The sequence below is a fragment of the Rhinopithecus roxellana genome, chromosome 4 (assembly GCF_007565055.1).
Source record: "Rhinopithecus roxellana isolate Shanxi Qingling chromosome 4, ASM756505v1, whole genome shotgun sequence".
Taxonomy (NCBI): domain Eukaryota; kingdom Metazoa; phylum Chordata; class Mammalia; order Primates; family Cercopithecidae; genus Rhinopithecus; species Rhinopithecus roxellana.
This window is the reverse complement of record NC_044552.1, coordinates 122290941-122435119: the sequence shown is the minus strand read 5'-3', so window position 1 is coordinate 122435119 and position 144179 is coordinate 122290941. Positions and strand designations below refer to the sequence as shown.

Sequence of the window (144179 nt, the reverse complement as noted above, 5' to 3'; positions counted from 1 at the left end):
TCTGCTGACTGTTCCTTTTGCTGTGGAAAGCTCTTTAATAAGGTCCCAGGTATTTATCTTTGTTTATATTGCATTTGCTTTTGTGTTCTTGGTCATGAAATCCTTGCCTAAGCCAATGTCTAGAAGGGTTTTTCCAATGTTATCTTCTAGAATTTTTATAGTTTCAGGTCTTAGGTTTAAATCCTTAATTCATCTTGAGTTGATTTTTGTATAAGGTGAGTGATGAGGATAGTTTCATTCTCCTACATGTGGCCAGCCAATTATCCCAGCACCACTTGTTGAAAAGGGTGTCCTTTCCCCACTTCATGTTTTTGTTTGCTTTGTGAAGATCATTGGCTGTAAGTACTGGGGTTTATTTCTGGGTTCTCTATTCTGTTCCACTGGCCTATGTGCCTATTTTTATACCAGTACTACACTGTTTTGGTGACTATGGCCTTATAGTATAGTTTGAAATCAGGTAGTGTGATGTCTCCAGATTTGTTCTTTTTGCTTAGTCTTGCTTTGGCTATGAGGGCTCTTTGAGTCCACATGAATTTTAGAATTGTTTTTTCTAACTCTGTGAAGAATGATGGCGGTATTTTGATGGGGATTGCGTTGAATCTGTAGATTGCTTTTGGCAGTATAGTCATGTTCACACTATTGATTCTACCCATGGGATGTGTTTCCATTTGTTTGTGTCATCTATGATTTCTTTCAGCAGTGTTTTGTAGTTTTCCTTGTAGAGATCTTTTGACTCCTTTGTTTGGTATATTCCTAAGTGTTTTATTTATTTATTTATTTTTTGCAGCTATTGTAAAAGGGGTTGAGTTCTTTATTTGATTCTCTGCTTGGTCGCTATTGGTGTACAGAAGAGCAACTGATTTGGGTACATTATTCTTGTATCTGGAAACTTTGTTGAATTCTTTTATCAGTTCTAGGAGCTTTCTGGAGGAGTCTTTAGGGTTTTCAATGTACATGATCATATCATCAGCAAACAGGGACAGTTTGACTTCCTCTTTACCAATTTGGATGCCCTTTATTTCTTTCTCTTGCCTGATTGCTCTGGCTAGGACTTCCAGTACTATGTTGAAGAGGAGTGGTGAGAGTGGGCATCCTCCTCTTGTTCCTGTTCTCAGAGGGGATGCTTTCAACTTTTGCCCATTCAGTATTATGTTGGCTGTGGGTTTGTCATAGATGGCTTTTATTACATTAAGGTATGTCTCTTGTATGCCGATTTTGCTGAGGTTTTAATGGTAAAGTGATACTGGATTTTGTCAAATGCTTTTTCTGCATCTATTGAGATGATGATGTGATTTTTGTTTTTAATTCTGTTTATGTGGTGTATCTCATTTATTGACTTGCATATGTTAAACCATCCCTGCATCCTTGGTATGAAACCCACTTGATCATAGTGGATTATCATTTTGATATATTGTTGGATTCTGTTAGCTAGTATTTTGTTAAGGATTTTAGCATCTATGTTCATCAAGGATATTGGTCTGTAATTTTCTTTCATGGTTGTGTCCTTTCCTGGTTTTGGTATTAGGGTGATGCTGGCTTCATAGAATGAATTAGGGAGTGTTCTTTCTTTCTCTATCTTGTGGAATAGCGTCAAAAAGATTGATACTAATCCTTCTTTGAAGGTCTGGTAGAATTCTGCTGTAAGTCCATCTGGTCCTGGACTTTTTTTTTTTGTTGGTAATTTTTAAATTACCATTTCAATCTTGCTGCTTGTTATTGGACTGTTCAAGGCATCTAATTCTTCCTGAGTTATGGTAGGAGGGTTGTATTTTTCCAGGAATTTATCCATCTCTTCTAGGTTTTCTAGTTTGTGTGTGTAAAGGTAGTTGTAGTAGCCTTGGATGATCTTGTGTATTTCAGTGGTGTCAGTTGTAATATCTCCTGTTTCATTTCTTAGTGAGGTTATTTGGATTTTCTCTCTTCTTTTCTTTGTTAATCTTGTTAATGATCTATCAATTTTATTTATCTTTTCAAAGAACCAGCTTTTTGTTTCATTTATCGTTTGTATTTTTTTTGTTTCAATTTCATTTAGTTCTGCTCTGATCTTGGTTATTTCTTTTCTTCTGCTGGGTTAGGGTTTGGTTTGTTCTTGTTTCTCTAGCTCCTTGATGTGTGACCTGAGATTGTCTGTTTGTGCTCTTTCAGACTTTTTGATATAGGCACGTAGGGCTTTGAACTTTCCGCTTAGCACTGCCTTAACTGTATCCCAGAGGTTTTCATAGGTTGTGTCATTATTGTCATTCAGTTAGAATAATTTTTTAATTTCCATCTTGATTTTGTCTTTGACCCAATGTTCATTCAGGAGCACGTTATTTAATTTCCATGTATTTGCGTGGTTTTGAAGGTTCCTTTTGGAGTTGATTTCCAGTTTTATTCCACTGTGGTCTGAGAGAGTGCTTGATATAATTTCAGTTTTCTTAAATTTATTGAGGCTCATTTTATGGCCTATCATTTGGTCTATCTTGGAGAAAGTTCCATGTGCTGTTGAATAGAACGTATATTCTGCGGTTGTTGGATGAAATGTTTTGTATATATCTGTTAAGTCCCTTTGTTCCAAGGTATAGTTTAAATCCATTGTTCATTTGTTGACTTTCTGTCTTGATGACCTGTCTAGTGCTGTCAGTGGAGTAGTGAATTCCCGGAATATTACTGTGTTGCTATCTCATTTCTGAGGTCTATTAGTAATTGTTTTATAAATTTGGGAGCTCCAGTGTTAGGTGCATATATGTTTAGGATTGTGATATTTTCCTGTTGGCCAAGGTTTTTTTTTTTTTTTACCATATATAATGTTCCTCTTTGTCTCTTTTAACTGCTGTTGCTTTAAAGTTTGTTTTGTCTGATATAAGAATAGCTACCCCTGCTCACTTTTGGTGTCCATTTGCATGAAATGCCTTTTTCCACTCCTTTACTTTAAGTTTATGTGAGTCCTTATCTGTTAGGTGAGTCTCCTGAAGGCAACAGAGAGTTGGTTGGTGAGTTCTTATCCATTCTGCAGTTCTATATCTTTTAAGTGGAGCATTTAGGCCATTTACATTCATTGTTAGTATTGAGATGTGAGGTACCATTGCACTCATCATACTCTTTGTCGTCTGTGTACTTTGGGGGTTTTTTTTTTGGTTGTTGTTTTTTGTTTTAGCTTTTTAAATTGTATTTTTGTTTTATAGGTTTGGTGTAATCTATGCTTTAAAGAGGTTCTGTTTTGATGTGTTTGCAGGATTTGTTTCAAGATTTAGAGCTCCATTTAGCAGTTCTTGTAGTGGTGGCTTGGTAATGGTGAATTCTCTCAGCATTTGTTTATCTGAAAACAACTATCTTTCCTTCATATATGATGCATAGTTTTGCTGGATACAAAATTCTTGGCTGATAATAGTTTTGTTTGAGAAGGCTGAAGAGAGGGCCCCAATCCCTTCCAGCTTATAGGGTTTCTGCTGAGAAATCTGCTGTTAATCTGATAGGTTTCCTTCATACGTTACCAGATGCTTCTGTCTCACAACTCCTAAGATTCTTTCCTTCATCTTTGGATAGCCTGATGACAATGTGCCTAGGCAAAGATCTTTTTGGTGATGAATTTCCCAGGTCTTCTTTGTGTTTCTTGTATTTGCATGTCTAGGTCTCTAGCAAGGCTGGGGAAGTTTTCCCCAATTATGCCCCCAAATATGTTTTCCAAGCTTTCAGAATTGTCTTCTTCCTCAGGAACACTGATTATTCTTAGATTTAGTCGTTTAATATAATCCCAGACTTCTTGGAGGTTTGGTTCATATTTTCTTGTTTTTTTAATTTGTCTTTGTTCAATTGGGTTAATTCAAAGACTTATCTTCAAGCTCTGAATTTCTTTCTTCTACTTGTTCAATTCTACTGCTGAGAGCTTCTAGAGCATTTCACATTTCTAAAAGTGTGTCCAAAGTTTGTGGAATTTTAGATATTTTTTTCTTTAAGCTATCTATTTCCTTGAATCTTTCTCCCCTCACATCTTGTATCATATTTTTATTTCCTTGCATTGGGCTTCGCCTTTCTCTGGTCCCTCCCTGATTAGCTTAATAACTAACCTCCTGAATTCTTTTTCAGGTAAATCAGGGATTTCTTCTTGGTTTGGATCCATTGCTGGTAAACTAGTGTGATTTATGGGGGGTGTTGACAAGCCTTGTTTTGTCATATTACCAGGGTTGGTTTTCTGGATCCTTCTCATCTGGCAGATTCTGTCAGAGGGAAGGTCTAGAGCTGAAGGCTGTTGTTCAGATTTTTTTGTCCCACTGGGTGTTCCCTTGGGTGTTCCCCCACTCCTGTGCATGTGGCTTCTTGTGAGCTGAACTGCAGTGATTGTTGTCTCTCTTCTGGGTCTAACCACCCAGTGAGTCTACTTAGTTCTGGGAGGGTACTGGGACTTGTCTGCACAGGGTCCTTTGATGTGAGCCATCTATGGGTCTCTCAGTCATAGATACCAGCGCCTATTCCAGTGGAGGTAGTGGAGGGTGCAATGAACTCTGTGAGGGTCCTTAGCTTTGGTGGTTTCATGCTCTAGTTTTGTCCTGGTTGGCCTCTTGCTAGGAGGTGGTGCTTTCCAGAGAGAATCAGCTGTAGAATTGTGTGGAGGGACCAGTGGTGGGGTGGGGTCCTAGAACTCCCAAGATTATATGACCTTTGCCTCCCACTACTAGGGTGGGTAGGGAAGGATCATCATGGAGGGTGGAACTAGGCGTAGCTAAGCTCAGACTCTCCTTGGGTGCATCTTGCTGCAGCTACTGTGGGAACAGGGGTGAGATTCTCAGGTCACTGGAGTTGTGTACCTAGGAGGATTATGGCTGCCTCTGCTGAGTCATGCAGGATGTTAGGGAAGTGCGGGACAGCTGGCAGTCACAGGACTCACCCAGCTCTCAAGCAAACCAAAGGGCCTGTCTCACTCCCACTGTGCCCCCTGCAACAGCCCCAAGTCTGTTTTCTGATGGAAGGCAAAATGGGCTTCAAAAAGTGCCCGAGGCTTTTTACCTCCCAGCTGTGAAAGAAACGGGCTTGGAGTGGCTGGCAAGATGGCAAAATAGGAACAGCTCTGATCTGCAGCTCCCAGCGACATCAACGCAGAAGGTGGGTGATTTCTGCATTTCCAACTGAGGTACCCAGCTCATCCCATTGAGACTGGTTAGATAGTGGGTGCAGGTCATGGAGGGCAATTTGAAGCAGGATGGGCCATTACCTCACCTGGGAAGTGCAAGGAGTTGGGGAACTCCCTCCCCTAGCCAAGGGAAGGCATGAGGGACTGTGCAATGAGGAATGATGCACTCCAGCCCAGATACTATGCTTTTCTCATGGTCTTCACAACCTGCAGACCAGGAGATTCCCTCCAGGCCTACACCACCGGGGCCCTGGGTTTCAAGCACAAAACTGGGCAGCCATTTGGGCAGGCACCAAGCTAGCTGCAGGAGTTTTTTTTCATACCCCAGTGGCTCCTGGGATGCCAGTGGGACAGAACAGTTCACGCCCCTGGAATGGGGGCTGAAGCCAGGGAGCCAAGTGGTCTAGTTCAGCAGAAGCAACCTCCACGGAGCCCAGCAAGCTAAGATCCACTGGCTTGAAATTCTTGCTGCCAGCACAGCAGTCGGAATTCGACCTGGGATGCTAGGGCTTGATGCAGAGGGGGGCATCTGCCGTTACTGAGACTGGAATAGGCGGTTTTCCCCTCACAGTGTAAACAAAGCTGCTGGGAAGTTCAAACTGGGCAGAACCCATCATAGCTCAACAAAGCCGCTGTAACTGGACTGCCTCTCTAGATTCCTCCTTTCTGGGCAGGGCATCCTTGAAAGAAAGGCAGCAGCCCAGGACTCACAGATCAACCTCCCATCTCCCTGGGACAGAGCACCTGGGGGAAAGGGTGGCTGTGGGCAGAGCTTCAGCAGACTTAAACATTCCTGCCTGCCAGCTCTGAGGAGAGCAGCAGGTCTCCCAGCACAGCACTCAAGCTCTGCTAAGGGACAGACTGCCTCAAGTGGGTCCCTGACCCCCATGCCTCCTGACTGGAAGACACTTCCCAGCAGGGGTCGACAGATAGGAGAGCTCCAGCTAGCATCTGGCCGGTGCCCCTCTGGGACGAAGCTTCCAGAGGAAAGAACAGGCAGCAATCTTTGCTATTCTGCAGCCTCAGCTGGTGAAATAGGCAGAGTCTGGAGTGGACCTCCAGCAAACTCCAGCAGACCTTCTGCAGAGGGGCCTGACTGTTAGAAGGAAAACTAACAAACAGAAAGGAATAGCATCAACATCAGCCAAAAGGATGTCCACACAGAAACTCCATCTGAAACTCACCAACATCAAAGACCAAAGGTAGATAAATCCACGAAGATGAGGAGAAACCAGTGCAAAAAGGCTGAAAATTCCAAAATCCAGAGTGTCTCTTCTCTTTCAAAGGAACCCAGGTCCTCAAGAGCAAGGGAACAAAACTGGACAGAGAATGAGTTTGATGAATTGACAGAAGTAGGCTTCAGAAGGTGGGTAATAACAAATTCCTATGAGCTAAAGAAGCACATTCTAACCCAATGCAAGGAAGCTAAGAACCTTGAAAAAAAGTTATAGGAATTGCTAACTAGAACAACCAGTTCAGAGAAGAACATAAATGACCTGATGAAGCTGAAAAACACAGCATGAGAACTTCATGAAGCATACACAAGCATCAATAGCCGAATCAATCAAGTGGAAGAAAGGATATCAGAGATTGAAGATCAACTTAATGAAATAAAGCGAGAAGAAAAGACTAGAGAAAAAAGATGAAAAGGAACAAACAAAGCCTCCAAGAAATATGGGATTATGTAGAAAGACCAAACCTGTGGTTGATTGGTGTACCTGAAAGTGACGGGGAGAATGGAAACAAGTTGGAAAACACACTTCAGGCTATTATCCAAGAGAACTTCCCCAACCTAGCAAGACAGGCCAACAATCAAATTCAGGAAATACAGAGAACACCACAAAGATACTCCTTGAGAAGAGCAACCCCAAGACACATAATCATCAGATTCACCAAGGTTGAAATGAAGGAAAAAATGTTAAGGGCAGCCAGAAAGAAAGGTAGGGTTACCCACAAAGGGAAGCCCATCAGACTAACAGTGGATCTCTCTGGAGAAACCCCACAAGCCAGAAAAGAGTGGGAGTCAAAATTCAACATTCTTAAAGAAAATAATTTTCAACCCAGAATTTAATATCCAGCCAAACTAAGCTTCATAAGCAAAGGAGAAATAAAATCCTTTACAGACAAGCAAATGCTGACATATTTTGTCACCACCAGGCCTGCCTTAGAAGAGCTCCTGAAGGAAGCACTAAACATGGAAAGGAACAACCGGTACCAGCTACTGCAAAAACTTACCAAATTGTAAAGACCATCAACACTATGAACAAACTGCATCAACTAACAGGCAAAATAACCAGCTAGCATCATAATGACAGGATCAAATTCACATATAACAATATTAACATGAAATGTAAACAGGCTAAAGTCCCCCAGTTAAAACACACAGACTGGCAAATTGGATAAGATTCAAGAACCATCGCTGTGCCGTATTCAGAAGACCCATCTCATGTGCAAAGACACACGAGGGCTCAAAATAAGCAGATGGAGGAATATTTACCAAGCAAATGGAAAGCAAGAAAAAGCAGGGTTTGCAATCCTAGTCTCTGATAAAACAGACTTTAAACCAACAAAGATCAAAAAAGACAAAGAAGGGCATTGCATAATGGTAAAAGGATCAATGCAACAAGAAGCGTTAACTATCCTAAATATATATGCACCCAATACAGGAGCACCCAGATTCATAAAGGAAGTTCTTAGAGACCTACAAAGAGACTTAGACCCCCACACAATAATAGTGGGAGACTTTAACACCCCACTGTCAATATTAAACAGATGAATGAGAAAAAAATTAACAAGGATATTCAGGACTTGATCTCAGCTCTGAACCAAGCAAAACTAATAGACATCTACAGAACTCTCCACCCCAAATAAAGAGAACATACATTCTTCTCAGCACCACGTGACGTTTATTCTAAAATTGACCACATAATTAGAAGTAAAACACTCCTCAGTAAATGCAAAACAACAGAAATCATCGCAGTCTCTCAGTCCACAGTGCAATCAAATTAGAACTCAGGATTAAGAAACTCACTCAAAACCACACAACTACATGGAAACTGAACAACCTGTTCCTGAATGACTACTGGGTAAATAATGAAATTAAGGCAGAAACAGATAAGTTCTTTGAAACGAATAAGGACAAAGACACAACATACCAGAATCTCCGGGACACAACCAAAGCAGTGTTTAGAGGGAAATTTATAGCACTAAATGCCCACAGGAGAAAGCAGTAAAGATCTAAAATCAACACCCTAACATCACAATTAAAAGAATTAGAGAAGCAAGAGTAAACAAATTCAAAAGCTAGCAGAAGACAAGAAATAACTAAGATAAGAGCAGAACTGAAGGAGATAGAGACACAAAAGACCCTTTAAAAAATCAATGAGTCCAGGAGCTGGTTTTTTGAAAAGATCAACAAAATAGATAGACCGCTAGCCATACTACTAAAGAAGAAAAGAGAGAAGAATCAAATAGACACAGTAAAAAATAGTAAAGGGGATATCACCACTGATCCCACAGCAATACACACTAGTATCTGAGAATACTATAAACACCTCTATGCAAATAAACTTGAAAATCTAGAAGAAATGAGTAAATCCCTGGACACATACATCCTCCCAAGACTAAATCGGGAAGAAGTCGAATCCCTGAATAGACCAATAACAAGTTCTGAAATTGAGGCAGTAATTAATAGCCTACCAACCAAAAAAAGCCCAAGTCCAGACAGAGTCACAGCTGAATTCTACCAGAGGTACCAAGAGATGCTGGTACCATTCCTTCTGAAACTATACCAAACAATAGAAAAAGAGGAACTCCTCCCTAACTCATTTTATGAGGCCAGCATCATCCTGATACCAAAACCTGGCAGAGACACAACAAAAAAAGAAAATTGCAGGCCAATATCCCTGATGAACATCGATGCGAAAATCTTCAATAAAATACTGGAAAACCAAATCCAGTAGCACATCAAAAAGCTTATTAAGCACGATCAAGTCGGCTTCATCTCTTGGATGCAAGGCTGGTTCAACATATGCAAATCAATAAGTGTAATTCATCACATAAACAGATCCAGTGACAAAAGCCACATGATTATCTCAATAGATGCAGAAAAGGCCTTTGATAAAATTCAACACCCCTTCATGCTAAAAACTCTCAATAAACTAGGTATTGATGGAATGTGTCTCAAAATAATAACAGCTATTCATGACAAACCCACAGACAATATCATACTAAATGGGCAAAACCTGGAAGCATTCCCTTTGAAAACCAGCACGAGGATGCCCTCTCTCACCACTCCTATTCAGCATAATATTGGAAGTTCTGGCCAGGGCAATCAGGCAAGAAAAATAAACAAAGGATATTCAGATAGGAGAGGAAGCCACATTGTCTCTGTTTCCAGATGACATAATTGTCTATTAGAAATCCCCATCATCTCAGCCCCAAATCTCCTTAACCTGATAAGCAACTTCAGCAAAGTCTCAGGATACAAAAATCAATGTGCACAAATCACAGGCATTACTATATACCAATAATAGACAAACAGAAAGCCAAATCATGAGTGAACTCCCATTCACAATTGCTACAAAGAGAATAAAATGCCTAGGAATCCAACTTACAAAGGATGTGAAGGACTTCTTCAAGGAGAACTACAAACCACTGCTCAAGGAAATAACAGAGGACACAAACAAATGGATAAACATGCCATCCTCATGGATAGGAAGAATCAATATCATGACAATGGCCATTCTGCCCAAAGTAACTTATAGATTCAATGCTATCCCCACCAAGCTACCATTGACTTTCTTCACAGAATTAGAAAAAAACTACTTTAAATTCCATATGGAACCAAGAAAGAGCCCATATAGCCAAGGCAATCCTAAGCAAAAAGAACAAAGCTGGAGGCATCACACTACCTGAGTTCAAACTATACTACAAAGCTACAGTAACCAAAACAGCATGGTACTGGTACCAAAACAGATATATAGACCAATGAGACAGAACAGAGACCTCAGAAATAACAGTACACATCTACAACCATCTGATCTTTGACAAACCTGACAAAAACAAGCAGTGGGAAAAGGATTCCCTATTTAATAAATGGTGTTGGGAAAACTGGATAGCTATATGCAGAAAACTGAAACTGAACCCCTTCCTTACACCTTATACAAAAATTAACTCAAGATGGATTAAAGACTTAAATGGAAAATCTAAAACCATAAAAACTCTAGAAGAAAACCTAAACAATACCATTCAGGACATAGGCATGAGCAAAGACTTCATGACTAAAATACCAAAAGCAATGGCAACAAAAGCCAAAATTGACAAATGGACCTAATTGAACTAAATAGCTTCTGCACAGCAAAAGAAAATGTCATCTGCATGAACAGGCAACATACAGAATGGGAGAAAAATTTTGCAATCTATCCATCCGACAAAGGGCTAATATCTAGAATCTACAAAGAACTTAAATCTACAAAGAAAAAACAACCCCATAAAAAAGTGGGCAAAGGATATGAACAGACACTTCTTAAAAGAAGACATTTATGTGGCTAACACACACAGGAAAAAAAACTCATCATTACTGGTTGTTAGAGAAATGCAAATCAAAACCACAATGAGATGCCATCTCATGCCAGTTAAAATCGCCATCATTAAAAAGTCAGGAAACAACAGATACTAGAGATGATGTGGAGAAATAGGAACACTTTTACACTGTTGGTGGGAGTGTAAATTAGTTCAACCATTGTGGAAGACAGTGTGGCAACTCCTCAAGGATCTAGAACCAGAAATACCATTTGACCCAGCAATCCCATTACTGGGTATATACCCAAAGGATTATAAATCATTCTACACATAAATCATTGCACATTATATGTCATTATAAATCATCATAAATCATTGCACACATATGTTTATTGCAGCACTGTTCACAATAGCAAAGACTTGGAAACTAGCCAAATGCCCATCAATGTTAGACTGGATAAAGAAAATGTGGCACATATACACCATGGAATACTATGTAGCCACAAAAAAAGGAAGAGTTCTTGTCCTTTGCAGGGACATGGATGAAGCTGGAAACCATCATTCTCAGCAAACTAGCACAGGAACAGAAAACCAAGCACTGCATGTTCTCACTCATAAGTGGGAGTTGAACAAGGAGAACACATGGACGCAGGGAGGGGATCATCACACACCTCGGCCTGTCAGGGAGTGTGGGGTTAGGGGAAGGATAGCATTAGGAGAAATACCTAATGTAGATGATGGGTTGATAGGTGCAGCAAACCACCATGGCACATGTATACCTATGTAACAAACCTGCACGTTCTGCACATGTGTCTCAGAACTAAAAGTATAATAATTTTTAAAAAAAGAAAAAAAGGGAAACAAAGGGCTTTAGTTCTTTCCCCATCTGTGAAGTCTGCAAGCCAGATTCTTGCTCTCTCTGAGCTCTGGCCAGGAGGCGTCTCACCTCATTCAAATTGTTACAAAGTTCAGCTAGAGAATTCCTTTTCCCTCTGGAGTTTTACCCCCTGTTCTTCTGGCCACCCTCCTGATGGATCCCTGTGGTGCCAGGCAGGAATGGGCTGCTTAGGGACCCAGCGAGCTCCCAGGGCCTTTCTGCTGCTACCTCTACCCCTGTATTTCACTCTGCTCGGCTCTATAACTTGCATCAGCTCAGGTAAAGCTGGAAAATTCTCCCGCAAACAGACCGTCAGCTTCTCCAGTAGGGGTGTGTGTTTAGGAGAGGAGGGTCTCCCTTTCCCATTTCTGCAGTTGAGGCACTCACAGTATTTGGGGTATCTCCTGGGTCCTGCAGGAGCAGTCTACTTCCTTCAGACAGTCTGTGGGTCCTCTCAGGATTGCTGGTTTGTTCTTGCAGTCAGTCTGGAGCTAAAATCCATAATGCAAGCCTCTGCATGCTGTTCTGACCAGAGCTGCAATCTAGTCCTGCCTTGTGTCCACCATGATCCCAAAATGCCCTAGATGTGTCTCTCTTGTAAGCTGCCTATAGTTAGATTTTTGGTTTTTGTTTGTTTGTTTTTCTTTTTCTTTTTTTGAAATGGAATCTCACTCTGTCACCCAAGCTGGAGTGCTCTGGCATGATCTGGGCTCACTGCAACCTCCACCTCCCAGGGTCAAGTGATTCTTCTGCCTCAGCCTCCCAAGTAGCTGGGATTACAGATATGTGCCATCACACCTGGCTAATTTTTGTATTTCTAGTAGAGATGGGGTTTCACCATGTTGGCCAAGCTGGTCTTGACCTCCTGACCTCAAGTGATCCACCCACCTCGGCCTCCCAAAGTGCTGGGGTTACAGGCCTGAGCCACTGTGCCTGGCCTGTTTTGTTTTTCTTAATCAGTTTTGATAAGCTTGACTTTTAACAAAGTATTTAGTTCATATACATTTAATGTAATTGTCTACATATTTGGGTTTTAATTTACCATCTTATGGTGTGCTATTTGTCTTACCTATTCAGTATATACTTTTCTCTCTTTTCTTGCTTCTTTCAACAAATTGTTTCTTATCATCACATTTTTTCCCTTTACTGCTGGGAGATTGTGTAATTTTTTCTATTCTTTTAGTAATCATCCTAGAATTACAACATGCATACTTAACCTTTACCCTTCATACAAGCTGCTCGATTCCATTTGACCCTCTTCAACACATGATACTTTTAATTGCATTTTTTCTATTTTTTTAGTGCTATATTGTTATTCTTTTTACTCTTTCAGTGTATATTAACTTATTTATTCACCACTTTCTTTGCTCTTTATTCCTTTTTATAGCGTACTTTTTTTTTATCTGTCTAAAGCACTTTTTAAATAAATTTCTTTAGTATGATTCTGCTTAGGAAAAACGCCTCAGTCTTCATTAACCTGAAACTCTGTATTTCAGCCTCACTATTAAAATATTTTTCACTAGACATTAAGACCAGATAATAATTTTCTCTCAGTAAGTGGAAGATCCCCTTCCATTGTCTTCTGATGTCTCTTGCTGCTGCTGAGCAGTCATGTCAGTTTAATATTCACTCCTTTGAAAGCAATTCATCACTTTTCACTGAATGTTTTCACTATTTTCTTTTCTTTTTCTATTTTTTTTTTTTAGCTTTACTCCTCTGCTATTTCATTATGACAATTTTAGATAAGTTTCTTCTTATTTATTTTCCTTGAGACTCACTGGGTTGTCTTAATCTGTACATTAGTGTCTTTCATCACTTCCGTAAAATTCTCAGCCATTATCTCTTCAGATATTACCTTTGCCCCATTTCTCTCTCCTCTCCTTCCTAGATTCTGATGAGATGTATATTAATCCATTCTCATCTGTTGTTTATTTCTCTTAATTCTTATTCTGTATTTTCTTTTTGTCTCTGTTTCACTTTTAAATTATTGTTTTTCTGACCTAGCTCCTAGTTCATCAATTCTCTTTTCAACTGTATTTAGTCTGCTGTTAAAGTCATCAACTGGCTTTCAAGGTAACGTAAAAATGCATATTTACCTCCTTACCCTTTCAAAATGCAATTAAATTGAAGAAATGTAAAAATAAAAATTATGTAAAAACATAAAAATTAATTCAGGCCAGGCATGGTGGCTTACACCTAGAATCCCAGCACTTTGGGAGGCCAAGGTGGATGGATCACCTGAGGTCAGGAGTTCGAGACCAGCCTAGCCAACATGGTGAAACTCCATCTCTACTAAAAATACAAAAAAAAAAAAACGAAAAGAAAAATTAGCCAGATGTGGTGGCCCGTGCCTGTAATCCCAGCTACTTGGGAGGCTGAGGCAGGAGAATTGCTTGAACCCGGGAGGTGGAGGTTGCAGTGAGCCAAAATTGTGCCATTTCACTCCAGCCTGGTGACAGAGTGAGACTCCTTTTCAAAAAAAAAAAAAAAATTAATTCTTAGCAGCACTAAAAACCAGTATGGAGTGCCACCAGAAGACTAAAACAGTGGAGAATTTCTGAACCATATAAATTCAGTTTATTCTTTGGTCCTTTTTACAATATTTACAATGTAATTTTTCCCAAAGATATTTCAAATTTATCTTTTATTTCATTAAATAATAACTATAGTTGTTTTATTACCTGTTTTATAACCTGCTAAATCCAAATATTAAGTATTCTTGGTTCCATGCCCTTTGTTATTTCTGTTTGTTCTTGCTTAAGTTGTCTTCTTTCCTCATGTGCCTGTTTAAACTTGACTACACATGTTCTGGTAATAGAGCTTTAAAATGTATTTGTGGGAACTATCCTAGCCTAACAGGAATCTACCTTCCTATAGAGAGATCTCTTTGTTTCTGCTAGGTACCTAAGGACGCCATCAGTCTGAGACTACCTTAATCTAAGTTCAAAGTTTGAAATTCCCCGGACCATCACCATGACGGAAATAACCACAAAAGGATTTGTTTATTTCAAGTATATTCTTGCCCTCAGGACACAGCCCTTTCATTCCCTACCTCACTGTCAGGAGGACTTCCTTCCTGTTCAGCTTCCTGCTTTGTGAAATCCCAGGGCAATTGCCCTACCTTTCACTCAGTGGGGACATCAAAAGGAAAGTTCAAGTTGTCATTACCCCCACAAAGCATAAACACCTTCTACTGCTTATTTATCTCTCTTGGTTCTTTATTGTTCCTAATTTTGGTCTTATAGTTTCTTATTCTCTGTTCAGTATTTGCTTTTAAAAAAGGTTTTTAGATTTTTCCCCCCAGCATTTTTAATAGTTTTCTTCAGGATGGTTGGTCAATTACCAAAATCCAGAGGTTCATTTAGTTCTTCCTGAGTTATATTTGCTAAGCTTTTTTTTTTTTTTAAAGAAGTTATCCATTTCTTCAAAATGTTCAAATGTATTGGTACAAAGTTGTTCATAGAGTTCTCCCATTTATTGTTTTAGGCTTCACTCTATCTGAAGTTAGGAATCCCTTTTTCATTCTTAATTGTTTTTATTTGGGCTTTATCTCATTTTTCTTGGCCAGACTCACCCAATGGTTATTTTATGTGTGTGTTTTTTTTTAATCAATAGAATCATCTCTGTTTTCTGTTTTTCTATTTCATGAGTTTCTGTCTTTATCTTCATCATTAATTTTTTCTTTCTTGCATATTCTTCTGCCTTTCTTTCTAGACTCTTAGGTTGATAGCTTTCAGGCTTTCTTCCTTAAAGCAAATAACAAGCTTATTCATTGTATTAGTTAAATCTTCTATATCTCTACTTTCATCTGCCTTATTCAGAAAGGTTTATTATTGGCATATTCATTGTAATATGAATTTGTCAATTTCTCATTGTGAAATCAACCCAATAGTTACATAGATAGATTTTTTGTTTTTGTGTTTATATAAACATAGAAATTGATCCTCCTGATCTTCTTAAAGCTTGAAACTTAAATTTGTATTATCTGAGTTCCTTCCTCTAGAAAGGACCCTCAGGCCTCTCAAAGAGTTATCAAAGAACTGAAACTTAGCAATTGTTTGCTTCCAGACAATGACACAGGAGGCCCCTCAATCATCATGTTTGATTTCTTAGGCTTCCTGAGTTCCTGTTTTTCTACACATTGTTACATTTCTTCCCTGCTATATTAACCCCTAATTTTAGTCTGTCAGGGAGATGAATTTGAGATGGAGCTCCCATCTTCTAGACTGCACCACCCAATTAAAGCCTTCTTCATTGGGAACACCTGTCCTCTCAGTGATTGACTTTCTGTGCAGTAAGCAGCAGGACCTAGATGAACCCCTTGGCGCTTTGGTAACAATTGTGTATTATTAATTTTTGCTTATCTCCTGGGCAGATGTGATTTTTGTATAAGCAAAATATCAGCAAAACATTTGTCTGATGTTAATATGGCTACTAGATTTTCTGGTTAGTATTTTTCTGGAATCCTTTTTAGTTTTTAGCTTTCCATTCTTTAAACATAAAGAATCTTGTGGAGACAATAGAGGGGTTTTTTTGTTTACTTTTTTTAGCCCACCAGAACAATCTCTGTCTTTATTTTAGCTCAATGTATTTGTGCAAAAAGTATACTTGAATTATTTTAATCCATTATTATATTGTTCCATTGTTATTATATTTCTGTCTTTTTGAGGGCAAATTTAATTCATTTACACATATTGTGGTTCCTACATTTAGAACTTGCTTCTACTCTCTTACTTGGTGCTTTCTATTTGTTCTACTTTTTCTGTTTCTTTTTTCTCCTCTCTTGAGTTTCTTTACACCGTATTTGTTTACTCACTTGTTTTCTTATTTCATTTTTGCCTTTTACTAGATGAAAATGTATATGCTCTTTTTTATGCTCTATTTTGATTCTCTTGTGATAGCAATAGTCTTAGTACTCTTACTTAACACCAAGATCTGAAATTTAATCATATATTAACTCCTCTTTCAAACAATACAAGTTTTAAGGACATTCCTCTTGCATTGACCTCCACTTTCTTCCACCAACTTAATAGAGTTAAGTATGCATGATAAAGTTTCTAGAGTAGAAATAAAGTGGGTAACTTTCTCACCACTACATAGTGGAATGCATTTTATTTTGTTTTATTTTTTGAGACATGTATTGTTTAAAATGTATTTGTGGGAACTATCCTTGCCTAACAGGAATCTACCTTCCTATAGAGAGATCTCTTTGTTTCTGCTAGGCACCTAAGGACACTATCAGTCTGAGACTACCTTAATCTAAGCTCAAAGCTTGAAATTCCCCGGACCATCACCATGATGGAAACAATAACAAGAGGATTTGTTTATTTCAGGTATATTCTTGTCCTCAGGACACAGTTACTCTGTCACCCAGGCTGCAGTGCACTGGCATGAACAGAGTTCACTGCAGCCTTGAATTCCTGGGCTCAAGGAATCTTCCTGCCTCAGTCTCCAAGTAGCTAGGACTACTCATATTTTATAGAGATGAAGTCTTGCTATGTTGCCCAGGCTGTTCTCAAACTTCTGGCCTCAAGTGATTCTACCATCTTGACCTCCCAAGTGCTGGGATTACAGGCATAAGCCACTGTGCCTGGTCCCTGGCAGTCTTAATGTATTTTTTTTCCAAAATTTTCTGTTCTGTTCTTGCACTTTCTTTTCCAGATAAAATTTAGAATCTGATTAATTTTATAAAAATTATCATTGGCTGTGGATTGGGATAACATTAAATTTGTAGCACTAAAAACATTAAATTTGAGGAGAATTGATATCTTCATACTACTGAGATTTTTCATTAAGTCAGGAGGTATCCAATCTTTTGGCTTCCCTGGGCCACACTGGAAGAATTGTTTTGAGCCTCATGTAAAATACACTACCACTAATGATAGCTGATGAGCAAACAAACACAAAAAATCACAAAAAAAGTCTCATAGTGTTTTAAGAAAGTTTACAAATTATTGTTGGGCCACATTCAAAGCTGTCCTGGGCCACATGTGAACTGCAGGCCTCAAGTTGGACAAGCTTGGTGCAAGTAGTATTACACTTGCTTTTCTTTTCTCTCCACCTTTTGTCTCTGCTTCTCTCTGCATGTCAGCTTTGTTATCTGCTAGTGCGTATCATCCTCATATTCACAAAAGATATGCCAGCCCATTGCTTTCAGTTCACATCCTCCCAGTTTTACTACCAGAAAATGAAATTGCTCTTCTTCCTAGCTGCACTTCAATAAATCCTGGGTAGGACACTCTTTGGTCTGGATTGGTCATATACCTTCTTCCCACCAATCACAGTGGCCAGGAATGTGGGGTAATGAGTCCAGTCAGGGGAGATAAACCATACCGTAATTTGAATAGAGACAATAATATAAAGAATTTTAAACTATAGCGGGGGATTGGAGTATTGAGCAAATATCTAGGAAGAAGGCAAGAAAACTCTAAATATATAAATAGTATGTATAAGGTGCAGGTACTACTCCTAGGGCTGAGATGGGGCACCCAAAGAGCTTCCTGTCATGTCCTCCCACCCCCTCAACTTCCCCCCACTCCCCTTCCCCCTCGTCATGGCTGAGCTCCAGCCCTTATTGGAGAGGGCATGCCCAGGGCTCACTGAATGCCTTGGAATCTATGATGCTACACAGACCGGAAATCCACCCTCTGAGTGCTGGAAAGAAAGCAGTTCACTGGAGGCACCTGACAGGGCAGAGGTAGGGGTGTTGTTGCAGGAATTAGGCACTGGAGGAGCTGCATGTGTTGCAAGAATCAGATGCCAGAGAAGCTGCTCACTTTGCAGCAGCCACATGCACTTCAGAAACCCGCCTGACTACTCAGCTTCCTTATGCACCTTTCCCCAACAAACAATACTATCTTCTTACAAGTGAAGTGTATGCTTTCCCCAAAATGAGGAAAGATAGTCCTGGGAGTAATTGTATCTATCACTGGCTATATTAATTAATCCTTGTAATCAATTCCACCAAATATTGTTGCCTAAAGACAAATAGTGAAGTTAACTTCCATGGAAAGTTGCATTGTGGCCTCAAAAAGATCTGAGACTACCTTAATCTAAGCTCAAAGCTTGAAATTCCCCGGACCATCACCATGATTGGTGATGGTACCTGGGACTGGAACTTTATTTGGAAACAGTCTTGGAAGATGCTATTAAATCTTGAGATCAGCCAGGCACAGTGGCTCATGTCTGTAATCCCAGAACTTTGGAAGGCTAAGGCAATGGGTGGATCACTTGAGCTCACTAGTTCGAGACCAGCCTGGGCAATATAGTGAGACTCCCATCTTTACAAAAAATACAAAAGTTAGCCAGGTATGATGGTGTGCACTTGTGGTCCCAGCTACTGTGGAGGCTGACGTGAGAAGATAGCTTGAGCACTGGAGGCAGAGGTTGCAGTGAGCCAAGATCGTGCCATTGCACTCTAGCCCGGGCGATAGACCAGACATTGTCTTAAAAAAAAAAAAAAAAAAAAAAAAAAAAAACTTGAGATCATCCTGGATTTGGAGTGGGTTCTGAATTAAAATATTGGTGTCCTTATTAAAGAAAGAAGAGAGGAATATGAGACACAGAGACACTCAGAGGAGAAAATGACATGAAAATAAGGCAGAGATCAGAGTGATGCATGAAAATCCCAAGAAGGATGCCAAAGATTGCCAGGCAGCCACCAGGAACTAGGAAAAAGGCCTGGAACGCATTCTCCCTTGGAGCTCCCGAAAGAAACCAACCCTGCTAACGCCTTGATTTCAGATGTCTAGCCTCTAGAACTGTAAGAAAATAGATTTCTGTTTTAAGTTACAAGTTTTTGGTAACTACTGTAGCAGCCCTAGGAAAATAACACAAGTGCCAACAGTTTGTATAAAAAATTAAAACAGGGAAGCAGTGAAAAGAAAATGGTTAGAAAATACAAATCAACACATGCATATAATAAGCCAATAGAAAATATGTAAAGTTACTGTAGTCCTCATTTCTATAATTGTTCACAAGGCTATAATTGATATCTATAACTTTCCCCCCACCTCTATTCATTCTGTATTTCCTCTGCCCTCAGCCAGAAACTCAGCTGGTCAGAATTCTTGATGGAGTGATCCAAACCTTCATTTCCAAAAGGTCTAAGTCCTCAAACACCCTACCTTTTATTTTCAGTTGCCGTGTTTTTCATTTATCTTAATATTGGACTGAGAGGATCCCTAGAGGATCCCCTGGGTTCTAGACCATACTCCTTGCTCCCATTGTCTAGAAGCTAGCCAATTTCCACTTAGTTATCAGGATCCATCACTCCAGCCAGTGGATTACCTCCTGTTTTTGCCTTTTGCTTCAGTGGTATAAGGAAATGGTCAAGTGGTAGTCTCATAGTCTATCATGGCAAAACCATTGTTGCATCTCCTGATGGAAGCACTCTCCTCTTGGAGGCTGAGGTCTCTAAACCAGCAGAAGACAAGAGTTTCCAGGTAAGGAAGGAAAAATTCTGAGAGTAGGTGGTAATATAAAAAGACCTACTCTTACTGCCATAACTAGATTCAAATTATCTCGGCTATGAGAAAGACAGCAACATATAATGGTCTCTGACCCAAAACATGTCATTTAAGACAGAATCTCATTTCCCAGGGTATTGTCTTCCAGCTAAGATCATAATTGAGTCTTCAGTAAGCCATTTGAACCATTCAGTTATGCCAGCTGCTTCCAGGTGATTGTATATGTGGTAAGCCTCGTTAATTCTATTGGCATGGTCCATTGCTGCACTTCCTTTGCTGTGAAATGAGTTCCCTAATCAAACGCAATGCTGAGTAGAATGCACTGATGGGAGATAGGGCATTTTGTGAGTTCACAGATAGTAGTTTTGGCAGAAGCATTATAAGCAGTAAAGGCAAATTCATTTCCAAAATATGTGATTATTCCAATTAAGATGAATCTTTGCTCCCTCTACGATGGAAGAAGTCCAATGTAATCAACCTGCCACCAGATGGCTGGTTCATTACCCCTGGGAATGGTGCCATATCAGGTACTCAGTGTTGTTCTCTGCTCTTGAAAGATTAACCAGTTGGCAGTAGTGCTAGCAAGGTAAACTTTGGATAGGGGAATTCCAAGTTGTTGAGCACATGCATAGTCTCCATCCCTACCACTATGGCTACTTTGTGCATAAGCCCACTGAGCAAGCACCTGCTGGCTGGGCAAATAGATGCTGACTGACATCCACAGAGTGTGCCATTTTGTCCACCTGATTATTAGGAGTCTCCTCAGCAACGGATACATTTAATGTAGCAGATACACTTCATAGTTTGTATACATTCAGTTAAGTCCTTGCAGATATCTGTTTCCCACACTTCCTTGTTGCCTATTTTTCAATGTCATTCTTTCCAAGTCACAGACTATCTATACAAATCATGAGCCAGTCCCATTCTGGTCATCTCTTGCTCCAGACATGCTGGGTAACAAATGTATTGTTTGAATTATGCCCACCTGGAGGAGTTTCCTTCGCCACTGCCCTTCCGGGCGCCTAAGGGCTGGGATAGCAACCTGTGCTGCAGAAGATGGATTCTAGAGAGGCCTTCCACGCTGCAGGAGCCTGTCAGGGAAGCACGCTGGAACCAGAAAGTAAACCCTTTCCTATTTCAATGCCTCTCTAGCATTCTCTATGGACAGAACTTACCATTGTGGTAGGTAGACCTACCTACCACATAGAGAATGCTGAGAGAAGTAGTAGAAGACTATTTTAAGGGGTCAGATCCATCTATACAGAGCAAGAATGAAAAATGAATTTGGAACTGAGAGGCAATTAATAAATTACAGCACAGGTACTATAGAGCTGGTAGCTTAGGTCAAAAAACTACCTCTCTGTCAATCGCCGTGGCTGTTGCAGCTCCTATTTGGTCTCTCATTAGACTGGGGATAGGCAGAGAAGAAAAGTAGTTCTCCCAAATTAAGAGGGAGAAGCACTTTCCCCAAAAGAAGAGAGGAGTTCTGGGCTAACAAAAATGTTCCCTACACTTCACCCTTTGACTGCTCAGTGCATGCATGAACACACACACACACACACACACACACACACACACACACACACCCTGGTTTTTCCATATCCAGTCCCTCCCTAGTGAGAGGAGAAAACTCAGTCACATCCCGATATTGAATCCAGCCTCAAATTCAGGATCTTTGAGTACTGTCAATCTTGATGAGGTCCAGATGTGGCTAAATAATGAATAATTAATTTTTCCCCAGAGCACAAATGTATGTTAAAGATGTGGGGGTTGGGGGGCACTAGATAACAAAAACTGATGAGAAAACAGAAATAGGAAAAGCAACATACAATGGTTGTGAGCATATACCATATCCTGCTGGACAAAAGTAAGAAGAGTAAGAAGGACTTCACTTCTACAGCAAAGAATCAAGATCTCTGTCGGCCAAGCAAAGTGTCAAGATTTTCCTTGTCTCAAGGATCCTGCCTTAGAGGTGTAGTGAAAGGAATCCTGGCAGCTATTAGGTAGCCATCTTTCTACCAGGAATGGAGACTGGGACGTTGCCCTTAAGATAGCACAACAGTAGGTACCTTTTGCCAAGCTGAGGAGGAATTTCTGGCAATACCTTAGAACTTCACTTGGCTGCCAGTCAGTACCATTTGGGGAAATCCATTAGCTTGTTATCAGAAATTTCATTAAGACTTGAAGTTCAAATACGGACCCTGCCCTTCCTGTTTTAATCTCTTGAAAACTAGCCTGGCAGATCCATGAAGTCTCCCTGGATAATGGCTTTTGTCATAGGCTCTCCAAGGGTGAGAAAGAGAACAGGCTGGGATTATGAAGCTAGGTTATTGTATTGGATGCCAGCCCTTAAGTTGTATACCACTCAACTGGTATAATGGGAGGAATTACCTTTTTCTATTGATAAGGAAGCATAGCAGAAGATATTTGGGGAGAATTCTGAGGAATGAGGCATCCATGACTCCATTGCTAATTCCTACTTAGTGTATTGACTTATGGATGGCAGAAAATTTCGTTATTTCACTTGGCAGAGTAGATATTATCTGATCCTTAGGAATATATTCCTAAGGATAACTAAACCTCTAGTGAAAGAGCTCCTCAACAATGCTTTGTAATTTACATCTCACTATTGATGGTTTCTTTCAGAAAGGCCATGCTGAGCTAGTTTATCTAACGGCACTGAAGCAAAATGTAGCCAACATATTTCAATAGCCTGTTTGTTTTGTTTTGTTTTTGCCAATTTCCCTAAAGTTAGAGCCTTACTGGGCATAACAAATAATCTACCAGTGTCTTTCAAAGTGTCTAGGGTGAAGAATCAATTTTTGGATGATTTTTGATTATCAACCCATTGCAGACAAATATTTTCATAAATACAAAACTGCATGCTTAGATAGCCCTCTGATGTCAAATTATTAAGTTTCCAAATCCTCCTCTTAATTTCTATATCTATTTCATTGTTGACTAGTAGAGCTTGCAGATTGGCTTTGGTCTGTACATCACATTTTTAGTAGCACCGATAAAACCAATAAAACTTGCTACTTTCCAAGCGTGGGATGGATGACTCCTCACTGTCCCCACCTCCTTTACTAAGCCAATTCTACATTTTAGGGTTGTGATGGATAATACTGAGTGTCAACTCGATTGGATTGTGATACAAAGTATTCATCCTGGGTGTGTCTGTGAGGGTGTTGCCAAAGGAGATTAACATTTGAGTCAGTGGGATGGGAAAGGTAGACTCACCTTTAATTTGAGTGGGCACCATCTAATCAGCTGCCAGTATGGCCAGGATATAAAAAGCAGGCAGAAAAACCTGAAAAGGCTAGACTGTCTTATAGTCTGCATCTCCCAGCCTACATCTTTCTCCCATGCTGGATGCTTCGTGAATATCGAACTACAGGTTCTTTATAAAGCTTTGGGACTCAGACTGGCTTCCTTGCTCCTCAGCTTGCAGACAGCCTATTGTAGGACCTTGTGATTATGTGAGTTAACTACTACTTAATAAACTCCCATATATATTTTATTAAGTAGTATATACATATATAACAGGATATATCTATCTATCCTAATAGATATATCCTATTACTTCTGTCCCTCTAGAAAACCTTAATACAAGGGTCAGCAATCACAATTCCCTATTTCTAGGTTATCAATTTCTGTACTGATCAATAGTTTTGGATAAGAACATACACTGCATATTCTAACTTTACAATGCATTGTCTCCTAGATGGCACCGGAATAATGGGTCACATTGTAAGAGTGGTGAAGCCCGTGGCCTTTGGTTAGAAGAATGGTGTACGGGATAATGTGATAGGTCTATTATTTTGTATAAATTTAGAAGTACAAGTGCAGTTTTGATGCATGGATATATTGCGTAGTGGTTGAAATCTGGGCTTTTAGTGTTAACCATCACCCGAATAGTTAATAGGTCTATAATTAATAGAGAATAGTGCTTGCAGCAAAACCAAATCCAATTCCAGAATGAGGAACTAGTGTAGGGAAACAAACTATTGGCTGATCCATGACAAAAGGGAGTCTAAAGTAATTGGCATTCCTGCTTCTAGGTATTTGGCTGGTCCCCTTGAAGGAGAATGCCTCGTAACGACCTTAGAACTGGTCGCCATTGCTGTAACGTTGACTTTTCAGCAGTGGCAGTAGCCGCTGGAATACACAGTTTCCCCTGCCGTTTCCTTGGTAAATCATGTTACTGTCCAGCCTAAAACCCCACTTTCCCTAGCACTTGGAAGAAAGTCCAAACTCCTTCCACGGTCTACAAGGCACTGAAAGTTCAAGACCTTGATTTCCCTCCAATTTAAATGGATATCATTCTTCCGTTGCTCTGTTTCCTGATGCCCTAGCCACACTAATACCCCAGCACAGCAAGTACTCAGCATATCTTGTTCCCTCTGCCTGGAACACTTTATATACATCCTTCTCACTCCCATCCCTTTTAGAAATTGGCTGAGACGTTACCTCCTAAAAGTCCTCTCCCCACCACCACACAGCCATTACTTTCTAACCCAGCCTCTTGTTCACTTTCTTCATTAAACCTGACCCAACTATAATTACTATCCCTTGAAAAATAAAGTAGTACAGAAATGAAAACAAACTCCATCATTCTACAGAGCTTTCAAATGCTCAGATGTTTCTGAACACTCAGAGGGGAAAGCAAAAAATCAAGAGGCACCCTTGGAGATCTTGTAAATAATAAAATACCCAAATGGTTGCCTACTGCCAAAACCCCAAGAATTCAGCCCACGTCTTCTCTTTTAAAAAGGCAGTGGCATTTTCATTTTTTCATCTGATTCCCACCAATCAGAGGCCAGGTACCCATGAACCCGGCTCGGCGTGGTCTTTTAATAATTAAATCAGGGCTGCCATTGACCTCAACTAACGCCAGAGGCTTCTGACTGCAGCCGAGCTCTGGTGGAGAGGCCGATGCCGGCCTGAGAGTGGGAAGCGTGGGGCTGGGAGCCAGGGGCTTCCGCGCGGCGTGGCGTGGACCTCTCAGGGCCGTTACGCGATTTTCGCTCCCGCGGACAGCGCCTCTCAGGCCAACCCCGAGGGACCCCGTGGATGCACTCGGGCCCCAGCGCGACGGTTCAAACGGGCCAGTGTGCGCCCCCGGGGTCCCCCGGCCCCTGCAGCGCTACCTGGGCGCAGAGCCGCGGAGGGTCTCCGTTCCTAGACGTCCTCCTACCCCGGGCGGCCTGAGTCCTCGCCAGCATCCGCCCTCTCCCACCTCCCATCCTTCCTGGATCCGCCTCTCGGTTCCCGAGGGACAGTCCCGACCGCAAACCCACGTAGAGTAAGGAATGTGGAAGGAACAGGCGACAGAAGTGGCATACGCTCCTGCGTTATCCCTCCGTCTCGCCACACATTGTGCCTCCATCTCTCCCCGTTTCCTTCCCTCTGTCTGTCATCTGTCATCCCCTGTCGCTCTAAGACCAGGATTCCAGTTCGCCTAGTGAGGAATCTCACTAGGGGAATTTATCGCGGCATCATAAATTAACGGGTTCATTTTGACTGAAAAAGCGAAGGACTTTTTTCAGGCAGAAGACAAGTCTCGTCGGTAAGGACTAGCTTTACCAATTATATAACGGGGGGGTGGGGAGAACCTTTTGTATAAATTTAATGCGCTAATGATAAAGTTCTACGTTTTTGACAAAAAAAAGTCCACCTAAATACTCGGTTGTATGCCAGAAATTACTACACATGTTTAGATATCAACTAAAGATATACAAGGGATTCATGGTGTTTTCAGAACCCTTTCAAGCGGTTCTTAAACAAAAAAGTCTAGTCCGATGCCCATTAGCACCGCCCCCATCCCACCTCTCACCCCACGCCGCGCCCAGCGCGGTGGGCAGGAGGGGCCTGATTTGGGGACCAGGAAGGAGGAAAGAAGGGTGGGGGCGGGGGACGGGGAAAGTGACGGGACCAATGAGAGCCGGAAATGAGTGGCTAGCGAGGCACCCAGGAGCGCCCTGTCCGGCGGCGCTCTAGCCCACGCGCGCTGTCTCTATGCTACCTAGCGTCTAGTCTATTTATTGTCGCGGGGAAGCAGCGGCCGCCTCGCACCCGGAACAACAAAGCAAGGAAGACGGAGTCCGAGCCTCGGGGGCTCCTAGCAACGGGCCGGGGCGGGAGTTCCATGGAGACTGGGGAGCGCGCCCGTCTCATCCTCATCCTTGTCCTCCAGCTTCTCCTTCGCCTCCGACGCAACCGGCAGCAGCGCTGCCGCCGCGTCCTCAGCCACCGCTCCCTCTTCCCACGGTAACCCCCTAGACGACCCTGGACGCGGGGAGCGCGGGCGGCTGAGCGGCCTGAGCACCGGGTGCGGGGCGTCTTGGGCGCGGGGTGGGCATGTGCGGAGCCCGGGCCAGACTTGGGGTGGGATGTGTTGGGGGCGGGCGACTGGAGGGCAGCCGCTGAGGTGGGGGAAACCGGGTGGCCGAGGGAGGGCTCAGTTCTGAAAAGGACCGGGCGATATTTCACGATCTTGTTAGGGATAACGGGTTGGGGGTGGGGCGTCCGTACCTGGGAGCGTTATCGAACCTAGTGTAGGATAAAAAAAAGAGGGTTTATGTTTCGTTTAAGCCACCACTGGGAAAGACAGGGAGGGGAGATTTCTCATAAGTCTCTGGAGTCATCACCCAGGGGAAGAGGGACCGTGCAAAGATGCTAGGGGTCCGTTGCTTCTCAGAAAACTTCCAGCGGCCTCTCTAGTAGCTCTCCAAAAGCGGCTTCGTGGGTTTCTGGTTCTGGCAATGCCGGCAGCCCCGCTTTATTTTATTATTATTTTTGACCAAAATTAGGATTGATGGAGAAGGATCTAGAACTGAAGAACAGAAAATGAATTGTGGGTAGGGCTAAGCAGGGATGAGAGTCGGGATAAGTGATAAAAATAGCCAATAAAAGCCCTAAAAGTAAATCTAATAGGGCATGAGGGCTTAAAAAGAAAATCTCTCCTGCCGAGATGTGCATCTGCAGGCTCTGTCAATGTGCTCACTGCAATAAGACTCAAACTGCAGTCAGTCCACATCTGTGAGCTCTCTGACTGCATCTGTCACCTGCAGTTCCAAAGCGACACTGGCAGTAAGTGCATGAGCTTCCGTATGTAGGGTTTAGAACAGTGCCTTAAAACTGTGACTCAAGAAAAGGGAGTAAGCTTGGTGGTGTGTGTGTGTGTGTGTGTGTGTGTGTGTGTGTGTGTGTGTAAGCAATGTGGATTCTCTGGGAAAATTTAAAAGGAGACATATAAGAAGATTCAGCCATCCTGACATAATTTCGCAGTCTCTTTGAGAAAATGGCAGTTCATTCCAATTGAGAAGTGACTGTTAACACTATCTGGCTGAAAGGCTTATTCACAGTTTGGTATGCCCAGTAAAATACCAGTTTATGTTATCTCTTTAGTCTTACATCACAAGCTGCTTAATGGTTTTATACTTTTCAAAATCATTTTAGGTGAGTAAATGAGGTTTTCCTGTAGCACAATGAAAAGGCCACATATACATATAGAGTTCTTTATGTAAAGTTGAAGATTAAAGATGAAAGTAAAATTGATAAATCATAGGAGCAATTAGGTCAACCACAGCTTCTGTTTGTCCCCCACCCCTTTTGTTAAACCTGACTTCTCTTAAGCAAAAAGGTGTCATCCTTTCCCCAGCCTCCTCTTTACGTACCCTCTGCCCTCAAAATCAGTATCAGAAACTAGTGACCTCAAGTATACATATGTAACAAACCTGCACGTTATGCACATGTACCCTAGAACTTAAAGTATAATAATAAAAAATAAAAAAAAAGAAACTAGTGACCTACTGCTGTGTGCCCTTGATTGGGTTGGCTTATTCCTGAATGAGGGCTAGCCAGAATATAGTTTTAACTCAGGCGTTTTCATCTTAAGCTTTTAATATGGAATTGAGGTCCAGTGTCTGTTAAAGGAATTTCATTCATGTGTAAAGAATTGGACAGGATGGAAAGTGTGAACACTGGGAAACTTAAGTTGCATTTTAAGACTCTAAGAAGAAAAAGATAGATTAATGAATCAAAGACTGTTGCTTAATCTTTGTAGCAGTTCTATGAAAGATATGCTGGGATAACCATACTTGAGGCTGTGGATGTTGAGTCCTGGGATTATCTTTGTGCATATGAGACTTGACAAAGTGTCCCTCAACCTTAGGGCTGCCATCAGACTCACTTGACCTAGACCTTGTTTGCCGTTGTCTGTCTCTTCATTGTTTGAGTGAGGGTCAAGCCCTAGCTTCCACCTTTATGAGCAATCCAGTGTCTGCTTTCCCTGCCCTCCTATGCCCCAATAGTCCCAACTTTGGTGGTGGTTTAGTTACTCTCTCTTCTTAATCATGTCCCAATCAAAAATGATTTTTTATGCTGTATCATTTCTGTTTCTTATGGCATTTTCAACGTGTCTTTCGCCTGCATATGCGTTTCATTAATGGGATTTTATCTGTTGCATTTTCCTTCTGTACCCCTCCTCTTTATTTGGAAAATTGGAGTTGTCTTGTTGGATGTTCTGTATTCATTCTGAATAACTGTTGGTTGTGAATACAACAGGTTAAGAGCCTGTGCTGAAACTCAAGAGCTTATACTAAAATAAGGTATATTAAAATTTTTGAACTTAACAGAATGAAAGACATTAGAAGTCCAAATGGTAATACAGTAATTGTAGACAGTCACTTTTAAAAAAAGTATTGCAGAGCCTGTTGTGTGTTTTAAATTGAACCTTAGATTTTCATGATTCTTATTCTAAAAAAATTATTCTTAAAATCAATCTTGACTGAAATTATATTCTGCCAAATTTGAGGGAACTACTTATACTGATTTCCCCAAGTTATTCTTAACATAGAAAATTGTCACATCAACATTTTTGTGGATGAACATATATAGAATGCAGAATTTGCTATGAAGTAGAACAAATACTTATGAAACGTATAGCTGAATGTTTTTGGAGAGAGTTAGTTCTTCTCATGGACGTGGCACATTATTTAAAAATCAGAAAATATTGTATAATCTAGTTGAGTGAACATGAGGACTGGTTTCAGATGAAGGGGACCAGTAATAACCTAAGTGATTGATTTCCTTCTGTTTCATCATAGACCATGTGATGAAATTATTGCTATAAAATACAGACGTTGCAGCTGATTTTTTGAGGAATTTATAGTAGAATGTTTCCACATTGTCTCTGAGTTAAAATCTCTGGTGTTTTCAGATTTTAGCCGTATTGTGACATTCGAACTAATAACGATTCCCTGAAACTTACATCCATTTTGTTGCACCTTCTGTATGCCTGGTGTCGTGTCAGGTGTGCAAAGCTGGATGAAAGAGATATTTCCCTTCAGGTGCTTTTTGTGCACTTGTAGATAGCACAGAAATGTCCTATGTGTGTAACAAAACGTGACACACACAGATATGAATTTTAAATTCTTTATTACATACTGCCTGGTACTGTCGTTATTGGTGAATGGACTTCATCATACCTGCTAAATTAGAAGTTTCTTGAGGATCAGGAGTATGAGTTGCCATCATATTGTATGTTCCTGCCCTGTGTGTGTATTTTGAAGATTACCTTGTTAATAGAAGGAGATACATGTTTGTTTATTTCACTTCAAGAGCTTAGCTAGTGGATGAAGGGAACCTTTTTGAAACCTAATTCTTGATGCCTAAAATTTCAACTTTGTATTCTGGCTGTGGGCATGCAAATTATAAGCAATGACACTTTCTCAAGTATGATTAGAGCCTTCTTCTAACCAATTCAAACAATAAAGATAATGATGGACTACCTTCACTTGAGTAGACACGATGTTTGCTCTTGTCACGTGGCTACCACTTTGGGAAATTTCAAAAGGATGAGAGACAGTATACATATCTAAGGTTTTTCCCGGCTACGTAGACAGATTTGATTTTTGTATTATTAACCAGTCAGTCTTTTTCTTTAGAAGACAGATGGAGTTTGTGTGTTTGTATAGTTGCGAAAAAGCAAGATTCCGGAAGTGTGTCTTTAGTGGAAAGGAATCAGGTCACGTCAGAAATTCTACTCATCTGTGACTAAAGGGGGATAAAGTTGAGAATTTGGTTTAAATGGCTGGTTTTGTGGGTTGAAGCATGCTGCTATGGATCCCATTAAATGTTAAAAAAAAAAAAAAAAAAAAAAAAAACCTCAATAGGGTGATTTCTGGGGCAGTTCAGATGTGCCTTTATGTGGGAGTCAATAATGAAACTGTTTAACATTTCACCAAAAAGTACAGCACAGAAGATTGGCTGTTGGTTACTTTTACCATCCATTAATAAAAAAATACTGAAAACCAGATTTTTGAACTGGTTTTAAGGACAGAGTTTTCTTAGGACATACGTGGATGACTTCAGCATTGAATTGCACTTAGCACAAGATAGACATCTGTATGTAGACATTGGCCCACGGTATGTTTTTGTTTTTTAACTTACTAGATAGGACTTAAGTCTTAAAAGCAGTAAAAAAGTTTGTTACTATTAATAAAATGGTTCCAAATAATCAGGTGTTCCTGATAAATTGCAAGTATTTTCATTGTGAGACGAGTTTTGATTAGAATCACTTACTTTTCCTTGAGATTGGGGTTGGTACAACACTTAAAGAGTACGGACTCTGGGTGCAGGCTGCCTGTGTTCAGCATCATGGCTGAGCTTTTAATTAATGGCATGGCCTTAAATATTAAATAGCTTTCTCACTGCCCTGAGGCCCAGTTTCCTCTTCTGTACTAGGGGGTTAGTACTACTACTACCGTACAGGGTTGCTGTGAGAATTAAGCGTAAAGCACTTAGAACTTTAGTTAAAAGCTTAAAAAAGTGTTAGCAGGTGCTAGTAGCAGTGGCACTGGATAGTATATTAAAGGTGAACTGTTGGACCACTTGGATGCTTTGTTTCTTTGGTTGAGAGGCTTTCTACTAGAGCATTGAAATTCTTTTTATTTCTGATCACTGACTATTGGACTCATCTTTGCTATTAGGCTTTAGGAGGGGGAAGTACTTTTTTTAAGTTTTGAATTGTCACACAGGCATCTGGTTATCACCGATGGCAGATGGACTAAGTAAAGAGAGGCATCTCTGTTTCTTGGAAAAGGAAGGCCAACAAAGCCTGGGCTGGCACCGTGTTGCAGCTATTGAAATACTGTTTCCCTGTGGACTTGACTTGTTTAGCTGTATGATACTTCTGAATAAAAGGAATAGACCCCAATGGTTTCATTTAACAGAATTAGGCTTTCTTTAGAAGGCACCATTTTTTACTTGTATAATCTTAGTTGATGGTAAATTTGAAACTTGTTAGTATCAGTGTAAAGCCATGTATTGTGAGCTTTCTGTGCCACTATAAATGTTCTAATAGTAGCTTTTTTTGTAATTTTAGTGGTAGCTAAAATTGCTGCTCTGCTGCAGTAATTCAAGTGGCTCAAGAATGACTTTGTAGGATTGCAAAATTGTTTGTTTATGGTAAGGCTAAAAACAAATACTGAAGCTACCTAATCAGGAAAATAATTTGATAATTATAGTTTTGTTTAGGCTGCTGCTGAAATAACTAACTTTAAAAAGTGAAGACCAAATGTTTTAGTTCAGTTGTGTGGACATTGGAAACTGCTGACTAAAAATAAATGTGTCTGCCTAAACAAAGTGAATTGCAGACTGTTCTTTCCTATTCTGGCTAATATCCAGGTCTTGATTTTTTAGTTGAAATCTATTTTTATAAAATATATACTATAGAGGTTTATATAAAATATATTATTAAAAGCATATTTTGCTTTAAATGTACAGGGTAAAGTGTTATAATTCCTTCTTCCATGTTGTGCTGGTTTTATTTGTTTCAGCTGGTTTTTATAAGCTTCCACACACTAAGGAGGTTGGCAAATATGCTTGTATTTAGAGGTGTGACTTTTGTTTTCCTGTTTAAGAGAGGAAATGATCATGACTGTTGCACCAAATAGATAGAAATATATATTTCCTTTAGTTTTAGATACCCTGAGGACTGTGCTGGGAAATTTTTTTTCATTTGAGACAGACTCTCACTCTGTCACCCAGACTGGAGTGCAGTGGTGGCGTCTCACCTCATTGCAACTTCCACTTCCCAGATCCAAGTGATTCTTGTGCCTCAGCCACCCAAGTAGCTGGGATTACAGGCATGCGCCACCACGCCTCGCTAATTTTTATATTTTTAGTAGAGGTGGTGTTTCCCCACATTGACCAGGCTGGCCTCGAACTTCTGGCCTCAGTGATCTGCCTGTCTTGGCCTCCCAGAGTACTGGGATTATGGCCAATGGGCACAAGCCACCATGTCTGGCCTGTGTTAGGACATTTTTAGGAAAACAAGTTGCCAAGGTTATCAGTACTGTAGTCCACAATAAAACTTGCCTGTTTTGAGACAAAATTCTGTCTAACACATTGTTAATATTTCTCTAATGTTCTTTCTTTCTTTTGTTTTTGTTTTTGTTGTTTTGTCTGTTTTGGAGATGGAGTCTTGCTCTGTTGCCCAGGCTGGAGTGCAGTAATGCAACCTCCATCTTCTGGGTTCAAGCGATTCTCCTGCCTCAGCCTCCTGAGTAGTTGGGATTACAGGCACACACCACCACACCTGGCCATTTTTTTTTTTTTTTTTTTTTTTTTTTGTATTTTTTGTAGAGATGGGGTTTTAGCACATTGACCAGGCTGGTCTTGAACTTCTGACCTCAGGTGGTCCCTCCGCCTCAGCCTCGCAATGTTGGAATTACAGGCGTGAGCCTCTGCACCCGACCACCTAGTGTTCTTTCTGTCACACTCTTTTTCAGGGACAGATGTTGCTGTCTTTTAGATATGAACATAATAAAGTCAATGGGACAGATGTTGCTGTCTTTCAGATATGAACATAATAAAGTCAATGTGTAACCCAAAAGTGCAAATATGAAGATGGAGATTTGATTTATGACTGTGAACAGCATTTATAGAGCCTGTTACTGTTTGAAACTCAGTTAACAAACTTGAAGCTTTTGTGGAACAAGAACCACCCCATCCTTTTTAATTTGTCAGATACTTCTGGTGAGCCGCAAGTGTTTTTCCTCTCACCTACTTATGGCTGCAGTGTGTTCCTTGGGCATTTCCAGTGACTTGTGTGCATGTACAACCTAGGAAAGTTGTAATGAGCATACTTGAATTGCTTGTGGGTTGACCACATTCCAGGATCTTTGCTAGTTACAGATTAGGGTGGTTGCAGGGATCACAAACAACCATATTGAAGGCACAATGACTAATTCATTAGACCTTCCTCAACAGAAATTAGCGTGCTAATCTTAAAGGTACTCTATTCTTTACTCTTCTTTTGTAGGGAGGTGGTGGGGGGAGGCCTTCAGTAAGGGATGCTGAGTGGCTCAACAGATTAAAAGCTATGTTGCTAATGGAATCTGTAGGTCCCAGGATAGCAGAGAAAGCCTTTGGCTGACAGCTTTTTTTTTTTTTAATTTTAAGAAATTCAACACTACTCCTTGGCTGTGACCAGTAATCTTGAAACTTCCACTTCAGTGCGCAGTACAAAACAACTTGGATAATTATTTAATTTGTCTGTACATTTAGAATATGTGCCTCTCGATTTATTCTTTCTAGGCCTTTGGTTTTGGCCTCTTAAAATTAGAACTGAGTTTCAAATGCCTGAAACCATATTCCGAATTTGTTTGTCTTGGTTATATACTTTTGCTCTCTCTTTGGAATAGAGGAAAAATGGCTTTATCATCACACCTTGTTTAACTGAATGGTTGATATCCTGGAAGTGACATTCTCTGATGAGCAGCTGTAGTGGAATTTCCTATAGGCTCTAGAACATGGGTGAGTTAGAATCCTTGGGGATGAAGTAAAGGAGATAGTAACTTTCAGAGGATGAGAAAAGGGAATATAAAAAATGCTGAAGGTCAGTAGGTATGTTTCAATTAAAGTAATTCTTTTCTTACATCTGAAATTTATTTTGTATTTGTAAAAGCTCCTGGAACACAGTTGCTCTTCAGGATTTGGGGGTCTGGCCTAAAATGATTAGTAACTTGTTAAGTGTAGAAGCACTAAGTATAACATACCAGAAAGTGAAATAAGGTAAGAATAGGATACTGTTGGAGAACTTGAGTTGGTTGAGGCTACTCAGATTCTTACTGCTGTAGTGAAAGATACCTACTCTTTACACTTACCTGCCCCCAACCCCACAAACCATTTTCTCAGTTGTTCTTAAGGTATTCATTTAATTCATCAAGTTTTTATTGAGTTTAGGACCAAATGCCAGCAATTGAGCCAAGTTCTAAAGACACATATTTAAATTAAACGGTTATCTTCAAGGAACTTGGTGTCTGCAAGTTCAGTAAGCACTTATAACACCAACAGTACCATTCATTTACTGTGCCCTCTGCAGGGTTGCTCTTCTCCCGGTGTTTCATATGACTGGCTACTTCTTATCCTTCTTATCCTTTAAGATCTCTTTTTAAGATTCTTTATTTTATTTATTTATTTATTTTTGAGACGGAGTCACACTGTGTCACCCATGCTAGAATGCTGTGGTGCGATCTCAGCTCACTGCAACCTCCGCCTGCCGAGTTCAAGCCCCAGGAGGGTAGCTGGGATTACAGGCGCACACCACCATGCCCGGCTAATTTTTGTGTTCAGTAGAGATGGGTTTCACCATGTTGGTCGGGCTGGTCTTGAATTCCTGACCTCGTGATGCGTGCGCCTTGGCCTCCCAAAGTGCTGGGGTTACAGGTGTGAGCCACCGCACTCAGCCAAGAATTATTTCTTATCTCTTAAGAAAGTTGAAAGACCTTCCCTGGATCATTCCTCCTGAAGTTTCTCTTTCGTTATCTCGTTTCCTTTATAACACAGATCACATTCTCTTGATTATTTTGTCAACCTATTGTTGTCTTTTTCTTCCACTGAAATACAACTGCCATGAGGGTTCCTTGCCTCACCATTTTGTTCTGAGCTATATTCCCATTGTCTACCCGCAGAGCTTGGTTCACGTGAGTTGCATACGAAATATGCAATTATGTGTAAAAGTTTCCTAGTTGAAGGAGTGCCTAAAGGACAATTTAGGCAGCTATAAAACCGGGAAACGGTGTGTTACTGGAAGAGGAATGGTGTAAAGCTGAGAATGTCAAGGTGTGTTGGAAGTGGAAGATTAGGTTATATAAGGAAGATTGGGGGTGGAAAGTCCACTGCATTCCAAGGCAAGCAGATGAGATTCTGTTTTTCATTCTAAGAGAGCCAAGAGATGCTTCTTCAGATAGGGAGACAATTAGGAAGATAATCCTGGTAGCTATTTGGTAGATGGATTAGAGCATGGAGAATGCAAGCAGAGAGTTCCATTAAAAGCCTGTAGCCATAATGACATGTGAGCTGGCCTAAAGTAAAACATTGTTGCTTTGGATGCAGAAAAGAAGCTAGATTAAAAGTTAACTGAGCAGAGGAGAAGAATGAGAGATGAAGGATGATTCTGAAATTTCTGGTTCAGGTGAGCGAGTGTTAATTGTGACTCACTCCATTCACAAAATTACAAGGAGATAGAGCAAGATTTTTTGAGGTGCTTAATGAGTTTTGTTTGGATGTGTTGATTTTAATAGATATGCCTAATAGATGATTGGGAATATGGATTCAGATATCTGATAGGTCAGGATTGATGTAGGAGCCAGCCATAAGCTCATAGATAGCAACTGAGGCCTGGAAAGTTTAAAGAGGAAAAGGATTTCAGGCAGTGGTTTATAACCTTTAGCAATCTTAAACCCATTGGTAATATGAAAAAAACAATTGGCCTGCTCAGGTACACATACAGATTAGTGTGTATGCAATTTCAGGGGGTTCCTAACCTCTGGAACCTATTGTTGAGCTTTTCAGGGTCTGGCATGGGTTTCAGTTAAGAACTTCTGATTTGAGGAACAGACAGAGAAGTATTTGAGATGGGGAGAGAATTCAATAAAGCTTCCTCAGAAGCCAGGGATAGGACATGGCAAGGGAGCAGTTGAAGAATCAGAGGTTCCCAGTGCTTTATGCTCTAGAGTAGGAGGGAGTTTCAAGTGTGCCATTGAATTCAGCAATGAACCATTCATTTGTAACATTTTGTACTGTGTAGAGGCAGAAGACAGATTATGCTGGTGGTTTAGAGCATGAAATGGAGTTTGGGAAACAAGGGATGGTAAACAGAGTGTAGAAGTCTTAATGTTCTCTGATAAACAGTACTGATAGAAGAATAGAGCCCTTTTTAAGGACTTACAGAAAAGGAAATTCTTTTATTTTATTTGCCTATGATGGTGTTTCAACCCAGTGGTTCTCAACCAACTACCCATTAGAAACATCTTGGAAATGTTTTCAAAATTAGGGCCCTGTCAAGGTCAGTTAAATCTGTATCTGTGAAGTTTGAGCATCTTCATGGTTATTATCTTGTTTCTGTTGTTTTGTCTTTTTGTCTTTTTATTTATTTGTTTAAGGCATAGTCTCACTCTGTAGCCCAGACTGGAGTGCAGTGGTGTGATCATAACTCACTGCAGCACCTCCCAGGCTCAATCCTCTTGCCTCAGCCTCCTGAGTAGCTGGGCCTATAGGCACACACCACCACATCTGGCTAATTTTTGTGGTTTTTTTTTTGCCGAGACAGAGTATAGCCATGTTGCTCAGTCTGGTCTCTAACTCCTGGGCTCAAGCAACCTGCCCACCTTGGCTTCCCAAAGTGCTGGGATTACAGGCATGAGTCCACCAGGCCTGGCCTTATCTTTTTCTTCATAGTTAAGAACTGGCTGGGTGTGGTGGCTCACGCCTGTAATCCCAGCGTTTCGGGAGGCTAAGGCGGGTGGATCACAAGGTCAGGAGATCGAGACCATCCTGGCTAACATGGTGAAACCTCGTCTCTACTAAAAATACAAAAAAAAAAAAAAAAAAAAAAAGCCGGACATGGTGGCGGGCGCCTGTAGTCCCAGCTACTCGGGAGGCTGAGGCAGGAGAATGGCGTGAACCCGGGAGGTGGAGGTTGCACTGAGCCGAGATAGCGCCACTATACTCCAGCCTGGGCGACAGAGCGAGACTCCGTCTCAAGAAAAAAAAAAAAAAGAACCAATGTTCCAATCAGAAAACTTCCTTATCACTCTTGTGTTCTGTGTAAGAACCCATTCTTTTACTTGTATATTATCATTAAATTACTCACCCTCCTGTTGTGCTAGTGTTCTTGACTTCCTCACAGACCGTAATTTCAGGTTTTAAAAATATATAGCTTTCTTCTGATCTCTAGCCAAGTTCTCTGTGTTTATCTTTTTTGAGTGACGTACCCTTCAAGCAATTACTCAGATCTGACAAGTTCTGAGTAAAATAAGAAATTCCTAATGGTTCTTACATGTGGAAAGAGTGTTCATTATGTAATCATGTTTGTTTTGTTTAAGTATATTTTTTACTGTTTTTTAAACCAGAAATGTTTGAACTCTGTTTTTTTTTTTTTTTTTTTTTTTTTTTTGAGACAGAGTCTCACTCTGTCGCCCAGGCTGGAGGGCAGTACCACCATCTCGGCTCACTGCAAGCTCCGTCTCCTGGGTTCATGCCATTCTCCCGCCTCAGCCTCCCAAGTAGCTGGGACTGCAGGCGCCTGCCACCACTCCTGGCTAATTTTTTGTATTTTTAGTAGAGACGGGGTTTCACCGTGTTAGCCAGGATGGTCTCAATCTCCTGACCTCGTGATCCGCCCGCCTTGGCCTCCCAAAGTGCTGGGATTATAGACGTGAGCCACTGCGCCAGGCTGAACTCTGTTTTGTTTTCCCAAGTAGCTAATTTCATAATCTGACCTTCCTTTTCTTAAAATGGCATTTGTGTATGACATAGACCTTAAACAGGTAGTCTATGCTAGAGCATTTTATATAAGGGGTAACCCTGTAAAAACAGTTTAAACTATCAAAAGAGGAAGTTTCACCTGTGTATTTTCCCCATGCAGTGCTTTCTCTTAATTAAATTCTTGATGAGTTATCAGTGCTTCAAGTTTGAGCCCTGCATTCACACCCTTGAAAAAAATCAGAATATAGAGAAGCTTGATCTTGATGCCTGCCAATTCTGACGCCAACTTATGAGAAGATTTATTCAGTCGTTTAGCTACCGCAGTGAATTAACATTTACACTTGCAAATTAAAATAATCTTAAAAATTAGGCTGTTTTGTTAGCATTAATTTAATGGCTACATTAGTCTTACAGATTTATAGTCACTTATAGGTAGCTTAGGACAAATATCAAACTTCTCTGTAAAGAAATGAAACTTTTTAGCTTTTGAAATTATAGTCCGTAATATGGGAAGTAGGGACACGTAAGACCTGCTCAAGAAAGCAAATACCTTACGATTTAAATGAAATGAACAGCATAAACTTGTATCACAGTTTAATATCCAAACCCATTATGCTTCTCATTTTCCTGCTTTTTTGCAGGTACCTAATGAAGTAAAATTTAGCGTAATATCTATTTCATAACATGTAGCAGATTTGGTCAATCTTTTCCTGTTTCCTTCACCACCTTCCCTGTCCCCACTCCCCTCAGCACCACCAAAAAAGAACCCCATGATCAACAGCTATTTGCTTTGATTTGATGGTTTTGTTATTGTTGGAGTTTTGTGTATGTGTTTTTTTTTTATTCACTGTTAAATTTAGTGCTTTTTTTAGTACTCATTTCACTTAACAGATACATCAAAGTTGTATTCTTTATTTTTACCACTTGCTTTTAAACTTGAAGGAATACGATTTGTTTTTCTGTTCCAAAGCTTGAGGACTGCAGTGAGTAGCTAGAAATCCTTTCCATTTGTGAATATTTCTCCGTCCATAGAAGATGAAGAAAGGAGATATAATAATAGTAACAATGAAACAGCTACATTTGAATGCTTATCATGTGCAAGTACTGTGCCCAGCACTTTATATGAAATTTAATTTTCACAACACTGTGATGGGTTCTGTTTATCTGCCTTATTTTACAGAGGAGGATATTGAGGCACAAAGGTGTTAACTTATCCACAGTCATATGACTAGTAAGTGGTAGAGTCTAGATTTAACCCAGACATTCTGCTGAGCTCTTCAACTTGAGAGGGAGACAGAAAGAGAATACAGAGAGTGTGTGTGTGCCTGTGTGTGTGTGTGTGTGTGTCATGTGGGTGTGTGAGTAAACATTGCTTTTTAATAACCTCAGGCTTACAGTTAAACTCCGCAGACATTTTACTGAATGTGTATGGTGCATTGGGAACTGTGCCTAGGCTGGGGTACAGAAATAAGATTTGATCATGCATCCGAGGAGCTTATTGTCTACCAAGGAGACTACAAATAGGAAAGATTTCACTGTAGTTTGTAGTGTGGAAAATTGCTGTGATAGAAGTATGTATAGTAACATTACCATTGACCAAATGGGACTCAGAATAGGGACACTCTAGGTTAGTATTGAGGATGAGGTTTCTGAGTTCCTTTGCTTTTTAAATTTCACCCATGATGGTTTTAATTACCTTTTGTACTAGGATTTCCAAATTTTCATTTCCAGTCTTAACCTAGACATGTCCTGAGCAATGGACTTTTAGCTGATTAACTGCTCCGTATCTCCTTTTGGATGTCTCACAAGTTCCTTCAGTTCAAAATGTCCAAAACAGAATTGTTAACCCCTCCTACTTTTCTCATCTGCCCTGCAAGCCTGCCCTTTCTCCAGTGTTTACTATCTTAGTAAATAGGCCACAAACCTGCATTCATTCTCCATCTCCCTATCAATCACAAAATTCTGTTCACTCTATCTCCAAAAACTCTCTCTTCTGTCTACTACTTTGCATTTTTAAACAGTACTACCACTGTGTTCCTGCTGTCATCTTGCCTGGACTGCTGTGCTAGACCCCCTTACCCATTCTTCTCTTTCAGTCCATCCTCCCATTGCAGAGTGGTGGTGATGATAGATTTTTATAATGCAAATATGTGATGTCAGTCTTGCTTCTCTTTTGGCTAACCATTACTTTTGAGATAAACATGAAAATTCTGAACATGGCATAGAAGGCATGATTTGACCCCTCGCTGCATCTCTACCTAGTCTTATGCCACTTTCCTTTTCGCTTTTCCCACCGTAGCCATGCTGATTCTTTCTTCAGGCCTGAGCAGTTCATACTCTTAACTCAGCTGAGAACATCTGCTGTTTCCTGAACCAAGTCTGTTCACTACCAGGTCCCTATCCCCTAGTATGGGTCTTAATGCTTAGATTTCCAGTTCATTGTTATAGAATTGATTGAATGAAGGTGATGCTGAGCTATAGAACAAGTGGGAGTGTGTCACATGTAGAAGTGGGCATAAATTGTTTTCAGCAGAATGAATTAGATTAAGCAGGCAAAAGGTGAATATTCTTTACATATTAGAGCTTCCATAAATCAACAAGAAATCTTAGAAGGAAAATGAACAGAAGATAGGAGGCAGCTAACAAAGAAATACAAATGGTTAGTAATATAGTCATGCATCACTTAATGACAAGGATGTGTTCTGAGAAGTGAGTTTTTTGTCGTCACATGAACATCATAGAGTATGCTTATATAAACCCAGATGGTAGAATCTACACACCTAGGCAATATGGTATAGCCTATTGCTTATAGGCAGTGAACCTATATAGCATGTTTCTTTACTGAGTACTGTAGGCAGTTGTAACATAATGGTAAGTATTGGGGTATCTAAACGTAGAAAAGGTGTAGTAGAATACAATATTATAATATTATGGACCACGGTTGTATATGGGTCTGTTATTGACCAAAACATTGTTAGGCAGCACATGACTGACTGTATTTGAAAAGTTCACCCTCATTAGTATTCAGGGAAAATCAATTAATTCAGTATTGCCGCTTTTCATATCTCAAGTTGTCCAAGATTTTTATAAAATCCTTTGGTGACTAGGTAAGACAGCGTGTGCATATGATCCCGATCATGTTGCATATGCACAGATAAATATATGGATTTAGAGCTTAGAACCATGTGCTTATATGAGCATAGGAAAAATCAGTTATCACTGTTAGGATTATGGGTGACTATTTTCTTTTTCTTTTTCTTTTCTTTTTTTTTTTTTTTTTGAGACAGAGTCTAGCTTTGTCACCAGGCTGGAGTGTAGTGATTCAATCTCAGCTCACTGCAGCCTCCATCTCCTGGGTTCAAGTGATTCTCCTGCCTCAGCCTCCCAAGTAGCTGGGACTACAGGTGCTTGCCACCACGCCCAGCTAATTTTTGTATTTTTAGTAGAGACGGGATTTCACTGTGTTAACTAGGATGGTCTCGATCTCTTGACCTCATGATCCACCTGGCCAGGTGACTATTTGAGTATTTCTTATGTAATCAGAAAATGACATGCTGTCTTCCCTAAATCTTGTATATTTAGACAATTTATCTGAAATATTAAGAAGTCTACCCAAAATAAAACTTGCTTTTGTATAATAAGGAATCAAATGCCAAATTTCTTATCTTTGAGTTTAAATTTCCAAATGTAAGGTCGTAGTCAGTAAAATACACTTTTTTCCTTTATCCACAATAGTATATTAGTTAATATTATTGTTAGCATTGACTAATACATTACTTTAATAGAGCATATCAAAATTTGTGAGTTTTTTTCTTCAAAACAATCATGAGAGGTAAATGGCATTGTGTTTTACAAAGGAGAACAGGAGCAGTTCAGAACTAGTCCACTGTCGTGTAGCTTCCATTATAATTCATGTCTACTGTCTTAGCATCCAAGTGTTTTTTTTGTTTTGTTTTGTTACTGTTGAGGCGGAATCTCACTCTGTCGCCCAGGCTGGAGTGCGGTGGCACAATCTCTGCTCACTGCAACCTCCACCTCTTGGGTTCAATCAATTCTCTTCCCTCAGCCTTCCCAGTAGCTGGGAGTACAGGCGCCCACCACCACGCCTGGCTAATTTTTGTATTTTTAGTAAGGTTTCACCAGGTTGGTCTCAAACTCCTGACCTCAAATGATCCACCCACTTTGACCTCCCAGAATGCTGAGATTACAGGCGTGAGCCACCGTGCCCAGCCAGCATCCAAGTTTTCTTACTTCATAGATATATTTTGGTATTCGTCGAAACAGTGAAAATATTAAGTAGGCTACTATTTAAACATTATTAAGATGAGCTAGGTTTTCAATTATATCTTCTTATATTGCAAAATATTTCATTTTTTCGGCCAGAACTTTTGCATGAGAGTGTAAACCATTGAACTTATCTTTTCTTAAGCAGTCATTCAGAAAATCAGTATCATTTAAATCTTTCCCCATCATCTTTTAAACACCATTACAAATAATTTCATGGACTGAAGCAAAAAATACCCTTTTTTTTTTTAGTAAGTAGATGCTGGCAACCTCAGAGTTGTTGACTAATTTCCATTAAAAAAACAGTACCTTGTAGCTTTCTTAATGTAGATTTTTTTAACCATAATTCACTTTGATAAAAAATTATTCACATGAATGCTACCTGCTTAACAGTCTTCAGACTGAGTATCTTGATTGAGTCTCATAGATGGTAGGTAGACATATGTAATGAAGATACTTTCACTTTCTGTTTAACTTAATGTAATGATGGTTTTTGTACATCAAATACTTTTGCTTTCACTTAAGCATTTGTTAAATGTTTTACGGGTGGTATAGTATACAGTCTTTTTCTTTGGAAGATACAAGGTTTTTTTATGGCCAGGCAAACTGTTGGTAAAATTTTCTTCATGTGGCTAGACTACAAAAATGCCAACCCTGTGGACTGACTCCTAAAGTATAAGCTCTTGGGCCAGACACAAAAATGTCCTCATGATAGAATGTCATCCTGCCCAACAAGTTCAAGGTTTTCAACTGTTAGACCTTAGTGCATCTAACTCTCTCCCATTACTGCCCCTTTGAACACAAATGCATGCTGAAGGGAAAGTGGGGAGTTCAGAATTGATGATAATTTATCTAAACTAACAGAATAATTCTAGAATTAAAATGGAAATTTACTGTATAATTCCTACGTTTGTCTAGAATGTATCTTCATCTAATATGTTAGACTCCTGGGATTTTAGGATTAGATGGGAATCTTAAAAACCATCAGTCTAGTCTCATCTTTCATCTAATGGAAGACTTGTTTTGTGCCACTCCTAACTATTGGTTAATTATCTAGCTCTACCTTCCCTTTTTGGACACGTATCTTCTGGAGAGCCCAACACTTTGCAGTGTAAGTGTGTGGTTTTTTTGTGTGGCTTCATGAGATCTTTCTTGTGACCTCAATTGACTCTGTCAATTTTCTTTTTTCTTCAGTTATTTGAGAACAACTACTCTTTTTCCATTCTTATGCTAAATGTCCTAAGATTTTCTTCACACAGCTCACTGTTTTTATATCTCACACCATCATACTTGCTTTGGATATTTGGAAATAGTATCTTTAATAATTTGATAAATTCTGGATATTGCAGATATTTTAATAGCAAAGGCTATTACTTCCTTTGGTCTGGACACTCTTATCTAACCTAGGTTTATGTGAGTATGTGTTTGTTTAAGTAATACAGTACATTTTGAACCCCATGTTGTCTTAACCTTTTATTAAATAAAGTCCTAATCTTAAACAGCTGTTAGAAATTATTGTGGAAACTTGTAGGCAGAAATGTGGAGAGACTAGTGTAATAAACACTCATATATCTGTCACCAAGGTTCTTTTTTAATTATTATTATTATTTTGCTGTATTTTTTTGAGACAGCGTCTCCCTCTGTCACCCAGGCTGGAATGCCGTGGTGCCATCATAGCTTATTGCAGCCTCAACCTCCCAGATTCAATCCACCTCAGTCTCCCAAGTAGCTGGAACCACAGGCGTGCACCACTATACCTGGCTAATTTTAAAATTTGTTTTAGAAATTGAGTCTCTCTGTGTTGCCCAGGCTGGTTTTTTATTTTTTAATTGACACATGATATTGTACATATTTATGAGGTACAAATTTGTTGTATAGTGATCAAATCAGGGTAGGACATCTATCACCTCATGCATTTATCATTTCTTTGTGTCAAGAACAGTCAAAAGTCTCTCTTCCAGCTATTTTATGATATACAAGACTTATTGTTCACCATAGTCACCCTACTGTGCAATAGAACAACATATCTTTTTCCTCCTATCCAATTGTAAATTTATATCCATTGACCAGCCGCCCTTTATTCTCATCCTCTTCTCCTCAGTCTCTGTTAATCACTCTTCTACTTTCTGCTTCTATGATAACACCTTCTTCTTTTTTTTAAAGATTCCACATATGAGTGAGATCATGAGGAATTTGTCTTTCTGTGTCTGGCTTGGTTTATTTAACATCATGTCCTCCAGGTTCACTAATGTCACAAATGACAAGATTTCATTATTTCTTACAGCTGATTATTCACATTTTCTTTACCCATTCTTCCATTGTTGGACACTTAGATTGATTCCGTATCTTGGCTGTTATAAGTAGTGCTGCAGTAAATAGCAAAGTGCAGAGATCTCTTCAACATCCTGATTTCATTTTCTTTGGATATGTATTCAGTAGTGGGATTGCTGGATCATGTGGTAGTTCTATTTTTAATTTTCTGAGGAACCTCTATACTCTTTTCTGTAGTGGCTGTATGAGTTTACTATCCTACCAACAGTGTGTAAAGTATTCCCTTTTCTTCACATCTTCATCAATACATAGGTGTTTTTGTTGTTGTTTGTTTGTTTTTTTTATAATAGCCATTCTACCTGGAGTGAGGTGGTATCATTGTGGTTTTGATTTGCGTTTTCCTTACGATAAGTGATGTTGAACATTTTTTCATATACCTGTTGGCCATTGGTGTATCTTCTTTTGAGAAATGTCTGTTAAGGTGTTTTGCTTATTTTTTAATCAGATTATTTGTTTCTTTTGCTGAGTTGGTTGAATTTCTTACATATATTCTGGATATAATCTCTTACCAGATATATAATTTGCACATATTTTCTCCTGTTTTGTGGGTTGGCTTTTCACCCTGCTAATAGTTTCCTGTGCAAAAGCTTTTTAATTTGATGTAATCTCTGTCATCTTGATCTAATCATCGTTAAGAGGTGAAGCAGTAATACAGTATTTTTTGGTCCTAAAATACTATGATAACTACTATCCAAGTCTGTGCTGTATCTTAGAATAGATTATCCAAATTTGTTTGATGGCAAGATTCCAGACATCAAGAGTCTTCTGAAATTGTATCTCATTGTATTTGTTACTGAGTTCAAACAGTGAAAGATTTTAAAGTTAAATTGCAGATATGACATTCCTCCAAGTATTTGAGTGTACATCTCTAAAAAAAAGTCTGTCTACGTAACCACTCTGTTTTCTCTTCTAAAAAATTAACAGTAATTTCATAATTTCATGTCACTCAAATCTATTCAGATCCACTCAAATCATTCAAATTTCTCTCAAATACCTTTTATACTGATTTGTTAAAACCAGGATCCAATCAAGGACCATGTTATACAGACATTTTGTCATTTTAATTAAAAATGTGAGTCTTACATTTATCAGTGATAAACTTTATTTTCTTGGTAGTACCTCTTTGGGCTTGTCCGGTAATCAGCAAACTTTTTCTTAAAGGGCCAGAGAGTAAATTTTAGGCTTGTGGTTCATTTGGTTCTTGTCACAACTACTCAGTTGTGCTGCGTAGTCATTATGGAAACACATGGGCATGGCTGTGTTCCAATAAAACTTTTGCAAAACAGGGAAAACAGGCACTGGCCCATTGGCTGTAGTGTGCTGACCCTTGCCTAACCCATTATGATCTTGGTGTTTCCCCCTACCCCCCGTAACAGTTCTCAAGTTTTGTATCAATTCATTAAATAATACTGTTAACATTCAATTATTGGTGAATCTGTCTGTCAGTAATAGCCACCATTTAATGAACACATACTGTATGCTATATACTTGGAATAGATAATAATATTTAATCCTTAAAAGCACCCTGGGAGGTACAGATGATATTTGCACCAATTTATAGATGAGAAAATGAAGATTTAGAGAGCAGTTAAGTAAGTGGCCCAGTGTCACATAACTAAATGGGAACACTCCGTCAGAGCCCCCTGTTATAAGGCTTATTTTATACTATCAAACAGATATAACAGAACATCGTTCTAAAAGGCAAATGTTAGCTTTTCTTCATCTTGATCCTAGGCATGTGTTGAGAGACTGTCAAGTGATGTATTGGGATTGGGACACAAAATGTCTATTTCCTAATCTGCTATTTTGGGAGCTTTATAAAGGATATGAGGTTACTTTGTATGGTGTGTCTTTCTTTTAGAAAAGAGCTATCTCTAGGAGACCATGTGGGTTCATATTGTGTTTGCAAATTGGTCTATTATCAGTCCTTCCCTGCTTCTGCCATTTCTCAGATCATAGATGGTAATTTTGTGGTTAGAACCTTGAGGCGCATTCCTCTGTATCCTCAGCTTCAACTTGAGTCCACTTTAAGTAGCTAGATTCTTCATTTCTGTATTCTCAGGTTTATTCTCTTGTCTTTCAATTAGATTTTAGATTTATTTTTGCTTTGTGTTTATGACAGGGTTTATTGTGGCCTTTCAGTTTAAATATCTTCCTGGTGTGGACACTTTTAAATGTAGTAGTCTTTGATGCAATTTGTTGTAAAAGCCAGAAGGTGGCGATGTCTTCCAGTTAAGGTTTCAATTCCTTATAGTTGCTGGAGTAATGTTTTTGAATACCACTAGAAAGAGGACCAAAAATACAGATGATGTGTTCTTGTACACAGAATCATTGAGTGGGGAAGAATGTGCTTTAAATTCTATGATGCATTTTAATAGAAGGCTAGAAATATGCCACTTCCTGAAGAGAAGACAGCTACAGTTTTGAAGTTTGCCTTTTTTATAAGAAAATATTTGATAAATCACACTAAGCCATTTCCTTAAGAAACAGGACAAAACACCTGATCAAGCTATGTCTTAATATTAGGCCTTGGGCAGTGGGCAAACAATTGGTATTTGTATTTAAATCAAAATGGGAACAACTATTTTTTTATATTAAACTATATATAATATTTATTTGTTTTTTTTATTTTAAAAGATCCAGACCTTACCAAAAAAAAAAAAAATAAAAAGCCACCCTGCTGTGCCAGTTCTCTGAATAGAACAGTTGTTAACATTTTGGCAGATATAACTATGTAAGTGCATATGTAGATTCATAAGCCAAAATGAACTCATAATTAGAAATATAATTTTTTCTACTCTCACAAACATTATGGACCTCTGTCTACATCTCTACATCTATCTAGTTTTATAATTTATAAATTCCATTTAGTAGTCTATTATATAAGACTGTACTGTACTTTATTTAACTAGTTCCTTTTCATTGGATATGCAGGTTGTTTCAGTCATAAATGAAATTGCAGTATGTCATCTTATTATACTTTGGTCAGTTCAGTTATTTCTTTTTTCTTTTTTTCTTTTTTTTTTTTTTGAGATGGAGTCTCGCTCTGTCACCCAGGTTGGAGTGCAGTGGCGTGATCTCAGCTCACTGCAACCTCCGCCTCCTGGGTTCAAACAGTTCTCCTTCCTCAGCCTCCTGAGTAGCTGGGATTACAGGCATGCACCACCACACCCGGCTGATTTTTGTATTTTTAGACAGAGTGTCACCATGTTGGTCAGGCTGGTCTTAAACTCCTGACCTTGTGATCCGCCCACCTTGGCCTCCCAGAGGGCCAGGATTACAGGCGTGAGCCATCGTGCCCAGCCAAGTTCAGTTATTTCTTATCGTTACTCATTGACTGTAGTTCCACATGTATTCACATTTTAAATTATCTGAATATACACGGCCAGAGTATCTCCTGTAGAAAGTCTTTGTGCCAGACTATAAGAGAACACTGATTTACTCACGCTTTCAACACCGTTTGATATTTGCCAATATAAGTGGTGTCTTATTCTTTTAAGTTAGCATTTCTTCAATTACTAGTAAATGCAGAGAACTGCTAAATAAATTATTCGTTTAAGAAAAAATGAATTTTAGTGTCATTAGAATTAAGGGATAATGAAAACACATATCCAACTTCAGTCACACCTAAGGCACTGGGTTATAATTGTCTTAAATGTTTATACAAGAAAAGACAGTTAAAAACTAAAGTGTTCAGTATTCAACTTAAATACTTTCATGTAAGAAATTAGAAAAAGAATATATTAAATCTGTAGAAGGAAGGAAACAATGGACATGGGCAAAAAATTCAATGGAGAGGATCAGCTACTGATAGTTTGTTCTGGGAAGAAACCAAAGTGGAAAAGTAAGATTGACAAGAGCAATAAAAAACAGGAATTAATGATACTGCAATGAAAAAAGGGTAAGTGGCTACAACAGAGACTTTAAAAGATTATTAAGACAACCATGAAGAATTGTATGCCCAGTAAATTTTAAAATATAGAAGAAATGGAAAATTTAATTTAGCAAAATAGACTTGAAGAAAATAGACATTAATTATTTTAACACTCTTAAAAATTTTAATTCAATCTAATTTAAAAATTAGAAATTGTCTTTAAAACTTTATCAAACAGCAAACAGTTCCAGTTAATTTTCAGGTAATATCTGCTAACCTGTCTTCCAGAGAATTAAAAAAGAAAGAAAAAAGAAACCACCTTAAATTGTGTAATGAGTCTAGTATAATAACCTTGATGCTCAAACCAGATAAGGACAATACAAGAAAGGAAGAGTATAAGCTAATTCTACCCAATAACTAAATGAAGTATTAGCAAACCAGATTCATCAATAATCTTTTAAAAATCAAGAATTAGTTGGATTTAGGGATATAACACTGTGTATGTATAATAAGTTTAAGAGAAACATGAGAATGATAAGACTGCAATTGAAAATAGAGGCTTTCTCTGGAGGGAAAGGTGAGGAGGATGTGATTTGGAAGAACTGCATGGGGAGGCATCAGTTGTATTGTAATGTTTACTTTTTAAGCGGAATGATGGGTACATAGAAGTTCATTGTGTTCTTTTTGCCTTTTTGTGTATCTTAAATATATGGTACTGCCATGGTTATCAGGCTTAATAGCCTTGTGAGTTTAAATGTTGCTTTCAAATGCTGTATTTTTGGTGGAGTTGCTTAAACACATTCCCCTTGGAATCTATACAACCAGTTAAAAAAAAATCATTTGTAAACCACCATGAAATATAATGAAGTATACTGTATATGCATTTTCATGAATGTTGTGTCAAAGGGCTTGTAGGAAAAAAAAGATCGTTAACTCTTTTGCATTCAGTGAAAATAGGTGGCTTTGGAAATAGTTTCAGCCTTGCTAACAGTTTTTTTTTTTTTTTTTTTCCATGCTTAGAATTAAAAGAAATAATTTGGAATTGTAGGTAGATGAGAAATTTAATATAGTTAGGAGTTTGAAATGTTGGATTTCATAGCATTCATACTTCAAATAATTGAACATTTACAATGTGTTAGATACGATGTTGAGCCATGGGAATATATAGACCGATAAAACAGTCTTTCACCTCAGGAAGCTTAGAATTTAGTAGGGGAAATAGGTGATTCTGATGTTTAAGTGTAGGTACCATCATAGTCATAAACAATTTGGAATATTTATTCCCTTCTGGGAATTAGTTTCCATCTTTCCTTTAGCTGTTTTGTTTTTCTTGTTTTAATTTAAACAAAGTGGTGTGTGTGTGTTTTCAAGAATAACCTAAGCCTCTGAACTACTAATATTTAGTCAGATAGACCTGTTTAACTCATCGATAAATTATGTCACTACACTTAAAAAAATACAAGGGACCTGTTAGGCAGTCAGATGCTTTGTAGAAATTGAGATTTGTCGGCCTGGTGTGGTGACTCACTCCTGTAATCCCAGCGCTTTGGGAGACCGAGACGGGTGGCTCACGAGGTCAAGAGTTCAAGAGCAACCTGGCCAAGATGGTGAAACCCTGTCTCTACTAAAAGTACAAAAATTAGCTGGGCATGGTGGAGGGCGCCTGAGGCTGAGGCAGAGAATTGCTTGAACCTGGGAGGCGGAGTTTGCAGTGAGTCAAGATTGTGTCACAGCACTCCAGCCTGGGCGACAGAACGAGACTTGGTCTCAAAAAAAAAAAAAAAAAAAAAAAAAGAAATTGAGATTTGTCTGTTTCATTGGGCTGTCATTCTGATTATCCTATTGAAAAGGGATATAATATGTTTAGCTTTAAAAACTAAATCTTTATTAATATCCAGTTCTGTTGTCTTGTTCTGCAAGACAGATGAACTGATTGCAAGTGGGCCTTTTTTCATGCTTCGAAAAATGTGGTCTCTCATGTGGGTTGCCTCTTTTAAAAAAGTGTTGACTTTTTATATTGCATCTTTAATTGAAAACTTCTTATTAAAGCAGTCTTTTCTGAGCCTGCTTGTCAGGTTACTCATATTATAAAATAAGAATACTTAGTAACTTATGATGAACTATTCCCATGGCCTTATTTTTAAAATTCGAGTTGCTGAAATGCTGAAAAATCATCAATTTTGAATTAATTTCAAGGCTCCTTTTTTGCATTCACACAGATTTGCTTTACCCTTTTTTTCTTGACTTAGTTTTACTTATATCATCCTTAGTGTTGTCCCCTCAGGCAGAACTCAAAAGAGTAAATTCAGAGTAGAGTAGAACTCAAAGTAGTAAATCTGAGTCCATTTTTTTTCTCCTGTTTATATAAAAACAAGTAAAATAGTAAATTTGATAGTTGATTCACATGAGGTTTCTTCTTAAGTAGTTGCCTTGTGGTAGCTTATCCTCAAGGGATGTGCAACAGTTAGGATTAGGTTTGACTGTGTATCACAGAAATCCAACATGAGGGAAACTGATTTTTCTCTCATCCTCATGAGGTCTAGAATTAAGAACAGGGATAATAAGGAGATTCACAGCGTCAGGGGCCCAGGCTGCTTCTATCTTGTTGTTCTACCATCCTCATCCTCATTGTCTCTTGGTGCAAAATTGGCTACTTGAACTCTAGCTCTCACATCCAGCCTCTAGACAGCAAGAATGAAAAAGGGCAGAAAGGCAAAGGAGCCCTTGCTGGCTTAGTTGGTTGCTCTAAGTAGACTTCCCAGAAGGTACATAACGATTTTATTTTATGTCTTATTGACCAGAACATATTCAGTTGGCTATACCAGTTGTTGCCAGGGAGCTTGACGTCTATAGTATTTTATTTCTGCCGCATTGTACCCAGCTCAACATCTGAGCTCTGGTCATTATGAAGGCAGGGTGGAATGGATGTTGGGGTAAGCAGCCAGGAGCCTAGCAGAAAACCTGCTGCTGTCCAAATGGCTTAGTAACTGGGCTCTATTGTAATCATGGGAAGTAGTGCTAAGAAATCCTCTGATCTGCCTGTTGATTTGAACTTACTTCATCAATACTTACTGTCATTTACTGTTACAATGTCCTAGATATATATACTAAGTACTTTTCATACATTATATAATTTTCACAACACTGCTCTGTAGTAGGCATGATCTATTCCGTGTTACATATGAGAACACTGAGACACAGGTTACATAACTTGCCCAAGTTCTGATAGCTAGTAAGTGGTGAGTCAGACATTGCGCATGCTTAAGACCAATGGTAATAAACTGGCCCAGTGCCTCTGCTTTTTCATCTGTCTGCCTATATATCTATCCATCAGTTCCTGTTGTCACCCCTGCCTCACTCCTCATACATAAAAATTATTTGAGGTAGCTCAAACATGCACAAAAACAGAAAAACAAAAAGATACACAGATTGAAGGGAATATGGGAATATAAGAGTGAAAAAATATAATGAAGTTGAAGTACAATTGATACACAGAATTGAATGCCATATGGTCCTATAGAGGTGTCAGAAGTCTTGGTCTGGTTTGCCACTGTATTCTATCAGAAACTGAAAGGCAGAGAAACAAGACCTTCTTTATTTAGACTCTTGGCCCCTTCACTGTTTTAGTTATATATTACGAATCCTTATTATAAAGAATACTAGTTTTTTACATTGTGGCTGCAAGGAATTTTAAAGACAACTATTGTATGTTTTTACTATTTTCTGATCTTTTTGTGAGTTAAGCCAAATTGTCATTGTTTATTTTTTGACGTGTGAAAACGCAAAGAGAGAATTTTTTTAGCTGGGTCATGGGTCACATACTTGGTAAAAACTGGGGCTTGTTTGTTTGTGTAAATCCTAAGAGTCTGGGCAAATATATGTTGGGAGATTCTGGTCTTGATAAAAATGGTATTATGCAAATTATTTGATAGAGCTCCTCCTGTACACCCAAGTTTGCAAACTCCTTGAGGACAAAAGACTTTGCCTTAATCATTTTTTTGCCTCCGTTATCTTCAGTCTATAGGTGTTCAGAAAGAAAATATGAATGAATGGTTAGTAATGAGAAAATTCTGTTAGTAAATGTTATTCATATTTTTGCTACTTTAAACTTAAGTCAGTTACTCTGCTTGAAATAGAAGTATGTCATATTTTTTATAGTGCCAGCAAGTTGCATGAGATGGGTTATATGCCACTAAGGGTTAGACATTGGGACCAGAATCCAACCCTTGAACGTGGTGCGTTTGGGGAGTTGTCACTCTGTGGTACACCTGGAACATAGTGTTTGTACAGGGGAATAGCAGGGGATGAGTCTGGCAAGCTCCTGGCAAGTAAAAGTTACTTTTTAATTTAAGGAATGAAAGTTAGGCCTAGATTTTGAAGTATATGAGATGTCATGTTAGCTTTTTAAAAAGTGACATTTTTAGTGGGGAGAAGAAGGACATGATTTGGTTGGTTGGTTGGTTTGTTAATGTTTGTTTGTTTTGACCAAGTCTCATTCTGTCGCCTAGGCCGGAATGTAGTGGTGCGATCTCGGCTCACTGCAACCTCCGCCTCCCGGTTTCAAGTGATTCTCCCGCCTCAGCCTCCCTAGTTGCTGGTATTACAGACATGCACCACCATGCCCAGCTAATTTTTGTGTTTTTAGTAGAGACCAGGTTTCACTATGTTGGCCAGTCTAGTCTCAAACTCCTGACCTCAGATGATCTTAACTACCTTGGCCTCCCAAAGTGCTGGGATCACAGACGGGGGCTACTGTACTGTGCCCAGCCAGGGACATGATTTGATTCTAGTAACATCTGAAAAATAAATAATATAGATTCATTTTTTACATTTCAATTTCAAGATTATTTGTGAAAAGTGAATTAACAGAACATTTAAGTTTAATGACTTTATTTTGTTTTATTTCTCAGGATGTGATCTTCGTGGTGGAAAGCTAAATTTTAAAACCACCCCAATGGATGCAGACAGTGATGTTGCATTGGACATTCTAATTACAAATGTAGTCTGTGTTTTTAGAACAAGATGCCATTTAAACTTAAGGAAGATTGCTTTGGAAGGAGCAAATGTAATTTATAAACGTGATGTTGGAGTAAGTATCTGAGTTTTCATTATTTGTACTACATAGCCTAATTTTATAGTTCTATGAGTGATACTAAAATGTATTCATTCTACAGATAATTTATGAGCACCTTACCATGTGCTGGTTGTCCTGGATACAGAAGTGAGCCCTGTAAAGGCAGTCCCTCCTCTCATGGAGGTGCAAGCTTTTGTACATAGAGTGCTGGAACCTGAATCAGCAAAGAACTCACTGGTTACAGAGACATTTTATTGTTCTCTCAATTTATTTTAACTGAAGAAAGGGACCTTTGTATTCTCACATGTACCTATTAAAATGTAATTATATTTGAATGATGCCTTTATATATATTATAATTTTTATAGTATTTTAATTATCATATTCTTCTTTAACAAAGGTAGATGGTTTTCTTTCATAACAAACTGCTGAAAATAATATGATTTATATCTTGACCTGGACATCCTGAATTTTAGTTTTTGATAAACCTGTAATATTTTAAAGCCTGAATATTAATAAGTAATAATAAAACCTTAGTGTTTTGAGATTAACATTATAAAAGACATTGGACGTCATTATAAACCAAAGATTGATGAGATGGATATGTATTTTATACATTTATTATGAAAATTAAGAATGTATCTCAAAGCTCTGTTTAGCTTTAAAAATTAGATGCCGGGATACCTATGTAAATTGTAATTAATTCTTTTTTGTGTGTGTGTGAGACTGAGTCTCACTCTTTCACCAGGCTGGAGTGCAGTGTAGTGGCACAATCACGGCTCACTGCAACCTCTGCCTCCTGGGTTCAAGCAATTCTGCTGCCTCAGCCTCCCGAGTAGCTGGGACTACAGGTGAACGCCACCACGCCCGGCTGATTTTTGTATTTTTAGTAGAGATGGGGTTTCACCATGTTGGCCAGGATGGTCTCAATCTCTTGACCTCGTGATCCACCCACCTCAGCCTCCCAAAGTGCTGGGATTATAGGCGTGAGCCACCATGCCTGGCCGTCATTAATTCGTAGTACTAGAAACTAAGTAAAGATGAATTCAATTCAATTAAAATTTTCAGTGACCAACAAAGATTTTCAAGTTTGTCAGCAATCCCATCTTTCCTTTAGAAAAGTAATCAATATGTCTGCTCAGAAGTTTAGAGAGGAGTGTGCCTAACACTGCTTTGGTACTTCACCATGACATGTGGAAAGGAAATAGTTTTTTTAAGGAAGATTAATTGAAAAATCTGAGATGATAGATAAGCTGGTGGCGGTGAGAGACAATTAAATGTGGAATAAACTCAGTCAAGTGTTTCTCAGTCACTTGTATATGAAATTTTTGATGTATTTTAGTTCAAATTTTATCTTGATCTTTGGCAAATTTTAAGTCTGCCCAGATTTAATAGCTTTCTAGTTTGATAATACGGCATATAACAGAGAATGAAGAACACAAAATGTAACAAAAATTTTAAGCAGAAACATCTGATTCATTTATATGTTAGTGAGCATTTTTCTTACGTAGAATGGGCATCTAACAAATATTTCCATTAATGAAAAGTTGGAATGAAAATTTAAATTTGCATATTTTCTTGGCGCTTAGTCCTTGACCTATTGATACACACTCTGTAGTTATTTCATTCTAACCCATAGCTTTAAATGCCTTCCAAAGCTAATGAATTTCTAATTACATCTCCAGCTCCAACATTTTTCCTTTATTCAAGATGCCCATGTTGAACTAGAGTATGTAATAAGCATCTCAACTCTAGGATGCAATATAAAGTAGTGATGGGTACCATGAAGCAGCAGAAAGCAGAGTTAGGAATTAGAAAGCGATGAAGTGATGGGTGTTTCAGGGAAAATGGTTAGGGAGGGCCTCTCTTCAGATGGTGACATCTGGTAAGAGACCTGAATGAAATGAGATTATTGAGGGGATACTATTCCAAATGAAAGCAACAGCTACTGCAAAGCTTCTGAGGCATGAACAGATTTGGTGTGTGTGAGGAGCCGTGCAAGTTCCAGTTATGTGACTGGAGTGGAATGAGAGTTGAATTGTTTATGTACTTGGAGTACATTGATTTCAAGTATATAGAGTGAGAGATTTCTATACACCTTGTATTTTTAATTAATCAAATGTCTTTTTGGATTAATATGTTCTTTGTGTTCAGTATTGTACTTGATTTCAAAATGGGTGATTTGGAGAGCAGTTATTGCAGTCTTGGATAAGCTTGGAGAGTAGTATTTGGACATTAATATGACTATATAGAACAGAACCATAAGTGAAAAATAATGCTTATGAGGTAATCAGATTTTTTTTTCCCCCAGAAAGTATTAATGAAGCTTAGAAAACCTAGAATTACAGCTACAATTTGGTCCTCAGGAAAAATTATTTGCACTGGAGCAACAAGGTAAATGCTACTTGGGTTTTTTATTTTAATTTTTTACTTTTTCCCTCATGGAACGGACGTTTTCCTAGACTTAACAGCAAAATCATATGTAAAGTTCTTTGTGTTCCTCAGTATAAAATTTATTTCCTGTGTAACTGATAATCTTTTTCTTTCCTTAAAACTATAGTGAAGAAGAAGCTAAATTTGGTGCCAGACGCTTAGCCCGCAGTCTGCAGAAACTAGGTTTTCAGGTAACATTTTCAAACAGTATCTAAACTATAAATATTTAAGGATTTATTTTTGTAGAATTAAAAATTGTAATAGACTCAAGAAATCACTATACATACTATTCTTATGATTGAACTTTTTCTAGGTTTTTTAATACTGCCCTTCCGTATGAAAATTTGTAGCAAAATTTGGCCATGTGGGTATTTGTAAAGGATCCTAGCTTTTTCCCTAATTCCTTTCCCATAAAGAGACTTGTTTCCTCACAAGTTAATTTCCTTTTCAACTCTAAGTTTTTTCACCTCTGATGTACACAAACAAAATCATTTTTGGTTATCTCAAGAATGCCAGGTCAGAGTGGTGAATAGAGAATGGCAGAGGCCCGTTGACATGGACACACCAGCTGGCAGGCTCTCACACTTGTAACGTGACTGTCACCGGCATGTCAGCCTCATCACTGTAACTTGATAGAGGTATACCTTTGAATAAAATGATTACATATTGTGGACTTGCTAGGTCACTTGCAAATGATGAATAAATGAAAGATAAAGATGAGAATGGTCCCTGAAGATGAGGGCAAGGCTGTTGGGGATTGAGACAAGTTTGTAGAAGTGGGGATAGGAAGTTATGTTTCCCTCTGATGACTCAGTCTCTCTGAAGTAGAGGGTGATAGGAAGAGACTGAATGGCTGGTGGGGAGTGGGGGTTGGTGCTTGAGGGAGGGTGGCAGTAGAGAGTCTTGAGTTGTACTGTGATTTGACAGTGCTGCCACTTTGCAGTTTCCTGGCTTTGCGCAACTGCTGTGTGCAAGGCTGAGTTGAAGGATAGTTAGCTTACCCAAAATTGTGGTTTTAGGAGGAATGTTTGAAAAGATGAGATGAAACAGTTGATGTTGGTAGGAGTGACCAAAGTTATTAAGGTTAAGAGCATTATTTTCGGCCTTGGAACTTCTTTTAGTGTAACATTAGAAGTGTTGAGACAAATCCCAGTTAGTTAAAAACAATTTTATCACTCTATCCCCAGAAAGAAAATAAACATCTAACTAATATTATCACAGAAATGTCATTTTGCCTTATTGCATATGAGAAAAACATCTGACTTTTGGAGCCCAGTGTACACTCTGTATTTACTGACTTTCTAAAGTGACATGTTTTCCATTTTTACTCTAGCAGGATGACCTGGACTTAAATTTTTTCCCTCACTATTCTCTGTCCTTTCTCAGTAGTTTTAAATATTTCACTTAAAAGTATTAAGAAATTAAACATGTGATTAGAAAGACCCATACTGTTTTAATCATGCAAATACCTCTGGTTTTATTTTTTTAATGAAGTTTTTGGGCTTTTTAAAAAATTGAATTAAAGCTTTCAATGCTACACAACTTACAGTACTAAACATACACTTAAAATGTTTTTGTTTTATCTTGTTTGCTCTTGCTTCTAAGGATTGATGGTTATTAAGGATTGCCATCATGAGCAGATTTTTTTGTTTGTTTGTTTCAAAATAAATTTATTGAGTTTTACTTCTCTCCTAAAGGTAATATTTACAGATTTTAAGGTTGTTAATGTTCTGGCAGTGTGTAACATGCCATTTGAAATCCGTTTGCCAGAATTCACAAAGAACAATAGACCTCATGCCAGGTAAGTCTTTGAAGCAATTTATCTTGATACATTACCAAATTTGAAATTACTAGTCAGGGTGTAAATATTTATATTAATTGTGGCTTCTTTCATATAGTTACGAACCTGAACTTCATCCTGCTGTGTGCTATCGGATAAAATCTCTAAGAGCTACGTTACAGATTTTTTCGACAGGAAGTATCACAGTAACAGGTATTCTATGATATTGAAACCAAACTTGTAAATTATGGATTGAATGACACAAGATGCTTATACCAAGATAGAAATAATGTCTGATTTGTTCCTTTCAGTTACTTCTGCCCTTTAAGAGGAACCAGTCTCCTGACTTTTAATACTGTAGATTTACTTTACCTACTTTTATACTATTTATGAATGTTACACATACTATTTTGTGTCTTTTCTCACTCAGCATTATCTTAGTGAGTTTCATCTATATTATGTTCTGTGTAGTGGTATATATCATTCATTCTCATTGGGCATTTGAGTAGTTTCCAGTATGGAGCTTTAAAAATATTCTGGTGGGCCGGGTGCATTGGCTCACGTCTGTAATCCTAGCACTTTGGGAGGCCGAGGCGGGCTAATCACAAGGTCATGAGATCAAGACCATCCTGGCCAACGTGGTGAAACTCTGTCTCTACTAAAAATACAAAAAACCAGCTAGGCGTGGTAGTGCACACCTGTAGTCCCAGCTACTCGGGAGGCTAAGGCAGGAGAGTCGTTTGAACCCGGCAGGCAGAGGTTGCAGTGAGCTGAGATCGCACCACTGCACTCCAGACTGGCAACAGAGTGAGACTCTGTCTCAAAAAAGAAAAAAAAAAGAAAAATTTATTTATATATATATATGTATATATATTCTGGTATATGTATCCATAGTATGATTTTTTTTTGTAAATTTATTATATTTAAAATTCTCATGAGAAACTCATTTTATAAATTTCAGAGAAGTTTTACATAAGCAAAATATTAAATATAATTGGTACCTGTTAGGTTTATCTTGCTATATCTTTTGCATCTTTATTTGGAGAAAGGTGGTTTCAGAAGACTAGGCATTCATGTCAAAGGGTAGCATTAGCATACTGTGTGACATTTTAATGGTACTATGATTATAAATTGTGCAGAAGTATTGCTTGGGAGTCAGGCCCAACCTTAGGCAAAAAAGAATTAAAGAAAATGTCTTCAATGTCCTTGAGCTTTGTTTTTTCTTTATTCAGTCCATAGAGGAAAATAACAATTTAGTCTCTCAACAAATAAATTTTAGTTTTGACTCATCCCATGGGTTTTTCCATCTTCCTTGGGGACTTTCTAAGCGTATTCCCAGGATCCCACCTGAATCTTAAAATATGGGACGGTAGGGGACACGTCTGTTCCCTTCTTTCTGTTCTCTGTTTCTACACTTTGGAGGCTGGATGTCTGAGCAGCCCCAAAACCTATTGATCTATCTTTACTAAGTATATAATAAAACAATGCATATGTAAAACTCTGTAACTGAGTTACTAGATATTAAACAAAATAATAATAAACTGAAGACAACTGACGTGGTTAAGTAGTATGCATTGTTTACTTAGATCAGGAATAGCCTATGAAATGTTAGTAATATTGAATTGGTTCCCATGAGCAAAGCATAGCAGGGTGGGGGTAAAGTGAGTCAGAAAGGACCTCACCAAGGTAGGATGTGGTTAGGACCATCAGAGTGTTTACAGCGGGTGGATTTGTTAGTTTCCTGGGTCTTTCAAAAGAGGTAAGTGTGTATTAGTGAAGCCATTTTTATTCAAAATAAATTTTATGAAAATAGTTTTCATTGACCTTTTTTATGTTTCTTTTTAGCAATTTAAATGGAAGATTACATTTTTATAAAGTTGTTCAAGAATTAAAATAATGCATGGTCACCTTGTAGCCTTGTGCTTTTTTTGTTTTCTATTGACTTGTATAAGCTCTGAGGGTGAAATGACCAGATTGGTAATAAACATGTGGATACCCAGTGGTGGTAAATCTGTGGGGATTTTTAAACCATATATTTTAAAACAGCATTCTGGTTTCCCAACATTTTGGTGGCAGCTTTGTTTCACACTGCTGTGTTCCTGCATATTCCTGAGCCTCTGTTGTAGCCTAACCAGAAGCCAGATGATAGTGATTAAAAGGATAGCTATTATCTAGTCCCATTTGTTACTCCTTCCTTTCATGTACATATTATATTACAGTACTTTTTGTATTAGTCCATGATAGTTTGTATGCAGTTTTTTATATACTTTTTTTTCGGTCTGGTGCCCTAAAACAAAATGAATAACCTCATTTTGTGTTTCATATGTCCTTTAATTGCCCAGAACAAAATCTGTATTATTTTTACTTATTATGGCTATGTGTATAATTATATGTGTAGTTTTTTTTAAACAGTTAATGTGATACTCTATACTACTTGAATATTTTTAATTCTGGAAAATCAGTTTTTCCTAGTGCTCCCTTTTCCAACTCTTCTCACTCCTTCCTCCGTTGTGTTTATTACAGGGCCCAATGTAAAGGCTGTTGCTACTGCTGTGGAACAGATTTACCCATTTGTGTTTGAAAGCAGGAAAGAAATTTTATAATTCACCACTTAATTGGTTAGAATCTCTAACTGAGCACCTTTTAAACCTGCTGCACATTGGACTCAAAAGGAAAACTGGACCAACAGTAATTGAGGAGATAGACTCTTTTATTCATTCACGGCTACAGTGTAAGCTCCAGTCCCTTTGGATTTTATTCCAAACCTTGCTGTAATATAAAAGGAAGTTTACAAGACATGACATTGCTGCTTTTACAAAAGGACATTCTATTTATTTTCGCAGTAATTCTCATGTCCCCATAAGCAGAGCTGTCACAGTGTGCACTACCTTAGATTGTTTTATTGTTGTCATTGTTATTTTTTTCCATTTTGAGCTAATGTGTTTTATTTGTGAATAGTCTTTTACATTTTTGTATGCTGAATATGGGCACCAAAGAACCTGTAAAAGTTATCTTTTTCAATTGAATGTGCACAAATAAAAGTTTGGAAAAGATCTCTCTTCATATCCATTCTATAACTTTTATTCCCCATTTTCTATTTTAACAAAAATTGTATTCATACTTTTTTTTAAAATCTATGCAAGCTTAAGACTTTGGCTAAAGTGTGTTGGCTTCTTTTTGAAGTGTATTTTTTGTGTGTGTGTGTGTGTGTGTGTGTGTGTGTGTGTGTGTATATATATATATGCACCACATGTGTATAGTATCTTTTTTAATGCTCTGTTACCAAATAACAAATAGGAATTTGTTTTTCTTGCAGATTAGAAATAAAAACGTGTATATAAACTCTAGAGAACCAGACTAGAAGTTTATAGATAAAGGATAATGTTTTATGTTGCTAATTTAATATGATAGAAAATGTTAAATAACTTGTAAAGGTTAAGAAATTGTAGTTTTAAGAAGAGAAACCTCTTACCCACTAGATGGCCATGAGAAAGAAGCTGTGATGAATGGTGCCTCATTTGGATCTTTGTTTTTCTGGAAAGACTCAACACCTGTAGTTGTAGAGAAGTGATTGAGGTTCTTGACTTTAATCTTGGGTTGGTGCCCAAGCCTATACTAAGAATCTTGTCAGAAGTTGGTAACATGGAGATGTTTTAACAAGAAGTGCCCACAAGCTGCCTCTGTGCCACAATGTAATTATCAAATAGCCCTACTTGAATTTGAAAGCCATTTTGTGCGATATTGTCCTTCCCCTTGCTGTATCTTATTTAATGGAGTTAAAGAGTGACTATTCAGTATATGAGATTGCTACTCTTAAAGTTATAATAAATACGCATTTATGAAACAGTGTCTCTGGCTCACCCAGGAGCCCTGATGTGGTAATACAGGATCAAGCATAGTTGTGCCCTATCACTAGTGCCCTATCACTAGGCCACGGTATGTAGTTGGTATGGGTTGAGTAGATAAAGACTCCAGTTTTCAAGGAGCTTACTTAGATTTTAGAGGGGAGACAAGCATATAATACCTAGAAGTAAAGCTGAGTGGAGAGTCCAATTAGCTTCTCAGGAGAAACTTAATGGAGACAATATTCCAACACAGTGTACAAAAACCTGTATTTCCAAGATGTTTTCAAAGCTTTGTGGAAAAGTTGCAACATCCTAACCTTCATATATAGTACATTTTCCTTACCGTATTATAAAATCTTGAAAACCTTGCTTAGGCACTGCACTGAACAACACTTACTATTTTTATTTTTATCTTTTTTCTTCTCAATGCCTTCCCTAACCTGCTTCTTACTCCAAAGTGGAAGGCAAAGGTGAACTTACATTTTTCTTTCTTACGAAAGATTTCATTGGAATTTTTAGACTTTTATTTTTCCTTTAAAAAAAAAAAAAAAGTGTTTATTTCCTTTAAGATTCAGTAGGATAGCCAAACTCATAAATATGGAGAATAAAATTACATGAAAGAGTTACAAACTCACTGTCTTAAAGATTTGACATTTTCATTTAGTTTTAATTAACAGTAATAAGTCACCTCCTGTTTTGCAATGTGCACCAAAAAAAGAAATGTAGAATAGGGGGAAAACATGCTTATATAGCCAAGGTACAGATCCAGATGATACAACCTTTTCAGTATTTGCATGACTTGAAAACTGGGCAGATCAATAGCTAAACGAAGTGCTTTATCTGAAGGGAGAGGGTAAAGACGGTGACCGGGTCTGTTTTCAGGGCTGCTGAGTGAGCCTCACCTAGCAGTGTCCTTTGGTAATTCGCTAACCTTAACAAAGATGGGAAGAAGTGAGTGCTCTAATGTCTTCTGCTGGCTCTCCATAAGTACTGTAAATTTTTTTTTATAAATAAAAACTGTGAATATATATGTATAAGTTGTAAATATTTCCCCCTTTTTATTTTTGAAAATCAAAAAGCTTGATGTGGTGTGGGGCAATGAACATTGGATACAAATTTGGAGACAAAATTGTTTAGTTACAGACTCAGGATATTAAAATAAAAATGCAAAAGAATACTCAAGATACTGAAGTCGAGGTCACTAGTAATAAACCGGCTAGGTTGATACAGTTTCCTGCCCATTTATAATGAATGGCTAAACCAAAAAATACCTAAAGTATATATAGTGTTTGAACTATAAACACGGAAGGAAACGTGGGGCAGAATACACTTCCCTTCTCTTTCCAAAAACAAACAACAATGCTTGCTCTGACTTGCATATGAAATACACTGTGATAGAATTGAGATCTCAAATCTCCTTTCCTTTTAGCTTCCCCTGCAATTTTAATACAGATAATACACTGCAGATCCAGGCCTTTTAGTCAGTCTCCTGAGTCTCTGATCTTATAGTTTTACTACTTACATAGGTTTATAGTCTCTCCACGTTGTTATAAAGGAATGTAGTAGATCATGTCGCCTTATATGACATTGGGACAGTTTATTAGGAACCAATGGGAAAATTCCAAGCTAAACAAAAAGATGCTGGCTCTTAGGATTCTCTTTTCTTTAGGTTAATCATATTTTAAAATTCTTTTTCAAGTTAGGTTGTTCGTGCTCTTACGTTTTTTCTGTGTCTTCCATCACTTACAGTATTAGTAATTTAATATGTTACTTGGTTCAAGATTTGATTGTGGATTTTCTATCATCATACCCAAATTTTATTAGTGAGACCTCTTACCAAGTCTTTAAAATCAACTGGAGACGTAGAGAACAGTTCATCGTTGTGTGGGTGAAACCCACATTGCTTGTACAGGCTGCCATCATAGAGTCTTGAACATATGAGGGAATTGTCCTGATGTCTGAATGTCATTTATTGTGTCTTCGGTCACTGAAAGTCATCATCGAGTGTAGCCTGTGTGCCATAACCTGAGGTAGTGATATTCCTGAGGAGTGTGAAGAATTGCAGGACACTGTGGATTACTATACATTGTCATGAAAGCCTTCCAAGGAGGCAGCTTTTCTAGGCTTGATTTAATAACTTCAACCTAATTGCTTAGAGATTTGGATAAATAACCTAATGGCCTGACTCCTTTTCTAATGTTTTACTTACAGCTACTTCTAAATAAATATGGTCCCAGGATTTTAAAATTGTCTTTCCTATGCACTTTTTTAAAATGGAAAAAAAAAATGCTCATTTTTCTCAACTGTTGCAGAATTATTTTAATATTTCACAATATTAACATGAAATTCATAAAAGGATATTTTGCATTAAATTGTAGTTTATAGTTCATAAAATAAGCTCTATAATCTTTATACTTGTTGAATGTAACTAGGAATTACCACTAAAATCCTAGCCAGGACCCTCTCCTAATCTAGATGGAATACGTGGGCAGTTGTCCACACACTGTGTTCTGGTTCTTTTCTGCGTAAGACCCAGTGCAAGCAGTGTCTTGGTAGGCAAAACCTGTACCCTTATGTCCAGACCACTTGTGTATCTGAATAATAAAGCTGTGACTGGCCTCCGTACATACATAGCTTAAGGCAGAGGTTGATGTCTTCACTAGGACATAGTCTATTCAAAGGCTGCTCTGTGAAGGTAGAAGGTATGAAACCAGCCAGTAACTTTTTTTTTAACCTGATATCCTGCTCAGAATAAGAAAGAGATCACTTAGGACCTTGTACCTCATCTACCTTTTGAGGTTCCTTTTGGGGAAGAGGGGATTGAAGGCTGTCTTTACCATTTCAGTGTTTCTTCAAAACCAGTTCCATGACACGGAAAAGAAAGCACAGGAGTCGCAACTATGCACTGGTCCAAAGACACCCTCCTAAGTGTTTTGGCACTATCCACGTTCAGAAGGTGTTGAGACCATTAGTTCTCTGGAGAAAGCTGCCTGGATTGGCCCCTACCACACAGCTTGTTACACTCCAAGAGCTGCTCCTGGGGTTTTCTTTTTTGAGGCTGTCTTGGCACTAATTCTTCTTGGTGATGACTCATAAAACAAATGTTGTTTTTCACATAGTTCCTGAAAGAAAAAGAGGCACTAATGAAAATGTCATTCTTAGTTTACAGTACATACAAAAAAAAAAAAAAAAAACAGTGTAGGCTATTATTTTTTAAACCATCCTGGGGCTTTAATGTTTTAGCTATGCAAAATAAATACATATTTTTATTAGGAAGCCTGCTGCATCATGAAATTCAGTATGCCACAGACTTTGGTCAGTCTCATGCAAGGGGTAACCGTGTCTTCTCAGAACACAATCCCAGCAGTCAGCTCTGTGGGGAAGGATTCCAAGGATAGTATTACATACAGAGAACCAGTGGAGGTTTCATCCCAGACCTTATTTTTTTCCATTTCTCAAACTCCAGCAATGTGCCTATATTTATATCTCTTCTGTCTTCTACGTCATCCCTCACTCCTGCATTAACAAATTTTTCTACAGGATTCTTTCCATCAGCACAAAAAGATGCTATCGTATTTTACCTTTATTAAAAATGAAGAGCTGCCTTTGAACCTCCCTTTTCAAATACCTTTTTCTGTAATTTAACCAATGATTTGAGTGGCCACGGTATGTAGTTGGTATGGGTTGAGTAGATAAAGACTCCAGTTTTCAAGGAGCTTACTTAGATTTTAGAGGGGAGACAAGCATATAATTTGAAGTAGTAAAAGTGCTAATGAGAAATAAACGGGGAAGGAGAAAAAAGGATTTCATTGGGTGGGAGAGGACAGACTGTTACACAGGTGGCATCTCTCTAAAGCAGTGATGATCAGAAAATGGAATGAAGTTAGGGAGGGAACCCTGCAAAGACTCCCAAAGACCTGAGAAGTGGGGGCAGGGAAACGAGTTGGTATCTGGAGGGAATCTGAGGAAGGTGTTTTTTCAGGATGGGAAATACTGCAGCTTTGTGAGTGTGTGCATGATGATAATCCCATAGGAGGGGGAAATGGATGCAGTCAGTGTACAAATGGAAGCATTGACCTTTGCAACAAGGCAGAATGTGTGGGCATAGATGTAAGCAGGTTAGTAGATCTTGTGGCAGGAGGATGAGGTGGTCTCAATTTACTTTCTCAGTGAACTAAAAAGCAATATAATTAGAGTGAAGAAGTGGGAGGGGGTGCTGGAGGCTTGGGAAAAGTATTGGTGTGAAGTAATCGTCTTTGAAAGTAGGAACATCAATTCACCAGGGAAATGTGGTATATTGCACGATATTCCTCAAGAACTACTTGAGATTGATGTTCGTAAGTTTAAAACAAGGCTGATCAGCATAATTATGTGTTTGATTCAGCCAGGTTTAGCTCCTTGAATGCAGGGATAAAATGAACTAAGAGTTGACTTGGTCAGAGTTAGGGTTTGCCTGAGTGATGGAAGGAGAGAGAAGAGGGGAAAGGGAGAAGGTGAAATGCAAAGAAGTGGCCTGGGTGGTGGGCCATGGAAAGTAGGAAGCAGGGTAAGGAAGGAAGGGAGAGCGTGAGCCTCCAGGTTGTGGTGGGGCTGAAGACTTGTTAAAGTGCCAGTACTTGAGAAAGTGGGCTGGAGAGATGAGTGGTTAGAGGGTGAGTTTAATGCTTGTGAATGAAGCAGTGATTGGAAATGAGTCTAGGCCGTGACCATTCTGCTTTTCTGCTCCCCTTCACAGCAAAACTGATGCAAGGAGTGGACTGTAGCTTCTTCACTTCACTTCCATTTTGTCCTCCAACCGTATCAGTCGGCGTCTGTCCTCTCATTCCACTGAGCCTGAGTCTGTCAAGCCTATGATTACCTCTGTCTTTGTGGCTGTTCTCTCCAGTCCCACCTTTCTACAACACTCCTGGCTTTCCTCCAGCCTCACTGCTGGCTTCTTTTCAGTCTCTTTTAACACTCTCTTCTTTGCTCGGTCTCTAAAGTTGGCAAAAAACTGGGCCTAGGCCCTTCTCTCTCTGTTCTCTGACGAGATAAGCTTATCTGGCTTCATGACTTAAATACCACTTAGCTGATGGCCACTCATATTTGACTCTCTAACCCCTAGAGTCTCCAAATTTCAGACTTATATATCCAAGTGCCTACTACTAATGTGTCTATTTGATGTCTAATGGACATCTCACAATATCTCCAAATCCGAGCTCTATTCTCTCCCGAACCCTGAAACCTAGTCGTCTCTTGGGCTTCCCCATCTCACCACCTGTCCAGTTTCTCAAGTTAAAACTTGCAGTGTCATCTTGACTGCTTCATTGCCCTACTCCTATATCCATTTCGTTCACATTTTTTCATCTGTTCAATGCTGAGCTTTGATTATATGCCAAGGAATTGTTCCGAGTGTTGGGAAACAACAGTGAACAAAATATACAAAATTCCCTGGCTTCATGGAATTTAAATATAGCAGGAAGAGATAGACAGTAGACCAAGTAAAATATAGTGTTTCTGCTTTGGTTAAAACTGAAGGATTGGAAAGTGGGTGCAGAGTTGGATACACAACTGGTATTTGAAATAGAGGCACAGGAAAAGTCTGAGGGAGGTGAAGCAGCCAGACAGGTGGATATCTAGGGGAAGATAATTTGAGGCAGAGGAAACAAGTGCCAAGATCCAGAGCCTTGAGCATTCCTGATGTGTCTGGGATGCAGCCTTTGGCCTGTGTGGCTGTGAGAGGAGAAGGGCAGATTAGCAGGCTGTGCAGGGCTAGAAGGGCATTGGAAGGCTTCTGCTCTTGCTGGAGAGCCACTGGAGGATTGGAGAAAAAGAATACCTTGATTGCATTTTAAGGGGTCATTCTGGCCACTATGTAGAGAACTGATGGGAGGGGACAAAGGCAGAAATGAGAACCAATAAGTGGGTATTGCAGTAATTCAGGATGGCGATCATGGTGACTCAGACCAGGGCAGCCGTGAAGGTGTTCAGGCTCTGGATATATTTTGAAATAAGAGCCAACACAACTTCCTGATGGACTGAACGTGGAGTATGAGACAAAGAGTCAGGAAAGACTCCAAAGTTTGTGGCCAGAGCAAGTAGTAGGATAACATTGACATCCACTGAGGTGGGTAAGGCTGTGAGTAGAATAGGTTTGAGGATATCACAGGTTCAATTTAGGACATGCGAGGTATTAGGTATCTGTTAGGCGTTTGGAAAGACATGTAGAGTAAGCAGTTGAATAAACAAGCCTTGAATTCTGGAGAGAGAGCTAGAGACATAAATTTCAGACCCTGGCATATTAATGAGATACAAACTGTCATTGACTGAGATCAACTAGCCGGTGAGGGTGACAGAGAAGCGGTCAGGGGACTAAGCCCCAGGGCACACCAACTTTAAGAGAGGAAGCAGACGAAGAGAGACCCATAGGTAAGAGACAACAGGGGACGGGTCCCAGAAGGCTGTGAGGCAACCATTTCAGGAAGGAGGACTATCCCCAGGCAAACACACCATCTCCAGTCAAATGCTGGGGATAGTCTAAGATGAGGAGTGAGAATTGACCACAGAGTTAACCAACATGGAGGTAACTGGAACATTAAAAAGTAATTTCAGGAGCGGGATGGCCATAACAAGTCTCACTGGAGCAGGTTCTTCAGAATGGGAAGAGCAGAAGCACAAGTGATGACAGTGAATACAGACGATGCATTAGAAAAACTTGGCTATACATAGTACCCAAGAAATAGGGCAAAAGCTGGAGAGAAAATGGCACCAAAAGACGTTTAAAAAAAAAAGATGGAGAAAGAATCACAGCAGGTTTCCGTGCTGATGAGGAGTAGGTAAAGATGCAGGTGATGCAGCAGTGAGCCGGGACAATTGCTGGAGAATGTGCCAGAGAAGGGAGAGAGGAGAGAGGGGGTGAAGGGGCCTCTCATAGGAAGGACTGCATTCCTACATAGGCCCTGGAGGAATGGTCGTGTATGTGGAAGGTGGTGGAAGTTTCCACCTGATTATGTCCATTTTCTCAGGGAAGTCAGAAGCAAGGCCATCAGTGAGGAATGAGGATGTGAGGAGGTTTCCGGAAAGAAAGTGATCTGGAGCGTTTGTCTAGGAGAGAAGCAGAGTTAATAGACTAGGGATATGTGTGCTTGCCACATGTGATTGAAGGCCACTTAAGGTCCATGGCGTGATGGAAAAAGAGACCCAGCACTACAATTGCATGCTTTCTCAGCCTGCTTCAGCTGGATGGCTGCAGACACTCACTATGGCACACTTTTAAACTGTAAGTCAGATCATGTCACTGCCCTGCTTAAAATCCTTCAGTAGCTTCCACTGCAATTAGAATGAAACCCAGCTCTTCACTCAGCCTGCAAAGCCCTGCACACTAGTCTCTACCTACTTCCTAACTCGTCAAAGATTACAGCCTTCTTTCCATTTCTGGAACAAGTCAAGTGTGTTTCTGACTTAGCCTTTGCACTAGCTGTTTTTTCTGCCTGGATTTTCTCCCCTATCTTTCAAGGTTGGCTTTTTATTACCCAGGTTTTATCTTAAATGGTACATCTCAGAATAACCTTCTCTGATCTGCCCAATTGAAAGTAGCCCTTTAGTCACTTACTGTCTAATCAGCATATTGGAAATCTCATGGTGATTGTACTCGCTGACAATGTTATTGTAGAACCTAGATCAGTGCCTGGCACATAGTAGATGCTCAATAAATATTTATTGAATAAATGAATTGGGCAGATGCATGAATAAAGAAATGGCCACATCAAATTAACTGCTAAAAAGTGAAAAATAAGTTTGCCTCATAACTGAAATATTTAAAAATATTAACTTGTTTTCTTTCTCCATTTGTGCCCACTTAAGCTGGGAGAAAAGTAAATCACGCTGAAACAGCAAATATGGCAAACATCACATCCCATTTTGAGTTTGCAGCTTGCAAGGCAGAAGTTCAAAATAAAATCTTTTTAAATTACATTATTGCAGAAATCCTTTCTGACCTCTCAGCTGAGTCACTGTTTATTTTATAAGAAACTTAACATCCTTGGAAGAATATTTGTTTTTTCAGCTTTTTAGAAATAGGGGTAGAAGAACCCAACTCCAAATATAGAGGAAAATACTAGGCAATCTGTAGTATCATGGTTGAAGTTAATTTGATATTGTAGTTTACTTTCTTAGAAATAGACTTTGTGATTTCTACATCAGGACTATTACCTTGGTGACAAAAGTTGATTCATTGTTTTATTCTAAATTCATGAAGACTCTCTTAACTCAGCAGTGTCCTTCCTGATTCTTCAAGTTCACCTCAGCTTCTGTGCACAAGCAGTTTCCATGGGCTTTCTAATTTAATAACTTACTGTATTTTTTTTGTCTCTGACATTTCTCTCTCGGAAACTTGTTTAACGTATATCCTTCATAGATACTTTGGTCAATGTACATAAGACAGGCTGCTCACATTGTCATTTTAAAAGCTTTTCTCAACCTGTTGGTTCGGCTCAGAAAAGCCTCTGGCTCACTAATATTACATGAATAGAAGTTAACCGGGAGCCCAAGGCGGGCAGATCACGAGGTCAGGAGATTGAGACCATTCTGGCTAATACGGTGAAACCCCGTCTCTACTAAAAATACAAAAAAATTAGCCAGACGTGGCGGCAGGTGCCTGTAGTCCCATCTACTTGGGAGGCTGAGGCAGAAGAATGGTGGTGTGAACCCAGGAGGCAGAGCTTACCATGAGCTGAGATCATGCCACTGCACTCCAGGCTGGGCAACAGAGCAAGACTCCATCTCAAAAAAAAAAAAAAAGGCCGGGCGCAGTGGCTCACGCCTGTAATCCCAACACTTTGGGAGGCCGAGGCGGGCGGATCACGAGGTCGCGGATCACGAGGTCAGGAGATCAAGACCACCCTGGCTAACATGATGAAGTCCCCATCTCTACTAAAAATACAAAAGATTAGCCGGGCGTGGTGGTGGGCGCCTGTAATCCCAGCTACTCGGGAGGCTGAGGCAGGGGAATGGCCTGAACCCGGGAGGCAGAGCTTGCAGTGAGCCAAGACTGCACCACTGCACTCCAGCCTGGGCGACAGAGCGAGACTCCGCCCCCCGCCCCCCCAAAAAAAGAAGTTAACCTACCATTTGATGCAGCAATCTCATTACTGAGTATATACCCAAAGGAAAATGAATCGTTTTACCAAAAAGACACATGAACCCGTACGTTCATCGCATCACTATGCATGATAGCAAACGTGGAATCAACCCAGGTGTCCATGAGCAGTGGATTGGATAAAGAAAATGTGATATATATACACCATGGAATACTGCACAGCCATCAAAAAGAACCAAATCATTTATAGCAACATGGATGCAGCTGGAGGCCATTTTCTTAAGTGAACTAATGCAGAAACAGAAAAGCAAGTACTGTGTGTTCTCACTTATAAGTGGGAGCTAAACATTGGGTACTCATGGACATAAAGAGGCAAAAATAGACACTGAGACGACTGGAGAGGAGAGCGATGGAGGTGGGCAAGGGCTAAACAACTCCCTGTTGGGTACTATGCTCACTACCTGGGTGACAGATTCATTCATACTCCAAAGCTCAGCATCATGCAGTAAACCTTTGTAACAAACCTGCACATGTACCCCCTGATTCTAAAATAAATGTTGAAAAAAAAATTCTAAGAGCACCTTTTCCTTTTTGTCCTCAGTACTGGGCTTCCTCATGGTTTATAGCTAGTAGGTGTTACTACTGCTGTAATGACTTTAAAATGTAAAATTGTTTTGCCATCTCATCTTTCTTAATTGCCTGTATTTTTGTTCTTCATTACAAACCTTGCAGTTCTCCTATAGTCTGTTTAGAGGTCAACATACCTTTGACTTTTGGTCCTCTCCTAATTTGCAATTTATAACGTTCTTGGAGAGGGTCTGAATTTAAATTTGAGTAATTGCATGACTCAAAAGTAACAGAAATGTGATTCTTTCAAAAATATTTCATAAGTCAGAATTTTAATAATTTAGACAGATTCTTTCCCCACCCCAAATTCTGAATTAATAAGTTCTGTTGGGTTTTAGATACCCACATCATATGTTCTTAAGGAATATCTTATTCTGGAAGCCTACTAGAAAGAAAGCTTAGATTTTCTTAAGTTCTGTCATTGAATTTTCATTTGGTTTGCAATTTGATACATTCTGACAACTTTATGTGAAAAAAGGGATTTGAAAGTCCTTAATCTTAAATGCAGAACATTCTGCTTTCAAGTTAGACTTTTTTAAGAGAGTACAGTGGGTTGTGATAGTAAAGGAGGCCTATATAGTTTCATTCAATTAATTAATTGTTACTTTCTCTCTGCCTCAATTGTTTAGTTATTTTTCTTCACAAGAATTCACAAAATTTTACTCTTATTTTTCTGTGTTCTTTTGAGACAGGGTCTCACTCTGTCACCCAGGCTAGAGTGTGGTGGCACGATCACAGCTCACTGCAGCCTCAACTTCCCAGGTTCAAATGATCCTTCTACCTCAGCTTCCAGAGTAGCTGGGACTACAGGCACAAGCCACCATGCCCAGCTAATATTTTGTGTTTTTGATAGAGATGGGGTTTTGCCATGTTGTCAGGCTGGTCTCGAACTCCTGGGTTCAAGTGATCTGCCTGCCTTCACCTCCCAGAGTGCTGGGATTACAGGTATGAGCCAGTACACCCGGCCACAAAATGTTTACAGGAATTTTGCTCCCTGAGTTAGTAGATGAGTAGTTCAAAGGTGCATATACACAAAGTGGATTTACCACGAAGCCAATAAAACAAGTTATAAAATTGAACAGTGGATACTTTTTAATCATCTACCAGAAATCAATATTAAGCTAGGTAGGCTTTGTAGGAGTTACATAAGAAAGATAATGGACAGAGCATTCCTGGAAACTAAAACTTTATTAATTAACAAGGTGAAACCACAAGAGTTCTAGCCAACACAGTATAGAAGAAAAGAGGGCGAGAAGATATTGAAAATCTAGGACAAAGGATTACTCTCCAGGGCTAGAGCTACTCAGGACTTCGAGGATCAGTACTTGAGTTGAGTCTAAAAGCATAAGGATGTAGAGCTGAATCTTCAAAGCTGGATAAAACGTAGAAACAGAAGGAGAAATCAGGAGATTAGAGTCGTGAGCTAGGAGGCCATCCAGGAAAGAAGATTGTTTCACATAGCTAAAAGAACTTCAAGAAAGAGTAGGTGTGGTAGATTAAATGTGGTCAGAAATTCTTCGCCCTTCATCTCATCAAGAGGTTAGGTCTCTTTCTTCACCCCTTGTATCCGGGCTGGCCTCAGGACTTGTGCTGACAATAGAAAGTAGTCAAAGTGATGTGTGTATTCCTGATGTAAACCTCAGAGAGACTTGCAGCTTCTTTCTGCCCTCACTACCTTGAAAAGCTACCTTGAGTTTGACATGTGAGGAAGCCACTTTGCCTCCTCAAGGATGAGAAGCCACTGGGGAGAACTGAAGCTCCCCATTGACAGCTGGCACCTACTGCCACCTATGTGGTCAACTCCCGTGTGATTGTGGGCCCTCCTGCCCAGGGAGACATGTGAGTGAGCCCACGCAAAACAGGCAGAGGCACCACCCAGCCAAACCAAAGAATCACTGGAAATGGTCCATTGTTTTCAGCTGCTACATTTGGGATGCTTTTGTTATGCACCAATGGACAATTGATGTGAAACAGGCATAAGGAAGGATGAGAAATGAAGGAAGATCAATAGATTTGAAAGTCATCAATGTCCTGGCATCTCAGTTATGGAAAAAAACCTGAATCCATGAGGAATGTTGCCAGTTTACAGGTGGATACATTGAGTTTAATTAAAATCTGAGGCCACTGATGCTTTAAATCATATTTGTAATTGATAGCCATTATTCAGAGTCTAATGCACACCAAGAAATCCAATCATTTTGACCTCCACTTGGATAGAGTCAGGCAGTGCATTGGTTAGTCCAAGGATATAGCCAGCCTTCCTCACAATTTTATTTCCCAGTGTAACTGAATCATTTTCATTTTATTTTTTTGAAAACAGGGCCTCATTTGTATAAAAAGAAAGTCTTATAATTTGATATTTATCTTAAGCATAAACTGGGAGAATTTTTTTCTGCTTTTTGTAAAGTAAAATATTTTTAAAATTTAGATCATCTAAAAGTGTATAAAGCACAAAGTGAAAATTTTCCACAATCCTACTTACCATACCCCCAATAAGCCAGGATTAATGGTTGGTTCAATATAAATACACATGCACACATATACCTACTAACAATTCACCTATCAGGTTTATTCTTCCTTCAAGTAAAAGCTGAAGAATTGCTATGCCCACAATATCTATAATCATACATTTCCCTCTACTGTTTTCAAAGTATTTTTAAAAGAAAATCACAAATTGTGAAAATGTAGTTTCCTCCCATTATATTAAAACCCAAGAACAAGTATCCCTGCATTTCTAAATGAAATGATGTAATCCTAGGAAGAGTAACAAGTTCTCCTTCATTCTTAGCCCTTATGTCTCACCTCTTCTCCCAGGACATGGTTTTGGCAATTAGAGCTACTAAAAAAGGAAAGGGAATTTTCTGCCACCCACTTCTAAATTAAATGTTTCACTTCTAAGTTAAATTGTTTAAACAATCTCTCCTTGTGAAATTTTTTAACGAGTTTTCTAAATGCCTATTCATATAAGAAGCTTATCTTTCTTAAAATTACCTTAAATGTGCACTATTTAGAACAACTGTAGACGGTTAAGCCTGAGAGTTTTTCTGCTAATCTTAGCCTTAGCAAGTGTTTAGAGCACAGAGAAGGAGCTATAAGTCTGATAGAAATGGAAAGGCTGAGGCCCAAGGTCCTAGCCCAGGGTGAACATGGTATATCTACATTTCAAGGACACACCCCAAACCCCAAGCAAAGAAAACCTGCTGGGGGGAGCTAGAGAGACGGAAGAAGTTCTGAGATGGTTACTGAGTAGAGCTTTAAAACGTTCACCCATTGGGTGGGGACTGGGTGGGGGAAGCACTAGCGGGGCGGTGAGGGATAAAAGACTACAAATTGAGTACAGTGTATACTGCTCTGGTGATGGGTGCACCAAAATCTCACAATTACCACTAAAGAACTTAACTCTGTAACCAAATATCACGTGTTTCCCAAAAATCTATGGAAATAAAAAAAAATTTTAATGAGATAGTTTTAATCCTTAGCACAGCAGAATTACATCCTCTATACAACAAAATTAATTTCTGGAAAAAATCAAGTAAAACAACAGTAATAACAGTTTCTCTTTCAGAAAAGAAATGCAGACAGTGAAAATATTAAACTTTGTTCTAGTAAAAATTATTACATTACAAAAAAAGGAAAGTGTGGTTTAATGCTTTTTAATTACAATGACGTATTTTTGTTTCTGTTTCGTGTAAAAGGTAAAAGCTTGTAACCTGGCACCTATACATCGGTTGGTCACAGTAATGAATAATAGCATTACAGTTTGATGATAATTATAAAACGCTAACATGTTAAAAACATTCCAACTGTAGACCGGGCACAGTGGCTCATGTCTGTAATCCCAGCACTTTGGGAGGCCAAGGCCAGTGGATCACAAGGTCAGGAGATCGAGACCATCCTGGCTAACACGGTGGAACCCCGTCTCTACTAAAAATACGAAAAAAAATTAGCCGGGCGAGTCTGAGGCAGGAGAATGGCGTGAACCCGGGAGGCGGAGCTTGCAGTGAGCCGAGATTGTGTCACTGCACTCCAGCCTGGGCGACAGACAAGAGTGAGACTCCGTCTCAAAAAAAAAAAAAAAAAATCCAATTGTAAAGATTTTATTCAAATTCAGTACAATATTTCATCGATAAATGAAAATTCGCACTTGCCAATCAAATGCATTCACTTCGTAGTTTGAAAAACAAAAAAAAGTTCACTCGTTGGGAAGAAATGGGTATTCTTCCTTAGCTGCATCACCCAAATTAAAGACAAGGCAGGGAAATTGGAATTATGCACTAAGACATAGTCTTACGCTAAAGGGAATGTCCTAAAATAATTTCAGATATTATTCCTTTGCTGCATATAAAAGCTGCACTTTTGACCAAAGAGTATTGTTCAGAAACCAGTGCATGTAATACTTACACTTTTGCTAGCTCCATTGATATTTGTTCCAAAGAGCACCCCTTTGTCTCAGGTATAAACATAACAACAAAAAGCAGGGATGCTAGACTCATGATTGTATATATAAAGCACACCCATGGCAGGCCAATAAGATCTATAAAGGACAAAAGAAATTGATTATAAATGTGTTTTGTGTAGCTTTGATCCCATTTGTGAACAGCCACTTAGGGCATACATAATACCATATGTATTTTCAAACATGCCAGCAGTATCCAGGAAAATAGCAATCACAAATTTAAAATGTAGCCAGCTCTGAAAGTGTTACTTTTACAGACTACCTTAGCTTTCTCTGATGAAGTAAATAGCAGTCTTGTAACTATCACAATTTACACCCAATCTCATCTTCTTGGTGGGCATGTCTTTCTGTTTCAAAATGGCAATGTGTCTTTATTAATATAAAAAAGCACATGCAAAAAAGGAACCTCAAATAACATGGACATATGATATAGAAGGTAAAATCTCTCTTCTCCCCCTCTTCAGTTCCCCTCTTGGGAATCGCCATGGTAGCAGTTTAGTTTCTGTTTGGTGGACAATTTTTTCCTCCTCTTACTATCATTCCCAATGGTGGACATTTTTAATGACATTTGTACAGATGGATTTTTCTTGGAATGAGCTCACCCTTCTTTGCTCTGATTTGAATAAATCATTTCATGCTGGCAATATTTCATCATTTTAATAGCTTACAGTGTATTTGTAATGCTTCTTCCTGGGTTCAGAGAAAAAAGTGATCATGGATCCAGTAAAAGGCATCAACTTGCCAAGATGCATCACAAGAAGCAGGATCCTCAAGATTCTGATGACTCTCATCTGCAAACCTAGTTTTTCCTCTGACCCCTTCCAGCCAAAGATACAGTCCCTTTGTAGTCATGGACCAAGTCAAGGCACCTTCAGTGGTGAGCAGTGGCCCCCAATGCATTTGAGTCTGCCATTTGCATTGTGGTGGCCCCTGACTCAGCAGCAGAAGGTCTAGTGTGGCAAGGAGTAGTTGGAAAGAAGATGGCTCTTTCTGAACATAGGCTCAAACCAACTACAAACAAGATTTTACAAATAGCGTTTAACAGCTGCTGCAGCCACAAACCACAGTTGGTCAGGCAGGAAAACTGACTGAGCAGTTGTGTACTGAGGCAGTGTTTGTAAATGCAGCGTGAAAGAATGGAAGCATAGGAACCACTTGTCGGTGAGTTGTGCTGAGGTTGGGAGAAGCAGGAAGGAGGAACAGCACTGCAGTTCTTTTGGCAATTTTAATTAAATTCCTGTCTCTCTGTGCTTTTCTAGCTGGCACAGGGTATTGCCCAAGTGATTGCTTAATAAAGTCCTTGTAGAATTGGGTTTCCTTCCTTCTCTGGAACATAAAACCAGAATATAGAAATTGTCAAAATCCCAAAGGTTGTCTCATCAAATTGTCCCCAGTTTTGTTTGAGCACTTTGAGTAACAGGGAGCTCACCATTTCACGAAGCCTCTTATTGCCCTGTGAAATAGCTGCATCTGCTAAAAAGTTATTCCTTGCTTAGATCCTAAATCTGCCTTTCAGAGGCTGTGCTTTGTCCTCTGGAAGGACACACATTGATTCAGCTCTCCCCACCCCTTCTCCATGGCAGCCATTCAAATATTTGCATGCACCTCAGCCCTTCTCTGAGAAGCCCCTTGTCCAAGTCAAACATCCTGAACTCTTCAACCATTCTTCCCACAGCATAGGTTACTGCCCTCGCCATTCAGGTCGCTCTCCTTCAGTGAACACACTGCAATTTTTAAATGGCTCTCTCAAGATATTTTACTCAGAGCTGAATGCAATACTACAATTGTGTCATGACCACTGCAGAGTACATTTATCTATCTGGAACATTCTGCTTTTATTGATACAGCTGAAATTGCATAAAAATGTTGGTATTTAAGGGCTTGCTGCCAAGTGGAACCTCACGTCTTTTAGATCCCTCTATCCCACACTTGGAAAACTGATTTTTGAAAATAAGTAGGAAATGTCAAGCATTCCAATTAAATGTCATCTAAAGGTTTTAGATCATTCTAGGCTTTTTTTGGTAAGTGGATCTGTTTTCCTAACATTTGTTCTAAAGGCCGGTACAGAACTTCTAAAGCTTCACTGGCTCCTCCAGTGTATTAGCTATCACCCTCCCAGAGATGCGTGCCGTCTTTTCCATCCCTCAATTCCATTTTTTCTTTTACATTTTTCTTTCTCCACATCAAATAGCAGATGGAGGGTATGTGTGTGTTGTGTACATGTGTGCACATGTGAAGGTGGAGGGCACGTGTCTGTGTATGTGATCTGAGTAGGACCAGTTTCTTTGTTTCCTTTAATCTTGAACTATTTCTCAAAAGGTAGGATAGAAACATTTGAAAATGTTATATAAAAACCCAAACCATGCTTAAATAGTAACTCCAAAGGTTAATTTCCAAAAGTGGATGTACTAAATATATATGCATGTATGAGTGTGTATATGTGTATATATGTGTTTATATATATGCACATGTTTTGAGCAAACATCCACTTTCGAAAATTGCATCTATAAAGACAATATATATGAAATGAAGAAATTGAGTTATTTGTTTCACAGAATTTCCCACGGTCTGGATTTTCTTGCTTGTAGTCATGCTGCGTGTTCCTCATCTATATATTAAATAAAGAGAAACTGACTCATTGGTCAGTTTTGGTGGATACTGGGGAACTGCCACATTATTTTGAAAACTAGAAAATAAAGTTTCAAGCACGTGTTTTACCTTTCTTATATGATCCACACTTCAGGGTAGCCAAATAGCTAATGAGAAGAAATTTCTCTTTAGAGAGGCATTTCAGATAAAACTGGAGAAGGAATGATATAATGAGTAGGTCTGGGAAATGATCATCAAAGGAGGCCAACGTGACAAACAGCAAGACATCCAGACCTCATGTACCTCCTGTTGGCAGTTCACACAGCAGCAGCTGCCACAGAGTTCACCAACAAATGACATGTAAATCCCCTCAAGCCTATCTCTTTTTTAAAAAAAATAAATTTAGGCTTTATTTATTTATTTTAGCTCTATCATTCTTTGTAATCCCCAAAGTGTTTCCCTTCTTACTCTGCCCATGTTTACAAGTTGGAGCTAGGAAAACAAGGCAAATCCTTCTGTTTCTGATTTGATCCCTAATATTGGGTTATTTTATTGTAATATATAAATCTAATTGATGGGGCTGCTGAATGGAACAGACAAACAGCAATGTTTTGTTTTGTTTCTAACATTTTTTTATGCCTTGCCTTATTTTCAACATAGGGATCCTCAAATTTTCTATACAACGCGGTTGAATTTCAGGCTTCAGTGAAAGTAACAATGAGCCTGACCTTATCGAATCTCCCTGCCAGGCGCAGTGGCTCACGCCTGTAATCCCAGCACTTTGGGAGGCTGAGGCGGGTGGATCATGAGGTCAGGAGTTCGAGACCAGCCTGGTCAACAAAGTGAAATCCTATCTCTATTAAAAATACAAAACAATTAGCCAGGCTTAGTGACACGCACCTATAGTCCCAGCTACTTGGGAGGCCGAAGCAGGAGAATCCCTTGAACCCGGGAGGTGGAGGTTGTGGTGAGTCAAAATCGCACCACTGCACTCCAGCCTAGGCAAGAGAGTGAGACCCTTGACTCCGTCTCAAAAACAAACAAAAAATAAAAAAGAATCTGCCTTCTGCTGCTCTCTATCATTAAATTTGATGAGATTCCCCTTGAAAATAAAAGTTCGTTGTTATTACAAGCAATTCTGCCTGACACCTAAACATGATTTTTGTTATTGTGGATTGGTTTCCCTTTCTCCTCAAGCCTCTATCTAAATCTAATAGCAATTTACAAGAAACATAAACGACAGAGGAAGGCTAGGTATGGTGGCTCATGCCTGTAATCCCAGCACTTTGGGAAGCTGAGGAGGGTGGATCACTTGGAGTTTAAAACCAGCCTGGCCAACATGGTGAAACCCCTGTCTCTACTAAAAAAACAAAAATTAGCTGAGTGTGATGCTGTGCGCCTGTAATCCCAGCTGCTCCAGAGGCTGAGGCAAAAGAACCATTTGAACCCGGGGGCCGGAGGTTGCAGTGAGCTGAGATCATGCCACTGCACTCCAGCCTGGGCAACAGAGAGAGACTGTCTAAAAAAAAAAAAAAAAAAAAAAAAAAAAAAAAAAAAAAAACAGAAAGGGACACGTGACATGACTATAATCAACAAAATTCAAACTGGAAAATTCTATGAAATGAATCACTTGTTTTTTAATAGATTTTTAATTTCTTTAGAAATATAAGGTACAGTTGGAGTGAGGAGATGGAGACAAAACCTACAAATTATGACACATTTCAGCGACTTGTAAGTTATGTATTTGGGTCATGATTTAAATCACGTATAAAAAACAATTATAGGACAATTAGAACGTGAACACAGACTGGGTATTTGATACTAAGGGATGATTATTTATATTTTTAAGTGTGATAATGGCATTGTAGCTATATTTTTGAATGTCTTTTAAAGGTCTATGCTGAAATTTTAAAGACAAAACAACACTACATATGGGATGTGGCTCAAAATAATTGGGTAGGGGGAAGAGCAGGTGGAGTTAAAATAGATTTGGATTGAAAACTGTGTAAATTGGGTCATGGGTACTTCAGGGTCATGGCCGTTCTCCTTCTAAGTGTGTTTGAAAATTTTCACGAAAAAGTGGTCTTTAGGTGGGTGTGATTCCCGAACATCTGTCCTATGAGGACCAAAGACATTCGAGGAAAACAAAGACTTCTTACCGGTTACAGTCAAAAATGTCAGCGAGATGAGAAGATTGATGCCCCAGTTCATGCTAGAAGTTAAAGCCATGGCTCGTCCTCTGATCCCACCAGGAAAGATCTCGCTGAGCACCAGCCAGGGCACTAGAAGAAAGGGAAGAGTGGGTGGCGGACAGCACACTTAGCGAAAACCCATTGAATCTGAGTGCCGCACCCTGATCTCTCCCTGCCCTCATCCTGCCGGCATTTGTGGTTGGGAAGCAGGGCCATTTCCTACCTCAGCAGGACAGGACAGTAAAGGGACATGCTGCCTCCTCACCTCCAGCCAAGGAAGAAAGGACTCACAGAAACATTAGGGGAGCTGGACCATGGTCCCCACACATAGGGCGAGGGGCATGAAGTGCTGGTATCTGACACAGGCCCAAGAAATGCAAACCGCAGGGCAGAGGCGGGGGCCACCTGCCTGGCAGCAACAAGACAGCCAGCTCAGGACATCTGCCAAGCACAGGAGCCTCAGTGCCAGAGCCCAGGTGTACCTGCTGTAGGACTGGGCTGTTTCCTTGTCTCTCTCCCCCTGACCTTGGAGGAGTCAGAAATCACAGCTAATGAGTGGGTAGGAAATGGAGCCAGGAGAGCAAGAGGAAGCCGGCTACTCTCCCTTCTCCGACTTGGGCGTCCTGGCCTGAAGCAAGCTGGGTGGAGAGAAGTTCTAAATTAAATAGAGTTACAAGATTTGATTATTTTACCAGACTGGACATTTGCATTTCTAGAAGGAGAGTCTTATTGGCACCAAAATTCATCAGAGGACTTTTTATTATCTGAGAGTGACAGGGAACATTATGGGGCTTGGCTGATGGGATCAGACAGGGCAATAAAGGAGCAAATTAACTTATCTTCTGCTCACAGCCTATCAAACCCAGTTTGCCTAATGAAAAACAGCCAGGAGTTCTTACTGTGGGCTTTTACAAACATTTTTACAACCTCATCTCATTTGATCCTCACAAACCCCAGCAAGGTAGGAACTATTACGTTGCCTCTTTTATTGAAGAGGAAATGGAGGCTTAGAAGAGTTAACTTGCCCAGGTCACAGAGCACGTAAGTGACAAAGGTGGCATTATCCCTAGTAGTCTCTGGAATTCATGCTTTTTTTTTTTTTTTATCACTGTGCTTTCTTGATAGTGGCTCAATAAATATTTATTAATTAATAAATAAATGTAGAGTGTAAGCATCTTTGATTCAGTGGAAAGAAGGCCTTTGGCGCTACCCCAGCTCAGGCTCACTGTTGGCTGATTCACTGTGTTTTTTGAAAATTAGCACTGATATATCAACCAACGACTTAATTTTACCCCAGAAGAGGAGATGGGAAGAAGAAACGAGAAGCCAGGGAGAGGCCGCTCTGGCCAGTAACCACCTGGGCTGCCTATGCCAGAATCCAGCAGTCAGTCATGCCTCTAACTTAAAAATTGTCTCTCCTGACAAGATTACACCCTGTAGAAATAACATCTGCTGGGTGTAAATTTGCTGCTTTAAAGGAAGAAAAAACTAAATTTGATTGTAGAAGACTGGAAAAATCTATTTTTTCTTATCTTCTCCAAGTGAATCTATACAGGGTTACCTTTCATGCATGGAAGATAATTATAATAAAAAGTAGTATAATTATTATTGTTGTTCTTATTAGTGAGGAATTCAAAACTAGGAAACCCCATGTCTGCCACACTCTTACCTCACCTCTCTTCCCCTGCCCCTATCCATGCTAAAAGACCTTCACTAGATTCTTGCAGATTATATCCTTGGTGGAATCGCTTTACTTTTAATGAGACCAGTTTAGTGCTCAGGTAACCCTGTCTTGAGCTTTGCAAGACTGAAGATCCAGCTCTGAGTAGACTGATATCTGCATAATTCTGGTGAAGCCTTTGTAATGAAGACCTGTCCTTGGACAAATGCAAGATAAAATTATATAAATCCAAATTTTAAGCTAAATAATATATGCCACGGACCAACCTCCCTATACCCTTTCCTGGCATGAGTATTCGACGCTGGCCAGGTGAAGCTGAGGGTCCCTACAATCATTTGCTTTAAAAGCCATGAGGAGGAGGTGGGGTAAAGGGAACTCTCATTTTATTTTAGTAGAGGAGATAGCTCAGGGTTTCTTGTTCCAACTTCCATCCTCACCTCATCACCTTTCAAACCTCCTTCTTCCCCTCCCCATCTTTCATCATGGTAGCCATGGAATTACTTAGTGAGGTTTGGGGAGAATCATTGCTAGGCTCATCAGAACCATCTTGGCCTCAAATGAAAATGAGTTGATCCTGCTGTGATAGAAAGTGGACCTCGCCAACAAGAAGATGGGACAGTTGCACAAAACACCAGTTGTATATGCTCAGTCTGAACTGCCAGGGGCTTGTCTAGAAAAACTCGAGATCCACATTGCAAGCCTGTCCTAGACAGTCATTCAATATAACAGCTAAGCCAAGTCCTCCAGTAGTTTCACCAGTCAGCAAGCAGTGAGTTGAATATTGAAACAGAGACTTCCCTCAGTCTCTGTTCAAAAGGAAACTTGTCAAGCAAGCCCTACACCTGATGCTTCCAAAAATAACTATATTGTTGCTGAAAGAGTCTACTTCTTTTTTGATTGAATGAAGGAATTAAAGAATTGATGGCTTGGTTTATCTAATACTGACAAACTGGATGTCACAAAAATTGACAAATGTTTTGACAAGGATAGTTCAACCTCCCAATGTGGAGCCTGTCAAGTTAAAAATAAGAATACTGAGCCAGGCACAGTGACTCACACCTGTAATCCCAGCACTTTGGGAGGCTGAGGTGAGAGGATTGCTTGAGCTCAGTAGTTAGAGACCAGCAACATAGCGAAACCTTGTCTCTACTTAAAATAATAATAAAATTAAATTAAAAAGCCAGGCGTGGTGGCACATGCCCATAGTCCCAACTACTTGGGAGGCTGAGGCAGGAGGATCATATGAGCCCAGGAGATCAAGGCTGCCCTGAGCTATGATCATACCACTGCACTCCAGCCTGAGCAGCAGAGTGAGACCTTGTCCCTCACCCCAAAAAAGAAAGAATATTATTTAAACAATGATTCCAGATTGTAGAATCACAGGTTTTCAGCTCCAGAGAGAGGGAAATATAAATCTGAAAGTATCATGTGCAGCAAGATAGACTTACTGAAAGGGTCAGAGTCTTTCCATGACCTAGAAGCAAGACAGTGCCAGAATCTCACCAGCGTTGATGTTCTCTGGAAAGATGCTGTCAATACCTAAAGCAGAAGCAGTGAAGAAACTCAGTTTCAGCTCATAAGTAAGGACTGAAACACTTATTCATTCATAGAGGTATGAATCACTACTTGGGGATTTAGTGTGTTTATGTTTATAGTAACAGGTGGGAGTTTTCTTAAAATCACGAATTCCTTTTCCCAATGAGATGGCCCAATTTCTCCCCAAGGAAAATTAATTATTGCCACAGGGGAGGGCTCCCTTTCACTACCACAGCAAAGAAGTAGTGGCTCTCTCTGGGTATATTCTTTATTCCCTACCCCGATGACAGGCCAAAAGGGGATGCACATTGTCCTATTTGCGCATCAGGAATCCACAGAGCACTCATAACAGAGACACAGTGAACTCTTCTACAGTGAGCGCAGTCACTGGAGTTCAGCAGACACTAAAATGATTCTCCTTGACTCCTATTACTCCACTTTCAATCCCATCATTTCAGGACTGCCTCAGCAATTCATAACCTTATAAATGTCAAGGTCCACACGAATCTTGAAGGTCTTGTCTATGTTGCAATGATGGAGGAAGTTTTGGATTTGTGGGGGGCGGAGGAGTGGTGATTGTTTACAAATAGGAAAGTCATATTTCACATGGTATTAAATCATCAGGGCTGCCTATCAGAACTTGCCTGATCCAGATGAAATCCATAGACAGAGTGCTTATGGCTACACAGAATGTCATAAAAAGATCATGAAGGGCAAGTACATTGAAGTCTCTCTGTGTCCGGTTGAGGACATGGACTTGGATTAATAAGGGTATTCAATGAAAATGGCAGCCCTGCCACTTGTGTGTTTCACCCTCCTACCTATTTCAGGTTCCTGCCCCAGTTAATTCCCACAGAAACTGTCATTTAACCTTTTATGCCTTTAGATTTAAATTCTGCAGCTCTCCAGGCATACTTTCTGTTTGGCTTGAGTCCTTCCTAAACCACCTGGCATGCTAGCCCAGGGTTTGAAAGGCTCACAGAGGTCTTGAAAGTCTTGCCAGAGAACCAACAATTTGGAGGAAGCTCTACATTCAGGCTGCAGAGTTTTCAACAATTTGATTTGCAAAGGAGCCATGCCCTATGCTTCGTAGGAATGAAAAATCCTTGGTTTTTATTGCCTTTGTAAGTGGCACACCTACCTCTCTGACTGCAAAGGAGTAATTAAAATGTGAATTTGAGAGGGACTGTGCCCATCCCTTCCAACCAGATGTTTAAAATCTGGCCTCATAAGTTGCCGAAGTGGAAAAATTGGGTTCTTTAAAAATAAGTATACTATCGGGTGTGATGGCTCTCTGCTGTAATCCTGGCACTTTGGGAGGTTGAGGCAAGTGGATCGCTTGAGCCCAGGAGTTTGAGACCAGCCTGGGCAACATGGTGAAACCTCGTCTCTATAAAAAAAATACAAAAATTAGCCAAGTGTGGTGATGCGTGCCTGTAGTCTCAGCTACCTAGGAGGCTGAGACAGGAAGATCGAGGCTGCAGTGAGTGATCTTTTAATTTTAAAATCAAATTAAAAATATGATCTTAAATTGAAATTTCTTTTTATTTAAGAGCTTCTAAGAGTTTGTCTGAATTAAGTTATTAACCAGAGATCAAGGCTGCAGTGAGCCGTGATCATGCCACTGCACTCCAGCCCAGGCATTAGAGTGATACCCTGTCTCAAAAAAAAAGAAAAAAAAAAATAGGCCAGGGGAGGTGGCTCATGCTTGTAATTCCAGCGCTTTGGGAGCCCGAGGTGGGCGGATCACCTAAGCTCAGGAGTTTGAGACCAGCCTGGCCAGCATTGTGAAACCCCATCTCTACTAAAAATACAAAAAATTAGACAAGCGTGGTAGACAAGCCTGTAGTCCCCACTACTGTGGAATCCCGCTAAGGCAGGAGAATCACTTGAGCCCTTGAGGTGGAAGTTGCAGTGAGCCAAGATCACACCACTGTACTCCAGCCTGGGAGACAGAGCTAGGCTGTCTCCCCCAAAATAAATAAATAATAAATAAATAAATAAACCCCACTATAGGATACCATCCCCAACATTGGCAGTGATGTGGTTGCTTTAATTTCTTTTTCTATTTTGTATTCTCAGTCTCCCTGAGTCATATCCACTCATGGCCTTTTGTAAAAGAAATACTTTTTCAAGAATATTATCTTGGATTACTTAAATTACAAACTAAAAACGGCAATTAAATAAAGGCTCAATGTTCTCTAATCTTTCTGCCTAAAGATTTCTAGTCAAAACCAACTGAAATGATTTTTCAAAAAAATATACAAAGGGAAATTGGACTAAATGGAATAACCCTCAATAATGAATGCTAGAGTCAAAAATGGAACTCTTTTGTGAGCAGGCACCAATTGGGGATAAGAGAGAACTATGGCAGTGATCTTCAGACTCTCTTGCTTGAGCGGCCTGGAATTTTAAAAACTATTTTCTTTAATTTATAAGCCAACAGCTAACATTTTTTCACCATAAATTTAAATAATAGCAAAGGACTGCAATTTGTATTGTATTTAAATTCTAACATTTAACGTAGAATAGTTATATTACTCTTTTAAATGTTTCCTGTGGAATTCAAATACCATACCTATTTGATAGCCATTGTCATCCATTTAAAAAATTTTAGGAACAGGCCAGTGCAGTGGCTTACTCCTACAATTCCAGTGCTTTGGGAGGCTGAGGCAGGAGGATATCTTGAGACCAGGAGTTTGAGACAAGCCTGAGCAACATAACTAGACTCTCTCTCTACAAAAAAATTTTAAAAATATAGCCAGGAAGAGTGGTGCATGCCTGTAGTCCTAGCTACTCAGGGGATAAAGGCAGGAGGATGGCTTGAACCCAGAAGTTTGAGGATGCAGTGAGCTGTGATCAGTCACACCATTACACTCCAGCCTAGGCAACAGAGCAAGACCCTGTCTCTTAGAAAGTAAATAAATAAATAAATAGTATAGGAACAAGGTATTTAATAGAAAGTTTACATTGTTTCTTTTTCACTTGAACTTAGTATTTTACTCTACTGTACTGCATTTTTAATCTGGAAAGTCTTTTATTGATCATCCCATCATACATCTCTCAAAAAAACTATGACCTTAGGTTGGGCATAGTGGCTCACGCCTGTAATCCTAGCTACTTGGGAGGCTGAGGCACAAAAATTGCTTGAACCCAGGAGGTGGAGGTTGCAGTGAGCCGAGATTGCATCATTGCATTCCAACCTGGGTGACAAGAGTGAAACTCTGTCTCAAACAATAATATTAATAATAATAATAATTTTTAAAAATATGACCTTAAATTGAAATCTTTTTATTTACTCTAAGAGCTTCTAAGAATTTGTCTGAATTAAACTATTAACATAATAATTACTATAAATGGATCAAAATTGTAAAAATATCTTACATATTTTAGAAATGGTTATTAAACAGGAAAAATGAAAATGTATTAGAAATACCTCTCAATTAGATGGATGGGGAGTTTTTTTCTTTATTTTGTATCTGTGGTTGAATGTCACCTATTTCTAGAATAATATGATACATTTCTACTTTTTAAATGGATGAAAATTATTGTTCTCAAGAATAATTAAAATATGGGGAGTTGAAAATTTTTTGTAATAGGAATGTCAATTCTTTAAGTAATAGAAGTTTTATGTAATAATATAGTGCTGATAACTTGATTAGATGATCCTTTATTATTTGTTGAAAGCAAATTATCAGAAATATCTTGACTTATAACATGATGATTATCTAAGCTTTAGACTCATTTTTGAACACCTACACCAATTTTTCCAGTTGTCTTTTAGATTAGCATTCTCAGGTTTTTACAATTTTAAATATGTGTCAAAATAATATTTCTGATAGTAACAAGTGTGCTTTCTTTTAAGTGGGAGAACAGTTATAACTGGGGAGATGCAGAAGGAGAAATATCAAAGAACAGATTTTTTTGAACCTGAATCTCTGGAAATTGATTTGCTTTGAATTATCATGGAAGAAGTACGCTTCAGAAAGTAAACTCCCTAGAGCCATGGTCCCCAACCTTTTTGGCACCAGGGACTGGTTTCATGGAAGACAATTTTTCCACAGACAAAGGGCAGGGGGGATGGTTTTGAGATGATTCAAGTACATGACATTTATCATTAGATTCTCATAAGGAGCATGCAACCCACATCCCTCACATGGGCAGTTCACACTAGGGTTTGCCCTCCTATGAGACCCTAATGCTGCAGCTGATTTGACAGGAGGTAGAGCTCAGCTTCACTTGCTCACCCACAGCTCACCTCCTGCTGTGCAGCCGGGTCTTTAACAGGCCACAGACCTGTACCGGTCCAGTCCATGGTCCAGGAGTTGGGAACCCCTGCCCTGGAGCATGCATACCCCAATTTGAAGACCACTGAACTAATAGTTCAAAATGCCAAGCCAAAAAGGAAGGCGCTGCAAGAAATTAGTTTTCTAGTTTGAACCATAACTTAAATGTCATGGCTTCGGAGATAATATTTGATGTACATTTTTCATTATTGATACTTTAATTAGGATAGTATTATAGTTTTAAGTGTTGCAAATTATCCTTGAAAAATTCTTAACATTGAGTCATGGCAAACAGTAAAGTAACACATGAATACTTGTGTTTATTAAGATAGTATTAAAACCTTAGCCTGACACTTTAACGTCTTTTACAGTCCAATATTTATCATTTTCAAGGTCATAGAACTATAATTAGAGTATTAGACTGAGACGTAAGTTAAACACCAACATATCATGTGAGCAGTTGCCCATGGTGACAGGATTGATGGTGTCATTTTGCCATACTTCTAGCTGTGCTTATGCTACAAAAATGTAGTTTTAAACTCTTTGGTTCTATTAGGTACTACTGCTGCACCATCTAACTCCGAAAGGAAAAACAGGATTTAATTAGCTAAGTGCACATATTTCTTTAAGTTTTTCCTGGTTGTTTGGATGCAAAGTTAGTACAAAACCACATGGATGCCATTTTCCATATAATAATTCACCATTCCAGTCACTCTAAATGACTTTTGACTTAATTAGTTGAGAAAAATGAACAGTGTTTGTGTAAATATTGGTGATAACTGAAACTTAAGATTTAAAGGGAAAAATAAGATTTGAAAGATCTTAAAGGTAGATGCACAACATGAACTCATGTGACTATTACTGTATAATGGCTACATTTAATAACAAAACTCCCCTGTTAACACTTTTACACTGTTGGACACATGTGGGGGGTGGGGACCAACACACACACTGGGGCCTGTTGAAGGAGTGTGTGGGGGGAGGGAGAGCATCAGGAAGAATAGCAAATGGATACTGGGCTTAATACCTAGGTGATGGGATGATCTGTGCAGCAAACCACCATGGCACACATTTACCTATGCAACAAACCTCCACATTCTGCACGTGTACCCCTGAACTTAAAATAAAAGTTGGAAATAAATATATATTTAAAAAATAAATAATCTTCTCTTGTTCAAAAAATAACAGTGTCCAAAATCGCCTTTTCTCTAAAGATATGTAATTATCCCATAAGAATGGTGGAAGAGCAAGATGAGCCGAAAAAAAGCCTTTGACTGTGGTGGTTCTGCATATTAGGACCTGGAGCCTTGGAGAAAATCTGAAGAATACCAGAATCTTTTTTGAAACACCTGTGCTTCTGTAATGTCAGCCTCTTTGCCTTAAACCCAGTAGGTCTTGAAATGAAGCCACTAAGTAAACTTCCAAATTAGAACCTGCTGCTCCACATCCTTGGAACTGTCATAATCTTTAGCTGTGCAAATATCACATGAACAAATTTATTTTCAGAGCCAGAGTTATTTGTTTAAATCTAAGTTTAAATTTTATGGCAGATGACTCATGCTTCCAACATCGATACCCACCCTCCAATAGGCTGGTTCCGCTCCATAAAACCAAACAGAACAAAAAGTTAGGCTCTATGGTCTTTGAGTTTTTCGAAATTCTAGTTTGTTGTTTCGGATAGAAAGAAAGACATCTGAGTTTTAGGATGTTTGGGTTGGGAGCCAGTTCTCCATGGGTCTCTCACATTTCTTCATGTCTTGTGGGAAAAGGCACTGACTGTCTTTGCTCTAAGCTGCCTTTCCAAGGCTGTTTGTATAATAGCCTTGTTGTAGGCTGCATAATAAATAGTCTTGGAGATAGAGATAGTGTCACCCTCTGGAACAAACGGCAAGTTTGTTTACGGTCTGCTAAAGATAACATCTGCTAGAAAAAATAACAAAGAATAAAAATAAATAAATAAATAAAATGTCTCCCTCCGGGGAAGACATCAGGGTGACTTAGTCTCTATTATAAAAAATGTGGGTTTGCTAGGCTGAGGTGTTCCCTCAATAAAGAAAATATGTGCAGGTGTCATCTGGCCCCCTTCATGTTGACCTGTATTGCGGCTTGGAGAACCTGGGCAAGTGTTGATATTCTGGCTATTGCTTTGCTATGATAATAAACTACCCTTTGTCTCTGACCAAGGAGTCTTGTGTTTTTTGTCAACATCATTAAACTGTGACAGGCTAACTTGTTAGCTTGCAAGTGGGGTAAAATCTCAGCCCCTTACACTTATTGACAGCTTGATTACTTGTGGCTATGGTATGATTTTTCTACAAAGATCTTTGAGTACTGTTACCAACTTTAGATTAGCCATTCACATCTGGGAGATTTAATGTGATTCTTAAGGCTGAGATGATCCATTGAACTATTTCTATAAACTCTAATGTTTAATTAGGTAAGAAAAACACCTCCCTCCCAGATTCCAGCTTTAGATTGTCACGTATTTCTCTTAGGAGAACCATGAAGGAATTTCCTCCAATCTTTTTGGTAAAGAGTCAAGTTTAAATACATTCAATTACATGAAACGAAGGTAGGAATAATTATCCTACCTTGGATGGGCTATTCTCAATCTTTTTGTCAGAGGAAGCTGGGTCTCATATTTGGAGAAAAACATGGAAAAACTTAAAATAAATTTTGTATAACACTGTACATTTTTAAAAATGGTCTTTAGTGAATCTAAAACATGAAACTTCTTCAGTCACCAAATATTGGCGATGGCCTTGCATCCTCAATTTAGTAGCTTTACTCAGAAATAATTTTTGGCCAAATGTGTGTGAGGTTCCACACAAGCCACACTCACCTCTCATTCCCTGGATATTAGGTCGGAGTCATACCAGAGGAGATCAGGATATCCAGTCCCAGACTAGGGAGCTCCACCTTAATTATGGAAGCTGAAAGAGTTCTAGAAAGAATTTTTTATTCATCCAACAAATGTTTATTGATCCCCAATTGTGGGCCGGGTGCCATGTTAGGCCTGGAGAAGCCAAGGTGAACAAGGGCAGAGTTGATGTTTGCACAGGACATATAGTCTAAATTCGTTGCACCAACTTAGAAGAGTGGACATTTAGGCCAGGCACGGTGGCTCATGCCTGTAATCCCAGCACTTTGGGAGGCCAAGGCGGGCGGATCATGAAGTCAGGAGACCGAGACCATCCTGGCTAACATGATGAAACCCCGTCTCTACTAAAAATACAAAAAATGAGTTGGGCGTGGTGGTGGGTGCCTGTAGTCCCTGCTACTCGGGAGGCTGAGGCAGAAGAATGGTGTGAACCTGGAAGGCAGAGCTTGCAGTGAGCTGAGATTGTGCCACTGCACTCCAGCCTGGGCGACAGAGCAAGACTCTGTCTCCAAAATAAAAGAAGAGTGGACATTTTTCTGTTTCTCAGCCTATATCTCACCTTTCCTCTTCTTTCACCAAAGCTTCATGATTTTCTGTAAAACCTATCTGGTTTCCTAGGAAGCCCTCTGGACTGCAGGTGACCTAGGATTGAACTAGACTTCTCAAAGCCACAATCTGGTCTCTGTGGTCCTGACTCAGCTGGATTTATGTGTAGAGGGAGGGAAAGAAGACCACAACATCGTAAATCAATAAAGGGCTTGAAGCACTTCCTATGTGTCCCAGAGTGACTTAAGCAAAATGCCTGTTGAAGTCAGTGCTGGCATTATCAGAACTGTTCACCTCATGTCTAGACCACAGCCAGACATTTAATAACACTAATGACTAAGTGTATTAAGTCCATGCCACACACCATGCACTGAACTAGGGGCACATTATACAGATTCCTTCATTTAACTCCACAATTAGGCCATCAAGTGGATACAACTGCCCTGTTTTCCAGATAAGAAAACTGAAAGCTAGAGAGATCAACAGACTAAGTCCTACATGGTGGTGCCAGATTCAAGGCCAGGCAGTCCAATGGCAAAGCCTGGTCCAAATTCAAACACAATGGCTTTCTTGCAGCTCTCCTCACCCTTCAAGCTCATGTCCTCAAAGCCATCTGACCTGCCATTAGCCCTGCTTCAAGACCCCCTCCTCCGAGATTGTCACACTGCTTTCTTCATCAAACCTTGGCCCAAATGTTACCACCTCAGAAATGCCTTCTGTCACTATCATATTGGAAATAACCCTCCTCCAAGCATGCCCTTTCACTTACCCTCTTGTATTTTTCTTTATCACTCTTACCTCCACCTAAATTTTAACACTTCTGTCTTCTGAAACTGTATCATAGGTGTGTTCATTTTTTTTTGCTTTTTGCCTGTCCCCATCACTAGCTCGTGAAGATAAGATGAGGATCTCCAGCACCTGGTACTGTGCCTGCCATGCTGTGGGCGGGCAAGACACATGTGTTGGATGTGTGAGTGAATCAATGAATCCCTACCACTTCTCTCTCTATCTTTTCTTCTTGCTCACTCTAAGATGTTTTCTTGCTGGAATTTCTGCCCATTTGAGTCCTCAGAGTTGGTAGAAGAGATCAGGGGAGATTATTTGGTGTCATCTGTCACTTGAATATGTGAATACAAAGGTAGCTGAAGGATGACAGTCACAGCTTTATTACCTAACTTCATATGTGACCTTGGGAAAAATGCCTTCCATCTGCTCACCGTGAAAAATTATTCATCATGAGATGAAAGAAGAGGTCAATTAATTAATTTATGGGCATACGAATTTTTGGATAAAAAGCCCTAATAATTATCATTTTTAAAAGTCACACATTTTTTTCTGAGTTCAGTGGCTATTTTAAGGAGGGCTGGGTTTCTACACAAGTATCACCTCAGATGAATTCATGAAATAATAACATTATGCCTTGGGTTTTGGCTTATCTTGACTTTACTTGTGAAGCATGAATACAAAAATCTTCACATTGTTCTGTATCTTCACAATGTCAAGAATCTGTGATTCTATGTTGTGAAAGAACCATGTCAGAAAAATTGTTATTAAAGGCAACTAAAGTGATTATCAAGAGCACCCCAGAAACAGTGGAGAGTTGAAGTAAGATTTTGAACATATTTGAAGTGAAAGATAAGATATGGACAACAGAGTTGCTTAATAAGTATATATCCTGATTTTATTTGATGTAAGAGTTTTAATGTTAGCTACAGAAAAATGGAAGGGAGGGGCTCTTAGCCTCTCTGGGGCCATGAACCTCTTCGGTAGGCTGGTGAAGCCTATGGACCTCTTCTTAGAATAATATTTTAAATGCATTCTAAAAGTACATAAGATGTTGGGTGCAATGGCTCATGCCTATAATCCCAGCACTTTGGGAGGCCAAGGCAAGCGGATCACTTGAGGTCAGGTGTTCAAGACCGGCCTGGCCAATATGGTAAAACCCCATCTCTACTAAAACTACAAAAATTAACCAAGCATGGTGGTGGTGCACAACTGTAATCCCAGCTACTCGGGAGGCTGAGGCAGGAGAATCACTTGAACTCGGGAGGCAGAGGTTGCAGTGAGCCGAGATTGAGCCACCGGACTCCAGCCTGGACAACAGAGTGATTCCATCTCAAAAAAAAAAAAAAAAAAAAAAAAAAAGTATGTAGGATTACATGAGTACCCCCTCCTGAATTCTAAATTCTGGGGCAACCCCATTATTTTACAGTATTTTACAGTTAGGGGAACAGGGGACCAGAAAGTAAAATGATGTAGGACATCCGCTTTAACCTAAGAATAGAAACACTTTCCTGGCAGAAGAAAATCATGCTGTGATCTAACACAATTCAGGAATGTTGTTCCAAGCCAGTCCATATTTAAGAAGGTCTAATAAGGATGGTTTAATCTTGCTTTCAATGTTACTTTAGAACAGCAAGTACTTTTCCCTTCATACCTCTATTTACACAAAGGATTTGTTTGTATTACAAGCAATAAACTCTAAATACCTGAGCACTAATCGCATCAGGTTAATAAGTTTGATAATGCATTCATGATCTGGTATGAAAAGCTTGTTCCTAATAAAAATCTTCTTTAAGCTCTAACTAGTTTATATAGTTTATACCAATGCCCTAGAATACAACTGGGGGTTGAAATGAAATTACTATGGTATATTTTCTTTAGAAAAAAAAAAAAGAAACTGAAATGTGAATATGGACATAAAGGATTGACTCTTGGCAAGAAAAAAAATGGAGAATTATTTGGGTCTCTTTTAAAAACACGAAGGGAATCCATAGCCTCAGGATAAGAATGTGAAATGACTGTTCTCTTTAGAAGGTGTGATTTGGATTCCTGCCTCTGACAGCATGACTCCAAGCCTCACGTGTGATTACCCAGGCCAGTCCTTGCACCTGCAATTGTAAATTGGACAGTCCATGAGACGTAAGAAGTATTTCCTTTTCCTAGATCCAAACTTCCTTCAACCTTGAGATTCTCCATCTTGCTGGCATTGCTTTTGGTCTAAGTAGTTCTCTGAAGCTCCTCTTCTCCATGTTGTAGCAAAAAGCAGAGGATCCAAAAAGCATCCACAACAACTGTTAGATATTGTGTCCAAAATTCTCGAATAACTATTTATGCCTTAACAAAGAAATGCCTAAATATATCCCACCAATTGTTTCTTAACACTACTAAATCTCCTGCATCTTTTCTTACAGCCAAAATCAGAAAGAGATTTTTTTAAAATCATGTCCAAGTGATGGATTGTTCTGCAAAAAGCCTCGTGATGGTATCTGGCAGGAACAGAAGTTTTTTTGGCATCCTAGTATTTCTAGCTTACTTAGTTCCTAGCCTGCCCACTAGCCAGATCTTTACACAAGTAAAGAAGCCCAGTTTGAGATCTTTCCTATGTCTGCATCGTATTTTTAAGTCCTTTTCCTCATTCCCGCTTAAAAACACAAAGGTAAATAAACCAGCATGATTTTTAAACAGACTCATGCAGTGCTCACTTACAGGGACGGAAAGAAAATATGTGAGATGTTTCTTCCTTCAAAATGCTTACAGTCCATAACTACATTCTGGTTAATAAACCAAAATAAACATACAGAAGTAATACACTATTGCTAACAGCTAAGATGTGTTCTCACGTTGTAACTTACATTATATCATACTCTCATACTTTATAGCATCTAAAGCACTCTCATATACATTAGATCATCTGATGTGCACCTGTACTCTAGGAGATAGGACAGGTATTACTATGCCCGTTTCGTAGATTAGAAATAGCTCAGAGAAGAAAAATCACATAAAGGTCCCACCACCAGTGAGTAGAAGAGCTGGGATTAGAACAGAGGTTTTCTGATTTTTAAATTTACACCCTTTGTAGCCCAGAACTGAATTACTCTAGAAACACACTAGTAGTAGTTCATATAAATAAAGATCTCTAAAAAATGGAGTGGATTCTAAGAGGAGATAAAGTTTCCATTAAACTTCAAAAAGAGGAAGGATCTGGATAGAGGAGGGGGGAAGGAAGAGACCACAACAAGTGCTTTGTGTGTATTGACTTGGGTGTGGAGCAGTGGGGAATAAACCCACACTGATAAAGCATTGTCTCATTGCACAGTCCCAGGAGGCGTCATTCACTTTTCTGTTACGTGGAGTCTCTGGTGACCCTGGAGCACAAGACTTAGACTACAAGTAAATTGTGGCCCTATGGTAGTGCAGACGCCCTAATAGAGCTGGGTGAGATAATGGAGGGTCTTGAAAAACCAGAGGTTTTGCCTCAAACATAGGTGATATAGAAGCAGAAAGAACATGGATTAGCTTTCAGGTACCTAAGGTTCTAGTCCCAAATCTGTGTGTCCTCAATCTCCCAGACTTTCTTTTATTTATTTTCTATTAAATGGCTCATGCCTGTAATCCTAGCACTTTGGGAGGCCGAGGTGGATAGATCACTTGAGGTCAGGAGTTCGAGACCAGCCTGGCCAACACCGTGAAACCCCGACTCTACTAAAAATGCAAAAATTAGCCAGGCGTGGTGGCGGGTACCTGTAATCCCAGCTACTTGGGAGGCTGAGGCAGGAGAATCTCTTGAACCCTGGAGGCGGATGTTACAGTGAGCCGAGATCACACTATTGCACTCCAGCCTAGGCGACAAGAGCAAAACTCCATCTCCAAAAAAAAAAAAAAAAAAAGAAAGAAAAGAAAAGAAAAATGTTGCGCCAGATCATTTCTAATCTACTTTTCACCTTGAAAGGCATTTGACCTGTATGTCATGGAAGAAAGGAGGAAATCTTTGAAGATTCGTAAACATTGATGACATGAGGAAAATAGTATTTAAGGAATACTGATGTGAAAGTTGCCAGTACCAAAATAGAGTCACTTATGTCAAAACACAAACAAAATGGAGTCAGGAGGGCAAGAAAGAAGGAGCTCTTATCATGAGAGATTTCTGCACGTACTACACGGTTTTCCTGTAACAGTACTTATTGCAAGGAAATCCCTCAAGACTGCAGTATTCCAAATAATCTGTTTTCACAAAGACACTTGCCTAGCAAGTCTGTCTCAACCAACCAATAAGTTGGCTAATGCCAACTCCTATAACAAACCCCTGTTACCTTTGGCCTTTGTAACCTTTGGTTACAATCTATGTGGAATTCTTTTTGTCTTTAAAAGCTCCTCCTTTGCCCCAACCCCCAGATATGTCTATGAACCATCACAGCATGCATATCACAGATTTGCAACACCCCTGCTACTCCCTATTAAACTCTTTGCTTTGGAGAGTTGGTCACTCATTTTAGGTTGACAGTGGTCTGGAGGATGGATGGGTGTGAGAAGGCCTGGAATAGACAAAGACTTCTGGAAGGGTATCCCAGTAATCTGACAATGAGATGGTAAGAGGTAGCATAGGATGGCAGAAATAGAAAGGAAACCATAAAAGCAAGAGCCATTGTGATGATTGACTGAACTGAGAAAAAGCCCCAGAGTATCACTCTGAGTGGCAGGAAGAGTGACTGCCCTCTGGAAAGGGAATGGAAGTGGTAAAGAATCCTGGTATAAAAGGAAAAGGAATTCAGCTTTGGGGGTGTTGTGTTTGGCTGACAGTGAAGCATCCGGGGGAAAAGTTTAGTACTCATTGGGAGAAAAGGAACCAGAAGTCATGTGAGATGATGGAACTGGAGATAAGCGAGAGTCATCAGCTCAAGGGAGATAATTAACGTTCCTGAGAAAACAAGCATGAAAGCCTTTACAATGCATTAGCAAATGTGTTTTTCAGTTTTATAGCTAAAGAAACAGAAGGCCAGGAGACCTTAATGAAATGACCTCACCTCTTGTTTTAGATGGAATGAAAGCTAGTCATATATTTGAATAACTAACATTTTGATTTTTAAAGTCTATCACAGCAATGGACTGAATTTAGTGCCCTTGACTTTTTGAAATTTTTTCTCCCGTAGTCACATGTATTCTCTCTTAGGCCAGAGTCTGTTACTGTGGTGATTTTGTGCTGTGTTGCTTAGCTAAGCTAGAAGGACATTTCCCAGAATTCTCTTCCCTAGGTAGCTCTGGACTAGGGTTGGAAAGAAGAGAAATTTGCATGATTTGGAAGGCCAAAGTGACCCCACAGTGCTGTGCTGGAGGCGTTGGTGGGCCCTAGCCACCACCGCAGCTCGTACACCCTGCTGCCGATCACTGGTTCCCCTGGGTGGAGTGCGGGCCCAACGAGTTTGGCCAGATCTCCTCCTATAACTTCTCCAAGCACTAGACCGGGCTCTGGGAGAAGGCAGCAGTTTTTCCGCAGGTCGCTGGCCTCACTGGAGTGATGTGGCGAAAGACCTGCGTGCTGCAGTTTCCTCGCATGGATTCCAGGTTGTCTACCGGATTCAGTGAGTCGTCTCTGTTTCTCTCTGAGTCCAGCTTTTCCTCCGGCCTGCCCTGCTGTCAAGCAGAAGCTGCAGAAGGCCACCACCAGATGCCAAGACCGCAGCCTTCCACATGCTTCTTCACCAGCTGCCCTCTGTGCCTTGATTAATAAATGTTTCCCTTTTCCCCAATTGTCCCCTTCTAGACCTTTGTGTTCTCAGCTTCTCCTACAATTGTGTGATGCCGAATCCCTATAGGAAATTTCTTATCGTTATCACTCGCAGTGGTTCTAATTCCCTGCTGCAGTTGCTCAGGCTGTCTACAGATTACCCAGGCCCTACAATACCCAATCTCTCTTTAGTTGACTGCACTTGTGCATTTTTACTTATTCCCAAGCGACCGTTAGCTCTTAGTAAATGATGATGAGATTTTTAAATGGATCTTAATATGCATGAGATTTTTAAATGCATCTTATATAAATGGTCATCATGATAGACTAGAAACCAGGATTAAATAATGTACAGAAAAACTATAGACTTCAGGTGTCTAACCATGGACACCTCCACAATCCCCAGAACTACCCAACTCCAGCTATTAAGTAAGAGAGAAAGAAACTTCTAACTTGTTTAAGCCATTGTTATTTTGGTCCTTGTTACATCTGCTGAGCTTGAATTCTACATTCAACATTTTCTTATTTTATTTTATTTTATTTTATTATTATTATTATTTTGAGACAAGAGTCTCGCTCTGTCACCCAGGCCAGAGTGCAGTGACGTGATCTCGGCTCACTGCAAGCTCTACCTCCCAGGTTCATGCCATTCTCCTGCCTCAGCCTCCCGAGTAACTGGGACTACAGGTGCCCATCACCACGCCCAGCTAATTTTTTGTATTTTTAGTAGAGACGGGGTTTCATCGTGTTAGCCAGGATGGTCTCGATCTCCTGACCTCGTGATCCACCAGCCTCAGTCTCCCAAAGTGCTGGGATTACAGGTGTGAGCCACAGCGCCCGGCCAACATTTTCTTAATACATTCAGTTATGCAAGTAAATGCACAGCAAAAATGCTCTTCTTGTTATTACCCTTCTTCTCTTTCATCCTGTAACTCAGCCTTATAAAAAGTACGTGTTCACTTACTTAGCAGAGCTTCAGAAAAGGAGAGACTATTTCTCTATTTTGCAAAAATGCACAATGATCCATTAGTATCCTAATGGATGGGCAATGATACACTATTATTTTTCATTCTTCCTTCTAGTAGACTTTCAAGAAGACGACTGAACTAAAACTAACATTTACTCTTAAGACCAACACAGGACTGCCTATTTCTGTCTTAGACTTCAGATTAATGTTGAATTTCAGAAGATAAAACATATTTTCATTTATTTCAGCAAGTCACTTAATTTCTCTGAGACTCAATATCTTCATTTGTAAAATGCAGTGAATATCCTTTCTTCTCAGGCTTGTTTTGAAGGTAAAATGAAGTACTCCAAAGTATGTAAAAACTGCCTAGCACAGTATTTGACATACTAGGCGTCGATAAATATTAGTGGAATCTAAAGCTTAAACTGTATTTTAAAAGAATTAGCATAGAATGTTATTGAAAGACAAACAGTTGCCAGAATGTTTTTTTGTTTTGTTTTGTTTTCTTTTTTTGGAGACAGGATTTCACTCTGTCACCTACGCTGGAATGCAATGCTCACTGCAACCTCTGCCTCCCGGATTCAAGAGATTCTCCTGCCTCAGCCTCCTGGGTAGCGGGGATTACAATTGTGCGCCACAATGCCTAGCTATTTTTTGTATTTTTAGTAGAGACGGGGTTTCACCATGTTGGCCAGGCTGGTCTTGAACTCCTGACTTCAAGTAATCCACCAGCCTCAGCCTCCCAAAGTGTTGGGATTACAGGCATGAGCCACCATGCCCTGCCTCCAGTAATTTTTTTTTAAATAAAATTTGGTTTTCTGAAAAGGAGAACTCTTACTCTAATACAATAAGGTATCAAATGATATGTTAGAGACTGGAAGAGTTGCTGCATTTTTCAAAATTACCCCAAAACTAAAGAGAGATGGGTAGCATGAGATTGAAAGGACTCTAACCATGAGTAGGTTGGTTCAGGAGGCCTAAGATCAATGTCTCTCATATTATGATACGTGCCATGACATATACCCTTTCAACCTGAGAGGTTTTCTGAATTAGAAAGAAGAAGGTATCCCTTTCTTTTTTTGTGGTTTTTTTCTTAGACTCTTAGCTAATCTTGACATTTCAAAAAATTGGACCAAGAAAATTGATGTAAAAAGGAAATATTTTTAGTTTTATGATGAATATACAGGAAGAACAAGAGATGCTTGCAGAAGAAACCAGTGGAACAATAACTACCACCTGAAGTTTATCAAATGAGCAAAACTTATTGTACTTGTTAACACAGAGAAGTTTCATACCCAAATCTAAGTTGCTCCCTGGTACAAGACTGCACCTATATCTTGTTCTTCTGCTTTGAAGAGTTTCTTAAAATAAAAATGTAAATAGATAAAATAAAAATGTAATAAAAATAAAATAAAGTAATAAAAATGTAAATAAGATGTTAGCTCAAATTTCATTAGCTTAAAGTCTCATAGTAGCCGTATAAGTATCTCATAGATACACACTCAAGATAATTGAATCCCAAAATAATGCTAGAAATCTGTTTCCAGGAAACTGTTCATTAATGGTAATTATCATTGTTAACTCTTAAAAAGCAGATTTAAGGTTCAGGAGCAAGTCTGAGGCATCAGAGGCTGGTGGTATTGTAATGTTTACTCTATCTGCCCAAGCAGTCTTATGGGGGAAATATGTCTACTCACAGTGCAGAGGAAGGGCCATGTCTTGGTCTTCCATGTCTTGGACCATGATCCAATCTTGCCACAGCCCTTTAGGCCTGAACTTCCATCTCTGACTTGGCACAGCAAAGAGTAGCGTCAATGAGATTTCACCCAACCCTTCTCTCTCTCTTTGGAATTTGAACAAATCAATATCTAGAAACTGAATGCACTTAGAAGTGGGATTAGAAGCTGAAAAATGAGGAGGCAGAGTTAGAGCAGGAGAGGCCGTATCAGCCATGTGCAAGTCTAGTTATTAATTGAGATTAAGCAGGCCAAACCTGCTGGTTGATGACCAGAAAGAGGCAGATACAGAGAGTATAGCTCAGCCCATTCACCTACAATCTCCCTGAAGATAGGGACAGTGTCTGTCTTGTTCATTACCCTTTCCCCAATATTTACCATAGTTCTTGGTTATGAAAAAAAAATTTGTCACTCAATACATATTGCTTGAATGAATAGTTAATGAGTTAGCAGTGGATGACTAGAGCAAGCCTCTTACATGGCCTTCTTTCCAGAAACCCTGTCCAGTACCTGGAACCAGAGCCCTACATCTCCCCATGAAATTCCTTCTTCAGCACAGCCTATGTCTTCTTATTGGCCTAAGCCTCCAATGCTTCCCATTATTTGAGCCAATTTGTTTGCCTCCTTGAACTTTGTCAACAAGTTTCAAAACCAAATTTGTGATAGAGAGGGAGGGACTTAGAAAGAAAGAGATAGGAAGGAGAGGAATAAAGAGAAAGAGAGAGAGGAATGGGGTAGGAGGTGGGGTGATAGAGGCTACCTTTAAACTTTTAAGTCCTCCTTTTTTTTTTAGTGAGGTATACAAAAGACCCTTCACAGCCTCCCTACAGAGACATTCAGGCTTTAGATGTAAGGCTAATAGACAAGATAACTGCAACAAACAGCCTATTCTAGTAAATCCATCTGTAAAAGAGTTTGCCCAAGAGAGGTGATTATACTTTGTCATTAGAGCAGACTAGTTACATAAAATAAAACAACTTCGTAGCTATGTCCTTGTAAATTGTTTGTATTATGTTGAATGATAGCAACTAGACTTTCATGCTTCTGTTTAATGGACAAGAGTAAAGTGCCACGGGAGGCTACTCTAGTGAATAAGATGTACTCAAAAAAAAAAAAATAATAATAATAATAATAATACATCCTCCTTCTCAACTCATAATGTCCTCCTTCTTTACTATCACTGGAATGCACCCACTATTGTGTCTTTAAGAAAATCTGAACACTTGATTTTTTTTCTTCTACATAGGAAGAAACTCAGAGATGATATGGAGTAAAACGTTACACCATTTTATGAAAGCAAATTTTGCTTTCATAAAGCAATGTAATTCCCTTGGGCAAGAAATAACTTTCCAGGTGTGGTTCATCCTCAATTAATGGGAATTAAAGTATCCTCATGTGACAGATAATGGGAAACTTATCTTTCAGTTGAATACTAGCCCTGTACTTTTCAGAAGCAGATATAAGCCAAGCATACCGTCTGCATTAGAAGGAACATCAGATGACCAATGTTATCCTTGTCTTCCTTCTAGCACTTATATGCATGAGGTGCTATAGCAGTAGGATGCTCTGACTGGTCAAAAGCAATATATTAATATTCACAGGGGGAGAGAGGGAAGGAATAAAGAATAAAGTACTTACTTGGTCCTAGACCAATTGAAAAAGCAGCAACATAAACAAGCAAGCTGGCTAAGGACAGCCATTTCAAAAAAGCTGGGACGTCCCCAGGGTCTGTGACTATCTGGTATTCAGTGTGGCTTAATACAGCATTTAGCAAGGATGCTGAGGTCGTCTCCCCTCTCTTATCCACATCATTTCTCAGGGGCATGAGCGAGCTTCTGCTATGGGAAGCAATTCCTTTTAAGTGGTCTCTGAGAGTATTGTTGCTGGCTGACAGGTTTCCTGATCCATAAATCACAGACTCATCTAAGGACTGGTTGACAGAATTGTGGCTTCTGCAGATATTGGTGAAGTTCATGTGGATGTTGAGATTTACGATGCCCATGGTCACCAACGAAGCTGCCATCACAGAAGAGCCAATGCAGAGGAATGTTTTGCTGCCGACATGGTCTACAAGAAGAGTGGCGGGGATGGTGCTAATGACTTTGACAACTCCAACCCCAGTGGAGGCGAGGCTTGCTGCCTCATTGCTTTGAAATCCAACTGACTTCAAAACAGTTGATGCATAGAACAATATGTTTGGCTGGCCAGTGATTTGTACAAAAAATACCAGTGTTAGTCCTATCATTATTCGGGTTCGCATGTTGTCTTTTGAACGAAACAGATCCCAAAAACTATACTGATATTCATCTTTCAAGGATGATTTGATCACAATGAGTTCCTCAGTTGTATCTGAGAGTGCTCTTAACCTTCCAAGAACCTTGCTAGCAGCTCCCTCTTGTCCTTTCATCACCAGAAACCGAGGGCTTGGAGGAAGAAAATACATTGCAATTGCTTGCAAAATTCCCAAGGGAATCACAAGACCAAACATGTACTTCCAGCCATGGAAAACATTGGCAAATGCGTAATTTGAAATATAAGCAGAAAGAATGCCGATGACAATCATCAGCTCATTCAGTGACACAAGAAGGCCTCTTCTGTGTTGAGGAGCAATCTCTGCGATGTAAACACAAGTGGCAATGGAGGAGAGGGAGATGGAGACCCCTATGGCAATGCGTCCCACTATAAGAACCGTGTAGGATAAACTGAGGATCAAGACTAAGCTTCCGAGTCCAAGCAGGCAGGATGACAAGATGATTGCGGTCCTTCTTCCATACCTGTCTATCAGGACCCCTCCGGTGAGTGAGGCGAGGAGGGCTCCAATGAGGAGGGAGCTCACAACCATTTCCTGCTCATGGCAGCTCAGGGTTAATAAGGTTTTGATCTGAAGAAGAGCCCCAGAGATGATTCCAAGTTCATAACCCACCAGGAGGCCACTGACAGCGGCAGTGACAGATGACAGGAAGGTAAACATGCCGCAACCTACAAGCAGAGAGAAGAGACAGGGAGGTCAGTTCTCGGTTGAGATTTTAAACATTTTGTATTGGGGAGGAGATTTAACCTTGTAGAAGTCTTTCACAGCACTGAGTTTAAACACGCACACAATTGTGATAAAATAATGCACTAACCAAAAAATGATTTGATATAGAAGGAGAAATCATTTTTCTTTCTTTTTTGGGAGGAGAGGCATGGAGACATGTAGGAAGTCCAGTTGCCTTCTATTTATGATGTTGATGTTTTTGGTTTAGACCAGACAGCGATGTTGAGATAAGAAGTTGACACATGGTGAATTCAGACTGAACAAACAAGAATATCATTTGGTTCATGCCTTGGCAGTGGATCAGAAATTCAAAGAGCCTAACTCTTCTTGTCCCATCCCCGTTCTCTAAAGGCAAATCTTTGAGGGCAGGAGACACAGAATAGGAGCCTCTAAAAGTGCTACAGGCTCCCTGCTGGATAGCCTGGGTCAAAATGAAACACAGCCTCCAGGAAACTTGCCCTCTTATCTCCTGGGCCACAATCGTGCTGCAATGGCCTCTGCTGAACACAGGAGGGTGTTGGGGCAGAGGGTGGAGGTGGGAGTGGGCAGTGTGTGAATGCCTTAACAAAGTCAAGGTTTTGCTAAACAGAAGGAGGGAAGAAATGTATGTAGTGTAAGGAACCAACAATATCCCTTACTCATTCTGAGTAAGGAGAAAGGGGGATGGAACACAGGCGGAACAAGGAGACTTTACCTTTATATTGTTTTTTTGTTAATGTTCAAATCCAAGGAAAAATGTCAAAAAGTTAGTAACTATTGATTTTTGGTGGTAGGAACACAGATGTTTGTTACATGTTTGCAACTTGTCAAAATAGAAACAAAACAAAACAAAAAAGTAGCAGAGGGAAGAGTATTTCAGGCCCAGGAGAAAGTAATTTCCAAGGCCTTAGGACAGGAAAGTTCTCATTATGTTGTAGGAACTGTCAGATGACCAGCACATAATATGTGGGCCACATCGTGAGCCTGGAAAGGTAGGATGCAAAGGGCTTAAAATAAATTTGGATAATTACAGAGGCAGCACTTCAAGTAGGGCCTTGTCGGTCACAGTGATGACTTTTCATTGTGTTTCAAGTATAATGGGTCCAACACCCATTGAGAAGTGTAGAGGGCATTGATGCTATCGGTTTCTTGTTTATAAAGACCACCTTCGCTGCAATGTAGAGATTAGTTCTTCAAAAGGCAAGACTGGCAAGACTGGCAGCAGGGAGGAGTTTGCTGCCTTGGTTTGGACAAGAGGTAATGGTAGCTTAGACTCGGGTGTTAAGAGTGGAACTGGAGATAAGTAGGTAGATTCCAAGACTTATTTTGGAGCTAAAAACCACTACACTTGTTCAAGGCTGGGTGTGGTGGCTCACGCCTGTAATCCCAGCACTTTGGGAGGCCGAGGTGGGTGGATCACCTGAGGTCAGGTGTTCGAGACCAGCCAACGTGGCAAAACCCCGTCTCTACTAAAAGTACAAAAATTAGCTGGGCATGATGGTGCATGCCTGTAGTCCCAGCTACTCGATAGGCTGAGGCAGGAGAATTACTTGATCCCAGGAGGCAGAGGCTGCAGTGAGCTGAGATCGTGCCACTGCACTTCAGCCTGGGCAACAGAGCAAGACCCTATCTCACAAAAAAACAGAAAACAAAAAAAACCATTACACTTGTTCAAGAATTGGAGATGGAGGGTAAGAAGTAGGTCAGAACCCAGGATGGCTCTGTGGCTTGAGCAGTTGGGTGGGTGATTTACAATATTCCACATACTCAATACAGTACTATATGGGGCCAACACCCATTGAGAGATGTAGAGGGCATTGTGCTATATACTGTGTAGTGCAACGTACTGACATAGGGAAGATTAGGAATAGAACTGGTTGTGAGTGGTGATAAGAGGAGGAGCAAAAATCAAAAATTTCATTTTGGACTTAGTAAAATGGTTTATTTATTTTACCTGTAAGACATTCAGATAAAAATGTTAAGTAGGGGATTGGGTATACAGATTTGGAGCTTAAAGATAGGTCAAGCCTGGACATATGTATTTGGAAACCAGCGGCACATGGTATTTAAAGCCACAGGAATGGGTGAGATCACTTAGGAAGATAAAATAGGGGAAAAGGAAAAGCAGGATCAAGACTGGGACCTAGGCAACGCCAATATTTAGAAAAGTAGTGCCAGCAAAAGAGATGGAGAAGAATCAGAACTGAGGTGTAACTCAAATGTTAGAAATGTGCTTCGGCACACAGTTTTCATAGGCTGAGCTAAGGCTGCCTTTTGGCATTGGGGGAGAACAGAAAACCAAACACCGCATGTTCTCAGTCATAGGTGGGAATTGAACAATGAGATCACTTGGACGCAGGAGAGGGAACATCACACACCGGGGCCTATTGTGGGGAGGGGGGAGGAGGGAGGGGTAGCATTGGGAGATACGCCTAATGTAGATGACAAGTTGGTGGGTGCAGCACGCCAACAGGGCATATGTATACATATGTAACAAATGTGCACGTTGTGCACATGTACCCTAGAACTTAAAGTATAATAAAAAAAATTGTATTCAGCTCTAGTGAAATAAGCAGGTCAAATAAAGGTGAGGTGATCTAAAACTCTATCACAAATACTCAAGGTATTTTTCCATCTGCAGGATCCTGGTAGGAAATGGGAATTTGCAGCCCCAAAAATAAGGGGAATAAAAGCACTGAATATTTAGATGGAGGAGCAAATAAAAGTGCCATAATCCACAAGAAATAAAGCAAATTTATGAGCATTTTGAACAAAACCTAGTAAATTGAAGTTAAATCAGCAATTTAGCTAATCAGAAAACAGAATTTTTTTTTGGCACTGTTACGTGGCAGGCATTTACCTGGGTACAGGGAGAAATATATATATACACACACAAACACACATATATATATATACACACACATATATATATTTGTTCTGTTTCACTGCTATATACATATATATAGCATATATACCAACATGGAGTTATATGCTACAGAATTTAGCTATGGTCTCAGTTGTCTGAATTTTAATATTTTCCCTATTATATGCTTTAAGGGATACTGCCCCAAACTAGCTTTTCCACTTCCCTTACTATGATACTTAGGACTAGTGTTTGATCCTCAGCCTGCCCATTCGGAGTTTTGAATTCTAATTCACTGTATAAGGCTAGTCCTTAGTGCTTCTGAGATTGTGGCTCTGATACCACATTTGTTCTGTTTCACTGATATATATATATATATATATTAATTTTTGGTGGTAGGAACACAGATGTTTGTTACATGTTTGCAACTTGTCAAAATAGAAACAAAACAAGACAAAAAAGTAGCAGAGGGAAGAGTGTTTAAGGCCCAGGAGAAAGCAATTTCCAAGGCCTTAGGACAGGAAAGTTCTCATTATGTTGTAGGAACTGTCAGATGGCCAGCATATAACATGTGGGGCACATCAGGAGCCTGGAGAGGTAGGACGGAAAGGGCTTAAAGTGAATTTGGACAAGTACAGAGGGGGCACTTCAAGTAGGGCCTTGTCGGTCACAGTTATGACTTTTCATTGTATTCCAAGTATAATGGAGCCAAAAAACATAACATTCTGATGATACCTTTATTACCTATTATTTATTAATTTTATGTGATTTTTGGCATGCAAAATGACTTTAAAGTACTCTCTTACAGATTCATTCATGTCCACAGTTCCCATATTCTTTTTCCCATGTGATCTTAAAATCCTCAACAATGAATGCCTCTACCACAAGGAGAATTAGGTCAAATCTCCACATTTGGATAAGAATATTGTATTATTCTTATCTCCACTTGTCATTGTTCATTTTATCTATGTTTGCTGTGTTGATTAGTGTGTGTGTTTTGGCAATTGATGATTGGTCTCTGATATTCTGATTGGAGAAATAAGTGAATTTGGAGAATGGTCCACTTGGGAGGCCAGACTGAGTGAGGGACCTGGGAAGGGCATGTAGTGTGACAGTGGGCACCTGGGGCTGTGGAGTTAAGGACACAGGGAAATCAATGTTCTAACTGCTTTAATAGCAGAAGATTGTCCTTGCCACCCTGTACTTCTCTTCCTTTCTTGTTTTCCTCTTTCATTAGATGGAAAATACTGTGTCCCTACAATGAGAAAGATGCCTTGAGATGCAAGAGTCCCTTCCTTTTGTGCTCCATTATCCTACCTTAGAGAGCCTGAAGTGGTTTGCTAAGTGCTAGCTTCTCTGTCTGGAGAAAAGAGCTCCTGACGGAAGAGGGAACCAATCTCTGCTGCTGCTTTCTGGACTTAGATCATTTGCCTGGTTTCTCGGGCCAGGACTCATAGCACACTGACAAATGGGAATATGTGCAAAGGGTCTGGAAGCCATCCCAGTTTGTCAGCGTTCCCCTTGAAACCCATGGAGTATAATTCTGCAGCGACATTAAAGAATTATTTTTATATGAATCATAAAAACCTTTTTCAATTTTCTATATGATAACACATATCTCTTTCTTGCTATCCATCTTTCTATTCTACCTTCCTATCTCTGGGCAATTTGCCTTTAAGAGGTTAAAACCTTGCACAAGATCATTCTAGAACCCTAGTCCCACATGGAGGGCTTACCAACATGGAGTTATACGCTATAGAATTTAGCTATGGTCTCAGTCTTCTGAATTTTAATATCTTCCCTATTGTATGCTTTAAGGGATACCGCCCCAAACTAGCTTTCCCCGTTCCCCTCCTACTGATACTTAGGACTGCTGTTTGATCCTCAGCCTGCCCATTCAGGATTTTGAATTCTAATTCACCATATAAGGCTAGTCCTTAGTGCTTCTGAGATTGTGGCTTTGATACCTCAAGACTTCCATCATAGGAAGTTTTCCTGGTGCTATTTTACCATGGAATAACACTGAAGAGAGGCATAAGGTGTGGGTTTTTCCTGTGTGTTGATTAGCGATGACAAGAAGAGCAAGATGCTATCCTATGGATGCTGGAAAGTAGAGATACCTTTTTCTAAGAAATCTGGCAGTGAACAGGAAACAAGAGATCAGAATGTAGGTTGAAGCATTGGCAGGAAGGTGGCATTTGTGTTTGTCTACACACAGAGGTCAGAGTTTGGACAGCCACATGGACTGAGAAGTTGCCAGTGCTGAAGGACAGAGTAAGATGAGGATTCATAATTAACGCTTTTCCAAAAAATACCTAGCCCTGAGGCCAGTCTGCCTTTAATAATGATGAAGTAGAGCATTCCCAGCCATTTTGCTCATGGCTTTGCTTCACAGGGGCCCTTCCTTTACATCCCAGGTCTCCCAAAGAGTGCCATAGGGAATTCTTGGCTTTTTGTGGACATCACAGAGGTGGAAACTACCTGGGGACTTGTAAGTGGTACCCACAGGTGGTTTGGTTATGCCTATCCTGTCTTCTTCCTACTGTTGGGCCTCGGAACAAGATACCCCAAAGTATGGCACATCGGTGTGCTGAGTACTTTGAACTAGACATAGGAACATAGGAAAGGCCTCTGGATGCCTGCCAAAACAAACAAACAACAACAAAAAAAAAAAACAAACAAACAAACAAAAAAACCTGTGTGTGCATGCTTTTCAGCTGGCTGTAAGATTTCAGCCAGAAACAAGGTCTTTCTGACCCTCGCCCATTTTCCCCTGAAGCAAGTCATGGAAAGCAGAATTCCTTTCCCCAAGGTGGGTCACAGAAACCAGAATCACTCTGCCCCAAAGCAAATCGTAAAATCTAGAAAGGTCACTCTCTCCTTTTTCCCTTGAAAACCTTATTTCATGGGAGTCCTGCCCTCTGCCCAGGAGGAAGAAATGCCACACAGTGAGGCCCAAAATAATCTGAACAGGCCTTGCTGGGTTTCTCTTTCAGTTTATTACTATTAATTCATACCCTTTTATTCAATCACATTTCTATACGCCCATCCTTTCTTCATCAAACTTAAGCATAAAATCAGAACTTTTTCCCTGAGTCTTTAGATTTTCATTTTGAAAGCCTCCCATGTCACATCAAACTTTGATTAACTATATTTGTTATGCTTTTCTCTTGTCACTCTGTCTGCTGTGATAGGAGTGTTAGCTGTGACCCTTGATGAGTGAGGAACGGCATCACACCTTTCTGTCTCCACACTGCTTTGCTAGAAGTACAGCAGCAGCAGCAGGAGGAAGATCTCCAGTTTGCCTTTTGATGCAATGACAATTCTTTATTAAGCTGATAAAGTAAAACCATTCCTATCAAAGCTATGATTCAATCAAGCAGCTTTATGCAAACAGGTGCTGAGACCTGCAGCGCAAGAGCACCAAGGGCGCCACGAGACTGCAGCACCAGCCACCACCACAATAGCTGCATTGGCTGCTGGTCACAGTGAGTCAGATGAAACCACAACTGTAGCTGGCACTCAACACAAAACAATCCATTTTTCACAATATTTGAGTTTCTGCCTGCTTTCTTCTTCTCTTTCTTCCCCATATGCCTTTTTTTGCATATGGACATAAAGGGCACGCAATAAACACTTGCCAGCTGACTAAATCCTACAGCCAGCTGAAAAGAATGCACACACAGGTGTTTTCTTTTTCTTTTTTTTTTTTTTTTGGCAGGCAGCCAGGTAATTATGTAGCTTGACCAACTGTGAATACTTCACAGATTTAAAAGACTCCCCCACCCCCACTTCATATTTTGTTCAAGAAAAACTTGCAGTTGTCCAAAAACGGCCTTGCGTCTACGGCTTGCCCTTCGTCTGCTCTTTCTCCCTGAATGCCTTTGATCCCAACTCATCTTTCAATAGTCATCTCTACTACCACCTTACCTCACCTCTGAAGCCCACTCCTCAGTCCTCAGCGTTATTTTGCCCCCAGCCCGTGTGCACCCACTGTGCACAGAATGTGTTCAGACTCCATCTCATTTTAAGGCACTCTTTGATTGACCTGCTTGTCTTCACTATCAGACTGGAAGTTCCTTGACGGCAAGAACCTTGCCTTGCTGAGACCTGTCCTTTCACCCCTAGCCTTCTGGCACAAAGTAAATACTCAATGTTTGCCGAGTGAATGAATGAATGAAAACAACACTCTAGAATACTGATCCTTACACCTCTACTCCCCACAGTTGTATCAACAGACTGTGGTTAATCTGTAGTGTTATATAATGGTTAGCATCTAGAACTTTATCTTCACATAAATATTTAGCAATTGAACAGCAATCCGTTAGCATTTCTATGAAGGTTTTAGCACTATGTTTAGCTAGCTGATATAGCACCATTTCTGGAACCATAAAGTGTTTTATTGTCACAACTATATTTATATTTTATTAAACTTCAGCCCTATGCATGGAATTGTTCTCTAGTTGTTCAGACAGAGTGTTTAGCAGCTCTGTTTCAGTGGACCAGGTCTTCAGGTTCCACAACATTCTCCAGGTACCAACTCTCCAGCCCATCTGCACCACTAGCTGTTTCCAGAATCTTCTGTGCTCTTTCCCAGGTTTGTGCTGAGACTCACGCTATTCCCCTCACCACAGGGTCCTTTGCCTTCCTTCACAGCCCAAGGAAACCCGATTCAATCCTTTTTTTGAGAAAGAATCTCACTCTGTCACCCAGGCTGGAGTGCGGTGGCGTGATCTCTGCTCACTGCAACCTCTGCCTCCCAGGTTCAACTGATTCTCCTGCCTGGGCCTCCCCTGATTCATTTTTAAAGGGCCAGCTCAAATATCCCCTCCTCCATAGGCTTACCCTCTTGGGTTAGCTTTCTTTTGCTTTTGTTTTTTTTTTTTTTTTTTTTTTAGACGGAGTCTGGCTCTGTCACCAGGCCGGAGTGCAGTGGCACGATCTCAGCTCACTGCAACCTCCGCCTCCCAGGTTCAAACGATTCTCCTGCCCCAGCCTCTGGAGTAGCTGGGACTATAGGCGTGTGCCACCACACCTGGGTAATTTTTGTATTTTTAGTAGAGATGGGATTTCACCACATTGGCCTGGATGTTCTCAATCTCCTGACCTCGTGATCTGCCTGCCTGCCTCGGCATCCCAAAGTGTTGGGATTACAGGCGTGAGCCACTGCACCTGGCCAGGTTAGCTTTAATCTCCCTTCTCTCTCTTGCCTTTATATCCAAGGTCTTACAGCACCCTGGATTATATTTCATTAGCTTTGTACCCTGCCTTAGACTGGGAGCATGTTGGGAGCAGGAATGTCTGTGTCATGGGGGCCAGTGCTCAGTAGAGGTTACAGGATGCCCCTAGAAGGAGACGCAGGAGCTTAGCAGAAGGCTCACCTCCTATAACCTCCCAGAGGGCACGTCCCAGGATGAGTTCTAGTGTTGTGTTTCCAGCCCACCAAGTGTCCAACATGCTGCTCCTTGGCCTTGGGCCCTGCGTGGCCACCCCTGTAGTGACAAATACTGGGCAAGGCTTATCTAGCTACTATCTCCCACCCCTCCCCTGCACCCTGATCCTCTCCTCAGCACACAGTGAAACTCGGACCAACAGGAACTTTGCCCTCTCTCAACATCTATTATTATTTGAATTTTCTATGGAAAAAAATATAGAAATGTTGCTATCTTTCTTTGTTAGTTTTCCAACCACGGATTTGATTTAGTGGCAATTTCACAGACATCCTTTCCTGAAACTAATATTCTTCCACTCCTATTGGCTGAGGAGGTATTAAGAGGAGGCAGTGTTTAAATTTGCATGTTAGTACTCCCCTCTGCTTTGACTTGTGGTTCACTTTTTCTGCCTGATTATGTGTATGTGTACGACTTTCATTCTTTTTCTTTTTTTTTTCTTTTTTCTTTTCTTTTTTTTTTTTTTTGAGACAGAGTCTCTCTCTGGTGCCCAGGCTGGAGTGTAGTGGTGTGATCTCGGCTCACTGCAACCTCTGCCTCCGAGGTTCAAGCGATTTTCCTGTCTCAGCCACCCGAATAGCTGGGATTACAGGTGTGGGCCACCATGCCCCCTATTTTTGTATTTTTCATAGAGATGGGGCTTCACCATGTTGGCAAGGATGGTCTTGAACACCTGGCCTCAAGTGATCCACCCGCCTCGGCCTCCCAAAGTGCTGGGATTACAGACGTGAGGCACCGCGCCTGGCTTCTTTCTGCTCTTCCTTTTATCCTTTCTTCTTTTCTTTTCTTTTTCTTGACAGATTCTTGTTCTTTCACCCAGGCTGGAGTACAGTGGCATGATCTCAGCTGACTGCAACCTCTGCCCCTGGGTTCAAGCGATTCTCCTGCCTCAGCCTTCTGAGTAGCTGGGATCACCATGCCTGGCTAATTTTCATACTTTCAGTAGAGACAGGGTTTCACCATGTTGACCAGGCTAGTCTCGAACTCCTGACCTCAGGTGATCCACCCACCTCAGCCTCATAAAGTGCTGGGATTACAGGCGTGAGCTACTCCACCCAGCCTCCTTTCTTCCCTTCTTCAATTCAAAACTTTCACCAGGATAAGTCTGGTGCATTTTCTTCTAAATTTTTCTGCTACTTGTTGAGTTCTTTTTCCATTCAGAAAAGATTTCCTCAAGTATTTTTGTTCTATTTGTTTAGGCATAATTATTTATATGTTAGTTTAATATATTCATTTCCTCTTTCATCTTTGTCTTCTCATCCTTTTTATCTGCATCCAGAGGAGCATCTCATATTCATCCTCCACATCACAGATTTCAGATGATGATTCTGCTGTTGCAGTTTCATTCCCTTCCACTCTACACATCATGGATCTATTTGCATCTCAGTTCTCAGCAAGCTCTATCTTCACCTCAGTTTATTCTTATCACAAGACGTGGTTTACATCTTTTGCCACAGAGTCTATTTTAAAAAATTATATTGAGAACAGAAATCAGATGCTTTCCATAATTTATTTATGTTTCCTATAAATAGAAATATTAGGATGCACCCTTTTCCTCTGTATTTGAAACGTACTTGGCAATAACTATATTTGCTGCATTCTTTTCACCTAGCCCCCAGATCAGTTATGATATTTTTGACTGTGATATAGCTTTTTTTTTGTTTTTTTGTTTTTGTCACAATTGATGTCCCATTCCAAGACTGTGATATTGTTTTAATGTATATTCCCACTAAATCTCATGTCGAATTCTCATCCTGGATGTTGGAGGTGGGGCCTGGTGGGAAGTGTTTCGGTCATGGGGGCCCTTATGAATGGCTTGGGCCATCTGCTTGGTGATAAGTGAGCTCTGACTCTGAATTCAGATAAGATCTGGTGGTTTAAAAGTGTGTGGCCTCTCTCCCCTCAACCCACACTCTCTCTCTCACTCCTGTTTTCACTGTGTGATGTACCTGCTCCCCGTTTGCCTTCTGCCATGATTGGAGGCTTCTCAAGGCCTCCCTGTAGAACAGTAAGCCAGTAAGACCTCCTTATAAAAAATAAATTACCCAGTTTCAGGGTTTTTTGTTGTTGTAGTTTTGTTTTTGTTTTTGTTTTTGAGACAGGATCTCACTCTCTCACCCAGGCTGGAGTGCAGGTGGCACAATCTCAGCTCACTGCAACCTCCACACCTCCCAGGTTCAAGTGATCCTCCCACCTCAGCCTCCCAAGTAGCTGGGACTACAGGAGCACGCCATCACACCCGGCCAATTTTTGTATTTTTGATAGAGATGGGGTTTCGTCGTGTTGCCCAGGCTGGTCTCGAACTCTGGAGCTCAAGTGATCCTCCCACCTCAGCCTCCCAAAGTGCTGGGCTTACAGGTGTGAGCCACCATGCCAGGCCTCAGGTATTTCTTTATAGCAATGTAAGAACAAGCTAATACAGACTGCAAGAACCCTAAGCCCTGAAAAACAGAAGTTTACATCATAGTGGCATTTATTGTTTAAGAAAGACCAAGTTGGGTTTGATATCTCCAAGGACTCACACTGTACCCATCCTTCTGTTCCCGTTTCCTCAAAGGGTTGTCTGTTGTCCCCTGGTTTTTCACCACATGTGTAAGGTGGCTGCCGCAGCTTCGGGAAGTTATGTTCCCTCATAACCACATCCACAGGCAGGAGACAATAGAAGGAGGCTTGGGACAAGGGTTTATCCTCCTGTGCCTCTCTCCTTTTATCAGGAAGAAAACTTTCAAGAAGCACCCTGGAAGACTTACTTAATGTCTCATTGACCAGAACCAGTGGATGACTGGTCACACTTGGCTGTGAGATAGACTGACAAGTGTGTATCTGATCTTTTAGTTAGTTAGTTTCCATGTAGGAAAAGTAGAAAATCAAAGGGGAGTTGGAATGGCTGTTGTATATTCAGTGTCTGACACACCTTATTCTAGCCACCTGGTTTCAGCTAGAAAACTGGTGGCTTAGGTCTTTTGCACTGGAGGTGCAATTGATGTGTACAGCTGCTAGCCAACTTTCTGATGTCTGTATGTTATTTTTCTGGTGTGGTTCCACTGAACCGAGAAAGGAACTTTTTATTTATTTATTTATTATTTATTTATTTATTTATTTTGTTTCCACCTTTTGATCCCCTGATTATGAATGAGGGAGATCATTCCTGGATTATTTAAAGCAGCCTGCAGTTCTTTACTTGTCAAAAGCAGTGGGTGCAAAACAAACTTCTGGAGTGCATTGTTGCAGTGGCTCTGACAGACTTTATCCCTTCTTAATACTAGTTTCATATTTCAAAATGCCATGAGTCACTGTCTTGCCTATCCAGCCCAGAGTTATTGAAATCATGGAAATGGGAGTCCCTGAAGAGATACAGAAAGAGAAATGACCAGGCACAGTGGCTCCCACCTGCAATCCAAGTGCTTTGGGAGGCAAGGCAGGAGGATTGCTTGTGGCCAGGAAGTTCAAGATTGTGGTAAGCTATGATTGAACCTCTATCCTTCAGCTGGGGCAACAAAGCAAGCTGTCTCAAACAAAAAATAATAATAATAAATAAATAAAAGAGAGAGAGAGAGAAAGGGAAGTGATAATGACAGGATGGGGAGATGGGACTGAAGAATCAATCAGGTGTTAGGGCAAGAAATTCTGACCCTCAGAGAAAGCAGCTCTGAGGGTCTGAGGAGCTCTTTCCCTTCCTTGCCTGGTGAAAGTTCCATCACTGTCAAATAAGGAGGCACAGTGGCAGTCTATGAGAATCCAACATTTTACACCCCAATCTTATACATTAGGCTCCCCATTTTATTTACTGTTAAATCTTAACTCATTGACAAATACTCGGGCTTTCAATGGTGTGGTGATTTTGCACTACTGTCTGTATTTTTGTGGAGATTTTTGATGACAGATGGTAAAGAGGGAGGGAACCTGGAGAATAAACCCACAGCTGTCTTTCCTAGAGTCCCCTGACATCTCCAGGAAGGGGATACTCAATGTGTGTGAGCCTTGGTGAGCCATGGACATTTGAAAACTGACATCTCCGAAAGGATCCCCAGTCCACTAAACATTATTTAATTTTGAAAAAATAGTAAAAGACTTGTCTGCACTTCACAATTTCAAAAGTATATAAATGGGATGGAAAGTTGTTTTTAAAAATATTCAATGTGCTAGTGAGTACATAGCAACTTTCTGTCACTCTATATTTTCTAATCGATAAATATAAAACTGTGAAGACTCTTTTGGGAGGATTTGAAGTTGTTTTTATATTTTAAAAGGAGTTCCTGCACTCAATAATGGTTGAGAATCACCAATAGTCCTTTATAAATTATTTAATTAGGGAAATGAAATGGGAAGAATATAAATTAGATTGCGAAGCCTGTGGATGAAGGTCCTTTTAGGAAGAGCAATTTACTAAAATTAATACCTGAATGACCACCTGAACATTAAGGGTTAAGCTCACCATTATCATGTTGATAATGGACAGATGGCCTATGGGAGAGAGAGGGAGGGAGAAAAGTCTGAAGTGCTCTATCAAATACAAAGCGGGGATTTTGGTGAAAGAGAGAGTGAGACAGAAAAGGAGAAAGAGAGAATGAAAGGCTGAGAGAGCCCAGAAATAGAAAAAAAAAAAAAAATAGGAGAAAAGGTCAGGACAAATTGACAAGTTGTGGGGAATGGGGAGAGAGAGAGACACCAAGGGCTCAGTATGACAAGAAACCTGCGGATTTTTTACAAGTTGATTTACAAGAAACTCCTGGCCAGGTTAAGTGGCTCACACCTATAATCCCAACAGATTACACACACATTTGGGAGGCTGAGGTGGGAGGATTGCTTCAGCCCAGGAGCCTGAGACCAGCCTGAGCAACATAGTAAGACCCTGTCTCTATTAAAAATACAAAAAGTTAGCAGAGTGTGGTGGCGTGCACTTGTAATCCCAACTACTTGGGTGGCTGAGGCAGGAGAATCGCTTGAACCTAAAAGGTCAAGGCTGCAGTGAGCTGTGATTGTGCCACTGCACCCCAGCCTGGGCGATAGAGCAACACTCTGTCTCAAAACAAAGCAAAACAAAAACCAAACACACACACACCCCAAAAAAGAAACTCCTTATGGCGGATTTGACAGAGAATGTTTAGAATGGGCCTACCTAATATTCGATTGCACTACAGCCCTCTTCAAATGCTTAGTAAAAATCTACAAAGAGCATATATGAATGGGATTCGAGAATTCGAGAAGGAAAGAGGGCTGCTGTCATCTAAGAATGGATTGGAGCAAGGATAAGAGAAAAGACCAGTTGCTGGAGTGGAGGGCAAGGACCCAGAAAAAGCAGGAAGGTGGTGCAGGAGGGTGATCAGAACCACGAAACTCCTGAAGTGCACTGTGTGTGTTTGGATGGGAGGCTGGTGGGGAGGAAGGAGGCGTGTGGATTTAGCCACATGGGACCTGCGGTTATTTTTATTTTAATATTAAAAGAATGGTGACCCCATAAAGCTACTACAGAATTTGGAGACATGTAAATGAGGATTTCTAAGACTCCCTACTTCTGTCACCACTACCATCACTTTTAGAAATTTTCTTGATTTCTCAGGCCAGGGGTGGTGGCTCACACCTGTAATCCCAGCACTTTGGGAGGCCGAGATGGGCGGATCACCAGGGCAAGAGATCAAGACCGTCCTGGCCAACATGGTGAAACCCCGTCTCTACTAAAAATATAAAAATTAGCCAGGCATGGTGGCGTGTGCCTGTAGTCCTAGCTACTTGGGAGGCTGAGGCAGAAGAATCGCTTGAACCTGGGAGGCAGACGTTGCAGTGAGCCGAGATCATGCCACTGCACTCCAGCCCAGTGACAGAGTGAGACTCTATCTCAAAAAAAAAAAAAAAAAAAAAAATATTTCTTGATTTCTCTAAATTAATATGGTCTCCTTCCCAAGAATTCCTGCTTTCATGGTACTTAGTTCACAAAGGTTTTGTGACATCCTTTTTAAGCTAAGGAAGCTGTGCCTGCTGCCAGCTTCAGATTCCTTTGTCATTCTCTTTTCCTGCTTTGAACTCTGTGCTCCCAGAATTCCGAAATATGTGAAGCTCCCTGAATGTGCCATTCTCTCTTCTCCAAACATGTTCAAGCTATTTTCCCTCCTTAGAATGCTCTGTAAAACTACTGGCCTCAGTTATACATGCTCGGCTCAACTTAGCCATCCTGTCTTCCGGGAGTCTTCAGGGACTGGCTGAACTTCCCCCTTTGCTATCATAGTATTATCTACAATATCAAGCCATCTCCTCCATCAAAGGATTCCTGATCCCTCATCTCTCTCCGCTATTTGGCAATAAGCATCCGCGCTGTGAGGATGCCTTTCATTTATCACCAGACTCCGGGGCCTGGCATCATATCTGATTCCTACTACCCACTCAGTATTTGCTGAATGGTTATCTCGCAGTTATTTCGATTTTTATCTTTTTGATAAATTGGTAAAACCTACAGACAAGAATAATAGGCTGGGCATGGTGGCTCACGCCTGTAATCCCAACACTTTGGGAGGCTGAGGTGGGTGGATCACTTGAGGTCACGAGTTTGAGACCAGCCTGGCCAACATGATAAAAGCCCATCTCTACTAAAAATACAAAAATTAGCAGGATGTGGTGGTAGGCATCTGTAATCCCAGCTACTCGGGAGCTGAGGCAGGAGAATCGCTTGAACCCAGGAGGAGAAGGTTACAGTGAGCCGAGATAGTGCCACTGCACTCCAGCCTGGACAATAAGAGTGAAACTCGGTCTCAAAAAAAAAAGAATAATGTCTTAGATACATTTTTTTTAACCCTGAAGCGTCCAGCACTGTGCCTCTCATGTAGTAGGTATTCAATATGTATTTGCAGAAGTAAAATGCTCTTTAGTTCAGCAATCGCTTCTTTACTCATTGACTCCTTCAACAATTAAGCGTGTACTATGTGCCAGCACTGTCTGGCAGGCAAGTTTCATCTGAGGGCTACTGCAATCAGCCTTCGTGGTTGCTGGCAGCATCGTGTTGAGATGTTTCCTAGGTTACATCTGGATTTAATGGCACTAGAAGGTGGTACTTGTGCTGCATGGATGTGATCCCTCATGCGTAGGCTTGAAATACAGAGAAAAAGGCATGATTCCAGCCTATTATGAATTGCACAGAACTTTCCAAGCACTGCCAGTCAGCTCAGAGCTCTGATAGGTGCATGAAATACATATTTTATCCAGAAACATATAATCTTATAGAAAAATACAAGTTACATAAAAAATTAGGGAATTAACTAAAATAGAATGCAAACAAGTCCTGAAATGAGTGTAACTGGAACCCAAATTCACAGATCGGAAAGTAGAAACATCAGTGCTGGCTGGTAATATTGGTCAAGAGAGCAAACCTGGACTGGATTTAGGAAAGTGAGGTTTAGATCACTGTGCTGTCCTCTAATATCTGTGTTACCCAGGACAAGTCCCTTTGCTTCTTTCCAGGAGGAACCTGGGCTTACAGGTGAAGGACAGTGTGGAATCAGAGACCTAATTAGTTACCGGCTAGACTTTGACAAGTCCCTTAAGGTTTGTGTCTCTCTGTGTCCTCATTCACAAGATAAAGATAATATTACCTCCTCCATAGAGTTATAAGAATGAATGAGACAGAAGAGTCCCCGGTACCTGGTAATAAGTGATTGGTAAATGTTGGCTGTCGTTCTTAGCCTCAGTTTCCTTATCTGTGAACTGGGGTGCCTCATTGGGTTGTTGTAAAGATCTGAAGGGATTACAGTAATAGAACCACTTGGCCCACAAGAATCATTCGACAAAAGCTCCTTTAATCTGAATCTAGAAGTGAAATCTTCATAATACGGAGGTAAAGCTTTGGAACAGTCTTTTACTGATAGCAACAGAAATAAAATAATACCTTATTTCCAGCATAACAATTGTGTCTTTCATAAATTCTTGAATTCCTTTGCTTTCAAAATTGGCAGTACCTACATAATTGGGCTTGCAGCATGAAAAATTCCTCCTGTGATTTTGCGTGAAGGTTTCTGCAGCTTAGTTTCCCAATATAAATAAAACATTTCATTAGTGTGAGGATGCGCTCTCACCACACAAATTGACCCTAATTACAACTTCCGTTTCCCCTATTCTTAAAAACTTTGCACATCTGAAGCTGAGCTGTCATGGCTTTTTAATTAGCATTACACATAACTCCCAACGCTGACTTCCATGAAGTGTGGAGATGTGTGTGGGAGCAAGACGTTTTGTATAAAATAGTAATGGACACTGCTAACAGTTCCAGAGCCCAGGGATGCCGGGCAGACCTGAGTCATGAGTTGTCTGAGAAACAGCTACTTCCAAGGCAATCACAATTTAACAGTTTAAAATTAAATTACACTTGCTTTACTTAAAAAATATATTCCTGAAAGTCAAACAAAGAATCGCATTTTTCTACGTGGAATTTTGGCAAAACAGTATGAAATAAATCATTGTTCAAAAATAATGAAATCTCCTAAAACTAGAATGATGTAGTAAATTATTTTAGTCTTATTATTATTTCTACTAAGTAGTTTAGAATAATTAGGTGGGCAGCGGTGCCTCACGCCTATAATCCCAGCACTTTGGGAGGCTGAGGCAGGTGAATTGCTTGAAGCCAGGAGTTTGAGACCAGCCTGGGCAACATGGTGAAACCCTGTCTCTACTAAAAAATATATTTACAGAAATTAGCCGCGTGTGGTGGTGAGTGCCTGTAATCTCAGCTTCTTGGGTGGCTGAGGCATGAAAACTGCTTGAACCCTGGAGGCAGAGGTTGCAGTGAGCCAAGGCCGCACTCCAGCCTGGGTGACAGAGCAAAACTCTGTCTTAAATTTTAAAAAAGAATGATTAGTATATTACTGAGGCATTGTCATTTAGCAAATGAATAAGTAAGTGTGCTATAACATGGGAAGAAAAATGATACCAGTGTGCAAAGACAAAACAAAATAATACAGAAAAAAAATTTGAATTTATGATTTACTCTAACGGTAATATACTTGACTCAGTTTCAGCTGGGAATTATTTGGGGGATGTCATGTTTAGTGACCTTAACTGAGATTGAGGGCTTTCGAAGGGAAGAAGGGATGAGAAATCATCCACATTTGATATTTGGTCAAATAGCCTCTTGGGAAGGAGCCAATTCCAACTTTTCCTTTCTCATCACCATAACTTGGTATCTTTTAAGTGGCTTCCATTGCATTAATTTTTTCAGTAACTCATCCTTCTGGGGGAAACTGTTCATGAGAAAAAAAAAAACCTGAATGAAGAAGCTCTGACTCTACTCAATTTTAAAATCTTATATAACTCATTTTTGCTCATACACTGAGTAAATAGCTGTTTCAACTGTTGCATAGTGGTGGAGGGCCTTTTAGAACTCTCAGAACTTTTTTAACCCAAAGGCTAGATAGTACAGAGAAAATGCTCCCTATGAAACCATGATTCAAAGATGAACTATTCTTGAATGAATAATAAAATCCTACATACCTACAGCAATTAAAAATTGCATTTTAAAATTGGCGGATTCATCTTTTGTATACACATGCAAATCTCAGCTCCCTTCGGCTGCTCCAAGGTAGATTCAGTAAATTTTGAGTTCTGTCTCTACCAACTAGTGTAAGCCCTAGACCACTAAAGACCACCCTCTTGAGAATTCACAAGGAAGATACCCTGTGGGCTCATATTCAGGTCCTATCAGCTACCATCAGGCCTATTCCTGGGCTCTCAGCTGCCTCAGCAACTGCTGGTAATCTGACAGAGAGAAAGGTGATGTTGAGAATATTTAACAACTAGAACAGAGGCACCGACCTATCAGAATGGCTGTAAAAACTGGTTCAGGCATGCTGGTGTGCACCAGCTAATCTCAGCCTGCTCGCGTGGGCCCCACCGCTTGGCCGGCTGCTCTCAGGATGGCTTGATCTGGGTCTGCCAGGCCCTGGCAGGGCAGGCTTCCTGCAGCATGTGTCTGCTGCTGCTTCAGAGCCTGGGAGGGGGTCTGTGGCAACTTCTCTGCTCTCTCTGGGTGACACGTCCTTAGAGAGGAGCAGGACCACTGCTGCATATGACGCATAGCACCTAGAGTTTGCAGAGAAACATCTCCCACCATGTTGACAGCCTTTTCCCTTCCCAGGAGATCCCAGAGGAGCCATTTGCCCAATGCTCAGAGTGGTGAAAAGCCTCAAATCTAGACTTTTGATGTGATTTCCAAGTGAGTTTAAATGTACAGTCACAGAGATACACTGACTGGACTGAAAGGGAGATGTTTATGTTTAAATCTGGTCTCGTGACCACACAGAAGAGCAAGTGGTCCTCCATAATGACCTCCATAAATGAACATGTCTAAAAATCCTGTCATTCCAGCCAGGCACTGTGGAGCACACCTGTAATCCCAGCACTTTGGGAGGCCAAGGTAGGAGGATCACCTGAGGTGAGGAGTTAGAGACCAGCCTGGCCAGCATGGTAACCCCATCTCTACTAAAAATACAAAAAGTAGCCAGCTACTTAAGATGCTGAGGCACGAGAATCACTTGAAACCGGGAGGCGGAGGTTGCAGTGAGCTGAGATGGCACCACCTTACTCCAGCCTGGGTGACAGAGCGAGACTCCGTCTCAGAAAAAACAAAACAACAAAAAAACCTGTTATATCCTTGGAAATGCGTATCACAGTAGACACAACCATTGTTGTCAGATATTGACTTGTTAAATACATATGTTTTTAAAGCACTATAATTTTTGTCACGGCTTTTGATGCTTGATTTTTTTTTTTTTTTAAATATATAGGAAGTGTGGAAAAATGGGAATGGCCCAGCATCAAAAACTCTGAGATGCCTGGGTCTGCCCAAGGTAACTGGCCTCTTACTAGAATCTGTCTTCTCACAACCAAAGCTCTGACCTCTGCTCAAGCTGGTTGGCTTGACTTTCTCTTCCCTGAGGATGAGTTTGTTTCCAAGTCTCCATCTCTTTTACAAGTTGACTTCCCCTAGAGCTGACTGACGAAGCCTGAGAAAGCCTGGCTGGATGAAATTCCAGGGGGCCCAGTTTAAGCTAAACTCGGGAGACCAGCACTCAGCAGGAACATAGTTAGAGTTACATCTTACATACTCACCACCTGCCCAGCTTCCATTTAGGAAAAAGGAGTTCACAGCTTTAAAAGTGTTTCAGAACAACTGCCTTAGAATACTCATCTGCTGAGCAGAAGTGTGTATTTCTTAAATTTCAGACTGGGGCATCTTCAGAGGGAATGAAGGACAGTCCTTTCAGCTGGGTTCATGAGTCCCGTTCTTCATGTTCTGGGTCCCACTGCCAGAGAGTTCTGCAGTGCTGACAACCTGTGCTCACATGGTAAATATTGTTCTTGGTTTCTGAAACTTTGGGCAGATGGGGGTGGAGGGAAACTTAAGAGGACTCTCTCCACAGCCAATTGTTTGGATCATGAAATAAGGGAAACCTGGGAGCTGAAGAAGTCAGTATTGAATCTCCTGGGCCAGAGGCCACCAGGGTCAGTTCTGCACCATCCTCTGTGTGACCTTGGGCCAATCACACATCCTCTGACCTCAGGTTTCCCTTGTGTGAGTTGCTCCATCCATCTAGTATCTCACTTCACTTAAATCTATTGTCAACTCTAGGCACAAGAATTTCAAACTGAGCTTAATCCTACCCTATACTAAGATGAATTGGAACATGTCCATGAAAGCTGAAAAAATTTACTAAAAATGTAACCACTTTGAGTCATAGCTTATTGAAAATGAATTAAGTTCATTAGCTTCTAGTCACTGGAACAAAGCATTCTTTTTGGTTAAAGAGGGTTAGTCAAGAAAGACCTGCCAAAATTTTTCACTGTGCACAGTAGCATCAAGGGAGTTCAACTACAGACCTTAGGGGGTTGGTTTTGCTTTGTTTTTCAGTATCTCACATGATTTAATTACCTTGTCCTGAGTTATATAACTCATTCCTCTTTGTGCTTTGATTTTTCCATCTAGGAAGATAGAAAAGCTTGGTACCTTCAAATGCAGACATATTATGATCATTGTTGAGCATAATTTAAATACTCTGAATTTCTTAGATGAAAGCAACTATAGAAGTTGAAAATACGAAGAAGCCAAAAGGAGTATTTGACAAATATGATCTCCTTAAATCTCAACACCTTCATAAAATAGATGAAGATACCATCCCAGTATTAATGAATGGAGACTTTGAGTAACTTATGAAAACCATACAGCAAGTCTGCACTATGCATTCATTTATACATATGTGTATATAATTGCTTTCGGGTGCCAAAAGACATTTAAGACAAGTTAAGAAAATCTACAAAAGTAGGAAATAAAAGGTTTGCCTTCATCTAAATGCATATTATATATAGCACAAATCGAAGTTGTATTCATCCGACATTTTAAGGAAACATTTAGGCTTTCTCTTCTACATAATGAAAGTTAATTTAAAATTAAGTTTGAAAGATAATTTATGGTACTTATTTATTATTTCTTTACAACAACGAAAACAGCTGCACTTTAAATTGAATTTTATGCATGTAACCAACTATTGCAAATGTAAATACACATTATCTTTCTTCTGGATAATTGTGAATTTGTACAATATAAGCTATTAAGAGCACATTGTACCTTCAAAGCCGTATCAAAATAAACAGTCCATTTTTAATGGTTACTACAAAAGGACTTCCTAGGCAGTTTCTTTTCATCTTCTTTGTGACATTATCACTGACTCTATTTAGTGAGTCCTTTTGTTAACATCACCACCTCAGCTTGCTCTGCAGTCTATACTGCAGCTCATGTTTCCAGGAATTTGGAGAAAAGAACTTTGCAACTCTTTCCCTTTATCTCCAAATATGTTTCCCTGCTCTGAGGGAACTTGTGGGCCAATGAGTAGCAAACACTTAGGGAAAAGGGTATCTCTGCATAAGAGACGGCAGGCCATATTGAAAGATGACCTCAGATATTCTTTTATTATTATTATTATTTTAGACAGAGTTTCGCTCTGTCACCCAGGCTGGAGTGCAGTGTCGTGATCTCAGCTCACTGTAACTTCCAAGCGATTCTTATACCTCAGCCTCCCGAGATTACAGGCATGTGCCACTATGCCCAGCTAATTTTTTTATTTTTCTGTATTTTTAGTAGAGATAGGGTTTGCACTCTGTTGGCCAGGCTTGTCTTGAACTCCTGGCCTTAGGTGATCTGCCCACCTCGGCCTCCCAAAGTGCTGGGATTACAGGCATGAGCCACCACGCCCAGCCTCATTCTTGATGAGAAGTGTGAAAGCAAGAGAAGACTGAGATCAGGACATGGAAGATGGAGGGCTTCTCCATGCCTGAAGAGGGCCGCTTCATGCCTCGATGTTAGAGGTCACAGGTTCACTTCCTCATGATCAGACAAACTCACAAGGCAAACGTCAGTATTAAGACCATTCCCAAGAGAAAGGCAGATGTCTTTTGTATCATTTAATGTATTGGATTTTGCATGAAATTTCTATATGCTGCTTGGGAATATAATATCTGATTAAGAATACAGAGCTGAGGAAAGTAGTAGGAAAGAGAAGATTATCTGTGTTTGTTGTCATTTCGTATTACAATTACTTTCGATTCCTTTCAGCACAAACTAAATGAACAGGAAGAGGCAGCAAAAAGTGTACAATGTATTTGTGGGAATTGTAAATGTGGAAGTGAAGACCAGCCTCTGATTTATCAAAGATGGCTTAAATGAATTAAAACTTTTCCAAGTTTCACCTTCAGAAGGACAACACAGCAAACAAACCCCAGTTTGCAAGGCCGGTTTCAAAAGAAGGCAGAACCCAGCAAAGCAAGCATTTCAGGCTCTGAATAACGCTCAAATTCATCACAAACGTGCTGGGAATTTAAAAAGGAAGTTTGTGTTCTCATTGATTACATAACTAATAATTTTATGAAGCCTGTTTAAAATACTGATTTTCAAAACAGTGGTTATAATGTCAACTGGTTACACGGTGTCCATTTGTGACAATAAATGAAAAAGTGTGGGCATGCGTGTGCCTGTGTGTGTTTACAAATGAGACTATCTTTGCCGGTGGACCGTTCCAATATGAAAAAGATTCATACATTGTATTATGTAAACACGATTAAGGGGACCCCTCATACCAGTGGTGAATGTGTAACCTGTATTTTCTTGGCACATAAGGTTCCACCAAGACTTCGATTTTCACAACATTACAGCTCAGAGCTATCCCACGTCCCACCAGACCCTGTCCCCTTCTCTCCACGCATCCAGGGCGCCCACGCGCGCGCGCGCGCACACACACACACACACACACACACACACACACGCAGACTCAGGAGACAGTACACTCGGGAGATGAGTACAGCTTGCTTCTCTGCGGTCACCCGAGCACCGCAGGCTCACTTTACCTCTCGCCCAGGGAGGATGCCGGCTGCCGCTGGCTCGGTAGCTGCCCTCCGTCTCCACGGCTGTCCCCTTCTGGTTCAGCAGATTGGGGCCCTCCGTGTTTTCAACAGGTACCATGGTCACGTAGAAGTTACAGCCGCTCCCCTGCCACCGAACAGCCCCGACCACCCCCGCTCCCAGGAGTGGTCACTTTCCCCATAATAGCATGCTAAAGAAGAGTGTGGGGAAAAACTTCGGGCAAAGCTAATGTGATTTGTGACCAACTTTGTTTCTATTTCCGAAGGCTTTGCCCTTTTCGGTGACACAGGCTGTTGCTATTCCAAGCAGCCTATCACAGGCAGGGGGAGGGCCGTGAGTCCGAGGATTGTTTTTGCCTTTAGATGCAGAGTTGGAAGCAAGGGGTTAAAAGAAAGGGAGCTCAGACGGAGTGTTTGGCCATTAGCTAAGGGTAGCTCTTGTACTCTAGCACCTTTGAAAAGAGGCAGAGAAAAGAAACATGCAGATTTAAATGCAAGCTGAGAGTGGGGATAGAATACTCGCAGATGGTATCAGTTAATCTTGGAGAAAGAGGAACAATTTATGCAAAGACATACCAGAAGGAAAAGTGTGTCAATTTTTCAGCAAGACTGTTATTCCAAAAGTCATGGTATTTACCAGCTTGCACAAAGCATAAAATACCTTTATTGTTTCAACCTGATTTTCATCTAGGTAAATGCCTGTATCTTTCTCTCCAAGGCCTGTCAGATAAATCACAGCCTGAGATCAAGAATACACAAACTCAGAATGAGCAGATTCTTTAGACTTTTTATATGCTGAGGTTATAGCAAAGTAATCCATTTTTTAATGCAGAATTGTCTTTAAGAGACAAATTAACACTGAATCTTCTATTAGATTTCATGTTTGCCTAGGTAAGAGGAGGATACTCCCCACTAAGAAAGACCAGACTAAGTGACCCATTGTGTGGGTGTGGTGGTGATGTAATCTCAAACAAAATCAGGGCATGAGAGAGTCTTTTTCTGATTTGTGAACATATTTATTTAAAAAATCTTACAGGGTTATGACATTTACCTTCAGTTATTCATTCAACAAATCATGTTTATTAAAAAAAAAAAACCACCTTATAGAGGAAATTGAGATCATCTTAAAAATCATTTGGAATAAAAACTAACATGTATGGAACACTTATGTGCCAGAAATTGTGCTAAGCGCAATAACTCAAATGATAACTTTGAGCAGGTACCAACATTATAGAAGAGGAAATGGAGGTTGGGTAACTTGCCTATAGTCTCACAGCTAATCAGTGGTAGAGCTGAGATTATGAATTCAGGAAGTCTAAAACTGTAACTCTCCTATATTCTAACTTCCCAGCCTTGTCCTTTTCTGATTTTCTTGGCTTCCTACACTTTCAGACCTACCTGACTTTAAGAAGATGCCATGAAATATGGCTTTTAGTCCTAAGCATTTCTCTGGACAGGAAAACAAATTTGTGCTTGTATAAGCAGAAGCTAAATTTTTGTTACTTCCTTTCAACATTTTAGCTGAATCACCACAAAGCTCTCAATTCACTTATTTGTGCATTTCCTTTGCTCATCACTAGATAATTATATATTTTTCTCATGTTTCAGGGAAACAGGTAGCAAATGGAAACAAACCTATAATAATTCAACTATTATTTATTATGTACCCGTTGTATGTCTGCTGATAGAGCTGGAAAATGGAAGTCCTCCAGGCATAATCCAGGCCCCTCCTGATTAAGAGGGTAAGAAGTTCAGAATCCCACACATCAGTGTCCCCGCTAAAGAATGTGTAATGCAATGCTGGTTTGAAGCAACTCATTTTATTAGTTCCCAGGGTACGTTACAATTATATAGGAGTCCCAATTTCTATCTGTGAGATACATATGCTTCCCATAAGTTCTCTATATTCTCTTAGCTTCTCACTTCTTTCTGCTCAGAACCAATGACCTCATTAGGGGTAAAATGTTCTTGCAATGGATTAGTTGTATCATTGCTTTGTTTCGTTATCCCACGACCTGTGTTTCCAGCAGCTTCTCGGCCCCATGGGAGTATTTGAGTGTTTGCTATAGTGCTTGACTAGGCAGAAGACAAACCTAATTCCAGAATACTTTACTATGGTTAAAAGCAGTCCAACAGTTCTCACTCGGTTTTGTGTAGCCAAACCGTACAGGAGATCCACAGGCATAGTAAGCCAACTAGGATTCATAAAGAATGCTCAGCAATGCAGCTGACAACATCACCTCCTGGTGCTCCTAATTCTGTTCTTTATTCCGCTGGTGATCTGACCTGGACCACTGGCTGTCTCAAGCTCTGTTTGTACTTACCTCAATCTCTTAACTCAGAGAAAAGTTTAGGGGAGAAAATTTTTTTCACCCAGACTAGAGGGGGGAAACTCTGCCTCAATTCTCTTAAGAACCCTGTACTTCTCCTTCCCAGTCTTTTGCACACTGTAGTGTATTTAATACAGTTACATGCAGTGATTCGATTAAATCTGTCTTTTCTACTAGATTGCAAACTCTGTGAGAGTATGGACTATGTTTGTTTACTTTATTATAGTATTCTGCATGTCTGGCACTCAGCAAATAGTAAGTATTTGCTGGCTAACAGACTGATTCCTGTAAATCCAATAAACTTTAGCAATACTAGAACGTATGCTCCAAGAGGGCAGGCACCTATTTCTATCTTGCACATTCATCCAGCTCCTAGCACAATGCCAGGCATGAAGTAGACACTTAATAAATATTTGTTAGATAAATGAGTGCTCACAAATAGAGCTTTTAGTGAGCTAAATAACTATTTAGTTTTTAAATGTGAAAATCTAGATGATGATTGCCTATAACATTTTGTCCTTCCTCTCTGCTTTCTGCCAATTCCTTTAGACCAAGTATAACCACAGGCTATCCCTCTTCTCTGGAGTTTGAGCCACTTCCATCATTAAAATCTGTTCCTCCACTCAAGGAATACATAATCAGCAGACAGCAGACAGTTCATTCTTCATAACCCCAATACTTTTGCTACATACCACTTTAGACTACTGCTCATAGGCAATGCTACCAAATCCAAGAACACTTATCCTAATTTATAAACTGGCACTGCAGGGAAGAAGGGATGAAAGAGAAGACAAGCAGATTCACAGGGCACGTAAACATCTACCATAGAGCATGCCTATTTTCATGGCAATTTTTTAAAATCTTCACTACAACCTTGTGAAGTAAATACTGTTACTTCCGTTTTGCAGAAATTGAAACCAAGAAGCTTATGAAACATTTCCAAGATCAAAACATTTTCTAATATTGAATTATAAAATTTTGAATCCCACAGGAAAACCTACACTCAACATTTTACCATGTTTGCTCATTCACCTCTATATATAGTAATTCTTCCATCCATCTTTCAATCCATATTAGTTTTTATACATATCAAAGTAAGTGGAAATACTTCAGAATGCATAATATTAAATAGAGTTCAATACTTGTTTAGCTTCTTTTTCTTGAGACAAAAAAAGCTCCAGAAGCAACCAATTTTCTGATATTTTTCCACATAGATTACCTTTGCTTCTTCTAAACCTTCATTCATATAATGGAACCGTAGAGAATGCAGCCTTGTGTAAGGGTCTTTCACTGAGCATAGTTTTGATATCCATCTGTGTTTTTATGTATATTAGTAGTTCATTTTGCTTATTGCTGAACAGTGTTATATGAGTGAATATACCGCAGTTTATTCTTTTTTCTATTGATGGACATCTGGGCTGTTGCCAATTTTTTGCTATTAAAAATAAAACTGTTATGAGCATTCTTGCACAAGTCTTTTTTTGCAGAACATGACATTTCAGAGCACAGCAGTTCAAGTCCATTTGATTCCAAAACCCACATGCTTTTCACTACACCCTATTGCTTCTCTGCAGTGCACCCTGCAGAGCACACTGATGTGGAATGCACCTTCTACAATGGTTCATTACAGTGTAAACACAAATGGGAAAATATGGTCTTTATGCAAACAAAAAAAAAAATTCCAAATACAAATTCACTTCTTGTTTAGCCTTATTCCAATAAAACATTCATTTTGGTATGATTGTTTGGAAGGATGTTTATTATTTTACCTGTTTACACTATCTAAATAACTTCTCTATCTGAAAGTTTTCATTATGACTTCTTTCCTTAGGTGTAGAATATTATCAGTCATAACATGTTGATTAAAGTTCCTCAAATTGCAAAGTAAGTGTGGTTAAATTCATTATGGTATGTTTGCTTTATATAACATGTGATAAGTCACTAAAAGAAAGACAATGTAGCCATGCAAGAAAACAGTTTTTCAATTATTTTAAGTGGGTGAATCAAAGTGGCATACAGAAAGTTGCATACTCATTACTATTACAATACTTTTTATAAATATATGCGCCTATTGGTAGAGACTGGAAGGAAACTTGGAACAACTGAAAATACCTAATAAGTTGGGGTGGTAAGTCATGTGTAAAAAGTACTCTCTTAAAAGTTTTTTGCTTAATGCTTCTATCAGATTGTATATATAAAAAATATAAATCTGGAGAAAACTTCTTCATACTTAGAGCTGCCATATACCATTGTGCGATTTGGACACAGTACAAATCTAAGTGGGTCATTCTCATTTGCAGACAGCAGACATTTGCTTATTTATAAAGCAAATTTTCCAGAATATGACAATACTAATCTTGAAGAAAAGGCAGCTTTTTCTAATTTGCTCAAAGGTACATTGGGCAACTGATGAGGCTGTTCAAATTCTCATCTCCCTTTAAATCACACCAACGTCGCATCTATTAGTTTGGCGTATGCCTGTCTTTGAACTGCCCAGCTACATAGAATGAGCACTGTTCTTCCTTTGATTAGCTATTTTTCCAAATAAAGTATTTTTAGCTTAAAAATCTCCCTCAGTCCGATTGCCCTGACCCTTGGATGGAGGACATTAACAAAAAGCTGTTCAATGATTAACCCTTTCCTTGAGATTAACCTGCCTTTGATACCATGAAGTCAGAAAAAGTTGCTTGATCATACATGACAACAAGCAGTAGTTATTGGGTTTGGAGCTCTGGTCCGCTTTCATTACATGTCCTTTGTTTGCGAGACAATGAGGAGGGCACTGCACAGAAAATGTCTACTTTCCAAGTTTAAATAATCTGAATAACACCGGGAAACTTTGGAGCACAAAGCTTACTGAAATGTGAAACTTCGTGCTCAGCTTCTTAAGATGTACTCCTTACATTTCAGCGCAGGTGGGCATGTTAGAGCTTGTCGTGGGCTTTTATTTTCTTCTAGGCTGCCCAGGATCAGAAGACCCTTCCTGTGTTGGGAATCCCCCCCCCCCCCCCGCAAGGAAGAACCTGTCTCCTAAACAGAAGCTGGAAAGGCCTGATACTCCCTTTTCTCACTTAGGACCAGGCTCTGCCAAGCAGTTCATACACCTTGGATTTTACATCAGAAGCTGTGGTACAAAGTAGCAGGATGTACAGGCCCCACCTTCCAGCGAGGATGGTGGCAGTGGCTCTGGCCAAAATATTTAATGTCAGAGTTGCTAGATATATGCTGTTAGGTATGTGCTCAGGGGTGGTTAGATTAGCTCAAAGCAGGATTTAGGGAGTTATTCTTGACTACAGTTTCCAAGTTGGAGTTGGTTTCTGTTGCTTTAAACTGAGAACTAGGAATGACACCGGACTCAACTAGATAAGTTCTTTTTCTTGTGTGCAGAGGCAGATTAATCAGAAAGCTAATGATTAAGCTGCAGGGCCCCTCACTCACTCCAGCCCTTCCAAGGCCCTGGGAGGCACCCAGCAATGCATTTATATAATGATATGTTTTGTAAAATTTGCTAAAATGAAATAACTGCAATCAGTTAAGACCACTAATGCTTTGCACCTGGCCAGCAACATCTCATTTCCTTTGTGTCGTGTGACATAAGGGTGGCCATGGAATATTTGGGATCTGACTTAAGATCAGTTAAGTTTGAAAAAAAAATTTTTTTGTATTTTTTTTTTTTAGACAGAGTCTCACTCTGTCACTCAGGCTGGAGTGCAGTGGCACAATCTCAGTTCATTGCAACCTCTGCCTCCCGGGTTTGTGATTCTCCTTCCTGAGCCTCCTGAGTAGCTGAGATTACAGGTGCACGCCACCACGCCCAGCTAATTTTTTTTTTTTTTGTACTTTTTGTATTTTTAGTAGAGATGAGGTTTCACCATGTTGGCCAGGTCATTCTCAAACTCCTGACCTCAAGTGATCCACCTGCCTCGGCCTCCCAAAGTGCTGGAATTACAAGCGTGAGCCACTGTACTGGGTCTGGTTTTGGTTTCTTACAGATGACTCACAAGCACTTAACTAATGTGCAGTTAAGCTCTCACTAGCTCTCTTGGTATAGAAAGGACTTCCAGGAATTCTTTTGCTCCTCACTATGCCATCTCATGCCATACATATCCCACATTATCACTCACGTGGCACAAAGATGGAAAAGCACAGGGCTAGAGGCTCTCAGTGTGAACCTGTTCTACAGCTCCCAGGGCCATGGCAGAGGGCCATGCTAGAGGACAAACTGGGTTCTTTTATTTTCTCTATATAGAAAGTAATGTCACAAAAAAACATTGTGTTGTGAAAAAAAGACCAAAATGTATGCAATCAAAAAATGAAGGGAAAAAAGTATTATGGAAGTGTATCAGGTAATTCCTGGATTATGCAATTTTTGTAATACTCGGCAGCTTTTTATCATTTGTCATTTACTGCCAGGCATGGTAGCTCATGCTTGTAATCCCAGCACTTTGGGAGGCCAAGACGGACAGATCACTTGAGCCCAGGAGTTTGAAACCAGCCTGGATATATGGTGAAACTTTCTCTACAAAAAAATACAAAAATTAGCTGGGCATGGTGGCACATGTCTGTAGTCCCAGCTGCTTGGGAGGCTGAAGTAGGATTGCCTGATCCTGGGAGGCAGAGGTTTCAGTGAGCTGAGATCACACCACTGCACTGAGATCACACCACTGAACCTCAGTCTGGGTGGCAGAGCTATATAGACCCTGTCTCAATTTTTTAAAAATTGTAATTTATCAAAATAAATATTCACTTTTTTTTGTATTCTTATTTTTTAAAACAGAGTTCCCAAATTTTATAAACATCCGGCCCCACAAAACTTGGATCTGCCCCTATGAATATGTTGGAGAAGTATAGTTCTTTCCAGATGACCATGTTTACTAAAAACCTCGTACCTCCATTCAGTCTTCCCCATCCCCACCGCCACTCTCTAAATCCAGGCCACCTTATAATCTCCCACCGGGAGAGCTGCAATAACTTCTAACAGGTCTTCCTGTGGGTATTCTTGCTTTCCCAAGCCCATTTTCCATAGTGATGCCAATATTTTTTTTCTAAAATCTAAATACTTAAATGGTTTCCAGTTGTTTTAAACTTTTCTCCAACTTCTAATTGTTCTTAGGATTGGTCTAAATTTCTTCACAAGGCTTAAAATGCCCCACAGGGTCTTGCATGGTCTGATCCCTCCAGGTCCATCTCTTGCCACTTCCTGACTTGCCCTCTGCAATCTGGTCCCATCATGAACTATATGGTGGAGATGCCAATCATCGCCTCCTTAACCTGATATTCTTTTAGACACTCTTGTCTCACACCTTATTGTGGTTCCCATCTCCCCACCCACTCCTGCCCCCCACCAGCCTCCAGCAAAACTAAATTAACCAGGAGTAGATGTCTCATGCTCAGGGAGCCGATAGGACAGGCTAGGGTCCCCTCTTTCAGAAATTTTTCCTCTCTGATTAGGTTAGGGGTTGTTACATCAATCAGAGTTTGGTGCAGGAACTTTTAGCAGGAAGAAATTTAGCACAGAGAATTGGGTGCTTATATTTTCATTGGAAAGCCTGAAAGATTCCAAGCATTCAGGAATGACTCCCAGAATAATACAGAGCTGACTCATCAGCTGGGCTCCTGCATCTAAGCTGCCCAATGGAGCCATGAGTTCAGGAATGCATTGTTTAAACCCAGAGATCAGACCATTTCTGCTCCCATATCTGCATTCTCTAGGAAGCTGTAGATACTGGAATGCTACCTCAGGAAAATGTCATATCTGCCTGATTCCCTAGTATAGCAGAAACTCTCCAAAGAGGAAAACAAAAAACAGAATACAAAAACACTCCCTTCATATTCATCTTCGTGCAGGTGCATCTAACTGATATCTACAACCCTATTGCAAGGAAACCTGGGAAATGTAGCTTTCTAATCTCTCCAGTGGGAGGGAAGGCAGGATGGAAGTTGAGAGGGTCACGCTGCTGTATCCAGCATCATAGCAAATGTTTGTGTTAATAGATCATATGAACTGGGGCTTCAGGTCAGGGCCCTAGCAGGCCAAAGCTTGTGTAAGCCGAAGTTATAATAGCAGGAGCAAAAGGGACATGCATAGTAAAAGAAGGGTGAGTGCTGGACAATGGAAACTCACAGAGTGAAGCAGAAGCGAGACTCTATGGCCCCATGACAATGGTCTTGGCTTCAGGTTTTTTTTTTGTTTTTTGTTTTTTGATGGAGTTTCACTCTTGTCTCCCAGGCTGGAGTGCAATGGCAGAATCTCAGCTCACTGCAACCCCCAACTCCAGGGTTCAAGCGATTCTTCTGCCTCAGCTTCCTGAGTAGCTGGGATTATAGGTGCCCACCACCACACCCACGCCTGGCTAATTTTTTGTATTTTTAATAGAGATGGGGTTTCACCATGTTGGCCAGGCTGGTCTCGAGCTCCTGACCTCAGGTGATTCACCCACCTCGGCCTCCCAAAGTGCTAGGATGACAGGCATAAGCCACTGCATCTGGCCCTGGCTGTGTTTTACACTTGCCCTTCTATGCTGAGGGACTGACTGGTATCCTCTTTTCTATCCCCCCTCAGTCCCTACCCATCCCCATTTGCAAGGCGCTTCAGTCTTCTCTGACCTTCCCTCCCCCAGGACTGGGCCAAGTGCTCTCCTCTCTGCTCCCAGGGCACATATTGCTCTCACGGATGGAGCATTAAACAGAGAGTGCTGTGATAATTCACAAATCTGTTTTCCCTATTAGTGTGTCAACACTGTGAGCACACCTTGTTCACACTCCTTCAGAGTTTGGCACGGTGTCTGAAACCTTGAGTTGCTCACTAAATATGTATTTAAAGAAATCCAGGAGAAAAGAGTATACACAACCAAACTTCCATTCAAATTATGTTGTTTCATTGCAGCATCCTTTTGAAGGCAGGGTCTAGGACTAGTCTTGGTTCTAATTCTGGCTGTACCACTTGCAAGCTCTAGAATCTCTTTAATGTCTCAATTTCCTTTTTTCTAATAGATAAGGACAAGCCATCTCATAACCTCCTTGTGAGGATTAAATGAATTAATATATAGAAAGTATTTAGAACAGTATCTGACCATAGTCATCTGCAATAAATGATAGCTGTTGCTGCATCCAAGGGACTCCATAGAAGTATAAACAAATAATAGAAAAAATGCTGGGACAGGGCACAGTGGCTCACATCTGTAATCCCAGCATTTTGGGAGGTTGAGGTGAGTGGATCACTTGAGCCCAGGAGTTCAAGATCAGCCTGGGCAACATGGTGAAACCCTATCTCTACAAAAGATACAAAAATTAGCCAGTTGTGGTGGTGCAAGCCTGTAGTTCCAGCTACTCAGGAGGCTGAAGTGGGAGGATCACCTGAGCCTGGGAGGCGGAGGTTGCAGTGAGCCTCAATCACGCCAGTGCACTCCAGCCTGGGCAACAGAGTAAGACCCTGTGTCAAAAAAAGAAAAAAAAAAAAGGAAAAAAAAAGAGAAAAACTATTGGTTCAGGAGTAAGAGCATACAAATTCGAATGTTGGAACTTTGTTATCCATGACTTTGAGCAAGTCTAAGAATCCCTTTAGGTTCAGTTTCATCATCTCTAAGACAGGGAGACATATACTTCCCTCATATAAAGCTGTCAATTGCTTGCCCAGAAGCCAAGCTCTCTCCTCTTGACAATATTCCTGTAATTTTTTTTTCAGGGTTGGGGCAAGGGGGGATTGCATATTGTGTACTGATTTGATGTACCTGCCAATTAATGTTTACCTCCCTCTACCTGCAATGACAATGAGATATTCTGTCCCTAAAATGAGAGTCTTGAGAGGTAGCATTAGAGTACACCTGAATAGAACAGCCATGCCCAATGGCAGAACTCAAAAAATACCATCTATTTATCAGTTTCTATGACCTGTTTCTCCTGAGTTATTCTGTTTTTTGCCCAATCTTTGTTCTTCTTATTTTTCCCTTCAGTTCTATGAACCACTCAAAGGCCAAGCAACAAATTCATTGTGACCCAGAGTGCAAAGATTCTCTAACATAAACTCTCTCAAAGGATTTTAGTTAAGATAAAATCAGTTGAAGTATTTGAAAACATCTTAAAAACTATTAAGGTGCTATATAAATATGAACTGTTCACCAAGGCAACAGCAATACAGCAGTAGAAAAGAATCAAGTTAATGCTTAGTCCATTTGTTTATGCATTCAAACCATGCTCTCCCTTTCTAAATAAGGATAGAAGCAGCATATGACAGGAGACTGGCAACTGAAACAGTGGTGAAAAACCAGAAAGCTCCAGGCATCTCCAGTTTTTACAATAGCATGGCCTGACTCAGCATTTCATAGAGGCCCATACACAACTGGAGGCCCCCGGTGAGATCTTTTAACTCCAGGTGAAAATCCGGGGGCTGCCCTTACTTCTCAGGAGTGGGGAGACAGCTATCAGGAGGAGAAAGGGCAAGTATAAAGGATTGGAGTATATTTCCATTCTTCAGGCTCCATCTTCAGAGAATCTACTCCATGACATGGCATTTGTCAAAGTCGCGATCCTTCTCTCCCTGTTGTGAAAGAGAGCCGATATCTGAAAGCTGAGAGAATCAACTTCAGCATGAAAATAGGACAGAACTTGCTAGGGCAGAGCTTCCAAATACATATTCTGCAGAGCTTGTATGACCATTGAGATGTTAATAGATTATCTGTGGAACTAAAAAACGAGGAGGCTGTTCCATCGTTCAAAAAGTTTGAGAAATTCTTCACATTATATGCTGTTCTTAGCACATAAAAAAAGTTTCATGTCTAAGAAATTTTGCATGTGTAAGCAGTTTTAGTGTAGATTTCCTCACACTTTTAAATTTTGGATTCTGAATTTCCCTGTCCCCCCCCACCCCCCACCCCCCAAAAAATGCTGCTAATGTTTAAACGAACACGGTTTGGGAAATCTGCATTAAGCCATTCATGGGAGTGGGATAGCTCTGCTCACAGCAGGCCACAAACCTGAATTTTCTCTTGTCTGCTGCCCCCTTTTGATAGATGGAGGGAAGAGCAGGTTTCCAGTGCAATGGACAGAGGGAGACTTCAAGTTGGTAACAGAGTCTATTAGGGAAAGACAGAGTCACTTGAATCCTCAGGACTGCTCCTGTCAACTGCTCTGTGCAGTTTTTGTGACCTATTAGCTGCTTGTTTGTGCTCTATCTACACCTGCCCAGGTGTGTTTGGGCCCTAGAGGAAAGGGGGCACAGGTGTTCGTTTAGAAACTTATCCGTCCCTCCAAATATTGGATGCTTACCATGTGCCTGGTGCAATGCAGCGAGATACAAAGAGAAAGATAAGTGAGGCATTCTTATCGAAGGACCAGACACTCTTCCAGGCTGACTGCATTCATTACACTTGTGCCTGACTTTTCTTTGACTCTAAGATTCTTCCTTTCTAAATGTTAATCTTAAAGACTGAAGTCTTTGATCTAAGATTGCTTTCTTCTTATCACATCACATCCAACAATCAAATTGTCACAGCTTCCCAGATCCCAAATTCTGTTTAGTAAGGACACTTTTTATGTTGTTTTTAGTTATAAATGGCCTCTTCAGGTTCATATTTTCACTATGTCCAGAATTCTTATTTTATTCTGTTTTTTACTGACATGGGAGGCAGAGTCTGTGTCACAGAATACACTACTTGGGTTACCCTGGGCATGGAAGGGTATTCACTCAGGGAAGAAATTTTAATGGAATTCTTAATATCAAGAGCTGTCACTATTCTGTGATGGTTCACAAGAAATGGAACACTTAAAAAGTTCTACAGAAAAAAAGGCAAATGTCATGAGGCAATTTTTAGTACTTCCATCACTTTCCTGGCTGCTCTAACTTTACAGCAACTTGTAAGTGGCAATTAAGGACTTTTTCCTAATTCCAGAGTCTTGCCCCACTTCAAAGCAACACAGAGTGGCCTAGACAGGCTGAGGTACTTTGCCACTTCAGTCATCATTAATACATGGTGTTTACTGATAAGAAGTAAAGTGGTAGAAGAAAAAAAAAAATCTTCTGTCATCCTGGGCACTTGGAAATCTGTTCACAAAACAGCTTACTGATTCTGGGGTTCTGGAAGCTGTGATGTGCAGGTGAGCCTTTCAAATTCTCACTGTTGGAGCTCCTATCTAGGACTCACTGGCTGGATGAAAACTGTTCTTTTTTATTGCTTTCTGAATGTCTGCTAGACAGGTGTAAGCAACACCTTATATCTGCCTTCTGAAAAAGATAGAAGAACTAGGACCTATCCACCTCGCTGGACAGCTCAGCAGTGACAGTGGCCTCTCCTAGACCCTGTCCCGAGTGCTCCACCAACAAACTCACCAGCAACCAGAGTCTAGCCTCTCCCCAAACTTCACCTTCATCATAATTCATTTTAAGCCCTTCCACAACCCAATCAACTCTATGGATAATTGATATTATCCATAGAATATGGATTATCCAATGAATAATAATTTGATCTCATGTGACCTGCACTTTCCTCTTCTCAAAATGATCCTTCTATCCCTTAATTAAACATTTGAGAGTGAAAGAAGAGAAAAGCCAGGTTCAAAGATTGATAAGTCTAAGAAAGCTAAGGAAAAGGAGTTAGCAAACATGTTAATCAAAGAGTGAGCACTTTTCAGAAGAACAGCATTGAGATACCTTTCTTGATTGGATTCCAGAAGACTATTTCTGGGACAAGGAGATCCGCATTTTTCTAAAGTCTTCTACCCACAGCCTAACCATTCTAGGGCTTTAAAAGATTTTTTTTCTGATGTGCAGTCATAATTGAAAAAATAAAATGATTCCTGATCATTTCTTCTCTTCAGCTTTATAATGACATCACTAAGAATTACAACATGTAAGGACTGAAAGTGACCTCAGAGACTGTCTACCCCTTTTGACAGGTAGAGAAAATGAGCCCCCTCCATGGTTAAGTGGTTGGCCACATAGTGACTTACTCAGTGGCTCTAGTTTACAAAGTGAACTGCCAACTATTAGGTAGTAGAATTACTACTTTCATGTTACCTTTAATTTTTAAAATTATCAAAAAACATTAGTTAAGTCTGTATCACTTGTGCTGCAGAATCTGAACTGGTGCTGCTGTGGCCTGGACCCTACAGACGCAATTCTCACGTTGTCTCACCCTGAGAGAGGACTGACAAGGGAATCTGCTTATCCAAGTTCGAGGGGTTGGTGAAGAATAGGCCAAAGGCCAGGCACGGTGGCTCACGCCTGTAATCCCAGCACTTCCAGAGGCCGAAGTGGGCGGATCACCTGAAGTCAGGAGTTCGATACCAGCCTGGCCAACATGGTGAAACTCTGTCTCTCCTAAAAATGCAAAATTAGCTAGGAGTGGTGACACAAACCTGTAGTTCCAGCTATTCAGTGGGCTGAGACAGGAGAATCGCTTGTACCCAGGAGGCAGAGGCTGCAGTGAGCCGAGATCACGCCACTGCACTCCAGCCTGGGCGAGACAGAGCGAGACCCCGTCTCAAAAAAAAAAAAAAAGAATAGGACAAAGATGAATATCAAACACCACTAAATATAAACTATAATCTTACTATGATCTTTCTATTCCTTATCCTCAATGATACTTTCTATTTTCTTCTGTACATGGCAAAATATTTATACACCATAGTAGGCAATTATAAATGTATAGTATATCCACATTTGCCACCATCAGGGAACTAGATAATGAGTAAATTTTTTGATGACCACTCTGAAATTTTATTTTAACTATCCTAATTCATATGCCTTAGTTAACATATGGTAGGGACCAGAATCAGTATCTTCTGGATTACTCTGGGTAATGAGTGTATGTGTGTTGTCATACAATGATGTCCTGAAGAGTAACTGATGAATCAAATACACAGTCACCTTTGCTCCTTCGCTCAGTTGCTTCTAGTTGATGGTCCTTGTGATGGTTAATACTGAGTGTCAACTTGATTGGATTGAAGGATACAAAGTATTGATCCTGGGGGTGTCTGTGAGGGTGTTGCCAAAGGAGAGTAACATTTGAGTCAGTGGGCTGGGAAAGGCAGATCCTCCCTTAATCTGAGTGGGCACAACAATCTAATCAGCTGCCAGTGCACCGAGAATATAAGCAGGCAGAAAAATGTGAAAAGAGAGACTGGCCTAGCTTCCCAGCCCGCATCTTTCTCCCATGCTGGATGCTTCCTGCCCTCAAACGTAGGACTCCAATCTTCAGTTTTGGAACTTGAACTGGCTCTCCTTGCTCCTCAGCCTACAGACAGCCTATTGTGGGACCTTGTGATCATGTGAGTTAATACTTAATAAACTCCCCTTTATTTAGATGTATAGATCTATTCCATTAGTTCTGTCCCTCTAGAGAATACTGACTAATACAGTCCTCAACATGTTGCTCATTTACACCATGAAAGAATTTGAAAAGCTCTTTTTTTCTCTCTTTTTTTTTTCTTTTTGAGATGGAGTCTCACTCTGTCGCCCAGACTGGAGAACAGTGGTGCAATCTCGGCTCACAGCAACTTCTACCTCCTGGGTTCAAGTTATTCTCCTGCCTCAGCCTCCTGAGTAGCTGGGATTACAGACACACACCACCACGCCTGGCTAATTTTTGTATTTTTAGTAGAGACAGGGTTTCACAATGTTGACCAGGCTGGTCTTGAACTCCTGGTCTCAAGTGATCCACCTACCTTGGCCTCCCAAAATACTGGGATTACAAGCGTGAGCCACCACACCTGGACAAAAAACTCTTCAAAAACTCCACACCTCTTCACACATTTTAAAGACGGCATCTAAGTATTTTATCATAAGTTAAAATAGTTGCAGAGTCTATATTTTCCAAGGTACTGTATAATGCATATTCCTTTATTATATGCATCAAAGCAAGGAAGTACAGATCCAATCTGTAGATAACATCTGCTACATATGCTAATCGGCCTTGGTGTCAAACCAAATGTTAAATAATACTTATTTTCCACCAGCAAATTTTTAAGTTTAGATAAAAACATACATGTGCATCTTCTGTGACAGTATCCTCATTTTTGAATTTTTACTCTAAAATAAATTGATGATAGCTGGAATGAAGGAAGGAAGGGAGGGAGGGAAACTCACTATGAGTTGGAATTTGAGACCTGAAGTTTGCAGGAGGAGCAAGCAGGCCCAACCCCCAACTTATACTGAAAAATGGTGAAAAAGCAACTAGAGCTATCAGTCTGTGAAAAACATGGAGGGACCCTGCGTGCATACTACTAAGTAAAAGAAGCCAATCCGGAAAGGCTATACTGTATGGTTCCAAAGATGACATTCTGGATCAAGTAACACTATGGAGAGGTTAAAAGGATGAGTGGTTGCTAGAACTAGGGAGGAAGGTGGGATGGACGGCAGAACACAGGGGATTTTTAGGGCAGTGAAACTACTCTGGATGATACTATAATGGTGGATACATGTGTTTAAACATTTGCCAAAATCCACAGAATATACAACAGCACAGGTGAACCCTAATGTGAACTCTGGACTCTGGATGGTAGTGATGCATCAATGTAGGCTCACTAATGTTAGCAAATGGACTTCTCTGGTGGGGGAGATGAATAAGAGATTGTGCCTGTGTAGTGGGGGTGGGTGGTATATGGAAAATCTTTGTACTTTTAGCTAAATTTTGTGGTGAACCTAAAATTACTCAAAAAAAAAAGTATATTAAAAAAAAAAAAAAACTGGACTAGATTTGACCAGGCTCAATCTGAACTAGTCCATTGATGTCTTGCAGGTGGGGTGACACCAGACTAAATCACTCTGGCTTGGGGAACTACAATAATGTACTGCCAATAAGACAATGGTGTGTATCACAGTAGACAATTCAGTCTACTCTGTCTGCTCTGCTATACATAGTGGACACATTGTCTTACTGGCACCAAAAAAGAAGGCCAATCCCTCTGGAGTGGGGATGCAGCTCCATGCAGCAGGTGGCAGTTCCCATGATCATCCTGAGAAGGGGCAGATCTGAAACCACAAATGAAAATTTCAAGGTTGAGGGAAGAAACTGGGTGGGAAGGGAGAGAAATGTTTCATCAAAGGACTTTAGAGAAAAAGAGTTCAAGAATCAGGGTCAAGGTTTCGCCCAGGGAATTGCTGCTGGGGGCCCAGCGGTGAGAGGAGCTGGCTCCTGGATGTGGAGGCAGGCGAGTGGCTGCAGGGAAGGTGATATGAGGCCAGCCCTGGGTCTCTGAACTGAGAGCTGCTGTAAGTTGTTCTCTGTGTCTACACTGGATGTAGATTTGCCAAAGCTGGATTGTGGGGAGGTAAAGCAAGGGTCTGTGCAGGTCCTCACGACAAAAGCTCCAAGAGCTGAGCAGTTGCCCTGCCTTGAATGGCCTAAGGGCAGGCCCTCTCTCCTCCTCTGTAAGTGCTTCCTACTGGCCAGCCCGCTGACTCACAGAAGGGCCTCACAGACTGCAGCTCTCCACCCCTCTTTTTCCTACACTCCATGTTGTCTACTCCACAATCCCCACTTGTAACGTAGGTGGGAACATAAGGCCGTTAAAGACAGACAGATAAACCAAAATCACCTGTATAATTAGATAGGCTCTGTGCCTGCGGAAGGGGTGTCAGCCCCTCCCCTGGTGAGTCAAACACACAGACCCTACTCGCACTTTTCAGTGGCCAAAGCAATATTTTTTGCTTAATTTCTGATTTCAGGTCTTTCATGAGTGAGTGACAACACCAGATATATGGGGTTCAAATACATCTGGAGATTGAAACATTTGAATATAAAGACTCATCCAAGAACATTTTTCCCTCATCAACTTCATGAATATTGTATGAATTCCACATGAATAGTTTATGTAGACATTAAGTGTGTTGCCCTTCTGGGCTCACGGGGAAACCAGGGCTTAGTGTGCCCTGCATCAGGGCATTGAGCACCAGACAGGAAGCAGCAGCGACCTGGTGCTGAGAAAACATGTCTCCTCCTGGCTTTTGTTTTGCCAAAGTCCAGCCTGATGGAGGGGGATTGCTCTGGATTGTCCAGCTGACGGGGTGAAGAGAGACCATTGCTTGGGTTTGTGTTAATTTCCAAGGGCTGCATAACAAAGCACCACACTCTGGGTGTCTTAAAGCAACCGCAATGTATTCTCTCATGATTCTGGAGGCTGGAAGTATAAATTAAAGGTGTCAGGAGGGCCCCGCTCTCTCTGAAAATCCCAGGGAAGACTCCTTCCTTGCCTTTTCCAGCTTCTGGTGTTTGCTGGCTGTCCTTGGCATTTCTTGGCTTGTAGACACATCCCTTCAATTGCTACCTTCATTGTCACTTGGCTTTCTCTCCTTATGTCTGTTTCTTGTCCTCTTCTCATAAGGACGCCAGTCACACTGGAGTAGGGCCCACCTGCCTCCGGTATGACATCTTACCTAATTACATTTGCAAAGACCCAATTTCTAAATGTGGTTTTATTCTGAAGTTTTAGGAAACACATGAATTCTGGGGGACATGATTGATATGGTTTGGCTGTGTCCCCACCCAAATCTCATCTTGTAGCTCCCATAATCCCCACATGCCATGGGACGCACCCAGTGAGAGGTAGCTGAATCGTGAAGGTGGGTTTTTCCTGTGCTGTTCTTGTAAGAGTGAGTGAGTTCTCATGAGATCTGATGGTTTTATAAGGAGCTTTTCCCCCTTTTACTCAGCACTTCTTCTTGCTGCTGCCATGTGAAGAAGGACA

The 144179-nt window shown here is 40.2% G+C and overlaps 2 protein-coding genes across 3 annotated transcripts; one reads left to right on the top strand and one right to left on the bottom strand.

Annotated features, from left to right (window-relative positions):
* Nucleotides 1–24983: 24983 nt before the first annotated feature.
* TBPL1 (TATA-box binding protein like 1) lies at nt 24984–60583 on the top strand. 2 transcript variants are annotated; one of them, XM_010383468.2, is made up of 8 exons: nt 24984–25544; nt 26638–26642; nt 53153–53331; nt 55627–55709; nt 55876–55939; nt 57446–57549; nt 57647–57741; nt 60052–60583. In XM_010383468.2, the coding sequence occupies exons 3-8, from the start codon at nt 53197–53199 to the stop codon at nt 60129–60131; spliced, it is 561 nt and encodes a 186-aa protein (XP_010381770.1). In that variant the 5' UTR covers nt 24984–25544; nt 26638–26642; nt 53153–53196; the 3' UTR covers nt 60132–60583. The 2 variants fall into 2 exon arrangements, with proteins under 2 accessions (XP_010381770.1, XP_010381769.1); XM_010383467.2 differs by lacking the exons at nt 24984–25544; nt 26638–26642 and adding an exon at nt 26005–26245.
* A 1331-nt stretch (nt 60584–61914) lies between these two features.
* SLC2A12 (solute carrier family 2 member 12) lies at nt 61915–126439 on the bottom strand. Its single transcript, XM_030929117.1, has 5 exons — nt 126154–126439; nt 102090–103430; nt 80281–80403; nt 75478–75610; nt 61915–64495 (listed from the first exon to the last, which is right to left on the bottom strand). The coding sequence occupies exons 1-5, from the start codon at nt 126266–126268 to the stop codon at nt 64342–64344; spliced, it is 1866 nt and encodes a 621-aa protein (XP_030784977.1). The 5' UTR covers nt 126269–126439; the 3' UTR covers nt 61915–64341.
* Nucleotides 126440–144179: the final 17740 nt, after the last annotated feature.

Excerpts from the sequence above, each read along its gene's own strand:
- TBPL1 (XM_010383468.2), top strand. The coding sequence starts at position 53,197 with ATGGATGCAGACAGTGATGTTGCATTGGACATTCTAATTACAAATGTA. Across the intron at positions 53,332-55,626 it reads TTTATAAACGTGATGTTGGA|AAAGTATTAATGAAGCTTAG; the intron begins GTAAGTATCTGA and ends TTTTTCCCCCAG. Across the intron at positions 57,742-60,051 it reads AGGAAGTATCACAGTAACAG|GGCCCAATGTAAAGGCTGTT; the intron begins GTATTCTATGAT and ends TGTTTATTACAG.
- SLC2A12 (XM_030929117.1), bottom strand. The coding sequence starts at position 126,268 with ATGGTACCTGTTGAAAACACGGAGGGCCCCAATCTGCTGAACCAGAAG. Across the intron at positions 75,611-80,280 it reads GACATTTTTGACTGTAACCG|ATCTTATTGGCCTGCCATGG; the intron begins GTAAGAAGTCTT and ends TGTCCTTTATAG. Across the intron at positions 64,496-75,477 it reads TCAATGGAGCTAGCAAAAGT|GAACTATGTGAAAAACAACA; the intron begins GTAAGTATTACA and ends TTTTTCTTTCAG.